Source organism: Schistocerca americana, chromosome 4 (genome assembly GCF_021461395.2).
Source record: "Schistocerca americana isolate TAMUIC-IGC-003095 chromosome 4, iqSchAmer2.1, whole genome shotgun sequence".
NCBI classification, from domain to species: domain Eukaryota; kingdom Metazoa; phylum Arthropoda; class Insecta; order Orthoptera; family Acrididae; genus Schistocerca; species Schistocerca americana.
Window position 1 is genome coordinate 566,457,445 of NC_060122.1, and position 144,179 is coordinate 566,601,623.

The window sequence follows — 144,179 nt, forward strand, 5'->3', positions numbered from 1 at the left end:
TGTATTTATATGCTGGGTCTGGCCTAGGGAAAACTATGCTATCGAACGAATACATCGATAGGTCGTGTGGAGAACCAGTGTTTAGGATCCTTGGTAGTGTTAACTCTGCCGCGTCGAGCGCGGGCAGAGCAGAGGGAGTCTGGCTGGGGTGGTGCAGTGGAGCAGGTGTGTTGTGTGAAGCTCCCGCGAGTTGCCGCGCTTTCGGGGTTTGGCAGCATGTAACTGCGCTCGACTTGCGATGATAGTTTCTGACATGGTGTCGCGGACGGGAAGCATTAGCTGGCGCACATCAAGAGCCCGTTTTGTCTGGTGACCGTGTCGAGAAGAAGGTGCGCCAACATCCAGCTTCTGCAACAGCGACGGCCGACAATGAGTGACTGTCGCCAACTCCTCGATCGACGGCTTCAAACCTTCAATCAGCCAACAAGGAAGACTGGAAGCACGTAAAGTTTTAGAACTGTATGGCAGACCTCAGCTTTTCAAACTTTTAAAATTGTTGCATCACAAAATTACAGCAACTTAGCATGAACGTTTGTTGCTCATTGTCCCAATTGCATTGCCAAGCAGGGTCCCTTCCTTTTCCGAAATGAGCCCGAGTGTCGTTGAAATTCTAACGCCAGCATCATTCGATTTCACTGCTTTAATTTCAAAGTTCAGTTAAGGTATTCATAGTTGGCTACAATATTTAGATTGCACAAGCACAAATTAAGAGTGCGAGTTTTGTTACCGTACTTTAGTTACCTGTCACTGCAGCTCAGCTTGGTACGTACTAAATTTTACTATTGTTAATTGTTCAGAATCATTTAATTCAAGTTCAAAGTTAAATCTCTTATTTCTAAATTGCGTAGATTCAAGTAGCTTTTGAAATGATTGTTGAGGTAGTCGAAGACTAACCGTATTTTACTGAATTTCGATGTGCTTCAGAAAGAAAGCTCACAATTAACTTCAGTCACTAAATTAACTTTCGATTTTCCGGTTTTATTAATTCTTTTGCTAAATTAAATCAGAGTGTAGCGAAATTTATTACTTCTGACAAACTTTCAGTTTTCATACTACACGTGTCAACCTTCAGTTGCCACGCTTCTAGTGCTGATTATATGTGTAATAACCTTTCTTTTTCAGTTACTATAGTAATTGTCCTTAGGACTGGCGACCGTAATTTCCCCCAAATCTCAAATATCTAATTAGCGCCAACTAATTGTTAACGTAACGGCCGCACATTTACTTTCTTTATTAACTTTACCCCTTTTCAAAATTAATTTCCACCAGTTTCATTTGAATTTTTCCTTTCATTTAGATGTAACCCTTTCCTCCCCCTTTACTGACAGATTGACTTCGATGACGATTGCTTTTCCCAAATTTCCATTAGGTACACGCGGTTTAATTTTTCACTGTCATTAAGGTCGATAAGTGAGGGGGAGGTTACATACAGACATAGATATATTAAGTCCAAACGGCAGTACTCTATACTGATAACACCTGCCCGCAAGCAAGAAGGCGGTGTATGGCCTAGATTCTTCTTCGAGTTCTATTTGCCAGTAACTAGCCGTCAGATCGAGGCTAGTCATGAACTTAACGTCATGAAAACGTTGCAAAATCTCCTCCACACTCTCTGGTCTGTCTGTTTCACGTTGAACGACCCTATTCAACGTGCGTGCGTCAATCACAATACGCACACTACCTTCCCGTTTTGCTACAATGGCCAAACCGTTATTGTATGGACTCGTACTTCTTTCAGTCACTCCCCATTCGATCATCTTATCTATCTCCCGTTGCACTGCTTCCTTTTTGGACAGCGGTATAGCATACGGTCTCACGAAGAATGTTTCGTGCGGAATTACATGCAACTTGCATTTATATCCTTCCACAAGTCCCGGTTTGTCTGAAAACACACTCTTATTCCTCATTATCACTTCATACAGGCCTCGTCTTTGTTCGTGTGTTACGTTTGACACACCGTCTACAATACTTTCTAATTCACTTTCTACACTATTGTCAATGCCGAGATTCCTCACATTACAGTAGTTCAAATTCATACCTACATCAATACCATCCGGCCAGTTAACAATGTATATAGGCTGGTATTGCCTATGCACACCGTCTCCTGTCTCGTCAAAACTAACTACTATTGCTTTATCTTGTGACGTACATGTCAAAGTTTTGCTTCCGCAATTAATCACTGCACGGTACTTTAATAGCCAATCTAACCCGATAATTACTTCCGTAGTTAAGACTGGCACGACGACAAACTCTTGTTCAAATCGTGCCCCACATATCCCGAAGTTGACAAAAATCTGTTTTGTGACCGGTTTACTGGCCTTCCCAGTAGCACCGATAATTTTCACTCCTGTTACTGGCATAACTACGATGCCAGGTCTGTCTTTCAGTAACTCAAATATTTTCCCAGATACAGCACTCAATTCTGCACCGGTGTCAATCAACACGTTTAGTTGTAGGTCGTGCATATTAACAGACACTACTATCTGTCTACACTTGTCCTCGACTGTTTCTTTATTTTCCCACAGTATATCCTCGTCTATATCCAGGTCATTCCAGAAAAAACCATCCGGATTTGATCCTAAAACCGGCTTATCTGGTGGCTTTTTCAGCCTCTGTTCACATACAGTTTTAATTTCAACGCGTTTGTCCTGAGGAATAGTCTGTAGCTTCGCCTCCAATACCGAAACCTTTTCCTGTAACTCGTCAACTAGTGAGAGTTGCTTTGCTATCAATTCATTAATTGTCACCTTCGTTGATTCCTCTTTGGTCAGATTGATCTCATCTGCCAATCTACCTGGAGGAATGTGCCCAGTAGTATCTGCAATTACTTCCTCTAGATCTGCGCAACCCACACTGCTATCGTATGACCGTATAATGTCAGCTCTAACCACATACACGCTGTAATCTGCGTATTTTTCTACCAATCGTGTCCGGCTATCACTAAAATTTTTGCAATCTTTCTCCTTAATGCTCTCGTAATGTTTAAACTGGAGGTTTGCGTCGGATGGGTCGGCTACTTCTACCACTATAACTTTCGGTAAAGTCTGCCGGTTAGGGCCAGAACTTTCCGTTACTACTTCAACATCCAACTCCTGCGGGACGAAACACGACGAATCTTGCTCGTGCTCCCCATTAACGTCAACTATTTCTAGTAAAGTCTGCCGGTTAGGGCCAGAACTTTCTATCACTTCACAAATACTATCTTCCTGTGGGACGAGACGAGGCAAATCCTGCCCGCGCTCCCCATAAACACTTCTCCCGTACAGGTCCCTATAATCTCTTAGTTCGTCGTATAAGAGACCGAACTGCCTTAACCAGACCTCATCCCTCTCTGCATCCCCTCGCTCAATGACGAACGTGTTATCCGACATCTGATCTTCTCTCAACAATTGCGAATCATTCTTAAACTCAATCTTCATTTCCGCTGTGGGTGTTACAGCTGCCACTTTATAATCGTTTTCCGGAACAATACTTCAATTGTTCTCACTGACAGTGAATGTATTTTCTACCGCCGTGTGTACAGTTGATCTACTACTTGTGGGCGCACTCCTTTCTCCTAACACTGGCACACTCTCCCGCCGTTGACTATTCCATACGGAATATTCATAACGACGACACCTGGGTGTTCTCCTGTTACTGGGCCTCCAAAATTTCTCCATGCCCGGTGGGCCCCTCACCGGCGCGGCTAATGGTTTCCCTGTCTCGTCCCAGCAGATCTGCTCCCCGGACGCTGCTGAGGCGGCTTATCGCACCCTCTGGCGTTATTACTATCCTGTGAAGCCCGTATCACGTTAGTATGATACTGGTTTCCGTCATTCCTGTTATTATTTGCATTGTACCGATTGTTATTATGGTCCGAACCATTATTGTTATTGCTGCCATGGTTGCGGTATGCATTATTCCCCAGGTTATCGTTGTTGTGGTTGCTATGGTACCCGTTGTTGTTACCACGGCCTCTAGCACTATCGCGATTATTGCACCAATTGTCCTCGTCCTCAACTCTTTCCAGGAAATCATTGATTGTCCTTTAATTGCTTCCTATGTAGCGTTTTGTATCATCTGGAAGCTTCTTATAGAGTTCCCAGACTATTTCGGATTCCGTGCGGCGATCACGCAAATATTCCATCTTGCGGATCCAGCCCTCACAAAACTCCTTCATCGAGCCACGCGAATTCGCATCGAAAGGCCTCGATACGACAAATTCGCGCCAGACACTTTGCTATTTTTGCCCTGACCAGTATTCAGCCAGAAACAAATTTTTAAACTCGTCAAAAGTCAGGTTGGTAATGTTGAGGTTTAAGCCCCAACGCTTGGCATCACCAGCCAACACATCAATAACCGCATTAATTTTTCTCTCATTAGTCCATGATCTGGGTAAAACTCTTTCACAATTTTTAATGAAATCCGTCGGGTGTATACCGCCTTTTTTCAAGGGGTCGAACCGCTCCTCTTTCGTCAACAATCCGAACTATGTGCACAGATTGGCACGTAGTTCTGTTTTTCGTCAAGTTTCTTTTCTAATTCCGACACTCTCGTAATTACTTGGTAAGTGGTTGTCGCAAGCGTTTCCACTTCCCTCTTTTTCTCTTTGCAGGTATTAGCCTGCTTCGTCACTTTGGTATCTACTTCGGATACTAAAGCCTTTAAAGTTTCCACCTTCTTTTGATCCTCTTTTTGCACTAACTGAATTTGTTCCGTCACCTTATCTCGATGTTCGGAGCAACTGCTTCTCCTACACTTTTCTCGATTCTGCTAATTTCGGAATAAAAACGAGTATTTATGCTCGCAATTTCCGCCTGAACGCCTATCATTTCCTGTTTAAGATTACCGATTTCGGTATTAATCACAACAATATCTTGTTTGATTTTATCGACTTTTGTGTTAACAACTCCAACATTGTTGTTAACAACATTAATAGCTTTGTTCTGATTGTCTAGCTTCCGTTCAATTTTTTCAGACCGACTCGTGATTTCGTTAATCAAAACATTCAATAAATCACTTAAATTCCCGGAAACTACCGGTTTTACTTCCGTAGCGGCTTCCTCTTTAATTGTCCCCCCGTATTCGTCATCAAGGGATTCACATTTGATTTTCACTTCCGATTCCGAAACATTTTCTTAAGTTTGGAATTCCATTTCTGCTCTTTGTTGTGTTTCGGCGGCCGCGTCTTTCATGCTAGCCGCCTGCAACTGAACAATGGGTTCCGCGGTGCGCGTTTCAGACTGTTCGACCGATTGTTCCGTATCCAAGTCTACCAAATTTTGGTAATTGTTGCCTTCACTCATTTTAATAATTTTCAATATAAATGCCAAATCTCAAATCTAATTAGGATTCCTCACACAAATATTCTCGTTGACGTATCGACCATTTCGTAACCAGTACTTTGTTACGAGATTTGCAGAATGCAAATATCGTGTCCAGAACAACCTCAGATCCGAAGATTGTCCTGTCACCAGGTCGCCACGTGTAACCTCCCCCTCACTTATCGACCTTAATGACAGTGAAAAATTAAACCGCGTGTACCTAATGGAAATTTGGGAAAAGCAATCGTCACCGAAGTTAATCTGTCGGTGAAGAGGGAGGAAAGGGTTACATCTAAATGAAAGGAAAAATTCAAATGAAACTGGTGGAAATTAATTTTGAAAAGGGGTAAAGTTAATAAAGAAAGTAAATGTGCAGTCGCCACGTTAGCAATTAATTGGCGCTAATTAGATATTTGAGATTTCCGGGAAATTACGGTCGCCAGTCCTAAGGACAATTACTATAGTAACAGAAAAAGAAAGGTTATTACACGTATAATTAGCACTAGAAGCGTGGCAACTGAAGGTTGACACGTGTAGTGTGAAAACTGAAAGTTTGTCAGAAGTAATAAATTTCGCTACACTCTGACTTAATTTAGCAAAAGAATTAATAAAACCGGAAAATCGAAAGTTAATTTAGTGACTGAAGTTAATAGTGACCTTTATTTCTGAAGCACTTCGAAATTCAGTAAGATACGGTTAGTCTTGGACTACCTCTACAATCATTTCAAAAGCTACTTGAATCTATGCAATTTATAAATAAGAGATTTAACTTTGAACATGAGTTAAATGATTCTGAACAATTAACAATAGTAAAATTTAGTATGTTCCAAGCTGAGCTGCAGTCACAGGTAAGCTAAAATACGGTAACAAAACTCGCACTCCTAATTTGTGCTTGTGTAATCTAAATATTGTAGCCAGCTATGAATACCTTAACTGAACTTTGAAATTAAAGCAGTGAAATCGAATGATGCTGGCGTTTGAATTTCAACGACACTCGGGTTCATTCCGGAAAAGGAAGGGACCCTGCTTGGTAATGCAATTGGCACAATGAGCAACAAAGGTTCATGCTACGTTGCTGTAATTTTGTGATTTGAACAGTTTGAAAAGCTGAGGTCTGCCATACAGTTCTAAAACTTTACGTGCTACCAGTCTCCCTTGTTGGTTGATTGAAGGTTTGAAGCCGTCGCTCGAGGAGGTGGCGACAGTCACTCATTGTCGGCCGTCGCTGTTGCAGAAGCTGGAAGTTGGTGCGCCTTCTTCTCGACACGGTCACCAGACAAAACGGGCTCTTGATGTGCGCCAGCTAATGCTTCCCGTCCGCGACACCGTGTCAGAAACTATCATAGCAAGTCGAGCGCAATTACATGCTGCCCAACTCCGAAAGCGCGGCAACTCGCGGGAGCGTCACACAACACACCTGCTCCCCTGCACTACCCCAGCCCGACTCCCTCTGCTCTGCCCGCGCTCCACGCGGTAGAGTTAACACTACCAAAGATCCTAAACACTTGGGTTCTCCACACGACCTATCGATGTACTCGTTCGATAACATAGTTTTCCCTAGGCCAGACCCAGCTTATAAATACAAATAATATTCACAAAACAAACCAATTATAAATCGACATAAATGCATAAATATATACAAATAGTAAAACAATTACAATATACAAAGACACAGAAATGTCATATCTTCAGGTAACAAAATAAGGAAAAAAAATTATAGTACAATAGATGGAAACAGGAGGATATGCATTTCCGGCGTTACAACTAGACGATAATACAAATAAAGTGCGAAATTCATATGGTTATCTGATGGCCCTGATTGACAGGGACTGTGGTGCAGCTGCTGTCAACCCTTAGTTGACCACTGTGTGCTTAGTTATCCAAAGCATTCACTGAGGATTATCTTTAGGTTCAGTTCACCGCTGGTAATTTATACCTAAGGGTAGGATCTGCTGTTATCAACAAAGATTTTCTTGTGATACTTCTAAAATTGTGATTGACCTCGACGTACTTAATTTAATTAACGGTGCGCCAACCATTATGTCTCTGCTTCTTGTGCGTCATCTCCGTCCTCTTGGACAGATATACAGGGTGGGTCAGTAACTATTGCCACCAAGAATAGCTCCGAAAGCATGATAGGAGTCGAAGAGCTTGTGGCACAAATGTTGCATGGGACAACGGGGCTCATAATATGAAGTTGGTTTTCTGTTGCTAGGTAGGGCATACGAAGATCAACTTCGTTTTTTAAATGGGATGCTACAGTTCGGGACTTATTTTCTGATAGCGGCTATCGAGACGAATTCAGTGATTTGTAACAACACGGTCTTCGATGGCCAACGAGGGTCACAAAGGTGGCAGGAACATCCATTTAAAGAAGGTGTCCGAAGTGATGACCACTTCGGCACATGCTCTGACAATTCTCTCTCGCATATCAACAGGTATAGTTGGAACGTCTTTATCAATAATGTTTTTACGAATCGCCTCAAGAAAAAATTCAGGGGCGTCAAGTCTGGCGAAAGAGCCGACCACGAGACATATCCTCCGCGTCCAGTCCAACGATTTGGGAATGCCTCTGCATCTCATTTCTAGCCATCAGCGAAAAATGTGCCGGTCACCCCATCGTGTTGATACCACATCCCGTTCCTTGTTCCTAAAGGTATTTCTTCCAATAACAGGAAAGTGGTGTACTTCCTACGGTTAAGATTTCCTTCTACCAAATAGAGGCCTATAATTCGGTCCTCAAGAATCCCACACCATACATTCACCGACCACGGTTTTTGGTGTGCAACATGCAACAGCCAACATGGATTTTGAGTTGCCCAGTAATGCATGTTATGCAAATTAACATTTCCATTGGTCGTGAATGTAGCCTCGTCAGTAAATAAAATCAAATTAATGAATGTGTCATCCTTCTGAATCTGAAGTTGAGCCCATCGGCAGAATTCAATGCGACGCATGCAATCCGTACCAGGTAATTCTTAGTGGAGACTGATATGGTAAGGATGATATTAATGGCGATGCAGAACACGAACAACACTACTCTTTATCACGCCAGATTCCCTTGCGATCTGACGTGAACTAACACAAGGATCTCGAACCTCAGTAGCAAGAGTGCCAATTTCCGTTTCCTCGTTAGTAACTTTCCGTTGACGGATATGTTCCCGATGCGTTAAAGATCCAGTTGTTCTCAATTCATCATACACATATTTAAATGTACCACGTGTAGGGTGAGCACGTCGAGGATATCTTGTAGCGTATAACTACCTGGCTCTCACTGAATTTCGTTGGCATTCGCCGTAAATGAGAAGCATATTGACTTGTTCCTCGTAGGAATACATCAGTCACATTCGCTTGATTCGACGATACTAGTCTTACCGTTGCTATTAGTCCCGTATTACGAAACCATCGAATGGTGTTTACATGTCAATGACACGTTAGATGGACACGCCATATTCGGCAAATATTTACTTTTTGAGCGGTATACGAGAGAAAATCGACAGAGCATGTGCTTCGATAAGTGCTGAAGCGATAAGGAATACTACTCAATCCGAAGATTTCAGCACTGCAATGATACCAATGGTCATCACTTCGAACACCTTCTATAAATGAACGTTCATGCCACCTTCTTGACCTTCGTTGACCTTCAAATACCTTACTGTTAGACATCGCTGGATTCGCCTCGATAGCCGCTATCAGAAAATAAGTACCAAACTACAGCATTCTATTAAAAAAAAAGTAGACCTTTATATCTCTGAAGCGATACCACCTAGCAACAGAAACAAACGCCATATTATGATCCTCATTGTCCTATGCTACATTTGTCCCACAAACGTTTCAGCTACTATCATACTTTCGGAGCTATTCTAGGTGGCAATAGTTAGTGAGTCGCTCTGTATAATACAGGGCTCATCAAATTATGTCCTGCAACAGAGCAACAAATAATGAAGACCATGAACGCAGTGATGAGTACCTCTTACATAAATACTGCCTGCCAAACAACATTTTCTTCTATTTCGATAACCTCCGCTCGCGTAACTCGACAAAAGCAAGTGCGACCCAGCCATTGTAGACGAAGCGTTTGTCGCGCGACAAGGTCCAATCACATGCAGTTTCGACGTGTTACTGCTTTATTCTGTCCTCGGTCAAATAAAGATGTAGGAAGGCATGTGGTAACGAGTCCTTCGGATTGCTTATAACTACATTAACACATGGCTGCAGAAACAGTGTCAACAAAAAGGAGACTACATGGTTCAAATGACTCTAAGCACTGTGGGACTTAACAGCTGAGGTCATCAGTCCCCTAAACTTAGAACTAATTAAACCTAACTAACCTAAGGACATCATACACATCCATGCCCGAAGCATGATTCGAACCTGCGACCGTAGCAGCTACGTGGTTCTGGACTGGAGCGCCTAGAGCCGCTCGGCCACCGTGGCCAGCGAAAAAGAGACAGAACGAACTTACGTCATCTAACACTTTAAAATACAGTGGTGCCTAAACTGGGGAATACAGATTGCTAATAATTGGCGGGTTGCAGCTTAAGATTTTTTTTTTTTTTTTGTTTCGAGACAGGAAAAAGATTTAAAGCAACGTGATTTAAGCGTTACGTAGACGACATACAGAAACATCGCAAGAAACATCAATTTCTACGATTTTGTGAACAGTACACAAAAATTTAAAATCTGTGGAAACTTTCGCAGAGTTAAACTTTAATGATGGGCTCTACGGTGTTTTTAATAACTGCCAGAGCGTGAAATGCAGAACGCAGTAGTGACACAGGACCTTAAAATGTTAACGAACACTTCAGACACAAAATGAAAACTGGTTTCTTTAAATATAATGGGTGAAGTAGTAGATTACAACGTAAGTACTGGTTGACGAGAACGTAAGTGAAGTACTACAATATTGCTTTATTGTACAAAATTAAAGTCATCGTCTAGTAGTCGTCATTTATCCAGCGCCTTCAATAGACATTATTTTGTAAGGAACTGTTCGACATTCTTCACTATTTGGAAACATTTTCATTCTCTGCACTATTTGCTTTATCATCCAGACTTAGATGCAATGGAAATTGAATTCCTCAAACAAAAGTATATTCTTGCACTTTTTATTAGGAAAATGTTGGATCATAATTGGGCGATAGATGCTGTAACAGAATACTGCAGTATATACGATAAATTGTAATTGTAATTGTGTGTGGCTGACACACATTTTCACTCTCAGATAATAATTATAGGGATCTAAAGCGTCCTCAATACATCTGTGTCGCATACAGTTGCCGAAACGTAGTTGTTGCTAGCTGCGTTAATGAATGTCAGCAGCACACAAAGATATTTGAAATTAAAGGAATTTTAAAGACAAAATTGCTTTTAAATCATAAGTAAAAAGTTAAAAGGCTTAATGAATTAATCATCTAATGAAGTTCTTAGAAGCAAATTGCACTTGATCATAATTATTCTTACAGAAACAAGGAAGTCGAATAAATGTCAAAATGTTCACTCATATACGTCATTGCGAATAAATGTAATGAAGTAAGACGTATCAGATTGCAAGTGGTTATGTGTTACGCTAATAGCAACACCTCGAAAAAGAGTTAAATAATAGACAACCTGTGAATCCTTATAGCACTCTCGATGAAAAAATCATGAATGTATGAACACATTGTCAGACCTGCCTACTATTTGATAGTCGCAAGACTCGGGAAATATGTCGCAATTAACTAATCACAATCGCTGTAAGATTACGAAAGAAAATAATAATTACACAAAGCTCTTGTACTGTCTGTGAGAGAACAGTGTTATAAGAAATGCTATGGATAAAAAAGATAGCAGAGTAAAGCAACAAACCAATAATAATGTGACGTATATACTGAAACTTCCCCTTTGAACAATTACAAATGACTGTGCTTAAACTGACACACAATATTTTGTTAGCGCAACGCAATCTGACTTTCAAAATTCCCTACAAAAGAATGGCCCTGACTAACATTAAACTATACCTTTCACAAATCACTTACCTCACAAAAATCTTCGCTGCTCAAGCTACTGCAATACAGCGAGCGCCACTACTGCCAGCTAAATAAAAGATTCAAACTATGGAAGGCACTAACTACTGATAGGGATAGTTAGCAAATGAAAGATATTAATAGAGAACAAACAATGTATTTACCTTGATATCATCATATATAAATATAGCAGTTCATGACAAATTTCAAAACTCCGCCATCTCTCTCTCCACATCCACCACTGCTGGCGGCTCACCTCCAACTGCGCAACGCTACGCGCTGTTCACAGCCAGCTGCCTAACACTACAATGGCGAGTATTACAACAATGCAAAGCAGCCACAGACTGCACACAGCACAGCCAGTGATTTTCATACAGAGGTGGCGTTACCAATAAAAAAACCTAAACAGCCTACTTACAATACTACACTGTAATCAGATTCTGAGGTAAGTAAGGTAAACTTTTATTTAATGATTTTAGCTTTTGAGAAAGTACTCTAAAGATGTAGGATACTAAAAAGAAGTGAAATCTTGAATTGAATAAATCTTACTGTAGACTAAGAAACATTAAAGGTTCCCATAATTTCCCAACAGAATTTAACATCATTGACTATCAGAGGAAACGTGGCACACGTCTTGTAGCATATCCATTAATAGTCTAGGTCTGCATTTTGTTTATACTCTTGTGTAGTACATTGATCCACATGACATATCCCAGAGAATACTACGAATGAAATAGGAGTTGTTTCTTTAATACACTCAGATATTAATTGATCAGTACATAGAATGGACATGACCAAATTTTAACGTCTGTGAGATGAAATAGTGAAGGCAGCAGAGGATTCAATAGATAAACAGTCAAAATCCAGTAGAAATTGCTAAGAAGGAGTGGCTAGAAGCCTAACGTAAGTCTGAAGAAGCCTGTAGAACTAGGGGAAAGAGAGATAGCTCCTACAGGACAATTAATGATGCCTTTGGAGAAAACAGAAGGGCAGCTATATAAATTTTATGAGCTCAGATTGAAAACTGCTACTAAGTGCTAAGCAACGAAGGGAAAGTTGAACGGAATGCTTAGAAGTCCGATACAAGGACAAAGCACTAGAAGGCAAAGTTATAGAAAGGGGAGAGGAAGCAGATGAAATGAAAAAAAAAGATGGGAGATACGATACTGGAGAAAAATTTACGGACACTGAAAGACCTAATCTAAAACAAGAGTCATGGTGGCGACGACATACTCTCATAACTGCACATATTGTTGGTAGAAACAAACAATAAAACTATCCCACTTGGTGTGAAAGGTATGTTATACAGAAGAAATACAATCATACTTCAAGAATAACGTAATAATTTCAATTCCAATGAGACCAGATGCTGACAGATGCGAATATTACCAAACTATCAATTTAATAAGCCGTTGTAGCGAAATAGTAACACGAATTATTAAGAGAAGAATGGAAAAACTTATAGAAGCCGACCCCGTGGAAGATTAGTTTGGGTCCCGGAGACATGCTGGAACACGCGAAACAATATTTGCAATTCCATTTACCTTAGAGGGCAGGTTAAGGAAAGGCAAACCTTCGAAGGCTATAAGTTGGGTGGAACACAATCTTTGAATACAGACAGCGGAAGGGTATAGGCAACTTCTACAGAAACCAAGCGGTAGTTATAAGGGTCAGAGGCCATGAAAGGGAAGCAGTGATTGAAGAGGGATTGAGACAGGATTGTAACCTATCCCACGTGTTACTCAATCTGTACACTGAGAAAGCAGTAAATGAAGCCAAAGAAAAATCTAGAGAAGTGCTAAAAGTTCAGGGAGAGGAAATAAAAACTTTAAGGTTTACTGATGACATTGTAATTCTGTCAGGGACGCAGAGGTCTTTGAACTACATTTGAATGGAATAGACATTGTCTTGAAAGGAGATTTGAGGTGAACATCTACAAAAGCAAAACAAGGATAATGGTATGTAGCTGAATTAAATTAGTTGATGTGGGAGTTTGATCAGGAAGCGATACAGCAAAAGTAATAGATGAGTGTTGTTGTTTGGGCAGTAAAATAACGGTTAGGGCCGAAGTAGAAAAGATATAAAATGTAGATTACCAATGGCAAAGAAAGCGTTTCTAAAGAAGAGAAATTTGTTAACAGTGAATCTAAACTTAAGTTCGAAATATTTATCTGAAGGCATTTGTCTGGAATCTAGTCTTGAACGTAAGTCAAATGTGGACCAGAAGCAATTCAGACAAGAAGTGAATAGTGGATTTTGAAATGTGGTGCTAAAGAAGATTTTTGAAGACTGTATGAGCAGAACGCTTAACTAATGAAGGGTATGTAACAGAATTGGAAAGAAAAGATATTCGTGGCATGGTCTTCAGTTAAAGAATGGATTGTTCTGAGGCATAAAGGAATTGTCAATTGCATTAGAAGTGTATGTGTGTATGAGGGGGGGGGGGGGCGGAGGGCGAAGTGTGTGGAGATGGGGGGGTGAAAGAGAGCGCTAAACTTTGTAGGGGGAACCAAGAAACGATTACAGTAATGGAGTTCAAGTGGATGTGGACTGCAGTAGTTGTTCGGATGTGAGGAGGCTTGCACAGGATAATGTAGAGAGGGGAGCTGCATCAAACCCGTCTTCGAATCGTAGACCACAAGAACATGGCTAGCTAACAATACTATCCCATGTAACGAAGAAAAACACTACAGCATTTCGGGCTCGGGAATTCCTGGTTTTTCTTACTGTACTAGAACTCAGTAATTAGTATACACAACAGCAATAGGTACGTAAATCAGATCTGTATCTTTCTCTTCTTGAATGACGAGAAATGTCGACTACAGAAAAGTTCAGTAACAGACTTGCGAAGTTTACAGTGGTACGGTAGACATTTTATGTCATCTCCATAAAGGACTCCAAACCAGAAGCACTCATCCCAGCAGTAATTGCCGTCAGGAGAGTTTATGCGATCATTATTCAGCACGGAAATAGTCAGGTTCTAAAGAGCAGCTCAGTTATGGAAGATGAATTTCCTCTTACGGTTGGTACGAATGGAAGTGCTTAAATATTATTCTCAAAGAACTTCAGTAGTGGAAATGAGTTAGTGCACAGTATCTTTCTCAGCTTATGATAGAAGCATTGGGAATATAGACGGCCTTACATCTGAATTACTAGCAGCATTATCATGAAAGAAGGTATCTGTTAGCTGGAAAATCTACATCTACATCTGCATGATAACTTCACAATTTACAATTAAGTGCCTGTCGGATGTTTCATCGAACTACCTTCAAGCTATTTCTGTTCCGTTCTACACTCGGACGGCGCGCGCGAAAAACGAGCACTTAAATCTGTCTCTGCAAACTATGATTTCTCTAATTTAACATGACGATCTTTTCTACCTACTTAGCCGGGCGCCAAAAGAATATTTTCCAATCGGAGGAGAAAGTTGGTGATCGAAATTTCACGAGAAGGTCCTGGTGCAACGAAAACCGCCTTTGTTTTAGCGATTGCCACCCCAACTGACGTATCATGTGCGTGGTACTCTCTCCCCTGCTCCACGAGAGTAAAAAAAGAGTTGCCCTCCTTTGAACTTTCGCGATGTCCTCCGTCAGTCCCGTCCGAAGCGGATCCCATACCGCAGAGCAATGATACAAAGCACACAAAATCTTTCTGAAGTATATTGTTTATTTAATAAGTTCATGGACGATTGAAATAATTCAGTGCCCTCATCTAAGTGTTGCTGATTTGGAAAAAAAAATTAGGGCTTTATTTGCATATTGAATGGAAGGCGTGATAGTTTTGAACACTTACAGGAAAAACCTTCACAAGTTGATGATCCTTGGCTTTCATCGGAATCGAAGTATACCAAAGAAGGATGAAAACAACGAAGCCAGCTGACCACTCACTTTAAAAACCCAAAGGAATACTACAAAGCTATTTACATGGAAGTTTGTGAAACGGTGCAGTCTTGCATTACTGAGCGTTTTGCTTCAACTAGACTCACACTGGTCATTTCAGTTGAACAAGTGTGCTTGCTTTTAGTAAACAGAGGTGAAATAAATTTTGAAGAATCAACTGTGTTTTTCAAAAATGACCAAGACATTGAGAGACTGCGCTTACACTTGAGTATGTTAGCCAATATCGCTAATAAAAAACAACAGGTCTTAAAAGAACATGCGTGATGTAAGAAAGTACATTACACAAGAGCCTGCAGTTGGAGAAATGTTATGTGAAGTACTGAAGTGCATTAAGCTTCTCCAAGTAGTTCCAATCACGACAGCAACAGCAGAACGGTCATTTAGCGCCCTTAGACGACTGAAGTTATGTCTCCAAGCAACAATGGGACAGAAGCGATTGAACAACTTGGCTGTTCTTCATGCCCACCGAGATTGTTTGGATGAATTGGATATCCGACCAGTCATCAACGACTTCATATTCAGTAATCCAGTCAAACGGTCGAAATTTCTACCTTTCTAAAGACATTCGAGCCATAATAATGGCGTTTAGAGCAATAATAAAAATATTTATAAAATAGAGAATTAAATACATACATAATGTTAAATTTTCAGTTTCTAAATATTAGTACTCGTTTAGTACTGCATTACTACATTACTATAGTACTGTATTAGCTGTTTTCAAGTACTTAGATATTTTTAGGGTGCAAAACCCAGTTATAACCTGCTATTTACATACTTTTTGACTGAAAGTACTAGGCGTACTGTATTAACTTTATTGACTGTATTAAGGCATTAACTTTGAGATATTGCTTTATTTAATGAACCCTGAGCCTTATTCAACGTACGGTTAAATTAACTATTTCACTTATTAATCAAAGAGCTATTACTGTATGACAGCAATATTTTATGTTTTATTCTTTTAATGATAGTTTAGGATTTATTTAAATATAATTTCAGTCTTTTCAGAGCTATATGTTAACTGCTCTGTAATAGTCTATAAGCATGATTATTGCTGTCAATTAAATTAGCTTTTCACGAAAATACCGCGCGTGTTTACGCATTGTTTTTCTTTTTTCAAATCCAAACAATGTGTCTTGTCGAGTTTCCCCGGAGTGCAGAGTTACCGAGAGTCCAATTTTCGGCGTTCTAATGTTGATCATATGACTCTAAAATGCTTAAAAAAACTTTAAAACTCACTATTTTTCATTTAAAATTTAGAAAATTTGCCGGGGCAAGACCCTCAGTATGCCTCTCCCCCGCTCGCCCCCGCCCCCACCACCCAACAAGTCGGCGCACCTGCTCACGCGTGCCAGTCAGCCACACGTAGTTGTCACTCCTGAAATTTTTAAATGTGCTAACACTCTCATTCGAGGTGATCGACGGACCAAAATCGTATACCTGAACGCACAACTGGGCGTCTTTTTTGCTTACCTGAGAGGAGCTCACAAAACTTTAATGGACCGTTCTTCCTCATACATCGTACAGCCCGTAATTCACACCTTCCGCCTTCCATCTGCTTAACCCAATGATGGATGTACTCCGCGGGAAGCAGTAGGTGGTTATTATTGATGCAGCAGGACTTTGGTTCCGACGTCGACCAGTGGATTAGTACCATGCGGGCATACAGACCCTCCCAGTGAGACGGTGTAAGACCGTCGCGTTGAACGGAGATTGTGTTGAAAAAATGGGTTTGTAGCCAAGAGGACGGAGAATAGTATGGTATACTGGAATACTGAATAAAACTAAAGTGCTTTCAGCAAATAAATGTGTTGCATTACCTACCGAACATCCTTTGTAATAACTCAATTCATGTAATTTTTTCCGTTGGCAGTCCTGAGAACTCGACACTTCTGAACTTCATTCAGAGACTGACTGGACTCTGATGATGTCATTAATGAGATGCATTATCGATCCATTTTTCAGAAGGAGTTTCACTTCTTCCCCTTTAAAAAATCATTAGTTTCTAACTTTCCACCTATTCATATCAACTTCACAATGGCAACTATTTTGAATTGAATTTCAGCAGCTTTTTCTCTTTCCGCTTGCAGTAAACGAATTGTACCACGATGACCACTAGTGTTACTAACTGAAACTGAAACATTCAGTTTTAATGTATCAGGAAGTGCCAAAACATTCAATTTCAATTTAATTTCCGAGTCAACAGTCTGCCAACTGATATGTGTTGAAGTGTCGTACTTCATCTAGAAGAGAGTACTGGGACAGTCAGCTGTGTATAATTACAGGGTTATTACAAATGATTGAAGGGTTTTCACAGCTCTACAATAACTTTATTATTTGAGATATTTTCACAATGCTTTGCACACACATAAAAAACTCAAAAAGTTTTTTTAGGCATTCACAAATGTTCGATATGTGCCCCTTTAGTGATTCGGCAGACATCAAGCCGATAATCAAGTTCCTCCCACACTCGGCGCAGCATGTCCCCATCAATGAGTTCGAAAGCATCGTTGATGCGAGCTCGCAGTTCTGGCACGTTTCTTGGTAGAGGAGGTTTAAACACTGAATCTTTCATATAACCCCACAGAAAGAAATCGCATGGGGTTAAGTCGGCAGAGTGTGGAGGCCGTGACATGAATTGCTGATCATGATCTCCACCACGACCGATCCATCGGTTTTCCAGTCTCCTGTTTAAGAAATGCCGAACATCATGATGGAAGTGCGGTGGAGCACCATCCTGTTGAAAGATGAAGTCGGCGCTGTCGGTCTCCAGTTGTGGCATGAGCCAATTTTCCAGCATGTCCAGATACACGTGTCCTGTAACGTTTTTTTCGCAGAAGAAAAAGGGGCCGTGAACTTTAAACCGTGAGATTGCACAAAACACGTAAACTTTTGGTGAATTGCGAATTTGCTGCACGAATGCGTGAGAATTCTCTACCGCCCAGATTCGCACATTGTGTCTGTTCACTTCACCATTAAGACAAAATGTTGCTTCATCACTGAAAACAAGTTTCGCACTGAACGCATCCTCTTCCATGAGCTGTTGCAACCGTGCCGAAAATTCAAAGCGTTTGACTTTGTCATCTTGTGTCAGGGCTTGTAGCAATTGTGAACGGTAAGGCTTCCGCTTTAGCCTTTTCCGTAAGATTTTCCAAACCGTCGGCTGTGGTACGTTTAGCTTCCTGTTTGCTTTATTCGTCGACTTCCGCGGGCTACGCGTGAAACTTGCCCGCACGCGTTCAACCGTTTCTTCGCTCACTGCAGGCCGATCCGTTGATTTCCCCTTACAGAGGCATCCAGAAGCTTTAAACTGCGCATACCATCGCCGAATGGAGTTAGCAGTTGGTGGATCTTTGTTGAACTTCGTCCTGAAGTGTCGTTGCACTGTTATGAGTGACTGATGTGAGTGCATTTCAAGCACGACATACGCTTTCTCGGCTCCTGTCGCCATTTTGTCTCACTGCGCTCTCGAGCGCTATGGCGGCAGAAACCTGAAGTGCGGTTTCAGTCGAACAAAACTTTATGAGTTTTTCCACGTATCTGTAGTGTGTCGTGACCATATGTCAATGAATGGAGCTACAGTGAATTTATGAAATCGCTTCAATCATTTGTAATAGCCCTGTACATCTGTTCCACTTTCACTGTTGCCCGTTAAAATTACAATACCAGGAAAAAAACAGCAAATAACGAAATGATACTTGTTCAAGAAAAGATGCAGAAGTCTGATTAAGTTTGAAGGTAATTTTGGGGTATAAAAGGTGCGAAATTTACCTACGGTAGGAGCAATGGATTTAAACCATCGGTGAATTGTGCAGAGCTAAGTTTCGATGACCGACACAAGTACATCATTTCTTGGTCACTCAGCTCTATGAAATTCATCAATCGTAGTGACATACGAGTGGTGGTGTGCCACTCGTCCACAAACCATGACGAGATGTTTTTTTGAGCGATGCATCTGGAGAACGCATGGCGGCCTGAATCGAGGGCAGCTAGGGGTAGCAGCCTCACAAGCTCTCGAGGAAACAAAGAAAAAAAATATGGCGAAATTTTATACTTGACTGACGCCTTTCGGATGTATCTTCACGTACCTCTGCCACAACATGTAATTCAGTTGTCTGTACTTCCTTCCGAAGAAGACGTTTTTATAAACGTCGAAATAATGCTAAAGAAGGTTTAAGAAACCTTTCAGTTTGCAGCAGACTGGCTGTTTACTGTCTCTACAAGGAAAAAAAATGTGGTGTCATATGCCTTTTTTTTTAAGAAAATATGCAGAAGGCTGTATCACACAGGCTTTTAACAGGGCCGGATACTTACACTCACGTTCAGTAAAAGCAGAGCGCCTTGAGCTACTAGAGATAGAACGGTCATATTGAAAGGACATGTACATTAGCATATTCTGCAGACATAATTAGCTTTTGAACCATGTCGGCTCTCGGGTTCGAGGTCAAAATCATATCGCGGCGCAACATCACCTACCGGTAAAATGTGCCTGCGGCTTTCGTTTTCGCTACAAACCGAAGGCATGGATCAGTGCGACTCGATCAAATGAGGGTGCCTCGCAGGCGTATGCGCGAACCATACCGTTAAATGAGTGAGTCTGAAAGAGGGCACATTACTAGGATGAGACAATGTGATATATTCGTCTGGGAAATTGCTGCTCATATGGGTCGAGGTATTAATGGTTCGCGGAAAAACCCAGAACACCACGAGATGGTCTGGTCACAAAAACCCCCGAGTAGATCGACACCTCGTCGGAATGGCATTGCGGGACCGATCTGCGTCCTCCACGGCTCTGCGCAACAGTGGAACAGCGTAACACATCGTACACTTTCAGGGACGATACGTGCGCGTCGTCCACTTCTCCGTCTGCCGTTGACGACAGTGCAGAAAGTAGCTGGATGGTAATGGTGTACGGAACGACGTCACTAAGGACAAGGATGGCCACAGCTATTCTTTTCGCATAAATCCAGGTTCAGTTTGTTTGAAAATCATAGCCATATTTTCGTTTGCCTCAAAGGGAGCGGCAAGGCAGTGACTGCATTCGCACAAGACGTACAGCGCCAACTCAAGGCTTTATTTCGTGGCGTGCTACTGGCTACAACGACTTGGTGCGTGTTCACGGCACTGTGACTAGTGTCACCTATGTGAATGACATCCTCCGATCCGTAGCCACACCCTTTCTACGCAATACCCCAGATGCCATTTCTCAGCAACACAATGCTCGACCACATGTTGCTGCACTAACACGTGCCTTCTCGGTATCGCAGGACGTCAGCCTTTTGTCCTGGCCCGCCAGATCACCAGACTAATCGCCAATCGTAAATGCGTAGGATATGGTGAAATGACGGGTGCAGCGCTGTGATCCAATGCAAGCCACTACAGATGAGCTTTGGAACCAGATGAATGCAGCATGCATATACCACAGGACGCCATTTGCGTCTTATACGCGTCGATGGCATCATGCATAGAACAAGTTGTTAGCACTCATGGCACATCCTGTGCGTACTAGGCAGTAGATCACATGCTGAACCGATGTAACTGAAATGCTATTCATTTCTGCGGAACATTTTAATGTACATGTCCTGTGAATTTGAACTTCCTGTCTCTAGTCGTTCAAGATTTTATGTTTTTTTTTTGAAGATGAGTGTACTAAAATTACTGCATATTTCCTGGTCAAGGGCTCTCCCCTCTCCCCTACAGACTATCGTAGGAGCGCCATTTTGAGAACATGCTAGCTCTGTATCTAGGTAGCTCAGGAAATATGAGTTACAAGTGGTCTTGCATTATCCTGAAAGGTAACGTCAAAGATATCTGTAAGACAGCGCACTACAACCATCCTGAAAACGTCAGAATTGAAACGCTTGCTGTCCAGAGTACTGGCCACGTGAACCAGACGTTTTGTGTTGTGCATCCTATGCTACACCATATCATCACACTCGGTGTTGACCTCTTATGAAGCCGACTGAGCCAATCCAACAGCGTTCGTTCCCCCCGTCCCAGAGCCTTCTCAAACAGATACGCCCATCTTGGTGTTGCATGTAGAACTAGAACTCGCCTGAGGAGACGATACGTTGCCACTCTTGGGACTAGTATTGTTTCTGGGCGCTTCAGCGTCGGAGAGCCTCTGTTTGCTGACGTGTCAAGGGAATCTCGAATACTGGTCGCAGTCCAGTAAGTCCTTGGTGCTCCAGACGTCGTCACAATACCCGTCTGGATACGTGTCCGGCTACAAAAGAGCCCATCTGCTGACTCATTGTACAAGATGTGGTATACGATCTAACATGACCGAGCAAACAATATCCTATCGTATCCTTCTCGTTAATTGCGGGATGCCGTTGAGGTTCTACTTGACATTCCATATGGACCATCGCACAACGATGAAGTACGTCACCGTCCTGACGCTGTCACTTTCGACAGGTTCTGGTAGACATTTTTCTTTCTCACACGGGGCATGATGATCTCTTCACAAGTAAACACCATTCAAATTCGATTTCTATATTTGCAGCTTTTTGAATAATCTTTCGTTACATACAGAACGTATATGGTGTTATTCTCATATTCTTTATGTCTTCATGATGGAAAACAAATCGTTTGCTTATCCAGACATGTACTATACCTTATTCTAATCATCACATTTGTTACATTTCGCCTTTTAGTTTTGCACTTTTAACATCAGCGTTCGGCAAGGTGGACATATAAACCATACTAGGACTGGCTAAAAGCGCATTCCTGGTCAAGAGAAACCCACTAGTATCAAACATTGGTCTTCAGGAAGAAATTTCTGCTAGTGTACTTCTGGAGCACAGCATTGGATGATAGTGATACGTGGGCCCTGGGAAAATCGGAAAGAAAGAGGATCGCTGCATCTCAGATGTCGTAGTACAGAATAAATCTGAAAATTTAGTGGAATGATGAGGTAAGGAATGAGGATGTGCTCTACAGGAACGGTGACAAAAGGAATATCTAAAAAACACTGACAAGAAGAAGGGACTGGATGATAGGACATTTGTTAAGACTTCAGAGAATAAGTCCCATGGTACTAGAGGGAGCGCTAGAGGGTAAAAACTAATGAGGGAGACAGGCGTAGGAATACATCCGACAAATAACTGAGGACACAGGTTTCAAATGCTACTCTCAGAAGAAAGCATCGTCACAGGAAAGCAGTTTGTAGTGGGCCACATCAAATCAGAATAGAGTCTCGTCTCGTAATAATAAATAAATAAATAAATAAAATAAATAAATCAATCAATCAATCAATATAGTCAACCACCAACAGTTTTTTAGGTGTAATAATTTCTACTTCATTTCACCTCTCATTATTCTAATTATCTTGCAAATATTACCAAAAATGTAAACCTACTTCAAACAACATTCCTGTACCAGAAAATGAAGCCCTACTATAAATTACCACAGGAGATTTAACAGAACACTAAAAGGAAATTAATTTTCAAAATATTTAAGATTTCTTCTCAAATAGTAATTATCAGACAGTTACGGAATAAATTGGATACAACAGACAAGGACAAGGTGGTATGTAACGCGCGTACCTGCTTAAAATGACAACAGAAACACGTTGAATACAGACAGAAATTTAGTACAGGTATGAAATACAAGTACATAAATCGACAGTTATCGTAACACATAATATGTATACCACGTAAATAGCTTCCTCCCAAAGTCCCCCGTTTCTGTAGACGCCGCTGTTGAAAACGTGCGGGAAGGTTTTTATGACACACCGTAACATAGCCTGCAGCATACCGTTTCTTTTACGACGAATAGCACCCTAATTTCGTCAGTTGTGCACTTAACCAGAGAGGAAGTAATCTGACGCTGCCAACAGAGACAAGGTGGAATACCAGGTGCTTTCGAAACGGTTGTCGGAGTACAGCTATAATTTACCGTGCTGTGCGAGCCACTGCAACATCCTGCTGAAACCAAATGTTAATCAATAACCCTCCTGTTTGCAATACTGGAATGAGGAAACTCCGTAAAAGTTTGCATCCTAATAAGAAAAAAAAAGTGCTGTAACTACTTTCAGTCTCGTCTGTGGATTTTCATGTAAACACCGTTGATTTTCCTGGAACCAGTACCGATAGTTTTGTATGTTACATTTACAGTCATGAAAAATTTTTGCTTCACCGGACGTCAACTGTTGTTGCAGAAAAGTGATTCTCGGTTATTTGTTACGGTGTAGTTGACGAATCTGCAGACCCTAACAGTGTGTCTCAACAGTTAGACCACTTGGAGTTTATACCAATGAATCTTCACGTTATTCACAAGCGGCCCAATGAACGTGGTGACAGTTGCAATATGTGTGAATGTAGCCGTGCTGAATCTTTCCAAGTGATAAGCGCACTCTTATCAGGTTCTCGCTCTGCTTCTCTGGCCTGGCTGTTGACAGACGATTCAAAACACTACCAGTGGCACTCCACTGTGTCACCCACATGGAAGTATTGCACTTCGCTGGCACAGCCAAGTGGCGATACTACAATTCTGTCGCAAATGCACGACGAACCTCCGTAACAGAACGAGCCCGAATAAAGACTTCCACCTCAGCAATTCGCGTCTGTACAGATCAGGATACCATGACATTTACTGTATGATTCTCTCCTATTCAGTGGTGCAGAAAGTGCAGCATTCAAAAAGCATTTGATTAGGGTTGCCAAATGCAATTAGTAGATAGAATGTGTAACATTGGACCATATCTTCGTATACGATTCACATTACACTAAAATTTTACTGCCAATATACATGATCGATAGCGTTTATCAACGTTCACCATAATGGTCATAGTATATTAGTTATTAGTGAAGGACACTAGAGAAAAATGAGAATGTTTAGTTGATTTAGTTGAATATAGGGAAGCATTTTATTTCAATTTGTCCAGAATGTGCAGTGGCTGGTGAAGAGTTACGGAGGAGTACTGATACAGGTTTATGGTTGTCAGGTATATTTTCAGATTCTGTTATGTAAATGTCTCTACACATTTCGTATTTGTCAAATTAGAACCAAAAATGATGATTTGACTGTCTGTATGAGTTACGTAACTCTGAATTACGTCTTTTGTTTCTGTAGAACTTACATAACAACTATCACTGAAATTTAATTTTGGATGAAGAATCAACAGCAGCTAATACTGAAAATACAATATCCACAATACCCTTCAAAACTATATGGTTTCTAGGTAGCTAAGTTGGTTTTGTAGTTTCAGTCCGCTTTGAGAAATAGTCCACAAGAGCTCTAGTCCCTGAATAACAAGCGTTTCAATGTGTTATACTGCTGCACTACCAATGTTACTATAGTTACGGTATGTTCTGGCTTGAAGAATAGTATCAACTTAGTATTATATTATATATTATTTTGTAATGTGACTTATATCCGTTTACTGGACAAAAGTATTGTGAAACAAAATGGTTCATTCGAAATTCTAAAAATGCGTTGCTATAATTTTTTACCACTTTCTATGCTTCATCTATACCATATCTCCCATTAAATACTTTGTACCCAACCACTTGTTTGGATAATATTCGTGTCACACGTACTGGACAAATGAAAGTTTAATACATTTCACACTTTTTCTTAAACTAAAATCGAAGTTAGATATCATCTTTAATATGTGGGTTGTCGTAAATAAAAATTGCAAACTATTTAAGTTGATAGTGCTGCACTTAAAATATCATTTTGCTCGCTATTCATAAAAAGTTGCGTGTATTGACTATTTAAAAAGAGGCGTCTCACAATAGCGGTTAAAGTATGCTTAATGAGACAATAAACATCTGCTTGTAACCAACAGCCAAATACCTATTTAAGAGTTATTGTCATACTGATACTTAAAGAAATTAACAGAGTTCTTAAACATTTCCATCAGTGTCATTCATTTTGATACCATCTAATATCCAGTTCCACTTTTCTGTAGGTCCTCTTTCCCCGATAGGATCTATGGGTCAGGTAGTAATGCCTGTCTGAATGACTTACACCAGTCCACTGAACCACACGAAATTATTACTATCATTATCATTATTATTATTATTTTGGCTCACACAAGAAATGCACAGAAGATGATTATCTTTGCTGGTGAACGCTCACTTTAACATTAAGACAGAACAGAGCTGATGTCGTGGCACTTAAATGCAAATGCACTTGTACCCAGAACTTTTTGCACGTAAACCATGGTAGGCTAACCCGCAGTACGTGTGGAAAGGGGAGCTGCATATCTATGCAGGGGTCTTCGCACCTGCTGCTCTTGCTCTGTTTCCACTAGCGTTCGTGGGAGCCGTAATCCCACCTGCCGGCTTAACAAAGCTTAACTGCTCTTCTAGGAATGAATGTGTAATGCCAGATTCGTGATAATGTCAAGCGAAAATCGTCTCGATTTCCTCCTGTCCACCAGTTGGTGCGACAGAGTAATTAACTTCTCTAACTAAGATAAAGGGTTTAAAACATACATGATAGCTGATGAAAATTTCAGAAATCCGTACTTAGTGTAATATAGTTCTACAGAATGAACAGAAGCTTAAGAAACCGAGTTCCGTTCAGTTAGAGTATGCGACCGCTTATAATACGGTAATTAGTCTGAAAGTCTCTCGAAAACCAGTTCCAAAATGTTCATTATATGGCAAATAATTGGCGCACTCTGGTTTTATTGTTAAGATGTCAGTTACATAACTTCCGTTGAAATTATTTTATAAGACGGGAAAGAGTTATTCGAGTCTGCCAGTAAATAACTAATAGTCGCTTCACCTACTGACTTGTAATACGACAGTGAAAACACTGCCCATTGTCAGTGAACCGACAAGTCTTACCCGTCTCTGCTGCACCAATAAAAAATACTATGTCATTTTTATCTTTGATTCGCGTAATTTTGATCACAAATTGTGATGGTTCAGATATAAAGACCATACTTGTTTTTATTTCTCCTATGTAAACTGTAGCCATAGCCTGTCCCATGAAATATTCGTAGTTATGTTTGGCTTATACATCAAGAACGATTTGTGTCTTCTATTTAAACAAAACGAATGTAGATCTTGGGAAACTAACTACATAAATTGTTACGATAAGGTATACTTTGTCGAATTCTGCATGATAAAAAAGTATCAGTATAATTTAATATTTATAATATCGTAATAACTTATGATTAAAAGTTTCTTATTTCGATATGCAAGAACAATAGTGTTGTAAAACGTTAATGTTAAATATCAGTCGTTGTATCAGGTCTGCGGGGGAGTTAGTAGAAGAACGTGATTGTAGTGGCACGCAAGGGAATAACGAATTTTGTTCGTCAATGTAAACACGACGTAGTGCATGTAGATAATATTTTAGTAAGTCAAAATTTTAAACATGACTGAAGCAGCAACTGCTGAAAAACTTCGCGGTAAATGATAACAGCCAAACAGTTGCATGTAAATAATGTTTTAGTAAGTCAAAATTTTAAACATGACTGAAGCAGCAACTGTTGAAAATCTTCACGGTAAATGATAACAGCGAAACAGTTGCAGGATAAAGATTTATTGAAATACTTGACCACGGTTTCAGTACATCTAAATACACCTGAACAGGGAGACACCTTCATTAGCAAAAAACTTATGAGCTTAACTAAGATAAAAGAAACAACAAACACTTATAGCTTTAAGTACCATGAAAATTATCATAATATTACAAACACAAAAGCTGTTAGTCACTTACTAAAATCACATCCTGCAGTAGAGGTGTATAAAACAACCGTGCCAAAGGCGTCGTCAGAAGTTAAAAATTAAAATATCACTTCCATCAGCACAGAAAATTTATGAATAGATGGTCGATTCGAGCATGGCAGACTATCAGTACTTAGCCTGTGAACTAGCGTGAAGTCGATGTGGAAGCACTAGGACAGACAGTTTCACCGAGAGGGGGCACTTGTGGTATGGGCGAGACACTCGTGCACATTAAAACCCAGGATACATACCCATGCGCGTCAATATTTATGCTACTTCAAACCCTCTGTCTTAATAAATAAAATATATCAGAACCATTTAAAACACCTGCATACCATAGAAAATTTGAACACCATTTTGCCTGTGTCCTAGTGCCAAGCAGGTGAAGCTTGCGCTAAGGAACATATCCAACGACAGAGGGCACTAGTGGCATGCGCGAGAATCTCGCGCAAATTTAAGACTAGGATACATGCTAGCGAAACCGAACAAAATGTTGTATTAAATCGAATCTATCTGTCGTCATGAATCAAAAACATAACACAATCATTTAAACCACACATGCAATCTAAAACCACGAACTACAATAACAAAAATACGTAAAATCCCTACAAGACAGGAAAGGAGCATCTCACCAGCATCAACAGACAAAAAAACTAGCTTCTAGTCAGCCCGACTATATTACGTTAGAGCAGGATCTGCAACTAATGTTCCATGTTTTTAACAGTTTTCATGAAAAAATGAATTTCACAAAAGAGATGCAAAGCGATGGGAGAGAACTCCATTTTCTTGATTTGAAGCTTATGTTATCTGACAACACAATTAGCTTTGACATTTTTCGTAAAAATACTTTTTCTGATAATATTATCCCAGCAGATTCCTGTCATCCACAAACTCACAAAACTGCCTCCTTTCACTCTGCAGTTCATCGTGTCGTGAACATCTCTTCAGAACAGGACTGTTTAGAAAAGGAAATATCTTTAGTAAAATCTATAGCTACTAGCAATGGATACGATCCTATGTTAACTGACCAAATTGTTAGGAAAAACCAGCTGTAAAATGTTCCACCTTAGTAGATAACAGGGCGATGAAGAGTGAAGGTAATAACTTTATTTCTAATCCATTTTTGGGGAATGTATAATACAAGATAAGGAGACTTCTACAGAAACAATACGGTCACAGAATTGCCTTTTCCGTAATCCATAGCTTAAAACAAAGAGTGATTCATGGTTTTTGGGGCACGGGAAGAACTTGGCATTAAATCTGCAGTTTACAAAATTACTTGTAATGACTGCCCCAACTATTACGTTGGACAGACGGGTAGACAAATTAAACTAAGATATAAAGAATACATGCTAGGTAAAAATGGGGAAAACGTGTACAACTCCACGTTTGCTGAACATCTATTGCTCTTACAACATACTACACGTAAACTGGATGACGTGGAATTGCTAAACGAAGTGAGTAAGGGTTACAGACTGGACCTGTTCGAGGAATTAGAAATTTTCAAGCATCTTTCTCAACAAGATGGATTTATTCTTAACGAACAGGTGCAGCTTAGAAACAATTTTTTTTTTTTGAATAGTTTCAAACCCCTTCTTACTCTAACGTAATATAGTCTGGCTGACTAGAAGCTAGTTTTCTTGTCTGTTGATGCTGGTGAGATGCTCCTTTCCTGTCTCGTTAGGATTTTTACGTATTTTTGATGATTGTTGTTCGTGGGTTTTGATGTGTATGTGTGGTTTAAATGAGTCTGTCTTGTTTTTTATTCATGACGACAGATGGTTTCGATTTAATATAACATTTAGTTTGCTTTTGCTCGTACGTATCCTAGTCTTTAATTTGCGCGAGATTCTCCCGCGTAACACTAGTATCCTCTCTCGTTGGATATGTTCCTTAGCGCAAGCTTCACCTGCTTGACACTAGGACACAGGCAAATTGGTGTTCATATTTTCCATTGTATGCAGGTGTTTTAAATGGTTCTGATATGTTTTATTTATTAAGACAGAGGGTTTGAAGTGCATAATCTGTATTCTTTTACAAATAAGTCGCATTTTGCTATTACAGCCACTCTCACCCGCACTTTGAGTCGTAACATTCTGTCACTGCTAACCAAGGGAGACAAGAGGGTGGTATTACGCTATGAACGAATCAATGGAACGAATTAATTATCAGCAGCATTGTCACTTGCCAGATCCTGCACTGATGAATACATTTTGGTAAACGGACGGTGATATGCAGGCACAGTGTAACCAGCAGTCCCGCTACCAAAACTGAGAGGAGCTTTTAGGACAATTCCAAGCTCTAACGAATGTACATTATCTTAATACTCCTCTCAGGTGTAAATACAACTGTAAAACTGTCAATCACAACGGAAAGTGTATTACGAAATGACTACTTCCAATTATTTTAGTACCTTCAACATTGCAGCCCAGTCAGCAATCGCGATAATGTAATATATAAGGAGCTATCAGCCTCGATTTCGGTAATGAAACCACCCTCTACCTACGTTTCAGCCCAAGTAATTGAGACTTCTTCACAAGATAAACCTAATTCTGTAATAAGACTACGAAGGCATGGTCTAGAAATAAAACTAAAACAGCCTGAATAGGCGTAGTCACATTTTAAAAATGCGGTACATAGGTACTAAGTCACCACTAGGACAAGCTCCGGCGAACGCCTCGTCTCCATGGACGCCGTACGGTGGACCTCGGGAGCTCACTTTAAACTAAGTAGACCTAGATGTGTCTTTGGTTAGCCTTCGTCACAACATTTTCTGTGTGTTTCTTCCAGTTTAAATTGTTCGTTATTTTTCATTAATAAATATTTAGTTGAATTTACGACCTGTAAATTTGACTGATTTATCGTGTAACCGAAGTATAGCGGATTTCATTTAGCACTCAAGTGGATGACCTCACACGTTTCGTTATTTAGGGTCAATTGTCAATTTTGCACCATACCGATATCTTTTCTAAATCGTTCTGAAATTTGTTTTGATCTTCTGAAGACTTTACTAGTCTGCAAACAACCTAAGACGCCTGCTGAGTTTGTCTCCAATACCGTTTGTATAGATAAAGAATAGCATAGGGCCTGTAACACTACCTTGACGAATGCTAGAAATCGTTTCTGTTTTACTCGCTGACTTCCCGTCAGTTACTGCCAACTGAGACCTCTCTGACAAGAAGTCACAAACCCAGTCACGTAACTGAGACGATATTCCTTAAGCACGCAATTTACTACAAGCCGCTTGTGAAGTATAGTGCCAAAAGCCTTCTAGAAATCTATAAATACGGAATCAATCTGAAATCCCTTGTCAATAGCACTCAACATTTCTCGTGAGGAAAGACCTAGTTGTATTTCACAAGAACAATGTTTTCTAAATCCGTTTTGACTGTGTGTCAATAGAACATTTTCTTCGAGGTAATACGTAATGTTCCAACACAATATATGTTCTAAAATCCTGCAGCATATCGACGTTAATCATATGGGCCTGTAATTTGGTGGGTTACTCCTACTACCTTTCTTAAATATTGGTGTGACGTGTGCAACTTTCCAGTCTTCGGATACGGATCTTTCGTCGAGCGAACGGTTGCATATGATTTTTAAATATGGAGCTACTGTATCGGCATACTCTGAAACGAACCTTGTTGGTGTACTGCATGGACCGAAGACTTGCTTTTGTTAAGTGATTTACGATGCATCACTTCTCCCAGGATATCTACTTCTACGTTATTCATGTTAACAGCTGTTATTGATTTTAATTGTGGATTATTTACTTCGTCTTCTTTAGTGAAGGAACTTCGGATGGGTGTGTTTAGTAACTATGCTTCGGCAGCACTTTTATCGATAGTATTCCCATGCTATTACCCAGAGAAGGCGTTGGTTGTGTATTGCCGCTAGCATACTTCACATACGACTAGAATATCTTTGGATTTCCTGACAGGTTTCGCTGTGGAAACTATCATAGGCATTTCTTATTGAAATCCGCGCGTAGCGAACTTTATGTGAGCAGATTTAAATGGATGGAGGTGGCAATTGTCATTCGGAGATGGAGATGGTGGCGTAGTATAGTGTTTCATAGGGAGCTGCATCCAACCATCTTCTGGACTGAAGACCAGAACAACAACTGGAGTAATGAATAATTTTTCGATTTGCAGATTGGTGCTTTACATTTTAATACATACATTCATTAAAAATATTGCTGTCCTTTCCCTGTATATTAAGAAAGAATTCACGGTATTCGGGGAGGAGCGGATTTTTACACAAAATGTGTGTCATGACAGCATCACAGATTATTCCTCGAACCCCTAATGCTACAATTTCATTGTTACTGTTGGGGGATTTGGCTACCAATTCTGCTGGGTCAAGATCATTGTTTGCGACATGATAATAAAAAACTGTTTTTTTCAGACCATAATAATCTGAAATTACGGCAAAAAAATTACTACATGTAGTTTTGTCTTTCGTGCAAGAAATTCACCTGCCCCAAAGACCATGTTGCACTCATGTCAGGCGACTTTATTCTTGACCGCAATATTATTATATCATATTTTTATATCGATAAATCGATATTATATTATTATATCGATATTATTATTATATCGATAAATTTATATTATTATATATTATAATAATATCATTATATCGATAAATTATTCATTATATCGATAAAAGATATTGTATCTCATCTTGGTCAGAAATACCAATAAAAGCCTTAAAAGTTTTAGATATGGTAAGTAGCGACTTGATAAAATTGTGTGTTCAAATTTCATCTGTAAAAATACAAAACTGTCGTCACCGAAGTCTACAAACCAATAGTGTTATCACATTGTAGTATTCACTATGGATTGAGTACCGTAGCTAATACTTTACCAGACATGTATTTTCAGTTGTCAACTGAAGCAGAATTTCGTATTCGCGTTGCTCATAACTAAAATGAGCAAAGCTTTTTAAAAGTTACTTTTCTTCACTGTTCTTTTCCTTCTTCATTAATACTGACTACTTCTCTCAGACATATTGCACTTATAAGGAAAACATTATTTGTTACTTGATCGAATCGTTCTGAGATTTATTTATCTGAAGTTTGGTCGCTGCCATGTGAGAAAGTCTATTGAGATTAACGTAAAAAAAATTTCAGTAGACAATATATGTGAAAGCAGCGAACCAGTACTAGATCTCTGGGCAGCTCAAAGTCTTAACTGAATACAGTTTCTGAGAGAAATCAGCCACTTACGTCACCCTTCCAGGTATTTGAGCTTCTGTCAACGATACTGTCAAAGTAGTGATGCTTGCAACAATAGAAGATGAAGATTTTCTCCCACTGTAACAGGGTACTTCACGTTCACGAACATGGTCGCAGTTTATTGTGTCTCAGTTTTTTTCTTTCATATTTCTGTTATGGAGACTAATTTGTGGTTTCTGACTGGCATATCTTACGAATTTGTCGTCCAGTAGCGAAATGTTATTTTATCGTTCTGTAATAAGGATTACATTCTGCACACGTATTTTGTAGTTAGCATATCAGTTTGTACGTTATTGCGAGTTGGCAGAAACATTTGCAAGAATAGCGTTGTATTATATTTACAAAGTTAATATTACTGTTCGAGCTGAATTGTAGAGTAATCCTGCAATTCATATTCTATTGTTAGAGACAGTTTGGCAGGAATTGTACAGTGCTTACCCTGTTTTTATCCTTAATTTTTCTCACTTGCAGAAACAGAGCGATACTCAATAGAGAAAACCTACAGATACGATTTTGAAGTGTAGTGCAATGGGTATATAACACGGAGATTCGAACAAATATAGGGGAGACCGTGGCAAGTTGACGAGTGGTGGAAGATGTCTAAGCACTTATTTTAAGCTCATACTTCTATGAAACACCATCATACGAATTCTATAAACGCTTCATGCTTTGATAAACTGAAAACATGTACTTTTTTTCTGTAGCATCACATGTCGAAAGTTTCTGTTCTCTTCTTGTCTGAACCGCTTTTCGTTCCCGTTGTACTTCGGTACAAGGCTACACATCATGAAGATACCACAAGAAGAAACTTGGTAGCATTTACATTTATATTCGATGTTTACAAATTTCTCGTTTTCAGAGTTGTTGCTATAGCCAATCCTCTCTACTTCTAACATTGTCAGTAATTTTTCAGCGTAAATAACAAATTCATCGACTGCTGACTTTGTTTCATTTCCTAATATGATTCTGTCGCCATTACGTGATTGAATTCGATTACATTCAGTCCCCCTGTTTTATTTTTGTTGATATTAATCTCATAACAAGTTTCACGAGACTTATCCAAATTGTTACATTGGTATTCCAAGTATTTTGCTTTCTCTGGCAGTCAGCGAAAAACCACAAAATATTTCTTTCTTCTCCTAAACATTAATTTCCTTTCTACATTTCCACTTGGTTCCCTGTATTTCTTGCTCAATGTGCTGGCTGAATAATACGGCAGAGTGGCATCAACAATGTCTTATTGTCTTCTCAACTACTTCTTTAATTTCATGGCCTTCAACTCATAAGTTGTAGATAACTCTTCGTTCCGTGTATTTTCACGGTACTATCTTCAGAATTTCAAAGATCCTAGTCAAGTCAAAAGCTATCTCTATGTCTACAAGTACTATAAATGTACGTTTGCCGTTCTTCAGCGTATCTTCTGAGATAAGTCGTACGTAGTATTAGTATAATAAAGTAAAAGGTCACTCTATAAGTACCTACAGCGACAAACAAACCATCCCCAATGAATTTATTAAAGATAATAGCTGCTAACATTGTAACGTTGCAACAGGAAGAAAAATTCACATAGATATGAAGTTAGGACAAACTGTGTCTTTTAAGCTACAGAAAACAGAACAAGGCTGAATTTCAGGTAATTATGTTAGATGACGTCATGGAGAATCGATGCCCGTCGACTCAGTCGTGAAACGCACACTTCGAATAACACAGTACGGAGAGCAGTAATTACGCGCCTACCATTACCGAAGTTTACAGGAAAATGAGGTAAATGATTTTTATCGCAAAGCACTATTATTCCAGTGAGCTTTGTTGGGAAACGAGCTTTGATAGAGTCAGTCGTCACTTTGAACAGTTACTACTTGCTTTAAGTTGTTATTACATGCTTTTATGTCAGTAAAAACTACATTTTCTCTCATTGTTTCCTTATGTCGAAGTTATCAGTTTAGTATCAACCGCCACACATTCATCTCTGACATTAAAAGTTAGGGACAACTTGCATAGGAGTTCTGGGTTAGTCACTTTCAAATTTCGTAGGCACATCCCCTGTAACTGACGTCTAAATAGCGTATGGTATATCGAGCTCACAAATTTTCCTTTCTGATAATAATAATTCCATGCCGTTCAACTCACTTCTGTGAGTCTGTTAAGTTGGACGCGATTTAGTCGTCTTACGTGTTCACAAGAAATTCCAGTAATGTCAATGGGAAAAAGGAGCTACAGTTTAATGTGGAATCTGAACTATGTGTCGTTCCTGGCGAATCTTCATGTCACTGAGAGGTGAAGATTACATTAAAGACAGAATGAAAAGTTCCATGCTCCGATCAGAATACGAACCCACGATGTTACAGTTTCCATGGGTTAGCTTTCCCACTTGGCCACAAGACCCCTACATTCTTTACAATGGCCACAATAGCACCGACAACTTACGTCTTCTGGTCCTTTCTAGAACTACAGATCATTAGCATAGCTTGTGCAGGTTTGACATAACTCGTCCATATAGTGCATCGTCTATATGTGGTGCTTTTTGGATCAGTACGCAATTACACTCTGTGACACATTCACCATGCATCACGCTATGGTACGCTGATAATGTTGAGCTCGTCTCTGCTTCGTTGGGATCGTGGGCATACCTGTCTTTTCTCCATAAAATTTTAAATTGCTACATCTCTGATACACATAACTACAATGACAAATTTGTCACGAAAGAGTTTAGATTTCACTGTTGTTGTTGTTGTAATGGTCTTCAGGCCGAAGACTGGTCTGATGCAGCCCTCCATACTACTCTATACTGTGCGAGCATCTTCATCTCCGAATTACTTCTGTAACCTACCTCCTTCTGAATCTGTTCAATGTATTAGTCTGCTGGTCTCCGTCTGCGATTTTTATCTCCCCAAACTTCCCTCCAATAGTAAATTAGCGATCCCTTGATGACACAGGATGTCTACTGTCAATCGGTCCCTGCTTTTGATCAATTTGTGCAACAAGTTTCTTGTCTCCCCAATTCTGTTCAGTATCCTCTCATTAGTTACTTGAACTAGCCCCCTAATCTTCAACATCCTTCTGTAGCACCACGTTTCGAAAGCTTCTATTCTGTTTTATCCAAACTGTTTATTATCCATGTTTCACTACCGTACGTGCTACATTCAACACACATAGCTTCAGAAAAGACACTTAAATCTATATTCGATGTTAACAAATTTCTCTACTTCAGAAATGCTTATTTGTCACTGCCAGTCAACTTCTTTTATCGGGCATCATCAGCTACTTTGCTACCCAAATAGCAAAACTCATGTACTACTTTAAGTGCCTCGTTTCCTAATCTAATTTCTTTAGAAGGACCTAATTTAACAGAACTTCATTCAATTGTTTTGCTCTTGTTAAAGGTCATGTTATACGCTCTTTTCAAGACAATCTCCATTCTGTTCACCTGCTCTTCCAAGTCCTTTGCTGAACCTGACAGAATTACAATGTCATCGGCAAACCTCGAAGTTTTTATTTCTTTTCGCTGAACTTTAATTCCTAATCAAATTTTTCTCTGATTTCCAGCCCCGCTTCCTCAATATACAAATTGATTAACATATGAGACAGGTTACAACTCTGTCTCACCTCCTTCTAAACCACCGCTTCCCTTCATGCCCTTCGACTCTTATAACTGAATCTGGGTTCTGCAGCAGTTGTAAAAAACCTTTCACTTCTTGTATTTTACTTCTGCTACATTCAGAATTTCTAACAGAGTATTTCAGACAATAATGCCAAAAGCTTTCTGTAAGTCCACAAATGCTGTAAACATAAGTTTCACTTCCCTTTACTAAGATAAGAAGCAGGGTCAGTATTACCTCGCATTTTCCTACATTTCTCCAGAATGCAAATTAATCTTCCCTGAGATCAGCTTCGGCCAGTTTTTACATTCTTCTGTTAAGAATTCTTGTTTGTATTTCAACCATGACTTATTAAACTCTTAGTTCGTACTTACACACTTGTCAGCAACTGCTTTCTTTGGAATTAGAATTCATTCGCTTTGGTAATAAAACTTACACGCATGATGTAAGAGTTTTGTTATGGCTGGCTCTTCCAAAGCTATCCAAAGTTTTCACGGAATATCGTCTTCTCCCGGAGCTTTGTTCCGATTTAGATTTTTCAGATCTCTATCAGATTCTTCTCACAGTATCATATCTTCTACCTCATCTTCATCTACGTCCAGCCCTCTTCGTTGCCTTCATGTTCATCTCCCTTGTATGGACCCTCTGTGTACTCCTTTCACATTACAGAATTCACTTCTTTGCTTAGGACTGGTTTTCCATCTCAGCTGTTGATATTCATACAGCAGCTTATCTTTCCTACAAAGGTCCCTTTAATTTTCCTGAAGGCGGCATCTGTCTTTCCTCTAGTGAAATATGCTTCTAAATTCTTCCACTTGTTCTCTAGCCATTCCTGTTTAGCCACTTCGCACTTCTTGTCAATCCCATTTCTTAAACGTTTGTATTCCCGTTCGCCTGCTTCATTTGCTGCGTTTTTATATTTTCTACTTTCCTCAGTTAAATTCAGTATAATTTGTGTATCCAAGGATTTCTTCTAGGCCTTGTCTTTATACCTATTAGACTCTGTGCTGCCTTCGCTACTTCATCTCTTAAGGCTACTCATTGGTCTTCTGCCACATTCCCTTCCTCTGTTCTTAATGCTCCTTCTGAAACTCTCAGCAACTACTCGTCCTTTCAACTTATCCAGGTCCTACCTTCTTAATTTCCAACCTTTTTCTTATTTCTTCAGTTTTAATCTACAGTTCATATCCAATAAGTTTTGTTTCGGGCCCACACCTGCCATATAAATGTGTTACAGTTTAAAATCTGGTTGGTAAATGTATGTCCAACCTACTCATAACAGAATTATATAAAGCTCGTGCGATTACCGACGTGAAATCGAAGTCCGACAAAATCGACCGGCTATTACAACCGTGGAGAGAGACATGGTTCATGCCCCTACTAATTTGCGATCTAAGATCCCCCCCCCCTCCCTTATTTTCATACTTCCCTTTACGTATTCCAAGGAAAAGCTGTCTTTTATGCTAGGCTTTCTTGCTTTTAAGGGCTTTTCCACTCTTCAGCAATTGCCGTGTTTTCCCCTTCGCCAACTTTCCTGATCTTGGAAGTCTTTCTCTTCCAGATCTCCCTTCCTCATCTTCCCAATTACTTACACTCTCCATGTTAATCTCAGCCATCCACGCTTCCTCCTTCCTGGCGACGACCAATTCAGGATTCCTTTTTGTCGTCTTCGTTACTCCATTCGCTGTACGTGGTCATACCAAGAGCTCTATTCCCAGTCCTTTGCACGACTGGTTGTCCCATATCCGTTTCCTCTCTACTGTCTTCATTTATTCTCTGTTGTGTCCTGGGTATCCTGGTTGCCCTCCTAATTCCACCCATCTCTACTGCCTGTCTTTGCTACTCTTCCGCTCCACCAGGGTCCGTCCTTCTGTGCCGTAAGTAAGTGTTCTTTCCATTACTGTTTGCAGAATCCTCTTCTTTGTTTCTTTTGATACTGCCAGGCTTCACAGACCTCCATTTAGAATTTTAATTGCTTCCCGTGCCTGCTTTTCTTCCACAGCTTGGCGAGGAATGAATAATCGATCATAAGTACTATATTAAAAATGCTTTACAGCTTTAATAGTTCCCTGCAGCAGTACTATTTCCCTTCCATCTCCTCCGACTATTAAATATTCTGCTTTGCTCATATCTATTCTAAGCATGACTCGTTTAAATGCTCTCATTAATTTCTTCATCACGTATTTGACATCCTCTCTACTTTGTGATATCAGCACCTGATGATCAGCAAATAATAATGAGCTGACACTACCACGTGGAAAGAAAATCCGCATGACTCATTCCACCGTTCCAATATACATATATATTTTAAACCGAATCGATGACTTAATGCAGCTCTGTCCAAGTCCTGTTGGAACGGCTCACACAGCTTTGTCCCTACTTCAACTGCCGCGTACGATTGGCGGTATGTACTTTGAATTAGGGATGTGTGTTATGCTTCTACGCCCACATGCTATATCGCTTCCCATAGACCGTTGGTGGGCACAGAATCATACGCTCTTTCTAAATCCTCAAATATTATGTGTACTTCCGAATGCACCTTCCCATTTATCTGTCTAAGGCTAAAAATACGATCCATACGAGGCTGTCCAACAATGAAACCTGCCTGTTGCTCTTACATCTTTCCCTCAATCTCATTCGCCGACCTGTTTTTCAATGTAGAGCTAAAAAGTGTGCTGACAGAAACCATAACACTAATTCTCCTATAATTATTTGGGTGCTTCTTGTTTCCTTCTTTTTATAGAAGACAGATATTTATGACACCACCACTATCTTGATATTTCCTCACCTTCCACAATTTGACTGAAGAATTTACATATGTCTTACCATTTGAGGAAGACTACATTTCCACAATTCCACCAAAACTCCTCCAAGTCCACTTGCCTTTCCATTTCTTGCCTTTTTCAGCATCGCTTTTACCTCCTCCTCTAGCGTAGGTTCTATATTATGTAACCTACTGCTTTTTTGTAGACTTCTGCCACGTGGTATCTTCTTTTTTATCAGAGGTTCTTGAAAGTTCTTTTCCACAGTCCAAGAGATACACTCGTAGGTTGTATTGGGGGTGCGGAGTTGCTAGCCATTTTCATCTTTCTTATCATCATCCTCCTTGCCTCTGACCACCTCCTATACGAGTATGCTAGGCAGTCGGATTTAAGTTCAGTACGATAACTAAAAGGGAGATGTTATGCCCAAGGAATATTTTCTATCCTAGCTCCTTGATACTAACAAACGCTTTCACACAGGCTTTTTACTCATTTCACAGGGGTAACCATTGCTGCTATAATCCGCGTAATTAGGCACTCGCTCCACCGTTCTGCCTTATCATTTCGCTCGTTAACGGCCGACTAACTTTCAGCGACCAGATAACGGCAAGCACCAAAACTCTCGCAGCTGCTAGACTGAAGGCAGTTCCCCATATCAGTGATGCTGTCTCCAAGAGGCAGTGGCGCGTAAGTGTAAAGTATATACTGAACCAGCATCGCCTGTAGCGTTACATCTCCCTACTTACTTGTTTCCGAAATTCCCACTTTTAAAAAGGAAAAAATAAAGTTCCCAGAGATGTTAATAAAAAAAATGAAAATACCCGCAGAACCAAGTGATATCAGCAGGAGGTACTCACAGTAAAATTGAGAAATAGGATTTCGATATGTTTTCCTTGGCAGTGGTTCCTCAAGGTACTAAAGCTTTCAAATTTCAATATTTATATCTCACTCATTCCAGCATTCACTTCCCATGGATTTTGACAAACATTCACAAATTGCTTTCAAAACATCACGATGTATATACGTAAAAGTTGAAAAACAAAATATAGCAAATATTTAGTTCTTTAGATATTAAAGAAGAATATTCCAGTTCCTTAAATGTGCATATTCTCCAATAGAAATATCAGAAACATCATCACTCTTAATTATTCCACTTCACCTACATTTACCACAGGATATCATAATACAAAGAAAACAATGTATATTATCTTACTAATGAACAAACAGTTCCGCCACAATATTCTGTTTAAATCACGTATTTCAATTTAGGCATATACCGTCAGTCATAACACACATCAAGATTATTCAGGACAAATGAGCTGACACAAGCTAAATTCGTTATTATAGGTAATCTGTCTTGAGCTGACTGCAATCTAATTAAAAAGAATTACACCAGACATGTTTCGCTTTTATTTACAAAGCATCTTCCGTGGTAGTCTGTAAATTGGATACACACGTTTGTACATATTTTGATTGTTTCAGGTTATAACAGTGTTTTCTTCATAAAGTTGGCCTGAAAGCTACTTACGGTGTTTCTTTGTATAATCTGCTCCTTCCCTTCTTGCTAGCAGTGGTTGGTGTCGACAGCATTCATTTCACATCTGTACTTGGCTGTTTTTGGCATTCTGCGTTATTTCCTGCACTGCACTATTTACATTTGACTTTCTTAACTGTTTTTCATTCATCACTGTCACAGTGTTAATGCCTGTTAGTTTGTTTTCGTTCACATTGTAGGTGTTGCCAACCTATGAAACGATTTTGCGAGTGTGTGTATGAGAGAGAGAGAGAGAGAGAGAGAGAGAGAGAGAGAGAGAGGGAGAGAGAGAGAGAAAGAGAGAGAGAGAGTTAGTGAAATTCTCTTGTATGTCGTGTATGTAGGTAGTGACGTGAGAGGAGAGTTGAGGGGGAGGGAGGAAGGAAAGACAGGGATGGTCCGGACAGTGATTATGGGACACATCTGGGAGGAAATGGTAGTGGTAAATGGAGCCTGTGATTATAAGAGTACTTTTAGTGTTATATTAAATGGTCAATCCGTTTAAAGAGTGTGTCATTGGACAAGTTGGTCTGATCATGTATGAGTTGTATCTTTTCTGTTATGGTTTTTTTGGATGTGTGTAGTTTTCATGTAAGGTGAGGAGATGTTTCTTGTTATTGTGTATCCTTATGATTACCATGTCTGTGTCTCTGGTTGTAATTTTATGTTGATATTGGACTAATTGTTCTGCAAAAGTTGAATAATTTGTCCTATACTTCCATGGTCTTACATGTTCTTTTTATCTGGCGTCAAATGTCCTCCTGGTTTGACCTATGTATCTTCCATCACATGTATTGCATTTCAGTTGGTATATTACAGACATCTAATACACATCAGTTTTTCCTGTTGTTTTTGGGAAGTATTTCTGAATTGAGTTGTTGGTTTGGTGTGCTATTTTTATGACTTGTTTATCTGAAAATATTAAATATTCTGTGTGTGCATTTGTGGTTTATGTCACTGTGTACTATCTTTTACTTTCTGTTTCTTTCACACTTTGTGTTATTTCTATTCTTGTATTTTGAGTATTTGTTTGTATGTGATTTTGTCCTCGTGTTGGTGACAGTCGGGTGTTTTTTCTTTTCTGTTTCTTGATTTTCTTATTCAGCTTTGTTACTGAGTTCTCTTTGCATCCATTGTTTGTGGCTATTTCTAATATGGTATTCATTCCTTTTTGTAACTGTCTGTATCTAAAGGTGCTGTGTTTAGTCTGTGGAGCATGTATCTAAATGCTGCCAGCTTTTGTGAACTGAGGTGTTGTGATGTCTCATGTATAATGTTTTTGTCGGTTTTCGGTATATGGCAAATGTGTGTTGGTTATTTTGAATCTTTATGGTGATGTCCAAGAAATTGAACTACCTATTTTGCTCTTTCTCTGTTGTAAAATGTATCTTATCATGAACAGAATTTATGTCTGTGTGTAACTGGTCAATTTTAATGTTTGGTTCATCAGGCACAAGCTGTAATCCATATGTCTGATGCAGTATAGGATTTTGTACCTATTTGACACTATTTTCTTAAATATAACCTGTTCTACATGGTTCATAAGTATGTTTCCTATGGTTCCAGACATTGGAGATTACATTGGTAACCCTTCGCTTTGCAAACAGAATTCATTACTGAACTGAAAATAATTCTGTTCTGTTATTAGCTGTAGAAGCCTGACTATTTCTTTTATGTATTCATGAAAAATGTGCTGTGTGTCTTAAGATTTTGTTCTATAATGTTTATTGTTTCAGTTATTGGTATATTGGAATACATATTCTCTACATCAAATGACAGGAGGGTGGCTGTGTCTGGAACTTGCATGTCTCTTATGATCTTAATCAACTGTGTGGTGTTTCTTATAGACTTGTCTTCTTCTAATTTGTAGTTTTCTCAAAAGGTTTTCAACTTGTATCTTGCAAGTGGGTAATTGGGGGCGTTTCTACAATTCACAGGAGCTCTTGCATAGCTTTGGTTGGCATCGAAGGGAAGGTGCACTGGGATTTGTTTGTATCAGTTTTCCTTTTTTCATTGTTTTCTATTGCTTGTTCAATGTCTTTCAGAGCGTTTCTCAGCTTTGTTTAGAATCTGTTTGTTGGATCTGATTTTAATTCTATAATTTTATTTTTTGTGATGAACTCTTGTGTCTTACTGATGTATCGCTCTTTATCCACGAGAACCACTGTGTTTCCTATATCTGCCTTTGTGATGGTGGTTTTGTGTTCCTGTAGTTCCTTTCTAAGCTTCGTCAGTGATATAGAATCTGCATTGCTTCGGTTTCTTCTGTTTTCTTTCATCTGCGTTCTTATGTTTTTGACTGCATTACTGACTAGCTCTTTCGTCAGACCAATGTTTACCTCACTCATTTCGTTTCATTTTTCCTGTGTGAGAATTCTTTCTGATTCAACTATGTGGTTTTCTATGTATTTTTCGACTATCTGTGTACTGACATTGTGTTTCAGACCTTTTTCGAGTAGTTTTATTTCTTCTGTATGCAAAATAGTGTCAGTGAGGTTGACCAGTGTTGAATAGAACTGGTGTTTTTCGTTAGACTGGGTGTCATTTGTGGCTGTGTTGGGTGTTTGTCCTGCTTTTAAATTTACGATCTTTCTTTTGCGAGTTTTTGTCATTTTTTCTATCACTGCATATGTACGATTTTCAACCTTGCTAACAAGATGTGAGAAAACAGCGGTATTATTCAGAGCACTCGTAAGATTAAGGTGTTCTTTATATAGTTCCCTATTTAGGGTTTGCTTCTAGCCATAAAAAGACCTGATTTCGTTGTTTAGCCAAATTTTTTTGAGCTATTTGATTCCTTTTTTGTGCACTGGCAGACCTGTTGTTACCCTGTATATTAATATATTTAGGTGTAATATTATCTGATCTGCAAGCATTGTTAAACCTTATATGAGGAATAGTTTTATGCAGGTTGAGATGTATCCTTCTAAATTTCATGTGCCTGACAAGGCGTCCATAATAAATTTGTTTTTAACCTAAATCAATAAAAAAATGTGCAGACGTGTGTATCCAATTTACAGACTACCACAGAAGATGAAACGCGTCTGGTGTAGTTCTTTTTAATTAGATTGCAGTCCTCTCAATACAGATAACCTAAAATAACGGGTGTTAACAGCTGCTGCGGAAGATGACCACACAAACAAACGTATTGTAAACTAAACTGATGCCAGCTGTTTCAGATGCAAAGAGAGAAATCATTTAAAAATTATTTAATGGAGAAATTTACATTCCTATTATCGTCAGTATTTTATGTTTTAAGAGATTTTTTCCATTTTGTAATTTTTTTCATTTAAATAAATCTGCTGAAAAATAAAAACAAACTTGTAATACTGGACAGTATCATGGCGATTGGTGTAATCGGTTATGTATCACATTTTGCTGAGAGTTCAATATTATTAAAACACCGTTTGCACATTTTTGACATGGTTCTCGCATTTTCGGAAATGCCGCTTTTGAATATGTTACAATGATTTTAAAATGGATCCCTGCCCGAAACTAGTCATCGAGTTAATAAAAAAATTAAATTTGCAACTTTTGCTGGTTTTTCCTTGTACTTACAGGGGGAATGATTCCGCACACGCATCACTTCCTTACATCGTCCAGTTGTCAGAGGTGGGAAGAGACAACAGATTATTGAAGAAATAGGAATAGAACTCTCTCAGACAGTTTTGTTGGCAATGTGGAAAAAAGATATGATCTATTCTCACAGTTTGAACCGGATGAGCCGCAAGTAGAAGTAAGAGTAAACAGGACACAACAAACATTCAAAATGCGTTTGTGAAGTAAGACGTCAGAAAAAGTCCTGAAGAAGAAAAATGTTTTGTTGTTCGGTGGTTAACTTGGTAGAAGTATTGGTCAACTGTTGCTGGATGATCTAGGATAAGGTTACCAGGTCACAAGTTTTTTTAACCTAATGCAAGTCTGCGTCAGGTGATTGAGGATATGGTTTCACTTTGTAAAGACTTCACAATGGAAGACACCATGGAAATACTGGGTGAGGCGAGCAAGAGCGTAGACATGGACCCAATTGCTCACCTGAGGGTGACCTGATAAAGATATATCTATCTACATCTACATGATTACTCTGCAATTCACATTTAAGTGCTTGGTAGAGGGTTCGTCGAACCACAATCATACTATCTCTCTACCATTCCACTCCCGAACAGCGCGCGGGAAAAACGAACACCTAAACCTTTCTGTTCGAGCTCTGATTTCTCTTACTTTATTTTGATGATCATTCCTACCTATATAGGTCGGGCTCAACAAAATATATTCGCATTCTGAAGAGAAAGTAGGTGACTGAAATTTCGTAAATAGATCTCGTCGCGACGAAAAATGTCTTTGCTTTAATGACTTCCATCCCAACTCGCGTATCATATCAGCCACACTCTCTCCCCTATTACGTGATAATACAAAACGAGCTGCCCTTTTTTGCACCCTTTCGAAGTCCTCCGTTAATCCCACCTGGTAAGGACCCCACACCGCACAGCAATATTTTAACAGAGGACGAATGTAGTGTAAGCTGTCTCTTTAGTGGACTTGTTGCATCTTCTGAGTGTCCTGCCAATGAAACGCAACCTTTGGCTCGCCTTTCTCCCAATATTATCTATGTGGTCTTTCCAACTAACTTTGTTCGTAGTTTAGGTACTTAGGTACTTAGTTGAATTGACAGCCTTGGGAATTGTACTATTTATCGAGTAACCGAATTCCAACGGATTTTTTTTTTGGAACTCATGTGGATCACCTCACACTTTTCGTTATTTAGATATACTGGTGCTGGGCTTGTATCTGTTCTGAGGTGCCATGACCAGCCTCATTTAAACTGTTCTGTTAGGAGAGTTAGTTTGGAGGTGTAATGGCTGCTTGGATCAGGTATAGGGTATCATATCAGTCTGGTTCCTGCTGACACTGTCAGTAGGTGGAACTGTACTCTGCATGGCCTTCACCTCAACAGAAAAGGGAAATGAAAACTGCCCGGGCTAATACCAAATAACTTAAGGAGGGGGTTAGGGGTGGCACTCACACAAGTGCTAAAGTACCAGATGTTACCAATGACAGAACAGCACCTTTTTTTTAGAGTAGAGAGGGCAGACACAAAAGCTGTTCAAAGGCTGAAAATCACATTCACATTGATAAAACAGGTAGCAAGTAAGTAAATTTTAATGTACATAATTCTTGCAAACAGCTCCTGATTGAAACTGGAGATATTCAAAAATTGAAAGAAAAATTAGATTCATCCAACTGTAATTCAGCCAGTGCACATAATCAATTATCCTTATAGCATCATAATATCTGTGGACTAAGGGGTAAACGTAATGAATTGCTTATTTGTGTTGAGGTATAACAGTTGAGAAAACCAGTTCATATAATTTGTCGCTCTGAACATCATGTGACTGCTGATGTAGATATATTAAGTGTTATAGGAATAAAGAAAGCTTCGTACTTCTGTAGAGAAAATATGGAGAAAGAAGGAGTTGCCACATTTGCAGAAACTGTTTTAATTTCAGGAATAAGGATATTAATAAATTTTGCTCCGAACAGCACATAGAAGCTTGTGCAACAGAAGTAATATTTCATAGTAAGTCCTCTACTACGTAAGTGTTTACAGATCATCTACAGAAAGCTTTAAGCTCTTCATGGAATATCTGCAAGCTCTGCTGTCCCATCTCACAGTAAAATAGTGGTCGCTCGTGACCTTAATGGCTGGCAGGAGTGGCCGAGCGGTTCTAGGCGCTACAGTCTGGAACCGCGCTTCCGTTACAGTCGCAGGTTCGAATCCTGCCTCGGGCATGGATGTGTGTGATGTCAAAAGGTTAGTTAGATTTAAGTAGTTCTAAATTATAGGAGACTGATGACTTCAGATGTTAAGTCCCATCGTCCTTAGAGCCACTTGAACAATTTTTGTAATAACGTATCAATGAAGGTAATCAATGAGTGCTCATGCGAGTTGAGTTCTGTTTAAATTATTTGTGTAATCAGTCTCTTATTACTATAACATTTACAAACTGGCTAAAATATTCTAAAGTTAAGACTCTTCAAGAAAGGAGTAAAGAGATACTGTCAAACTGTCGACCAATTTCACCTTTCCTGGCTTTTTCAAAAGTATTTGGAAAGGCTGTATTCAAGTGTCTCCTCAAGCATCTGACTGCAAATACTATACTGTCCAAGTCATAGTTTGAGTTCCTTAAGGGTTCCGATATAGAGAAAGATATTTACACGTACAAGTAGAATGCACTTAATTCAGTAGATAACAAATTAGAGGCTACTGGCATTTTCTGTGATTTGTCAAAGGCTTTTGACTGTAAATGAGACCATTCTCTTAAGTAAATTAGAATATTATGGAGTCACCGGCAGTGCTGCGAAATGGTTCGAGTCTTACCTAACTCAAGGGAACCAAAGGGTGTCGTTGCGAAATATCTGTACAAAATATATACTTTACTAAAATATACTTTACATCCCCATAGAGTTTGGCAGAGATCCGAGTAAATCCACAGTGTCCACTTCTTTAATCTCTTTCAGTTACAGTGGGTGCATGTACCCCTCGTTCTGCACCATTGATGTTTTAGTTTGCTGACAGATTTTACTAGACTGCAATGCTTTCCGCACATGTCTCACTATGTTATGAAACCAACAGTCCCTTCAGAGCTCGTCTATGCATTTCTTGGGACCAAAATGTCCATAACTCAAATATGTGTACTTAATAAGTTTATCAATTCCTTGCTCGGGTGCACAGATTTTTCATTCTTTCCTATCTTCAGTATTTTGGTGGTACAGTTCTGTGTGAGGTAAAATTTCTGAATTTTTTCTGCACTGGTACAGTTGCAGTTTCATTTCATCAGAACCAGTTTTACGTTATCTTTCTGGTTTCGTAATAAATTTCTTCACATTCCCTTCGTAAGCTATCACTTCTATCAAACAAATGTCCACCTTTCTTATTTCCGTCTCCGATGGAACCTCATTCATTCCTAGTCTACAACGTGGACCTGGAACCACCTTCTCACTTCCGGACGCATACTGTGTATCAAGATCAAACTCCTGCACTGCTAGAGTCCTTCTGGTCAGTTTTCCATGTCTTAGTTTACTGGTCATCATAAAGGATAGCTTCTTGTTGTCTGTCACTACCACAGATTTTCGACCAGACAAATAATAACTGTATTTTGCAAATCCAAACACTATTGTCTTCGCTTCCTTCTCTGTCACAGAATACCGTCTCTCGTGATCGTTCAACATTCGACTACCATAGGCGTTCGTCTTTGTCGCTTCTCTCCCCTCTTCTTCCCCCTGCTGGTACAGCTGAATATCTGATCCATAGTCCGACGCATCACATGACAGGTAGAATGTATTTCCTGGTTTCGGGTCTACAAATATTGGAGAAATTACATAGTGCCTCCTTAATTTTATGAAAGTCTTGTCCACGTATTATTTTTCATCAACAGTTCATTCAACGCTTCGTTCTTCAGTACTTGTTCACTTAAGAATCAGAATTATACCATAAGAGTCGATTACGTGACCCTAGAAATTAATTTCCTGTTATTCTGACCCAATGTTTTGAAAATTCAAATGAGCCCTACCCGACTAACATCTCTCAAATGCTTTTTTTAAGTCTCCATATGTCCTTTCAGTTTTCGCTAGATATTCGCAAATCATCAAAGTAAACTGTAAGATTCTTCAATTACTTTTCTCCTAACACTCTGCCTACTGTCTGAATGAAAGCTAAAATGCAAAAATTTAACAAAAAAAAAAGAAAAAACCAATTCTGGTAACAATGATCTTCTTATAGAAACACCGTGAACGACCCTGATTCAGGACTGAGCAAGTCCTGTTGATAGGGAATCGTTAAGTCCAAACTTATTAAAATTCGCTCCTGTTTGAGTTTCTGAAATACTTTTCCATATTTATTGGTCTATATCGTCCCACCTCGAACACTACATTCTTTCGCCAAGCATCCAAGACCAGACGAATGTTTACATCTTTCTTAGCAACAATCTCCAAGAGTATATTATATTCACTCCTGACCCATTCAATCACACCTAACGACAGAATCTTTTGTAACTGCTTCTCCAAAGCCAGTTATTTAGCTCGTGGTATTATGGTGCAAAGTACAACTTATGTAGCTTTATTTTAATTCTGTATGGCAGTCTTTTATGTTCAAAGGTCTCTTACTACTTCTCTGTATTCCAAAATAAAATTAACTTCTCTGCTTCTTTGGGTTTCAGACTTGTGATGTCTCTAATTTTCGATCGTACTTCTTCTGGAATGAGTCCGCCTTGTACTTTGGATTCTGCTGCATCTTGTAGTCCCTTTTCTAACAAAATGTGTTTGTGTAATACTTTTGTATACAAATTGCAACCACAGAGTAGATGTTCATATTTGCATTATCTGTGTAATAAAAGAAGACGTACCCTTCAAATTTCTTTGGAGTCGCTAGGAGAAGCCTGGCTGTTCAACGTACCTTCCTGCTGCCTAACTCCGTAATTAAACATTTTGGATTGTAGTGATTGATTTCACAATATGCTAGCTTATCTTAAGTTAGTTACTTGGTTTTTATCATCAGTTAACCATTCCACACGTTTATTTCATTATTCACTGTGTTAAGAGTTTTATTTTTCAGCATTTCTAGCAGGGAAGACGTAACATTTCGATGTGTCACCGATCCGCCATTGACGTGAGTTAATTACTAATTTGCCGTATCCATTCTTACTTATTATATGTGCGGAAACTATAGTTATTCAGGTACAAAGTCGGAGTTTTTTAAAAGTCAATCATGCAGCATACAATATCTACCAAATCGCAATATGCAAATTACATGTACTAAACTTCAAGCGGTCCACATACTCTATTGCGCCGCTCCCAGCAGCAATGTGGGATCACCTCATCATTCTGGAAACGAAATTATTTGAGTTGGCGAAGGTGGGAAGTCCAACTTATACTTGCGACTGCGCCCGCACAACTATTGAATAACGTCAGCTGTATGTAATTGTCCTTGTTTTGGTTCAACTAATTATTTGCGTTTTTGATGGTCGAGCGAGCACTCAAACTATTGGAATACAAAGTAAACGACAAACGGAACTTGAAACATCTAGAAAGATGTAAAGAAGAATCAGAAAGGATATATATGAAAAAATCTACCAATGATAACTCGGAGCCAGAGTGAAGCAATCGAGGTGACAGAATATTCATTATTGCGCTTTGCTACTTAGAGCAGTGCAATCTTAAGGTGTTTTATTTCAACACATAAGCAATACATTACGCGCAGTTTAGCTGGCACAAGATGGATGATTTTGTTGTATAACGCGAGCTGTAGTGTATTCCATTATTAAGATAAATAGGGTCTGAGTTGTGGATATACAGCAGCAGTGTCAATGTTTTCATTTTCAGTTAATTCAATTAATTCAAAAAAACGCTTTATGGGGACTTACCAATCTGTCGTTATTACGGTGAAAATCGACAAAAAAAAAAAAACAGAGAATGTGAGAACTAATTTTTGTACCTCATCTTCAGACAAAGAAAGTAATGACACCGTTTCAGTGAAGAAAGGAAAAACATCGCAATACAGATTTGTAACGTTTGAAAACAGAAAAACTACAGAACACGAATTTTTTTCATTGTAATTTGCATATGTTGCATGACTTGCTGAACATAACGTAGAAAATAATAGAAATAACTTTTCAACCCTACCATTTGCTGCGACAGAATTAACAGATGATTGTAACAATAAAGAGAGTTTTGAAAATAGCTTTGCCGGCTTGCTTTCTGCAGACGATAGTTCGCTCAGTGAAAGTGAAATTTTGACTCAGTGCCTGTAGTCAAACGGAATGTAAGTGAAGGGCTGTCACAATATAAATTTGTGGGAATACATACTGTGTCACTGTTGATAAGAAATTTAAAAAAAAATGCATTAACAAGGCTCCAAAATGGGCCTAAATTCTGTCATCACTCATGAATACAAGGCAACGTGTGCTGAAAACTGATGCATTTAGTACAAGCTCCTTCTTTACGTCTGTTATAAAACGTGTATACAAATTTCAATGATGTTTTACCAAACAAGAAAAACCATTTTCAACCGAGCTCTAGAGTAATATGCTATACAGTTTTGTCACAATCAGCCCTACTGCCTTTACGGTATGGCGTGCTCTGACAACATTATATATGACATCAACCAGCCTAGGAACATGCATAACGAAAGGCACAGAAAAACTGTCCTACCATTTACTTCATAATCCGAGGACAGTACGAGACTTTCATATTCCGAAGATTATGTTCTAAAACAAACACTTAATTGTTCAGATCGAAACACGCTTCACAGAATTTTGTTGTTAAAAGATTCTGTAGTCGTATGGAAACTAAATCATGAATCGTACGACTACAAGAAAAGAAAGAAATAATAGCCGATATCACCTGGACTGCTACTTGGTTACGACGACTTAGTAATGTTATAGGCAACGTATAAATAGAAACAACAATCAAATGACACGCCATGCTACATTCCGATGTGCAGACAGTGCTACTACCAAGCTACTACTTAGTAACAAATAAACAGCATTAAATGGACACAATATGACACATTATGAGTTTGAACCTGACCTGATGGGGCAACAACATGTCCCAATGTATTAAAATAAAACAACCTAAAGAAAACATGATTTAGTAAGGTAAGTACGTATACTAAACTGAAGTGATGACACAGATATTCACCACGTCTAACGTAAGGTCAACAAGGCCCGCCTGGCTACCCGCGCAGTCTAACGCACTGCTTCCCGAGCGGGAAGGCGTGCAAGTCCCCGGCACGAATCCGCCCACAGATTAGTTTCGAGGTCCGGGATGATAGCCAGCCTGTGGATGGGTTTTAAGGCGGTTTTCCATCAACCTCGGCGAATGCGGACTGGTTCCCTTTATTCCTCTTCAGTTACACCGTGTCGGCGATTACTGCACAAAAACCGTTTCCACGTACGCATACACAATCATTATTCTACCACGCAAAAATTTGGGGTTGCACTCGTCTGGTATGAGACGTTTCCGGGGGTACACTGGGGGCCGAACCGCACAATAATCCTGGGTTGTGTGGTGGGTGGTTGCTGTGACCTGTTGTGGGATTGTGAACCAAGAGCTACGGCGGGACGAAGCCTATCCGTCGTTTCTAGGTCCTCGGTTTAATACAATACAAGGTTAACACAGAGTGCAGTGTACTTTCAAGTAAAGTGTTTTAAGCCATGACACGAGCAGTTTTGGGTAGAGTTACTTCATTTAATTTGTACGAGAGTGCAGTGTATTATGTTACATTGTATTGCATATTTTTGCGCCACGGATCCTCGATTACTCTTGGTACTAAGATAGCCTGCTGTTAGATACGAGTCACGCAATGCTAGGGTATAAGTTCAGTGAAAAGTTACTGGGAAAGTGGAGTAAAAGAAGATTCCCAATCCAAAGCTGTGAATATTAACTGATGAATAAATGAAGGGGAGGACGCAACAGACGACTTCTCTTCGGAAGAAAGTGCTACTCGACTACCGATACCGAAGAAATTGTAATGGATCTGACCAGGGCACTGTACCGGTACGTCGGCAAGTGACACAAAATTTATGTACGTGATTAATACCTATAAGTGAAGCACAGGTAATCATAGTTCACTTGCGTATAACATTGGAACTTGACCTACAGAAACCGAATTTAAATACTACAGCAAGCTCTACTGCTGTCAGTCATAAACCTCATAAGCACTAACAGTAGCTACTGCTATAGTAAAAGTGTCATCTCAATGTCCGCCTTATATGAGAGATAGTTCCCCCAACGATGTACTGTATGAAGAGTAGAGATGGGGGATCCGCTCTTGAACTAATTCATAGAGTTGAATCTTTCAAAGGAGTGAACAATTAGTGATTCAGAAAAAAAGAACGGTAGCTCCAAACGTTTCCCACGGCAGAGAGAGAGAGAGAGAGAGAGAGAGAGAGAGAGACGGAGCATATCAGCAGCGCCACTGCTGGTCAGAGCACAGTGCACGCCACACAACACAGCCAGCGCCGGCCTCTGCCCTGCTTCTACCTTGGCTGCCTGCATTGTGCAGTGCCCCATTGGATTTTGTGTTTCACATATGCCGTGCCGTCTCTGTGCGTCGTCTGCCGCGTGCAGCCAGTGTCTGGCGCAGCTTAACTTCGCATCGCACTCTGTCGGCGATCGTTTCAGTCGTACGTCCTGCCCTCTGGGCAGTTGATGCGAGCAACAGGACAGAGAGCGACCTAGCGGATAACATAAGGAACTACTTGCAACAACCTGCTCGCAAGAGAACGGACGATTTGTCTCGGAGCGGGTGAGTTCATCGCTCCCCCCACCCTCGGAACTCGCCCGCTCAACGCTCACCCCACCGTTCTCGACTCTAGCCAGAGCTTTGAGCAAAGCGACTCAGGTGTCACTCTGGTCTCTGCGGTCTCAGCTCACGCAGTAATACAGCTCGCTGCTCGACCTGCTCGACTCAGCGCCTCTGCATCGGAGTTCGTCCCTACTGGATATTGTTCTTCGTAGTAATACCGCTATGTATATTACATTATTATGTTATGTATACATCAATTGTTTTTATTTTATTTGTTTAAACTGATTAGATTAGGTTCCTGATGACTCCTCTTACTATAGGATTTTTATTATGGACACTCTTTAATTACGAGCGAACCGATAAACGTATCGCAAAATGTGATACACCAATATTTTCCTTGTTTTATTCTGCGTAAGGCTATATGCAGCACTTTCGTTTTACAGTCAAATTTATATTTTTTTTTCTTATTCTGGTACGGATTTTGCGATTTTAGACGTCTTCGGAAGGAAACGTTCACATTAAAAATATATGGCTTGCGATGTATTTGTATGAGGTTAATGAAATTTTAATACATTATAGCCAAATATATTGTTAATGTAAATCTCAAGTTACAACATTTTCCGATCACCCAAAAAACCACGATAGTGCAAAATAAATCAATAATCATAAACTTTGTCATATCGTGGAAATTTCAATAAACAATACAAAATTCTTACTCATTATGTGTGTTACTTCAAAATAGGATCAAATAATATCAAAATACAGGTATAATACTGGAATAAACCAAGTTTAAAGGGCAATGTGCCTTCCATTTATTTTCTATTGTAAATGAGTGGTGAGTCATGGAAAAGAGCTAATTCATTTCAGGGAGTGAACAGTTCTGATCCAATCTCTGAAAAGAACAGTTTTGCCCATCTCTAATGAAGAGGCGCATTGAGTCCTTCCATCCTACCGTTTACACAAACGAAAGAAAGCTATAAAATGATTATCATAAACTAAAAACGTCTGCGGAAGCTTGCCTCAAGGAATGAACACCAAGAAAGGACAATACCTGTCCCTAGCGTATACGGTAACTGAAAATTCTCTAAGGATCAAAATGAATTCTCACACATATTGAGCTCACAGTGATATCTCAACACGTGTATATTCAGTAGCAAAGCGAGCGGGGTAGCGCAGCGCTTAGGACACTGGACTCCCATCCTGGAGGACGACACATCAAATCTGTGTTCAGCCATCCTGACTTAAGTTTTTCTTGATTTCCCTAAATCGCTTAATGGCAAATTCTGAAATGGTAATTTCGAAAGGGCCCGGTCGCTTTCCTTCTCCACACTTCTCTAAACCGAACTTATGCTCCATCACTAACGACCTCATTGTCGATGGGACGTTAAACACTAATTTACTTCTCTTTCAATGGACATACCAGATTCACTGTCCTAATTTCATGAAACTGCGAATATGTCGACTGTGTGTAAAGAATACTCAAACGCAAATAAAAGTGGCCAATATTTTATGAAGGACGATATATAATCACACGCATTGCACACCCGGGTTGTTATTTGTTCACAAATCCTAGAACCAACTATATTCAAGGTTTGTACCTATACAAGGATTTGAAGAAGTTTCACTGTATAAAAAACCGATAAATAAAAAGTATGAAAGATATTCGTCGTGCTGAGCATCGAATTAACTGAAAAGCATCAAACGTCACATATCCTGACTTCGTCTTAGAACAAGTGTTAAATTATGCAAATATGGCCATGCCCCAGGTAATAAGCGCGGAAATCCGAATACTTTCCGTAACAGCTAGTTCGGAAAACGAAAACACACGGAGGAGGAACAAGAAGAACGCAATAGTAATTAAATTGGATGAAAAATATAAAATGTTCACAGGATCACCAATTAAAGAGATACACAAAGAAATAAACTGTGGACAAAAAATGACCTTTCTGCACAATACGTTTAAAAAAATGGCAAAGATCGAGAAATTAAAGAAGTTAAATAGACGATGGGTAAGGTACTACGTATCAGAATGGGGAGGTGAAACAAACGAACAAACAAAAACCATGAAGGGAGGACAGTTGGTTGTGAACCAAGAATTAACAAACCAGGTAAAATTTGCAAACATTAGGTAAAATTGAAGAGCAGTATGGAAACGGTCTCTGTTTGTTGTACGGTATCGAGCAAAAACCAGAGAAAATAACCACAAACAATGAAACTGAAAGAAAGAGAAGGCAGGACAGGTGGTAGTAGAGGTGCAAAAAACCGTTCGACAACCTGTGGATTGGCGGTAAAGTAAAAAATAAACAAGAGATAGAATCCTTCAATGGGCAATCCGCCATACTTATAACGGCAGTCTCTAGGCTCGAACAGAAATTCGGTGTTCCAGTTGTATTTAGAATCTATATGTGGCACTATGATTAGGATGGTGAAAGCACTTGATGGTGTTACACTTAGTTTGCACACTATCGTACTTTCAATTAAATGTACATGAGTTTCCTCTTCTACCCAGCTGCTTGATAGGAATACTGCAACACTGGCTGATACACTGGAGCTCATTATGAATAACAGAATGCATTTTCATTATGAAATTTCTATTTTATAATTTAGTGTGGAAATCATTGCAGAGACTCCTTGTACAGTCTGCTATCGTTCCTGCATATATTTTGTATTGTCGTAAGAAATATGCATCCAAACGGGTGTACGTATTTTGTTTTTGGCGAAATGATCACGTATTGAATGTCTTTATTTGCAAATGCATCACATACTATTTTTGTGTCCTTATAAAAGCCCCGAGAATCACAAAGTAGTACACACTTCTGGCTATTTGCAACACTTCAACTGGCAAAGTGACGAAAAAGGCTTTTAAAGGACTTTAGGCATTTTCCCACTTGTGCTAGCCCCCAAATGTATATTTGGTGAAAGATTGACATAAACTGCCTTCCTAATTATGATGCCAAAAGTTTTTTCCTGAAGAAAAATTCACGTCTTTTTGTTGTGTATGGACTAATTGAAAGTCCAATATCTATTGCCTAACTATGGTTGTATTGTGCGCAGGCTGCTCAAAAGCGACTATTGACTTTTACCCTTTTTCTGAAAGCGTCGCACCAGAAATTAGTTCGTAGTTAAATATACTTTGATCAGTGTTTCAACTTTTAAAGGCACATTTGCAGGATGGACTTCGATATATTGCAAAAACCTAGATATAAGTTGAGAACGTAAATAAAGAATTACTTAAAATATTAATTAGTATAAGCGGTTGTATAGATTGTGTCGTGAAATCGCTGAAACATTAGACTAATTACGCAGCTCAGTTGTTTTTCGGAGATGACGGCACCTTTTTTGTTCTTGAAGTGGTCCACATCGGAGGCATATCTGCCATCGCTGCAGATAAATATTAGGCACACCGCCATTATTCTATTTTATTGAGACGCAGTCTCACTAGACGTACTCGTAATTACACAGAGCAACAGAATTAATGTGTCTATGTAATTTAATTTAGTATAATATTTTTTGAAAACAGTGACATTATTTAATCTTGTGTTTCTTTTATGTTGCAAGCTCTTGTTAAAATTAAACGGCGTCTTGGCATGGCTAAAGCTTCCGTGTTACAAATTTTATGAATGGTCCAGCACTAGCTAATGCTTTAGAATTATTCAATCTACGAAGGCAGATGAATTAATATTTTCAGAACACTTGAAAATTATAGATTGCGGCGATCAGTCGTCCTTTTTAAATTTTTTGTGCAGATCTAGATTTCGGCTAGAAGATAGCTATTCTCAATGCATCATTATTTCCGCTCAATGCATGTAATGCCTGTTGGTCGGGCTTTATCCACAGTTCATTGAATACCACGGTCAAACTTAACAATGAAAGGTTCTTACGCAAAAAGCCATTGTCAAGCACCCAAAGTTTATATTACGCACCGTGAAGGATTCATACTCTGATCACACACTATTGTCATTATCTTTTATTATTGGTCTGTTGTCTGACATACGCAAACCAGACCGGAATAGCCGATAAATCAAAAACTCCAGTGTGGCTGTATCTGATTTACTACTCCGACAATATGGACCCCAGACTGGCAAATATCTTTGGTCTTCCTGTACATCTCTGGCTGTCATTAAAGCTGTGATATGTCTACGGCAGATTTTGTATTATTTCTTGAAATGAGCACTATGAAAACTGCAGAATACTGAAACTCTGTGTGTCCAATTAATCTTGCTTTTTTGCGTTCCCCAAAACTTCGGGCACGAGTGATGGACACATTTTCCTTCATTACTTGCTCTGTCCAATAAGGGTAGAATGTGCAGTTGTATTTCCAGTTCTTTGACTGCCTTGTTTCCTCGAAATGCGTGATCCGTGTACTTTTCTAGAGTACTGGTTTTTTTTTTGGTGAAGGTTCATAGTCGCCATAACTGTTGCTTCTCTTTGAGGAGTACTGTTCCCGCAGTTGTGCAGTAGTGCAACAATCTTGAACGATATTATTGGCTATAAAGTGATTTTCTTCATCCACTATCGTATCCAATGTAGCTTCAGTTGAACAGTCAAATGAATACTCATTTTTCTGAACATCAAGATCCACCAAAAACGGTTTAAATTCGATAACGCCTTAACTTTGATGCCACATATGTAAAACTTTGCAAACAATGATGTTTCCGTTCATTTTCGCTGTATATTTGTATGACAGTACTGACACTTGCATACTACACACGTTAAATACCTACTCAGATAATTGACCAACTGCGATATTAACTCTTTCTCCCCCAGTAGTGTGAGCGCTGTTGTGTACAAACCAAGTGCAACGCAATCACATGTCCAAAGCGTGCGTAGGAGTCTGAGTTGTGTCTGTTTATGAATGTTTGAATACAAATTCCTGTTCGAGCCGAGAGACGTCCCTTGTTAGTAATAGGGACTGTCAAGTGGTTTTTATTAATAGCTGTAAATTCAGCTTATTTCATCCAAAGGGAAAACTCAACCCAGTAGGTTTTCTTTGAAATTTTCAAGGTCTGTTACCGGAATGTCGGGACGATAAAACAAAAGTAGATTATGTGGTGAATCACACAGAGGATGTAGCTATAACCTGGGCACGTGACTTAGAGAACGTGTGTCACATAAGGGATTCGAGAGTATCCTTCTTGGCAGACATTGGTCGAAACATGAGAAGAATGACATACTAATAAAAATCTGTAACTGTCCATAAAATAAAAGATAAGATTAAAAGGTTAGATGGTACCTGTTCTGAAAAAAAGCTTGAAAAGGAACTTGAAAGAAATCAGTATTTGGATGCGGTGGATAATACAGCGACTGCCGTAGCCATCTGGTGGGAACAATGATGGAGGCAGTAGAACAAGAACTAACGATTTGCACACAAATGAAGAGAGAGGTGAGGCCGATGGGAAAATTTAGGGAAGCTTTTGACGAAGAAAGACCACGACCATAGCGGACGGGGAGAAAATGTGCGTGGCACGAGCAATTTCGAGCAGTAAATCTACGCGGAACAGAGATATGACGGATGGGGAGAAGATGTGCATGGGGAGAGCAATTATGAATACACAGGCTACGAGGAACGATATATTATGGAGGGGGAGAAGACGGACTCGGGCCGCGCACTAGCGAATATGGCTCCTGGCAGCGAAGGCGCAATGCAGCTCAACCTATGAATGACCGAGCAGAAAACAGGCAATAGTTTCAGAAGTGGCCCATCCTGAAACGAGCACAGAAGGACCTCAGTCAAATAAGAGAGACAAACATGGAAATTTATTTCTAATAACAAAAGACACGTTAAATAAATAACAAGAAGACCTAATAGAAGAAGAGGCAGTATATGATTACAGAGCGATAATGCTACCGGTATTTTTTACCTGGGTATATGGCAGAAAATCGTGATGCGAGAAAACTCAGGAAGGCAGCTATTTATGATAGACAACAATGTTTATAACGATCTCTTACTATGTGGAGTATCAATACAAAGCTTGCCTTAGTTTTAAAATTAAAGGAGCTGTTGGGGAGGCTGAAAAAACTGTTTTCTGTCAGGCGCTGTTAGAACTGAAAATGGAAGAAGAAACTTACCGCATTGATGCTGGTGCCTGGGTAACAAGAAGAATTTATTACTGGATCTGATTGGCCCACAGAGAAAAGAGCTGAAACTAATAACAGAGAAAATGAATTGGGATTGGAGAAAAGGATGAAATGATCCAAGTGGAGTTTAAAAGACGAAGAGCAGTAAATAGAAATTTTTATGACTCTAGTGAGTGGCTGTGAGGGAAAAATATGGAAATGACGAAACATTGGCAAACAAAATCGAAAAAGATGAGCATTGTAAGTTGGGCTTCCATCTCTGCCGGAATTTCGTTACGAGAATGAAGACTGTTATCCCAGACTGGTGTTGTGAGCGGCGCAACAGAGGATGTGGACTTACTGGATTTTAGTAGATTTAATCTGCATATTGCGATTTGGCAGTCGGACTGTGCTTTACGATTTATTTTAAAAAAAATCTCATCTTGTCTGAATGACTGCAAGTTCAGAATATACAATAAGAAAAAATGAGATGATGGTGTGGCATTGTTGGCTGGGCTGCCCCATCCGGGGAAGTTCGGCCGTCGGGTTGCAAGTCTCATTCAGGTGACGCCACACTGGGTGACTTGCGTGTCGGTGATGATCAGATAATGATCAGAACAACACAACCCCCAGTCCACGTTTGGAGAAAATCTACGAACCGGCCGGGAATCGAAGCCGGGCCCACTGCATGGTAACCACTCGGCTAGCAGGCGGACGATACAATAAGTAAAAATGGATATTTTACAAATTATTAATGAAAACACGCCAACGGCGGATCGGTGCCACAGTGAAGTGTTGAGTCTTCCCTGCTAGGAAAGCTGAAAAATAAAACTCATAATGCAATGAATAACGAAATAAACGTGTGGAATGGTTAACGGATAGTAAAACAGCACTTAATTAACTCAAAAAAAGCAATTATATTGTGAAATCACTATAACTATAGCCCACGATGCTTACATTACGGAGGTAGACAAAAGAAAGACAAGTGCGAATAGCTAGGCCTCTCCTAGCTGCTCTCAGAAATGTGAAGCCTGCACCTTCTTTCGTTACACTGATAATACAGATGTGAACAGTTGCCGTTTTTGTACGAATCTTTTACACAAACCATAGTTTTTCTAGAAAAGGAGTGTCACAATGCCACTCAATCACTACGATACAATTTGTTCCTTCGCTGTTAGTAGTCATTCAAGCCTTACACATCGGAATGAAAAGTTAATATGTACTTTCTTCTTTCCATAAAAACAGTTTCATTAATATTGATTTTAATCACTGCGAAGTCCTTGGTACACTTTCATCCTTTATCAACATAACATATGAGCGATACAAAGATCTGGGGCTGAGTGTCGATCCCAAAAACTTGTTGGCCGGTCGGAAGCCTACATCTACATCTATATGGATACTCTGAAAATCATATTTAAGTACCTGAAAAGGGTCTCATCGAACTACCATCACAATTCTCTATTATTACTATATCCTATAGCGTGCGAAAAGAACGAACACCTATATATATAATCATGGTGATCGTTTCCCCCTATGTAGTTCGCCGTCAACAAAATATTTTCGCATTCTTAATAGGAAGCTGGTGATTGGAATTTCGTGAGAAGATTCCTCCACAACGAAAAACGCCTTTGTTTTAATGATGTCGAGCCCAAATCCTGAATCATTTCAGTGACACTCTCTCCACTATTTTGCGATAATACAAAACGTGCTGCCCTTCTTTGAACTTTTTCGGTGTACTCCGACAGTCCTATCTGGTAAGGATCCAACACCACGCAACAGCATTATAAAAGAGGATGGACAAAAGTACTGTGGGTAGTCCCCTTAGTAGATCTGTTACACACATCCATGCCCGAGGCAGGATTCGAACCTGCGACCGTAGCGGTCACGCGGTTCCAGACTGTAGTGCCTAGAACCGCTCGGCCACTCCGGCCGGCTTTCTAAGTGTCCTGCCAATAAAAAGTAGTCTTTGGTTTGCCTTCCCCGCAACATTTTCTATGCGTTCCTTCCAATTTAAGTCGTTCGTAATTATAATTAATAGGTAATTAGTTGAATTTACGGCCTTTAGATTTGACTGATTTATCGGGTAGCCGAAGTTTATCGGATTCCTTTTAGCACTCATATGGATGACCTCACAGTTTTCGTTATTTAAGGTCAATCGCCAATTTCCTTAGCATAAAGATATCTTTTCAAAACCGTTTTTCAATTTGTTTTGATCTTCTGATTACGTCACTAGTCGATAGACGACTGTGTCACCTACAAACAACGTAAGATGGGTGCTCAGATTGTCTCCTACATCGTTTATATATTATAGATAAGGAACAGCAAGGGACTTATGAAAGTACCCTGGGGAACACCAGAATTCACTTCTGTTTTACTCTATGACGTTCCGTCAACTACGACGAATTGTGACCTCTCCGACAGGAAATCACGAATCCAGTCACATAACTGAGACCATGTTCCATAAGCGCACAGTTTCACTACAAGCCACTTGTGTGGTACAGTGTCCAAAGGCTCCCGGAAATCAAGAAATACGGTATCAATTTAAGATCCCTTGTCAACAGGAATCAACACTTCATGGGAGCAAAGAGCAAGTTGTGTTTCCAAAGGACGATACTTTCTAAATTTGTGTTGACTGTGTGTCAGTAGACCGTTTTCTTCGAGGTAATTCATAATGTTCTAACACAATATGTGTTTCAAAATCCTGCTGGACAACGATGTTATTGATATGGGCCTGTAATTTAGTGAATTACTCCTACTATCTTTCTTGAATATTGGCGCGACCTGTGCAACTTTCCAGTCTCTGGGAACGCATCTTTCGTCGAGCGAACGGTTGTAAATAATTATTAATTATGGAGCTATTGTATCAGCATACTCTGAAAGGAACATAATTGGTATACAGTCTGTACATGAAGACTTCCTTTTATTAAGTGATTTAAGTTGCTTCAATACTCCGAGGAGATTTACTTCTACGTAACTCATGTTGGCAGCTGTTCTTGATTCGAATTCTGGAATATATACTTTGTCTTCTTTTGTGAAGACATTTCGGATGGCGGTGTTTAGTAACTCTGCTTTGGCAGCACTGTCTTCGATAGTACCTCCATTGCTATCGCTCAGAGAAGGCATTGTTTCTTGCCACTAACATACTTCACATACGACCAGAATCTCTTTGGATTTTCTGCTAGGTTTCGAGACAAAGTTTCATTGTGGAAACTATTATAAGCATCTCGCATTGGAATAGGGCAAATATGAAAGTTCGTTCTTTGTTTGGGGAATAAATTGCTTGTTTACAAGAGTTATAAGTTGTTGAGTTCACACGAATATCACGTGTCCGTATGTTTCGTTTTCTCGTACGCGTGTTAGCATGTACATAGGTCAAGAATGTGCTCTGCGCAGATATCCGGCGACAAATACATTTTGCTGCTGGCGCGCCCCGATTTAATTCAGTTGCGAACGTTGCACGCGGTGCAATATGTTCATGCGAAGTGCAGCGTTTTCAGTGAGAATTGGTACTGGAAATGAATTTTGAGTGCATCTAACCACTCACATGTTTTAACAAAGTTCTAACATATTTGCAGCCTTTGAAGTACGCTTTAGATTCACATATCATGAAATTAGTATTTCAAGTAATTGTATACACATAAAGGACAGGTTACAGACAAGACACTACGACACATCACTACCTACAATATGTGAGTGCAAAATAAAAAAAAAATATCTACTGTGAAAAACGATTACAAGACTAATAAATGATTATAAAAAAGGAGCAGAGGAAAGATCTTCCGATTACAAGTTTCGCCTCAGCAGTACACTACGATTCATGTTGTTTAGTTGTGTTTGTATAAGCGTACAAATGGTGTTTACTTTATGTATAGACCAGCACATTACTTACACGTGTGTTACCATGTTATGTTCAGCTGATACGTGACACACAGTGCAGTGAGTCTCTATGAGTGCTTTCATTTCCTGACAGAGCGTCATTCTTTACCACCTTACAATTTGCTCAGTTTTTATTTCATGACCATCCTTTACTTCAAAAAGCTCCTGTCATAGCATTTAAATGCGTTAAGCGTACGAAGCATTCAGCAACGTGTAAGTCTGAGATGCACCTTCGCACACAGAGAGAACAATCTTACATCTGAACAGGTGAAAAATACTTGACACTAAAACAAACTCAGAAAATCATAGACAGCTGCGAGCTGGTACTATTGCATAGATTCTCCAGATCAGTGCATGTGTATGTATGCAGACAGATAAATACAATATCAGACAATGTAGCTCTTGTATTACGTGGTCAAATTTACAAATTATACTAGCGCTCGAGATTTCGCTGTGCGCAGCAGCGTTCGATACAGTATCGATCCTGTTCGAGCAGTCACATGGTATTTCACTCTAGCGGCGCCTGTGAAAGGAATGTGCGTGAGACCACGAACTAAGCTCAAAAATAAGCTGTGGCTTTGCTTTCGTGAAACAACGAAGGGAACAGCATTAAATCCTACCACTGCTAAATTCTTATTGTATTTAAACAAGTTTATAATACGAGTTCTCATACACTACCAGTGTGGATGGATATACATACGTTTGTTCCGATTTTCAAGTAAAGGTGACAAAGAAAGACGTAAACATAATCATCTTGGGGTTGAAGCTCTTTCTTACCGTGTTTTCTTACAAAATACATATGTTTTTGGATAGGGTCCGCCATTAGCAAAACACAATTTTGTTTTTTAACCCAAACACGTTTCACTGCAGTTGCAGCATCTTCAGTGGTCTTTCATTTTATGGCTGTTAAAGATGAAGAATGTTCTTTACTGTTTGTATACATGTAAATATTAGTTTTTAAATCGTAGTAACAAATATTTGAAAAACACATAAAATTATGAATTCATACCTTTTTACCACATGATGTGGTTTTCCTGATGTATTATGTTTCTACAATGACAGTTTTGATTCACAGTTTGTCATCTGCAACCACCTAACACCTTAAAGTACACAAATTATTGAAGCAAAAATTACGATTTGAAAATTGTTATGGCTATGCCTGAAATTAATTAATTATGTGTGTGTGTGTCTATTTACATTATGTTTCACTTACGTTTTCTTTTTCCTCACCTTCATCACTGTCAAAAACTATATATTCAGCTGTCACTGTCACTGTTTCACGTTTTACCGACAGTAAAAACAAAACATGGCGGATAGTGGAACACTTGAAGGTGTAAAAACAAAATGGCTGATTGTGGAACAGTTGAAGGTGTTCCTGGCTGTTGTACTGAAGCTTTCAGAGGTGTCTGTGCATTTTGTGTGTTTGTGTGTGTGTGTGTGTGTGTGTGTGTGTGTGTGTGAAGAGAGAGAGAGAGAGAAGGAGAGAGAGAGACAGACAGACAGACAGCAGCTCTGAGGAATTTTTCTTTTTTTTTTCCTTTCTTTGTGGGTGTGTGTGTGGGGGGGTGAGAGCTCTTTAGGTTGGTGTTGTCTAATGATTCTTTGAGAGCAGAGAACAGAGCTCCATTGCAGAGAGCCGTGTATTCATTTATCGCTTGTTTTCCTTCCACTATGGCTTTTTGAATCTGATAATTTTCTCCTATTATTAGTTTTTGTGGGGGGCTGTTGCTGCATTTGAGAATTTTTGAATCAGTATTGGTGTTAGTTGGGTTACGTTTATTGTCCATAAGGTGTTCAGCAAATGTGGAACGGCAGCTATTACTTTTTGATGCTCTTCTGTGTTCTGTGTATCTGGTATTAAAGTTTCTGCTTGTCTGTCGTATATAAAGTGATTTGCACTCCTAACATGTTATTTGGTAAATACCAAATGTCATGTGTTTGTCTTTGCTTGTGTTGGTTGTCCTCAGTTTTCTCTTTGTTGTGTTGTCTGTCCTGTAGGCTATTTTTAGCCCTTGTTTTTTCAGTATATTGCCTATTCTGTGGACTGCTTTGTCGTTGTAGGTGATGGTGAACAACTTATTTGTCGCTGTGAGTATTTCTTGTTCATATGTGCTCATATGTGTGTTCTGTGTGTTCGTAAGTTGATGAGGGGGCTTTTGTTTTTGTGAGTTAGGTGTCCTTTCTAATTTTGTTTTGATTTTGTGGTTCAGTTTATCTATAGTGTTTGTCTCATATCCATTCTCTACAGCTATTTTTCTGATTGTCTTGTAGTTGTTTTCAGTGAGTGGGGTTTTGTTCAGTCTGTGTAGCACATATTGGAAGCCGGCTAATTTGTGCGTAATGGGATGGTTAGAATCTTTGTGAGTGGCTGTCCTGGTGGTGAACACTTTCCTGAACATGGAGAATTGGTGTATATACATTTTAAAAACACATCATATGAAGGTCATATACTTCTGATAAAACACCGAAGGAACGCAGATTCACTTTAAAGCGGAAAGGCATGCTATAAGATGAACACCGATTTTGAATATTATATCCGTTTATCACTCGCTCGGTTACGTCTCATTACGAGCGCAGTACTCATACGCCTTCTTTTTCGTATTACAAATGAATACCAGTACTTCACTGTAGGTTTTTTGACAGTTATCTTTTCTCAAAGCATCTTTAAATCTGGTGTTTAACCGTCGCTCGTCGAATGTCTGATGTCTCTAGATCCGAAGTTTGTCAGCGCCATCTGTTGATATTTTCTTATTGGACAGATTTGGTTTTTCACGATCTTCCTCGGTTCTAGGCGCTTCAGTCCGAAACCACGCGGCTGCTACGGTCCCTGATTCGAATCCTGCCTTGGGCATGGATGTGTGTGATGTCCTTAGGTTATTTCGGTTTTCTTAGTTCTAAGTCTAGGGCACTGATGACTTCAGATGATAAGTCCCATAGTGCTTAGAGCCATTTGAACCATTTGATCTTTCTCGTTACACTTTTAATCTTTTTGTGACCATCATATTCAAAAATGGTTCTGAACACTATGGGACTTAACATCTGAGGTCATCAGTCCCCCAGAACTTAGTACTTCTTAAACCTAACTAACGTAAGGACGTCAGACACGTCCATGCCAGAGGCAGGATTCGAACATGCGACCGTAGCTGTCGCGAGGTGCCAGACTGTAGCGCCCAGAACCGCTCGGCCTAACCCATATATTATGATTATTTTTAACTTTATGTGTGCGCACGCTACACTTATCGTCTACGTTAGATTTATGTTTTTCTTATGTATCTGATATAATTAGTTCATTATGTTTTCATGTCAGTTTTGCTGTGAAGTGAGTCCACTAGAGCCCTATGACCTCAGACGCAACTTCAACCAACTCTCTCTCCCAGACAATGAGATCCGCCCCGATACTTATCCCTCCTACCAATTGTAACCCTCCGCCCCCGCCCCCTTAAAACATCGGGGTTCCTCGCTCCTTTCCCTCAATACCCATCCCTAATACTTTCTTTTCGCAACACTACCATCCCCATACACCATTACTCCTCATCATCCTCTGTCGTCCACACTATCTGCTTCACCTCCTACGTATCATCTCCATAGTTTCCCCACCTAGCAAACATCTCTCTCTTTACCCCCTCCCCCCCCCCCCAAAGGAAAACCTCTGTGGAATATATTCTCTTCTCCCACAATACTTCTCACCCAGCGCAGGTCCTTCAGATGTTGAGTGACAGTGCAGTGATCCAGCGCTTTTTCATAAAACAGTATCACCTTAGAGCATAATATTATATCGCTGGAGCGTGGGGGAAGAAATAAAAATAAAGAAAAAAATTGCCTTAAAATATTTTCAATTTTAGTTTTTACCCGTTTTATCCGTGAAAATTTCAAAAAATTTGAAAAAGCTTTCGCAATATTATACGTTTACTCTTTGATGTAATAAATTCCAACTGATCTATGTAATTTGTTTAAAATGGTATTCCCGTATAGAGTGAGTGTATGTTGGGATATGACACAATCGGAGGCCATTGCATCGTTTGTAATTCAAGGCTTCGGTTTTGCATTACACTTCTAATATTTCTGTTCCACTGGGTATGTGTGTACATGTATTCAAATTGTGGTCTACATGCGCTAGAGCTTTATGTTAATGTGACTTCACTAGTTATTTAATGATATTATAGCAGAAGAAACTGAGTATCACCGTTAGTGTGGTGTTGCTACATGATACTAGACTGTTGAATGGAGGGTCGTGAATTAAAAGCTCACCCGAGCTGCAAAATTTTAATTTCTATTTTAGGTTCGAGGACATTCTAGAAGTATCCACAAACATGAAAAATCGTTGTACTGGAGTGTTCTGTAACTGTATACAGGGTGAAGCGAAATTCGCGCACTCGGGCTTCGCAGCGCGATTCCTCACATACCAGCGATAAAAAAAAAGCATCTCATAAAATTTCGTCTGGCGAGTACATCCGTAGAAAAAGGATGTTAAAGAGTGACAATCTGGCAACACAGTAACCACAAGTACGGTAACTACCTCTGACGGCTCACATTAAGCTGCTCTACAGTTGACGCAGTGGATAGGGTTTTGGGTTAATATGCAGGAGGTCGATGGTACGATCCTGGGGTGAGGTATATGTTTTTTATTTGGTAATTGAAGTCCAGGTGGTACGGTATCTGGCATCTTAATCAAGCGATTGCAGCGGGTCCTCTAGAAAACATTTGCACTTACATACTACAATCGTAGAAATCAAAGATTGGTCAGCTTTGAAATAAGCCCTTTCCACGCCGTGGGCGTGAATTTATTCGCACCACTTCATCTACTAGATCAGAAACCTGTTTTCTTTGTACCCGTCTCCAATGGTCCCATAGGTTAGTACCAACTATTATTCTTGCCTCATTCAGATCCATCACATTTCGTTAGTGTCTTATGTTACCAGTAGGACTGGGAACGTGCTTTGTGAATTATGTCGAAACTCGGTTACTATTTGTATGTGTTATCACCATGGTCGCACTAATTATGCCGCTCAACATTGAATCTGGTAACCGCATGCTGTTTAGTATGTATCTCAGTGTATTATTATTATTATTATTCTATCGATGGGATTGTGGAAACATCACGTCTGTTACCGTTAGGGAAACAGTGTAATTCGAAACTGAACATTTCACAATTAGCGGTGTCGGGATGAATCATGCAGAGCATTATTTGTCAAAGGTGTCTTAGGTGAAACAGCGCGTTGGACTGACGGCGTGTGTATACTGTGTGCACTGTCCGACAGACAGGGACTAGTTACGAGCGGAGTAACGAGCCCGTGACACACTCCAATGTACATGTATAGACGTATAGAATTTTCTCATTGTAAACCTCTAAACCAGTATGGCAGATGTATGGCATGCACGAACGATGAATATGTGTATATGCTTCTGGTCCTTGGTGCTTCTGATAACCGGGCTGGTATTGCTGCTCGTGAATATGCTGTTAGATATCCTCGTCCGTGTTATCCGGATAAAAATGTGTTTCATTGTCTGGAGCTGCCCCTTCGGGAGTCGGGTTCTCTCCTCCCACCATGGCATTACAGAGGTCATCCACGGACTCGCCGTACTCCAGCTACTGAGGAAGCTATACTGGAGGTCATACACCAAGAACTCAGTGAAGTACACGTAGCGTAGCAAGATAGCTGCGTGTCTCACAACACTCGGTCGTTAACGTCGTGCACGAGCAAGGACTGCACCCCTATCATTATGCTTTCACGCAACACCTGCATGCTGCAGATCACCATCAGCGGATACAATTCTGTGAATGGTTCCAACAACAACAGGAAGCCAACAATGACTTTGTGAACACCATAATATGGTTGGATGAAGCAGCATTCACTCGTGAGGGTGTCATCAGTCTGTACAATGCCCACCACTTGTGTGAGGTTAAGCCGCAAGTCACCTGCGATCATTGATATCAAGTTCGCATTGTTATCAGCGTCTGGGCCGGGTTATTGGGTGACAGATGTTTGGGCCTTTACATGTTGCCTGACCGGTTGCCTGCACGAAGGTATCATGAATTCCTACAAAATTATCTGCTTGACACGCTGGGAGACGTTCCATAACATATTCGGCAGAAAATATGGTTCCAACATGATGGTGCACGTCCACACTCTGGAATTAATGTGCGACAGTATTCGGACGGAACATTTCCGGGAAAATGGCTCGGACATGGAGGTCCAGCCGTACGGCCACCACTTTCACCTGACCTGAATTCCCTGGATTTCTTCCTGTGGGGACACCTACAGGAGAATGTGTACTGTACTCCGCCGACGAATGTGGAAGATCTGGTGGCGCGTGTTCATGCTGCTATTGTTACTGTGGACACAGCTTTGCTGCGAAGGGTCCGGAGCTGTAAGAACCGGCGGGTTGCGCAATGTTTGGACGTGCAGGGAGGTCGCTTTGACCATCTGTTAGTCTGAGGACAACGTATTCTGTTGTGAAGATCATGCGATTATTAACATGGACATTATTATTGTCACTGGTTGCTAATGTCCGACATCTGAGTGCTTATATTACATGTAGACCAGAAGACGTTGTGTTATTGTACTGTGCATGATCTTTAGCATGTCGAAATCGATATTATTTTTGTAGTTATTCTATCCTATAACAGGTAATTTGTTTCAACTGTCTATTTCTTATTTGTCTCACCACGTATTTGTTATACTCAGCGTTGCCAAATGTTGTAAATTTAGGACACAGAATAAAATTATCAAATAAAAAAATGCGCCCTAACCCAGGATCCAACCCTCGATCTCCTGCATGCTAACCCAAAACTTTATCCACTGCACTAACAGTACAGTACGACTGATTACTGCTGACAGAGATACATATCATACATTTGATTACAGTGTTACCAGATTGCCACTCTTTAACGTCCTTTTCTGCCGCTGTACTCACCGGGCGAAATTTTGTAAGAGACTTTTTTTATCATTGACACTTGAGGAGTCGAACTGCGATGCCCGAGTGCGCGAATTTCGTCTCACCCTGTATTTACCACATGTGTTCTGGCCCGGAGGCAGTTCGCTCCGCGCTCTTGTATAAGCAAGTGCTGAATAAACATTCGTTAAGTGAAGTTAGTGTTCGTCATTCATCTAATTACACCTTCTTCTACATGACAATACTCTGGTGGAGACGCTGGATATTGGAACTTGTGATAGCGCACATTATAGATGACACAGTGGCTCCCATGAACAGGTCACGACAGAGCCGCCGCTTACGTGGCGAGAAACCCGAGTTCGAGCCTTATTCAACAGATCGCAATCTATAGGATACAGAAGAAGAAGAGGACGTCTCGATGACAGCAACAGTCTCCCACCACATGAGACATCATTCCGGGTTTTCTGGTGACGATGGTCAAGATACAAACAAGTGGCTGAAGGTATATGAGCGCATAGCCAGATTTAACAAGTGGGATGGCACCGTGTGTTTGGCTAACGTATTCTTCTACTTGGAGGGCACTGCCAAGCAATGGTATGAGAACAACGAGGAGAAGTTCACAAACTGGGAAATATCCCAGGCGGAACTGCGCAAGTATTTCGGCGACACACAACGAGAGAAGTGTAATGCTGAAGATAAATTAAAGTGCAGGGCACAGCTTCCAGGTGAAACTACAGTATCCTACATTCAAGACGTCCTGGAGCTGTCTAAAACAGTGGATCCTAGAATGAAGGACGAAGATAAGGTTGCACATTTCATGAAGCGTGTTGCTGAGGACATGTATCACGCCCTACACCTGAAAGAAGTTTTGAAAGCAGACTACTTCATAAAATGGTGCCAGGATATCGAGACAATGCATCAAATAAGAATTACACGCAAGAAGTTTGAACGGCTTCCAAACGTCGTATCGATATCTGTGATGGAGGAAGAAACTGATTTCACAAGTGTTCTTCCCCAGATAGTGAGAGAGGTGTTCAGAAGGCACTTGGATTGCACGGCTAGCAAAAAACCGACAGGCTTCAAGAGGTCATAAGGGTGGAAGTGGAACAGACATTGAACCCAGTCTCTCATCCTTTATTTCCCATTAAAACGGTGAAAAAGACCAGAGCCAGGCGTAGTTACGTAGGTACCTGTTTGGGCACTAAGGAATACTGACGTCTGGAGAACTCAGGATAACGAACTAGCATGTTTACACTGCGGACGACCGTGACATGTGGTGCGCTACTGTCAAGAAAGGCGGCGGATATTTGATGACGACCGCGGCAGAAGGCAGCAGACCGATCTTACCAGAAACCAACTCCGGGACGACGAAGATGAACAAGATGTGGGTGCAAGACATCGTAGGTCAATGTCGCCGTAGACTAGCCCACGATCACGGTCTCCATCGCCTTTTAGAGCCTCAGCCGATCACCTAGCCGCCGCAATCTGGAAAACTAAAGGGTGGGACCTTCCTTGGAGGTGAGGCCGCCGAAGAGAAAAATCCTCCGCCGTCGATCACTACAAAAATGTCAGGAAACTACGATATCCTCATGGATGCCCGACCACCCCAAGCTCTTGTGGACCCTGGAGCATCATATTCAGTCATTCGGAGAAGAACCGTCGCCGGTTGCAGAAAACCGTATTCGTCGACAGCAAATCTCTGTGATCTCTGCTGAAGGTGGCTAATGGGAAATACGTAAAACCTACAGGAAGATGTGTCATTCGTGTGGGTATAAGTGGCCATTCACAGCCCTTAGAATTAATCGTCTTACAAGAGTGTAGTCATGACGTCATTCTCAGGCAATTATAGATTTATGGTTTCTCGAGGATTGTGCTAGACGAGATGAGATACTGTGGACAGGAAGATGCGCTTCCGATTGTGTGGAGACTATGTGTGCTGGATGATCATACATGCAGTCAGCGCTAGAAAGGTAACTGTCATGTGTCACGCCATGCATCAACCCATGGATCGTGTAGTGTAATGTAAGAGAAGCATACCACTGAAGAATAACTTGGTCATCTCAGCCTCTGTTGTCTCATTTAAGAACGGATTCGGTGAATATTGTGAATAGTTAACAGTCACAAAGAACCGCAGAGCCTTCCAAGATGCATGTGCATAGCAAACGTGAGCCGTTAATTGCAGAACAGCTGAGAGTCATAAAAACCTCCCATGCCAAGTTTGTGGGCGAAATTAGCGCTACCACTACGAGACAAGATCTTCTAGCTCGACTATCACCAGATCTCACTAAGGAACAACAGAAGAAGCTACTTGCCATTCTTCAAGAGTTCTCTGAATGCTTCAATCCACAGGTGAAGTGCAAATTAGATAAATCGACGGTGAAGCACTGGATTAGCACTGGAAATCCTCAACCAGTAAGCCAGAGAGCATACCGTGCGTCAGCAAAGGAACACTGAATAATTCGCGACGAGGTAGAGAAAATGATGGACATCGTTCAGCCTTCGCAGAACCCATGATAGTCACCAGTGGCTCGCGTCAGGAAGAAGGATGCCAGTTGACGCTTTTGTGATGATTACAGGAAGCTTAGTAAGATAACTAAAAAGGACATTTACCCACTTCCACGAATTGACGATACACTAGATTGTCCGAAGGAGACAAAGTTTTTCTCAATCATGGACATGTACTCGGGATACTGGCAAATCGAACTAGATGAGGCTGGTCTTAAGAAAACTGCATTCATTACCCATGAGGGCCTGTATGAGTTTAAGGTAATGCCGTTTGGTTTGTGTAATGCACCAGCAACTTTTTAACGGATGATGCATAATTTTCTAAGGCACCTGAAGTGGACGATGTGTCTTTGTTATTTAGATGACATTATAGTGTACTCAGAGACATTTGATGAACACATAAATAGAGTGAAGGCCTTGTCTCCAACAAGGCCGACTGAAACTTAATCCAAGAAAGTGTCTCTTTGGAGCAAAAGAAATCAAAATACTCGGACACCTTGTGTCAAACAAAGGTGTGCGGCCAGACCCAAAGAAGGTGAGATCCATAACGGAATTTCCTATTCCTAAGAGTATTAGAGATGCGAGAAGCTTCCTCGGATTATGTACTTATTACTGTCGTTTTATCAAAGACTTTTATATCAAAGCCAGGCCACTCCAAGAGTTCTTAAAAGCCGATGCTAAATTTATCTGGGGTGGTGTTCAACAAAATTCTTTCGATGGGCTGCGAAAATCTTGACGACTGACCCTGTACTTGGTCTGTATCATGAGAGAGGACCTACATAATTACACACAAATGCCAGTGGGTATGGGATCGGTGCTGTTCTGGTGCAAATTTTGGATGGAAAAGAGAAGCCGAGAGAAACTACTCAACTACAGATAGAGAATGTCTTGCTGTGATCTGGGCCATGTGCAAATTTCGACACTATCTCTATGGAAGGCCATTCACAGTTGTTACAGACCATCATTCACTTTGTTGGTTGACATGTCTTAAGGATCCAACAGGACGACTCGCCAGGTGGGCACTATGTCTTCAAGAGTATGAAATTACCATAGAGTACAAAAGTGGAAGAAAACACAAAGATGCCGAATGTCTCTCGAGAAACCCTGTGCAAGACCATCAAGACTTTGATGAAGATAGTGACGGTCTCGCTGCACTGCAGGATCTCTCTGCTGAGCAGAAGAAGGTCGTCAAGATAAATTATGCTTATTATTGCCTTAAATTGGTCAGAGGATGTGTAAGGACAATTTAAGGTGATTAATGGAATACTTTGCAAGGAAAACTTTGATCCGTTTGGAAAGAGGTGGCTATCAGTAATTCCTAAACACATGTGCTTAAATGTTCTATAGAAATTGCATGACACACCTGAGGCAGGACATTTAGGATTTATTAAGACATACGATAGGATCCACAAGAGATTTTCCTGGCCAGGTTTATTTAGGAGTGTCCGTCACTATGTGTCGCATTGTCGACAGTGCCAGAGGGGAAAGGCAGTTCCTCAGAAACCACCTGGCCGACTCATACCAATTCCACCAGCCGAAACGCTAGCGTGCTGGAATTATCTCCTCGGACGATTTCCAACGTCTGCTAATGGCATTCGAGGTAGCCAAATTCATCGTGGAAGACATTGTATTAAAAGACGATGCCCCAAGGTCGTTAATAATGGATCGAGATAAAAGTTTTCAACAGGAACTTGTGACAGGGATAAACCTTCGGTGCAACATTACTCATTACATGACGACTGCCTACCATCCGCAAATTAACGGACTTACTGAACGCCTTAAAAAGACCTTGGCCGACATGATATCAATGTTCGTAGGTATTGAGCAGAGCAACTGGGATGAGATGCTACCTTTCGTGACGTTTGCCCACAACACCGCCAAACAAGACACCACAGGATTTACATCATTTTTCCTGGTGCATGGGCGTGAGGTGACTACGACGAAGGACACTGTGTTTCCGTTACATCCTGATGACGTGGACGATGACTGCATCGGCCAAGTGTTAAACAGGACTGAGGAAGCTCGGCAGTTAGCTCGACTCCGCACGCTGCAGGCTCAAGAAAACGATCACCGAAGGTGTGACGCGAGCCACCGCCCTGTGGTCTACCAGCCTGGTGAACTCGTCTGGATCTTCATTCCTGTTGAGAATGTTGGTCTCTCTGAGAAGCTCCTCAGGCGCTACTTTGGACGTTATAAGGTTGTGAGACAGTTGTCTGATGTTACTTATGAAGTTAAATTTTCGACCCCGACACAAGACGAAGAAAGATTAGAGATACGGTCCACGCCCTTCAAATGAAACCCTATAAGGATCCTGCAACCCAGGGTAAATTCGATGCTCCAGCGACATATAACAAGCGGAAGGGTGAGGAAGAGCGTAGCGGCAAAGGAAGTTCTAAGAGGATCACCGCCAGGGTGAACATCAGTCATCGGGAGTCGGAGTATGCAGGGCCAATTACTCGTACCCGGACTAAGACGACGTAGCACCGAGACGCTGTTCTCTGAAGGAGGGAGCAATGTCGTAGAATAGGCTGTGTAGGACCGTTGCAGTGGTGTAGCGGTTATGATACTAGACTGTTACATCAAGGGTGAGTTCAAAACTCTCCTAATATGCAAAATTTTAATTTCTATATTCGATTCGAGGACATTCTAGAAGTATCCACAAATATCAAGAATCATTGTACTGGAATGTTCTGTAACTGTATATATACCATATGTGTTCTGGCCGGAGGGAGTTCGCTCCTCCCTCTTGTATGTGCAAGTGCTGAATAAACCTTCGTTAAGTGAAGTTGGTGTTCGTCGTTCATCTAATTACACCTTCTTCTACGTGACAATATATCATCTTTTACATACACCATGTGTGGCTGTTTGAGACTTGTTGTATGCATTGTTACTTTAAAGATTTTTTTCTCTTTTGTACTGTTCTTAGCGCTGATGATGCCCAGTTTATAGTTGCAATCGATGTGTAAAATGATTCCAAATTGTTCGCGACTGTTCTTTCTTACTGAAAATCTTCCATCATCTGGTGTAAAAAATAAGATCACGTAACCAGCTGAGGGCACTCTCACTCCAGTGTTGTGATGGAATAGAACTTCCGTGTCGAAAGAAGGAAAGAGGCACCATAAAAAAAATTTCTCTGTGCCGCCAGATGAGTAGGATGAGAATGACCTCAGATGGTTAAGTGATTTTCTTTTTTGCACCTGATGATGGAATTTTAACTATTCCGAAACCTGCCGTGTAGCAATAAAAGATTGTTATTTCGGCGTTTGTTGTGCGCTCCCTTTCTTCTACAAAATTCATTGAGTATAGTAATACCATCATAAAATTTCAGCTCTGATATCCATTCACCCTGAATTTTAACCTCACTCCTAAACTTTTATTTCCGTCATAGTTGGTTCTATCTATTAATTGAAGAATAGGGGCGTATGACTACGTCCCTATCTTACGCCTATTTTAATATGAGCATTTCGTATCTTTTCCATTCTTACTGTTTCTTGTTCATTTTGTTTATTACCCGTATTTTTCCAAGAACGTCTAACACCTTGAACCATTTTGTTTTCCATGTCCACAAATCCAATGAACGTGTTCATTTTCCTTAAATCTCGCTTTCATTATCAAGGTCAGTGTTAAACTACCTCTCTGGTACATTTACCTTTCCTAAAGCCAAACTGATCCTGATCTGTCAGAACTAAAATTTCCTTCCCCACTGTGCTGCATATTTTTGATCTCAGCAATATGGGTGCATGAGCTATAAGCTTGCCGTGCAGCAGTTTCGCCTTAAGTTACCTCTTCTATTTTCGGTATTGTGTACCTAGAACACATTTGATCAGTCGTCTTCGAATAGTTTCGCTCTGTATTGTGTAGGATTAAGTGCTTAGCGAGGACGAGCAATTTACTCTGGCATAGAGGATGCAAATTGAAATGGACTACAGAACAACACAATAATGTTGCTAATGCTAATTATAAGAGCTCTAAGAGAGGCACATTAGTAACCAAAGGGTCTTTGAGTAGGTTAGGAAAAGCAGTAACAAGCACTTCTAGGAAGAGGTCTAACACAAAGACGTTGCCTCTCCGGAGGAGCTTTGGTGGCGCCACAATGGAGACCAATTGTGCTCCCTAATTGTGCTGCACATGTAAAGAAAGATTCGTTAACTATACTTTCAAATACCGACCTGAAAGCGCCCTGCGATGGGTCTTGGGCTGTATATTTCTGATTGCATATACGCTACTTCGTGAAACTCAACAAACAAAAGAATCTTCTGATCGGCGTCGTTATAAATAATCCTGGATAACAGAAGAAAATAATGTGCACGCTCATAAATACTTCCTAAGCTGCGCGAGGAGATAGAGGAGAACAGCGAAACGACAACGAAGAAACAGAGAAGCAGTAGTTTCTTTATCCATGATAAAGTTCTACCTTCTGCTTCATCAGTAACCTTAATAACTCATTCTTGAGGCTATGCAAAACTCCTCGAGAGTGAGGACGAATGTGGCCTCAACGTAGTGTACCCTATTACTATTACATACAATAATCATTAACTTTGTCAATAGTTGGTATACGAGGGCGTGCTGAAAAGTAACGCCTCCGAAATATTTATGTGAAAGCTTTTAAAGTTTCTCGATAATTCAAACTTTATTACCATTCTTCACCTTTTTTCTTAATGTCTACGTATTTATTTCCCAACATAGTCACTGTGACGACGAACACATTTCTCCCAAAGAGAAACAACTTTTTTGTTATTCTTTTGTTGAATGTTCGACTTTGGTGTTTAGGAATTACTGATAGCCACCTCTTTCCAAACGGATCAAAGTTTTCCTTGCAAAGTATTCCATTAATTACCTTAAATTGGTGACGGAGCCACAACCTCGCTTCTGCACCATAAATTCCCACTCTCTCAAACGTCCCATTGTCGAGAATTTAAATTAAATAACTAAACAATGTGATACGACCTCTCGTCGACCGGTTGCCATGTCATCTTCCACAGTGTGACGTCACGCGGTTGCAGTGCAGAGGGCAAGGGGTCAGCAGCCGGCTCTGCAAGCCGCTGTTGACATTCCAGATCTTGGAGCCGATACTTCTCTTTCAAGCAGCTCCTCAATTCGTATCGCGAGCCCGCGGGCACCCTGTTCCAGTCCTCCTACGAAGGACAATTCCCCGGTAGTACCAAGAATAACCCCGGGTTCTCCGCTTGGGAGTCAGAGGTGCCTACCACTCGGCTTCCTTTAAATTAAAGGAAAAAACCAAATATCAATACGAAATTACCGTTTTGTCCGTCATCAGCCGTCTTCAGAGATTTAAGAGTTAAAAGATAAGTTACGCAGACTTCGTCAAAATTAAAATACGTAAAGTGTGACGCCGTACCCTGAGACAGATGCTGGGATGAGATTGAACGTCACTATAATTTGATTCTGACGTATTATATGCCTGACTTTTCTTTTAACTTTTAAGCATTTTTCTTGTAACTCTACAGATGCCCGATGACGGCAGACAACGGTAATTTCGTACTGAAACTGGCCGGCCGGGGTGTCCTTTGGACTCGGATAAATAAGCAACAGTAAGGACAGTTATCTTTTGTTGTATCATACACTGAAGCGGCAAAGAAACTGATATAGGCATGCGTATTTACATACAGAGATATGTAAACAGGCAGAATACGGCGCTGCCGTCGGTAACGCCTATATAAGACAACGAATGTCAGGTGCAGTTGTTAAATCTGTTACTCTGCTACAATGGTAGGTTATCAAGATTTAAGTGAGTTTCAGCGTGGTGTTACAGTCGGCGCACGAGCGATGGGACACAGTACCTCCGAGGTAGCTGTGAAGTGGGGATTTTCCCGTACGACCATTTCACGAGTCTACCGTGAATATCAGGAATCCGGTAAAACATCAAATCTCCGACATCGCTGCAGCCGGAAAAAGATCCTGCAAGAGCGGGACCATCGATGACTGAAGAGAATCGTTCAAGATGACAGAAGTTCAACCTTTCCACAAATTGCTGCAGATTTCAATGCTGGGCCATCAACAAGCGTAAGCGTGCGAACCATTTAGCGAAACGTAATCAATAAGGACTTTCAGAGCTGCAGGCCCACTCGGGTACACTTGATGACTACACGACACAAAGCTTTACGCCTCGCCTGGGCACGTCAACACGGTCCTTGGACTGTTGAAGACTATAAACATGTCGCCTGCTTGGACCAGTCTCGTGTCAGATTGTTTCAAGTAGATGGACTGTACGGGTATGGAGACGACCTCATGAATCCATGAACCCTGCATGTCAGCAGGGGACTGTTCAAGCTGGTGGAGGTTCTGTATTGGTGTGGGTCGTGTTCAGATGGAGTTGTGTGGCACTCCTGATACGTCGAAGTACGACTCTGACACATGACAAGTACGCAAATATCCTGTCTGATCACCTGCATTCAGTCAAGTCCACTGTGCCTTCTGACGGACTTGGGGAATTCCAGAAGGACAATACGACATCCCGCACGTCGAGAATTGCTACAGAGTGGCTCCAGGAACAACTCTTCTGAGTTTAAACACATCCGCTAGCCACCAAACTCCCCAGACATGAAAAGTATTGAGCATATCTGGGATGCCTTGCAGTGTCCTGTTCAGACGAGTTCTCCACCCCTTCGTACTCTTACGGATTTATGGAGAGTCCTGCAGAATTCATGGAGTCAATTCCTTCCAGCACTATTTCAGACAATAGTCGAGTTAATGCCACGTCATGTTGTGGCACTTCTACGTGCTGGCGGGGGCCCTACAAGATATTTTATCAGGTGTATCAGTTTCTTTGCGTCTCCAGTGTAAATGAAAAGTTTTTTTTTTATTTTTCTGTGGATGATGGTTTAAGACCGGAACCTGTTGAAATAAATACGAGACTTATTTTAGCGAGGAATGCCCACTTTGTCTGTGCCAGGCTGCATAGTATGTTATTTTGCTTCGCGGTGGCAGAATTTCTGAGTTTCGGCTACTTCGTGGTTACCTATTTTAATTTTCCGATTGATTTCTGGTACACCTCACCTAACTCGTCTTTTTTCGATCTGCTCTCTATCAATATTCTGCGCTCAGTTTCCTCATAGTGATGATCATTCCATTTCAACTGCGCCGCTTACTATGGCGTTCATGATCGTAGTATCTACAGTATTAAAGAATTTCGAACGCATCTCACCGCTCCTCTATACTTCAGTATCCTACTTCTTTCCCCACTGATTCTCCCGAATAATCCTCTTAATTTTTAGTCTAGTCTTGATTACTTAATAATGAGCGGGGACCTATACGAATATCTGCCCCTGTGTAGGCCTTACAACACAATATCTAATTACGCAATCTGTGTCTTACCACTGTGTAATGCAGCTTAGTTGTTTCTAAGCATCCTTTCTCAGCTTTTTATTCCTGAACAATGCGTTCACTATCACTAGCTGAAATTTATTACGATATAATACCTACTACTAAGTTCATATTCCCCTATAACTTGTTCTTCTATTCTTTCTCGTTCTATCACTTCGCAATTCCCAAGATTATTAAATTACTGACAGCCATTACATACAGAAATACACGTTAAATATCCCTACTTAATTTCTAAAATTGCGATCTTAGCACATCAGGAATATAACGCTTGTTGGCCAAATTAGTGGCTGCACGGGCCAGAGGTAATCGTGTTGGCAACCTGTACCCTCACGCAAAGTGCTGAATTAAAGTGACAAGGAGAAACATAATGTGGCAACAATTGTTCTTCTTGGAGCCTTCACTTACGAATACTTCCAGCGTCGTGTTGTACACAGAACTAGCATTACTACGACACCATGTGGTGCTGTCCTCGGGTTCCAAGTTATCGCCGGGAGCAGCACTGCTCCATTCCTTTATGCTGCTTATTCAAGGAAAGCCTCAAACGTGGTCGTCGTGCCGACACTCCGCTGTGCTCCGGACGTCGCTGCGCTGTCCGTGTGAATAATTATCTTGCCCCTAACAGTCCTTTTTCCTCATACAAGGTGCGTGGCAAGGCTGAGCGATCCTACAAGATCGAATGAATAACATTACTCTCTTCTCAGGAGCTAGTCACATGATGCATTGAGATCCCGTATGGCTTTGAGTATGGCCCTTCTCAAGACAGGGATTCTGTATTCAGTTGACAGTCGCAGAATCCTCACAAAGGCGAGCAGTAAAAAAACTGCATTCTCGCAGTCACGAAGTCTCCTTCTTAGACGACGCATTAAACTGTTTTCTTATTGTCAGTCAATACTGCAATGCGACTCAGAAACAGAAACGCCCTGCATAATATTTCTTTATATACATAAAGTTCATTTCATTAGTCCTATCAGTCTTTTGCGGTTCCTAAATGCTAATAATTTGCACATCCGTACATCTACAAGGCGTTATAAAAAAAAAATTGCCGTTTGAGCACTCTGATATACCGTACGTACAACGTAGCACGACATGCAGCCAAGGGATAAGTGTGGCGTTCATGCTTTTCCGACATGCGTGCGTTGAATGAGGAAACGTGAACTATGGCGACATTGTTATCAAAAGGCCTAAAACGTACCAACGTGCTGTTATTCTTTCCTTGGCTGCCGAAGGGCAAACACAGGTAGACATCCATCGGAGAATGAAGAAAACGTATGGGGGAGCTTGCCTGTCGAAAACCACCGTTGTGGAATATTGCATCAAGCTCCGCGCTCGTCGTAATTCGACACATGACAGTGGTCGATTTGGGATTGCAAATGTCGTAACGCGAAGTTGATGCCGTCTCAAGTGGGAGATACTCGTGCACCCGCCCTATAGACCTGATCTCTCTCCAAGCGATTATCACTCTTTCGGTCCTTTACAAAAATGGCCTTGGAGGGTCAACGACACTGACGGACGAGGATGTGCAGTAGGCATTTATGGAATTCTTCATGCAGGACACGGAGTTTCAACCTACTGGATATCTTCAGCCTGGCGCGTTGCTGGGATGATTGCCCTAGTGCTCACGCCGATTTTGCCTGATTTGTATACCTATTCTGCAGTGTACGGCCTTTGAAAGGAATTATTTCGATCACCCTTTACAATACACGTGAAGGGAGAACGAAATTTTCACTCTGCAGCGGAGTGTGCTTCGATATGAAACTGCTTGTCAGATTAAAACTGTGTGCTGGATCGAGAGTCGAACTCGCGACCATTGCTTTCGCAGGCAAATACTGTATCGACTGAGCTACCCAAGCACGACTCACATCGCGTCCTCAAAACTTCAATCCTGCCAGTACTTGGGTCATGCTCGGATAGCTCAGGCGTTAGAACACTTGCCCGTGAAAGGCAAAGGTCCCGAGTTGCAGTCTTGATCAGGCACACGGTTTCAGTCTCCCACGAAGTTTCATACTTGAAGGCAGTTTGTGGCGTACCACCTTCATGGGATTGAGTACATCGTCCTTTCGCAATTATACATACTCTTCCACGCTGCATTGTCATAGATACTTTATGTAGTATGAGACGAATTAAATTGTTAAGAAGGACATTGGAGAAACCTAACCGCTATATACAAATTCTACCTTTTTATACTATATATCCGAAAGACTAGCCCGAATAATTACTTACGGTCCTTGTAGTCTGTTTTGGTTCGCTATTGGTGAAAATCGTAAGTTTGTTCTAATTACTAGCTCTCTTTCTCTATTGGTCACGTAAATTATTGCGCTTTGCTAGAGTGCATCGCGGATGTTTGCGCCCTGCGACTAATAATTGACGCATCGTTTGCGAGTGTTCCGAGTTTCCATTAAGTCTATATTATTTTCATTGTTATTGCAATAATTATTCGTATGTAACTTTCGATCTGTAGTTTTATTGTCCACAAAAAAGTCTGCACTTTGATTGTCACTTTCAACCAGAAATACTTAAATTAAGATCCCCAATGCTTTCTCACACAGTAAACATAATTTTTAGGCAAAAACATTTACAGCCTCAGAGAGCTTGGACTTTTAGCTACTTTTCAAGGTAATCCCCATCATGACCGAAGCATTTTTGGAGACGCTCCTGGAGCTTTTTCATACCCGTGTCGTCCCACTCTACCGCCGGCTTGTGCAGGAAGGATTGCACATCTGCCTTCAGGTTTTCGTCGCTTGAGAATATCATTCCCCCAATGTGTTGTGGGACAAATAGTAGTGTTGCGGAACAAATACTAGTGACTGGGAGCCAAATCAGGTCTGTATGGAGGATGGTCAATGATTTCTCGCCCGAGTTTGGCGACGAGATCTGTCGTGGTGCAGGCGACGTGAGGGTGCAAACGAACTCCCTTTATCCGCCGACCCCTCCTTTTGCTCTGTATAGCCCGGCTTGGCTTCGTTAGGGTCTCGCAGTACCTTGCTGCGTTGATTGTTGTATCTCTCTCCAGGTAATCGACCAACAGAACGTCAGAATACCAAAGTAAACACCTTCCCCACTGACGGCGTTTGTTTTAATTTCTTGGAATTTGGAGAAACGGAATGCCGCCATTGTTTTCAGTGTTCATTAGTCTCTGGCACGAAATGGTGGACCCAAGTCCCGTCCCCAGTTACAACTGAATCCAGAAATTCCTCACCCTCTTCCCGGTAACGGCCCAGAAACTTGCGGGCACTTTCGATGCGTGTTCATCATGAAGCATGCGCGGTGCCCACCTGGCGCACACCTTGTGATAATCCAAATTTTCCGTCAAAATCTTCTCCACAGTAGTCTTAGAGACGTCCCCTATCAGTTCGGCAATCTCTCGCACAGTCATATGCTGACCTGCAAGCAAAACGTTTTTAATTTTCGTCACTGCCTCGTCCGAAACTGATGGACGCCCACGGCCGGCCTCGACGTGCATGTTTGTACAGTCGTCTGCGAACGCCCTGCAACACTCACGCACATTTTTACGTCCGCACACTTTTTCCGTACACAGTATTCAACTGGTAATAGTGGTGTGGGAAGCAAGGAACACGGCGCTGTTGTCAGATTTAAGCTTAGTTCGCTCCGTCCCGACGGGAGCTCGTTGGACACCTTACTTTACAGACAAACCTGCCAACACGCAAATCCGGAATTTTCCGGGACCCGGGTCCACGTGTGTCACAGCTGAAACTGACAGCTCCCCGTCACTGACACTCGGAGCCACGTCGAATCTGACAGTCGCTTCCGCTAGAGCGCTTCCACCTTTCGCGTGATTCTGCCCGACAACCCACAAGCGTAATGGAAAGCTCTGAGACTGCCTGATTGTTGACGAGAAGCTAATAAGCAGGTCACTCTCACACTTGCCTCTTCCATCTTGGACCCAATATTAATCGCAGCTTACACGTCAGGCACTACATTTTCCGCCGGCCGTGGTGACCGAGCGGTTCTAGGCGCTACAGTCCGGAAACTTGCGACCGCTACGGTCGCAGGTTCGAATCCAGCCTCGGGCATGGATGTGTGTGCTGTCCTTAGGTTAGTTAGGTTTAAGTGGTTCTAAGTTCTAGGGGACTGATAACCTCAGAAGTTAAGTCCCATAGTGCTCAGAGCCATTTGAACCATTTTTGAACTACATTTTCCGATAACATTACATAAAACATCCTAGCAGATAATACTGTATACAATGCTCTAGCCGACTGTGCTATCAATGCATGAATCACGACACACAATCTTAGCTTTTCTGCTGCCAATAATCCTCTCCTGCTGTACTTTCTAAACATCACGTTGGTCACCTGGAAAAAAGGATATCGCGGAGAAGTAGTGCAGCCACAGACTAGAAAATGAAACCCTGCAGAAGATTGCATATTCTGCGGAAGAGTATGGAATCAAAACTAAATTATTGCATAAGTAGCGGTAAGCACACGTACAGATGGAGGTAGTATCGCGTTTCTCTCCCTCTGTCTCTCTCTTTCGCTTTTTTTTCTTTTCGTTAGTCTTCCGACTGGTTTGATACGGCCCACCACAAATTTCTCTCCTTTGCCAAACTCTTCATCTGAGAGTACCACTTTCAACCTCCGCCCGCAATTATTTGCTGGACTATTCCAATCTCTACCTTCCTCTACAGTTTTTGCCCTCTACAACTCCCTATAGTACCAAGGAAGTTATTCCCTGATGTCTCAAAACGTGACCTATCATCCTGTCCCTTCTCCTTGTCAGTTTTTTTCACATATTCATTTCCTATCTGTTCTGCACAGAACCTCGCCATTCATTACCTTATCAATCCACCTTATTTAAAACGTTCGTCTTTAGCACCACATCTCAAATGCTTCGATTCTCTTCTGTTCTGGTTTTCCCACAGACCATGTTTCACAGCCGTACAGTGCTGTGATCCTGATGTACACTCTCAGAATTTCTTCCTCAAATCAAGGGCTATATTTGATACTAGTATACTGCTCTTTGTCAGAACTGTCCTTTTTACCAGCGCTGGTCTGCTTTTAATGGCCTCCTTCCGTCATTGGTTATTTTGCTGCCTAAGCAGCAGAATTCCTTAACTTCAAATACATCATGACCATCTCAAGTTTCTCACTGTTCTCGTTTCTGCTACTTCTCATTACTTTCTTCTGTCTTCGATTTACTCCCAATCCATGTTCTGTATCATCAGACTGTTCATTCTATTCAGCAGATCATGTAATACTTCTTCACTTTCACTCAGAATTGCAACGTCATCAGCGGATCGTACCATTGGTATCCTTCCACCTTGAATTTTAATTCCACTCCTGAACCTTTCTTTTATTTCCATCATTGCTTCCTCGATGTACATATTGAACAGTAGGGGTGAAAGAATACATCCCAGTCTTACACACTTCTTAATCCGAGCACTTCGTTCTTGGCCGTCCACTCTTATTAATCCCTCTTGGCTCTTGTACATATTGTATATTACCTATTTTTCTCAGAATTTCTACCATCTTGCACCATTTTACATTGTCGAACGCTTTTTCCAGGTCAACAAATTCTACGAACGTGTCTTGACTATTCTTTAGTCTTACTTCCATTATCAACCATAGCGTCAGAACTGCCTCTCTGATGCCTTTGCCTTTCCTAAGGCCAAACTGATCGTCATCTAATAGACTCTAAATTTTCTTTTCCGTTCATCTGCATATCATCCTTATGAGTAACTCGGATGAATTGACCTGTTAAGGTGATTATGCGATAATTCTGCCGGCCGCGGTGGTCTCGCGGTTCTATGCGCGCAGTCCGGAACCGTGCGACTACTACGGTCGCAGGTTCGAATCCTGCCTCGGGCATGGATGTGTGTGATGTCCTTAGGTTAGTTAGGTTTAAGTAGTTCTAAGTTCTAGGGGACTGATGACCACAGCAGTTGAGTCCCATAGTGCTCAGAGCCATTTTGCGATAATTCTCGTCCTTGTCACCTTTGAGTCTTTGGAATTGTATGGATGATATTTTTCCAAGTAACAGATGGTATGTCTGCAGACTCATACATTCTACATACCAACTTTATTGCCACTTCGGTCAATGATTGTAGAAATTGTGATGGAATTGTATCTATCCCTTCTTATTTGATCTTAGGTCCTCCAAAGCTCTCTTAATTTCTGATTCTAATACTGGATCTCCTACTTTTTATAAATCGACTGCTGTTTCTTCTTTATTACATCAGACAAATCTTCCCCTTAAAAGAGGCTTTCAATGTACTCTTTCCACCCATCCGCTCTCTCCTCTGCAGATAACAGTGGAATTCCCGTTGCACTCTTAATGTTACCACCCTTGCTTTTAATTTCACCTAAGGTTGTTTTGATTTTCCTGTATACTGAGTCAGTACTTCCGAAAATCATTTCTTTTTCGACTTCTTTACATTTTTCAAGCAGCAATTTCCTCTTAGCTTCCCTATATTCATAAATTTGCCTGCATTTTTGTACTTCCGTCTTTCATCGATCATCTGAAGTATTAATTCCGTTACCCATGGTTTCTTCGCAGTTACCATCTTCATACCTATGTTGTTCTTTCCAGGTTCTGTGATTGCCCTTTTTCGAGACGTCCATCTATAACCTTAGGTAACTTCAAGCGTATCTCGTCCTTCTTTATACTACCTTATCTCACTTTTTTGCGTATTGATTCTTCCTAACTAATCTCACAAACTTCAGCTTACTCTTCGTCACTACTATATAGTGATATAAGTCTATGTCTGCTCCTGGGCACGCCTTACAATCCAGTATTTGTTTTCGTCATCTAATGATGTAATCCAACTGAAATCTTCCCATATCACTAGCCTTCTCCAAGTATACCTCCTCCCGTTGTGATTCTTGAACAGAGTATTGGCTATTATTAGCTGAAATTTAGAACAGAAATCAATTAGTCTTATTCACTCTCATTACTTGTCCAAAGCTCATATTCTCCTGCAAACGTTTCTTCTGCTCCTTCACTTACAACAGCATTCCAGTCCTCCATGAAAATTACATTTTCATCTCCCTTTACGTACTGTATTACCCTTTAATACACTCAGAGATTCCTGTGTCGCTCATCTTCAATTTGAGACGTCGGAATGTGTTGGTTTGCTGTCGATTCTGATAAGAACGACCCCATCACTGAACTGTTCACAGTATCACACTCTTAGCCTTTAGATCGTGAATTAACTTTTAGTTTACCTTCCAATATCAGTACTAATTCACGAAAGCGCTATATGTAGGAAACAGAAAATTATTCTTCCTCTTTGAGATAATAACTCTGTATTTAATTTAATTACTTTCCTCTGGTTAATTCTGGGCAACGAGTGTTTTGATGAGTGGAAATTTCTATGGTTGATTTTTTTCCATTAATTTAGTATAGGCCAAAGGCTGTGAAAATTTCCCTCAAATTACTTTACTAAGATAGATAATTCAAATCGGAACTAATAGGTTTCTTTCAATGAAGAGGAAATTTGAATTGGCCGCGGTATGGCGGCCTGTTGTTACACACTCAATGCACGACACCTGGTGTGCTAGTGCCAGTGGCTTCTATTATGATGAAAATCTAGAAATACTTACATATTGGACACGGAGGAGCATGCTAGCATTACTTAATAGAATACAAGGCCAAATTAAACATATATCTTCAGAGCATTTTGTAAATTACAGATCTTGACACAGCAGTTCATACACAATGCGACGGGCTTCGATCACAGATAGAGCAGAAGTAATCCTTATACATTCCTACAGATAGGAAGACAGTATATCACACCTTAAAATACTCCTTCATATTGATTAACGTGAACTGTTTATTTCTAGGATCCATAATTAATGTCCTTTTGTTCACTAAAATAACTTTTAGGTTTTTTCTGTTATATATGAACAATAAATAGTGAATCGTCTTTGTTTATTTTATTTTGTCTTATATAAAGTGGATTCCATTAATTAGTGGATACGTAAGAGAAAACATAAATAGAACAAATACATAGACGGGATAAATGAACGGAAGATCGTAAAAATCGTAAGAAATAAGTTACCAACTAATAGAAATTTTGGCCATCCAAGGAAAAGATGAGGTTAGAGCCTCAGGGAAGGATGAGGGCCACTGAATGAAAGAGGGCACAGACTGTTTGCAATAAAAAGGGGTATCTTTACTTTTTTCTGTGAGAAAAATCGCTAGAATACGGGGGAAAAGTTACTTTTGTAGTATATATTTCAAAGTATTTTATACAATGACGTGGTCCAGTACCCAGAAAAATTTTAATCATCTTGACAGTGGCCACAGACGGCTACATAGTTATTCCAAGTTTATGTTATGAACTTAGTTGCTGTTCGAGCTTTGTTAGTGATAAGACTTTTCTGGTTGTTGTCTTGGGAGTTAACTGGCCGCAAGGCTGATTGTACACAGCGCAATAGTTTTTAATAATTATTGTGAAACGAAGTGCAAGTAATAAACACATTCCTACCTCTACCCAAACGCTTCGTATCAGAAAGCAAATATGGCGTACCTTCAACTCTTTGCATAACGATAAACAAATTCCAATAAAGAAAAACGAAAGAACAAATCTACTATAAATAAATTGTGTAATATTATATGTAATATGTTCACACCAGACATTAAATGCATTCGGAGCTCTTGAGGCTAGAAAGGGTCTTGCCACCAACACTGGAAACCACTGCAGCGGAGATAAAACGAACTGTATCAGCATAAATAAGGCGACTAGAAAGCAACTCGTACAAGAATGTGCTTCTACACAGGCAGCTGTCAGTTTTCTGCCAGCACTTGTCACTGTCACGATCACTGTTGGCGCAGGCTACACTACGTCGGCAGGCATCCCACTGCGCCCGCTGCCCCTTGGATGCCGGCAGCCCGCGTGCCGCCGCGACCGCACGGGCAGTCGCGCAGGCTGGCGCGCCGCCAGCGACAGCGCCGCCCAGCTCGTATATCAGCCAGGCCCGCTCTTCGGCAACTGCCGCGCGCGTAAATGAAATTCCTCACGACGCGCGGTCACGTGTCCTCCGGGCTCGTATTGCACCATTAAGAGGCCCCATCATGTGGAAGAATGTATATTATCGAACGACGATCCGTTCTCAGACTCAAATTGCTCCCTAGTAATATCACGCTCACTAAAGGTCACCATCTGCGAATAATGTAGTTCAATTGATGTACAGTCAAATATCATAGAGTAGCATGTCAAAACAAAGATTATGATGTACCTGTTGCCCACAAGTAAGATTTATTTAATTTGAAAAACGCAACAGGTTTCAGGAAGACATGACCGCATCGTCAAGTTCTGTAAGCAATGGAAACACGATTCACAGCAGTAAGAATTATTTTATTACTGCTATAACGCAGACATGTAGATGTTCAAAGCTCTTTCAGTCGACAGCTATATCGTCAGCTGCCACTGAAGTTGATGTAATGGGGAGTTACAAACTCTGGAATGTGAATGACAGTAGACTTTCTTTGGTTGATGAATTCTGTGAGACTGTTAAGCGTCACCAGCAATAACGATCATCATACCAGGTTACACGTAAAATGGAATATCTTATATATGTTTCCCAATGCATTTTTGCAGTTGGCTCATTTCTGAATGTGACTAATGACATAAAACTATTCCGGTACATAATAATACATGGACAACATTTGCATAAAATATATGTAAATCGATGCAAAACAATGAGGCTTGTTTTCTTGTTTGTGGAACTTGACATTCTGGTCATGTCTCCCTGAACATGTTGTGTTCCTAAATTAACTAAATCAGACATTTGGACATCATGTACTTGGTAATCTCGATGCTGATATCATTATGCAATCACAGGCTAACATACACTCCAAGAGGAGAAAAAAAGAAGAAAAAGACTCGCCATGGAGGAATTATCCGAATTATATGAAATTCGGTACATGTGATATACAAGTACGGACAATCAAGTTATTATGGTTTCACAGGGAGTTGAATGATTTATTTAGAAAAAAAGTTTCACAAACTGAGCAATTAAGCAACGTCCGGCCTTATGCAAGCAATTATTTGGTTTGTCATCGACTGATAGAGTTGTTCGGTGTCCTGATGGATATGGTGTCAAATTCTGGACAATCGGCGCTTTAGACCGTTGAAGTGTCGAAATGCTTGGAGGCTCCTTCCCATCATTCTCCAAACGTTCTCAATTGAGACTGACCCGGCGGCTTTTCTGGCCAAGGTAGGGTTTGGCAAGCACGAATGCAAGCAGTAGACACCCTCTCAGTGTGTGGGTGGTCACTATCTTCCTGAAATGTGATACCAGGATGGTTTGCCACGGAGGACTACAAAACGGGGCGAAGAATATCGTCGACGTACCGCTGCACTGTAAGAGTGCCGCAGATGGCAATCTAAGGCGTCCTGCTCTGAAAAGAAATGACACTTCAGACAATCACTCCTGTTTGTCGGGCCGTGTGGCGGCCGACAGTCAGGTTAGTATCCCACCGTTACCCAAGGCGTCTCGAGAAACATCTTCGCTGGTCATCGGGGCTCAGTTTGAAGCGGAACACATCTCTGATGACCAGTGCAAGTGTACTTCGTTCAATGAGTTTCCAGGCCGAAGATGTGTCTGGTAGAGTCCTGAAGAGCAGTGGGATGCTAACCAGAGTGTCGTCCGCAATACGGACCGAAACCGGGAGTGACGGCCTGAGGTGCCATTTCTTTTCATACACGACGTCTTTAGTTGTCATCCGCAACATTCTTAAAGCACAGCGATACTACGACATTATTCTATTCCCCTTTAAGTGTCCCATCGTGGCAAGCAATCCTGGGGCTACATTTCAGCAATATTATGTCCGAGCGCACTCGGCGAGAGATTCTACTGCTTGGCTTTGTCCTTGCCAGATTTCAAGTTGATTCCGTATTTCTAGATTTCCGGAAAGCTCTTGACACCGTTCCTCACAAGCGACTTCTAATCAAGCTGCGGGCCTATGGGGTATCGTCTCAGTTGTGCGACTGGATTAGTGATTTCCTGTCAGAAAGGTCGCAGTTCGTAGTAATAGACGGCAAATCATCGAGTAAAACTGAAGTGATTTCAGGTGTTCCCGAGGGAAGCGTCCTGGGACCTCTGCTGTTCCTGAGATGATATATATATATATATATATATATATATATATATATATATATATATATATATGACCTGGGTGACAATCTGAGCAGTTCTCTTAGGTTGCTCGCAGATGATGCTGTAATTTACCGTCTAGTAAGGGCATCCGAAGACCAGTATCAGTTGCAAAGCGATTTAGAAAAGATTGTTGTATGGTGGGGCAGGTGGCAGTTGACGCTAAATAACGACAAGTGTGAGGTGATCCACATAAGTTCCAAAAAAATCCGTTGGAATTCTATTACTCGATAAATAGTACAATTCTCAAGGCTGTCAATTCAACTAAGTACCTGGGTGTTGAAATTACGAACAACTTCAGTTGGAAAGACCACATATATAATATTGTGGGGAAGGCGAGCCAAAGGTTGCGTTTCATTGACAGGACACTTAGAAGATGCAACAAGTCCACTAAAGAGACAGCTTACACTACACTCGTTCGTCCTCTGTTAGAATATTGCTGCGCGGTGTGGGATCCTTACCAGGTGGGATGGACGGAGGACAGCGAAAGGGTGCAAAAAAGGGCAGCTCGTTTCGTATTATCACGTAATAGGGGAGAGAGTGTGGCAGATATGATACGCGAGTTGGGATGGAAGTCATTAAAGCAAAGACGTGTTCCGTCGCGGCGACATCTATTCATGAAATTTCAGTCACCAAATTTCTCTTCCGAATGCGAAAATATTTTGTTGAGCCCAACCTACATATGTAGGAATGATAATCAAAATAAAATAAGAGAAATCAGACCTTGAACAGAAAGGTTTAGGTGTTCGTTTTTCCCGCGCGCTGTTCGGGAGTGGAATGGTAGAGAGATAGTATGATTGTGATTCGATGAATCCTTTGCCAAGCACTTAAATGTGTATTACAGAGTAGTCATGTAGATGTAGATGTAGATGAACCTTACCCAGCAGGATCTACGGAGCTCTACCCCATTGAGAACGTTTGGAACATCATGGACAGGGCCCTCCAACCATCTCGGGAGTTTGACAACCTAGAATACCAATTGTTGGACAGTATCTGGCACGATATCCGTCAAGAGAACATCCAACAGCTCTATCAACCAACGCCAAGCCAAATAACGCCTTGTATAAGGGCCGGAGATGGTGAAATTCCTTATTGACTTTCTCAGTTTCTGAATGTCCTTCGCTTGAATAAATCATCCAACTTTTCAGAAAATGTAATATCAGTTTCCGACCCTTTCGGTTTTTCCTTCGTGGTGCGTGGATTTTTTTTTTTTTTTTTTTGTATTTCAATATATACAGTCGTGATGTGACTGCTGTGAAAGTTATCGTCTAATGGTTGGAGTGACACTAGGGCATCCAGAGGCGAGAAGATAAGCCATAAGATTAAGTTATCATTTCAATTATTTTTCTACTTAATTAAGGATGGCGTTCCAAGTATTGGGCAAATTATCAAGATACATGAATGATCGCGAAATAAATGTAAAACCAGCCGCATAACACTGGTTCAGTGAAATAAGCTAATATTTATTCATGAAGAAGAACATCTGAAAATGGTGTATCACTACAGATTACCAGCTTGCTCCGCTAAGGAAAAAAACCACATATCATAAATGAGAAGCGCATATTTTTGTTGTTTGTTCTTACTACGATAGGAACTTTCCTTGATACGTAATAAAATTTTGTTTGGTGTCTAATGATAGATAGATTCTTACTTTTCACTCGACTTTCTAATAGATGAATGTTTTTGTAAGTATAATCAGTTTTGCTTCGAAAGCAAATGTTTGGAAATTCTTACTGTTTGTGACTCAGATGTAGTAAGTATTGTGGAATTGGTTACTTCTGTGTTGGAAACAGTTTTATAGGCTTTGATGTTGTATTATGTGGTTGTCCCTTCAGGTGCAGTTGTGGCGCCTTATTTTGGCCACTTAAAATATAAGTATTGCATTCCATAAAAATTTGCTACGTTACACCTTCACTGATTTCACTGTAAGTGTAAAAAACAAAACTTCACGTTTTTGAGTTGATGTACGTCTTTCCATAAAAGATCAAGTCTACTGCTTTTTCACAAGTAATTTTTTATTCTTAAAAGGAGACGACGTTACAAGACAATCGTAAATAATCTACTCTGTAATGTAAGTTACCGTTTCATACCTCCTACTGACTTGTGGAAACAAAGTAAAGGCGAATGTGGTGTTTTTCAGTTATTGTCGAATTTTATGGCGCTACATACTCCCTGCACTGTAAAAGTCATGTTACAAATTAATATAAACGATATGATTCGCTCTCATCCAATATCGTATTCAGACATTTAGCTTACTGCCCACTTGGTGCGTTTCTGTCGCGGTATACAACAGATATGAACATACGAACAGGGGTATCATGACGGTATGTGTCAGGACTGTGATACTCTTGCATTACGGCTTCACAACAGGTAAGACTATATTATCCTTAACAGGACATTGGAGTCCGTGCACAAGATTTTTTTTCCTTTTTTACAAGAATCTCACGTTTCGACATTTATACGGGGTGTAGTAACGAAAGTCTTCAATATTAACAGGAGATTGTGTTAATGAATAATAGGAAACAAATCCTATAAACATATGCTTAGAAGAAAAGATCTCTTTAGGATACGGTTCATTCTGTTCTATGATAGCCATTTATCCGTTGACTATACAGGAGATGCTAAATGTGGTTACTACCTGTTCTTACATATCCCTCAAGTCTCCTCTTCAAGTAACTACGCTGTTACTCTGGCCCCGCAACTTTGAAAACCCACCGAAAAGCATGGAATTAGACCTCTTGTGGGGCGGCGGGTTAATTTTAATATGAAATATTGTATTTCTCCGATCGTCGCCGTCTTTTGCGAGAGTATGAAAGCTATTTTTGCGGTCAGTCAGAAAGCGATGGAGAATATACTGACCATAGTTTCCACTCTGCAACTCGACATTCCTCTTGTGCTCACAGAAAGAAACGTTTCTACTCCGTATTTACTCAGGGGGATCAGGAACTATGACTATAAATAAAAGTTTTTAGTTCTAACTGATTATCTGTAAATGTTCACGCACACAGGCATAGTAATATTCGTGATAGTAATAATAATAATTATATAAAATGTAAGTCAGCCAACAGGCTGCACACAAATTAAAAAAAAAAAAACACACACACACACACATAAACCAGATTTCGATATCTCTAAGACTATCTTTATCAGAAAGGTAAAAGTTACCTAGAAAATATATAAAGTACACGTAATGTGTCTCTTATAGTTACAAATGTGATAATTCTCAAATAAAAACCAGGAAACAGTACTTACATGAACTCACAAGACAACTTTTAAAGTTTCAGCAACGGTGCTATCGTCAAATGACATGTATTTGTGCCATGAGTCACGAATATAGGTCATAATAAAAAAAGACAGACAGTTATCACAGAATAATACAATCATAGTTGCAAGCGGTGGCACACTTTAACTGCTGTAGTCTGCTAAGACCGGCACATACTCAGCGCAAGAGGAATCACACTAAAAGACACGTAAGCTGACATTACAGCGAGTTGGACACGAGGATTTGTGGTGTCATCTAGTAACGAAACGGCAAAACTATAAACATCTGCGTTAAGAGCAAAATTACGTAGCTGTAGGTATACCTTGGTAACATATAGTGCCCAGGTAATAGGTAAATATGGAAGTTTGCAAAAGAGGAAATCAGCCTTTTTACAGGCAGTTTTAAATAAAGTAGAAGACTGACAATGACAGTTGCATAAGCGAAACCGACATTCCTAAGGTTAAATGGCTCTGAGCACTACGTAACTTAACTTCTGAGGTCATCAGTCCCCTCCTAAGGTTACTGTGAGGTAAATTCTAAAAATTTCTAGGATACGTATTACTTAATAACTCAATCACGAATCAATCTTCGTAATTTTTATATGAATGGAGATAAGTTGGCTTTAACTACAGAAAAAGTTTCAGCTCAACTGCATTTAAACTTTGCCGGCTAGAATTTTTAGAATGGAACCGACAATAGAACATGACTTCTGAAATACATGCTTAAATGACGTTGAATTGATTGGTATTTACATCAAAGTCTTGAAACTCTTTACATCCTTATTATTTAACGGATATAATTAAGTGCATAATCAGAACATTCTAGCATTAATATAAGAATGTTTTTGTTCCAAATTTAGTAAACTGCTCGAAAACAGTTAGAAGAAGCTTAATGGGGTCACATAGTTAATGTTTTTATATCGATCTTAAGCTTCACACCGATTGTCATCTTTCTCAGTCTAGTATTTAGCACCTTAAATTTTTTCGTAAAAACGCTGATTTTGACGAAGGTATTACTCCTGTCAAGTTGAGACTTGTAACGGTTGATTGTGACGTAGATATGCACATTCTGAACTATTTTTGGCTTTCTAGCTTTTTATTTAAAATGCTATATTTAAAGAAACATATTCACCTGACCACTCTGAAATTTAACAGTTTGAACACTAATATACTGAAGCATATGTTTACAATGTTCGGAAAAGCTACTTTAATTTTTAAAGTCATCCATAGATATGGCACAATACTTTGCATGTCAGGCACAAGCGCGTTATAATAACGTGGCGCTAGTAGCAGTGAGCTGGGGTAAGTCTCGGCACACTCGCTCACCTCTGTATCTCTCAAATGATGTAGCGTCTTGTTTCGCTACATCACCCCCTACTTGTGAAAAAATTATTTTTTAACATAATTAAATATTAGAAACAAGTGATGTTACTATAGCTGACATCTTTTAAATGAAATTGATTTTAACAAAATTCCTTAATACGACGTTCACAAACTTAACAATACTCGTAGAAAAGCGTGACATAATAGATTTTAACAAATCATGTGTTTAAAATACGTAGAAACATGAAATAAAATTTTCGATTATTGTATTATAACTTTTTTATTTAAATTTTTCAGTTCTTCTCTGAAGTAGAATCACAAAAATTTTCGCTTTTCGATACCCACTCATTTAATCATAATCGTAGGCACCGCTGAGAGCGTCCATACGATCCACTTTCACCAAAACATTAGAGGTAGAGGGTGGGAGGTTACTTTGGCGCTCTACACGGTAGCAAAAGGGAAATGGGGAGATTCACTGTAGATCGTGTCCTTCCCGCTTCGTTCTCCACTACAGCTTGTGGGCTGGCTTTCATGAAGCCTCCATGTCCCCGAGAAACAGATAACACAGTCTAAACTTCTGTTCACAACATACGTCTAAGGGAGGAAAAAACAAATTTTATATTCTATTTTCCTTCTATAGCTCAAATAAATTAGAGGTTACCAGGAAGAATTTAGATTTTTTTTTAAATTTAGTGTTTGGGAAACTGGTATAACTTATTCAGAATTATTATTGGCAATACCTTACATCAGAAAATCACGACATTTTACTTCATTATTAAGCCTGAATAACAAAGCTTGCCATTCTGCTTTTTACGTAAATAAACCAGAGCTATTATATTCTAAAAACCAACATATGTTCTTAAATAGTCACATTTTGGTCTAGTTTGCAGTTTTCTTTATTACTTTAGATGTTGTTTTACTTGGAAACTCGAGTAACCTTTGTAAGTTCTATCTTCATATGGCTCAATTATCGTACAGAGTATTATGCTAAAGGATTCATTTGTTCGATAGCAGTTACTTTGCGTTGTCACACACAAAATTAGAAAGTTTTTTTCATAACAACAAACCAACAGTTTACGATCTGCATTTCTTAACACTTTTGTTTATCTGTGTTTCTTTGTCTTCATTTATCTGTTTACTGACCATCTACGTTAAGCAAGATTATGCGTTTTTCAAACCCTTGTACGAGACACGTGGGATTTACTAATCGATTTTCCGCCATTTAACCACATATATCCGCCTATTGACTTCATTACTCCTATTTTTCTCTATTCTCCGTTGCCCATTTATGTCGACGCTTCCTCCTCCCTTTTATGTCCGTCAGCCTACTGACCTCATTATTTATACACACTTTCGGTGTGAACCTCACGCCGCTTCCACCCATCTCTTTTAATTAATACCAAAACGCTTTGGCTTGCCTCCAGTGGCATCATTTTATTATCCTCTCTTACCTTCTGACACCATTACTCCCAACTAAATATTATTAATTTATGCACGGTCTATTGTTCCAAAATTTAGGAATTTCTATCTTCAAAAACTTCTCTTAATGCAAAGCGTTCTGTATTTTGTAGTTACTAGCCCATTTAATGGAGCTTATTTATTATTTATTTTCTTTAGCCATGATTTTATTATTGCTTGTGCTCAAAAGTTACCCATTGTTATTTTAACATTTAGAATTTATTACTGCAAACTACCTTTCATATTCCGTTGTAAGTCATCATTCGGGAACATTCATTTTCGGGAATCATTCTTACTCACTACGAAGACATTACAAACTAATAGCATATGTTCAACATGAAGGCATATATTCCTCACATACTATGATAGGACCAAAGAAGAGAATGAAATTTGAGCAAATATTCATCCGGCTGGGACCGCACAGTACGCCAAACTGTGTATCTGCCAAAAAGTGGCACACTCCCTACAGCATCTACTATAGACAGGATAGAAGAAGTGAATGAAACTAGAAAGGGAAATAAAGCTTCATCCGGCTAGAACCGCACAGTATGCCAAACTGTGTATCCACCAAAGCAGTGGCAGATTCCCTACAGGAACTAGCTGCTGTCATTTTTAAATCGCTTTATATCTACAATTTTTCGTAGACCTAGTTCTTTCTTTTCGGGTATTCCAAACGATGTGTGTTTGCATGAGGCTTACTTCTTATCCTGAATGGTCCTTGATAAACATGCATAAACTTCTTTCTTTCCGCTGAAATTTTATTAAATTTTTCTGTAGTTTTGATTAACACTAATTCACTAATGCTAAAAGTAGTGGGGGAACATTTTGCGTCATTCCTTCTTTTTCTGTCCAGGGCTTTTTCATCAGAAATTTGATTTTTTGGCTGTACCTTAGCCTCCATTTCATCCAGGATATAGTTCTCTTCCTTATTAGCATCCTGCACCTTCCTATCGAATTCAATATATTCCTGCAGATATCCCTTATTTCTCATGACTCTAATAGGCGGCTCCCATGTTTTATTGTTACTGTCTCGCTGTGTATCAGTAATCTGATCTAATGATATGTTAGCAATACCAAATGCTATCAAAGCATCGTGCTGTACTAGTCCAAAAACTTTTACAGTAACACATATGATTCCTAAACCACTTCCTTTCATGACAACTAGTTCACTCTCATTACGATTAGACTCGAAGAATGCTTGGGACAAGGCACTTGTTTCACTGCCACTACCAAGGACACAATGCTCTGTTACTTCTGAGATGTCAGTTTTTATAATAGGTCGCGTTCTTCTAGTTTGAACAGGTTCCCCATAAAAGTGTTCTAATAAATACTTTTCAAACTGTTTCCAGCGAAAGCAGTTTTGTTCAGTTGCTAGTACATTCACATTAAGATTCACGGGATCATCAATCTCTACATTCGCAGCCGCCTTTTCCAACCTGTCCATCAGTTTTAAATCAAAGCACGGGACGACTTCCTCTACTTTGCTGCACATCGGCCAAACTGCTCTCTGCTTCTGAGCAGCTGCGTCCCTGCGCAACATAGCTATCTATAACTCTGTCGTCGGGTTTTTCGGTATGTGGCAGGTCAATACTGCTAATTGGTTCCTTGACCTCATTATTGTTGCTGACCCATTCGTCCATCAACTCCTCCTCACCAAAATCTTGCAAAACTGACTCTACTTCCTCTACCGAAACTTTAGTTTTCAGATTGCCAGCATTGTCGCAGAAGTAAGCCACCTCATTTTCGACCTTATCTGGTCCAAACCCGTTATTTTCTTCCTCCCTATTATCTACAGCGTTTCCTTTGTCGTCCTTGACCCATTTTTGTAAAGTGTACAAAATTCTATCAAATCTATAATGCGAATGGTTTAGCACATCGCCAGGACTGTCTGTTCTTATTTCATCGTCCCTGTTATCGATTTGCGTGTGCTGACTGACTGTTGTCTGTATTTTTGTTACTGGCTGTGTTACTTTATCCGCCTTGTGAGAGCCAGTTTCCTCATAGACGGGATATAGTTCCACCCACGCGGCCTGTTGTGTTCATTCGAAACAAAATAATATAGTATAGTATTTGCTCTCCTTCTGGTCTCAACAGCACATTATCAACATTTCTGCTTCCGTCATAATAACTGCTGCAAAGGCTGTCTACCCCTTTCCCTCTACCACGGCCTTGACTAGAATAGTTACAGCTTGTATTCCGACCCAAGTGATTGTTAGAAGACATTATTTTGGGCTTGCTCCTCAGCAGCAGCTACTCTTTGTAATGGCTCCAAATATTCAATGAACCTATCCACATTAATTCTGGGTGCGAAGATGATTCTTTACTGCAAGTACCAAAGAAGCTACCTTCTATTCCCATGACAATCATTTCCGGTTTCATCTTCTCTGTCAGATACAACAGCCGTGAAACCCACTTTCTAGATAACGCTTTTACTGACTCACGACCTGGAGCAAACTTTTTACCATTATAAAATACTGTCAAGACACAGTTTTGTTAGTTGTGCGACCAGTACTCACTCAGAAATGCAGTGCTAAATTCAGAAAGAGTTTTGCATCTGATTATGACGCCGGCTGATCACCGCAAAGCAACTCCTGACAAATGACTTCTTATGAAAGAAATTTTCTCTCGTTCCGACCTTCCGTTAGGCAAAACAGTCTTGAATCATTCCAGAACTCTAATGGGTTAATATGTTTATATGGGTCAAAGCGTAAAAGCTGACGACACACGATGAAAGCGACTGTCCTTTAGTTCTTTATTACCAACTTGTTACTTAAACGTTTGCTATTGTATTTCATCTTATTGTTCAGCGCTTTATGATGCGATTCCGGTTTAGAAAACAGTAACTGCGTCCAGTTTGGTGCCTCTACATTGCCAATGGGCATTTCCACCGGTTTCAAAGCAGTTTCTAGCATTCCGTGACTTGGATGAGTATCAGAAATACTGAAGGCAGTTTCATTATCTGATAGCTCTATTAATTCTATTTTTTTTCCTTTGTGACTTCAATTACCTCAACATCAGAAACTGGTTCTTACTTCGCAGTAACATGGAAACGTTCTTCAGAATCCAATTTTGACAAATTACATTCCAGTTTTGGATTTATTGATTTGGCAGAACCATTCGTGTTAATTTCAGTTTCAAATTCACAGGATTCATCGTCAGAGACTGGTTCTATTTTAACCTTCACATTATTCTTAACAATATTTTCCACTTTTAGTAGGCTATAGGAAGCAATTAACGAGTACTTTAAATATTCTTGACTTAACTTAATTGCTTGTTTTCATACCAGACTTATACCAAACACGTGATGCGACGCGTCGCGACGTAATGCAGGCAGCAGCAGCAGCTCTGGCGGTGAGGATGGCGGCGAGTATCGCGCCTACTGCAGTAGGTCCGGCGGTGGCGGGGTGGGGGGTGGGGGGAGGGGGGGTCTGGGCATCAGTGGAGAACGCAGCAGTAGTTCGTAGGTAGTTCTCAGGACCACCGAAGTCCGTGAGTACATCCCCTCTTCTTCTAACCTCAGCGCCGATGGTAGCCGCAATCTATTGTTGTTCTCTTCCCTCTTTCCGTCTGTGGCTAACTTTCGCAGCTCAGTTTCCACACTCGCGAGCAAATTTTAGCACTGTTGTCGCACTGGTTTCTTCATATTTCACTTCGGTATCCTGTTAGTGCCTAACGAGTTTCGTACCGATCACTTTCACTGTTCAGTTTCCCGGCCGTTGGGTCACATGTGGGGCGGCAGGTTAATTTGAATATGAAATATTGATTTGATCGTTCGTTGCCGTCATTTACGAGAGCCTGAAAACTATTTTAGTGGTCACCAAGAAATCGACGGAGAAGTTACTGACCATAGTTTCCACTCTGCACGTTCACATTCTTCTTGTGCTCACTGCTCTACGCTCTATTTACTCAGCAGGGTCAGGAACTGTGATTATAAATAGAAGTTTTGAGTTCTAATTGATTAATCAGTAAAAGTTCACATGTACAAACACAGTAATATTCGTGATAATAATAATAATAATGAAGTCTTTATCATAAACAGCACTATGAGCTGATTAAAGGCGATCTCTGCTGTAAGTTCCAATTAAATGTTCTTACGCCCTTACTTCTAATCATCAGAGTTAATTGCTCGCCACAAAAGTGCAAAATAATCTCACATTTACCGTGCGGGTTTGTTAACATTGCGGCCGACGCACAAAAGTTACTTCCGTGAAATCTAAGCGATCCAGGACGGTGTACAGTCCTCACGAGTTCACTTCTTATTTCTACCGAAAGCATGCATTTAGTTGCAGCTTGGCTATGACGTCATCCGAGGCAGGGCGTAGGCCGGCGTTTGACTGACGCGGACCGATTGATAGCTGGGTGTGAAGTGTGTCTATTACTGCATCTCAGGTTGTGTTTGTGTATGGGCGCAACAGACGGCCGAAAGGAACTCCTGACTTTATCTGCGCTAAGCCCAGGCAGCAGCACCTAAATGACCGCTTTCTAGGACACATACTACACTCCTGGAAACGGAAAAAAGAACACATTGACACCGATGTGTCAGACCCACCATACTTGCTCCGGACACTGCGAGAGGGCTGTACAAGCAATGATCACACGCATGGCACAGCGGACACATCAGGAACCGCGGTGTTGGCCGTCGAATGGCGCTAGCTGCGCAGCATTTGTGCACCGCCGCCGTCAGTGTCAGCCAGTTTGCCGTGGCATACGGAGCTCCATCGCAGTCTTTAACACTGGTAGCATGCCGCGACAGCGTGGACGTGAGCCGTATGTGCAGTTCACGGACTTTGAGCGAGGGCGTATAGTGGGCATGCGGGAGGCCAGGTGGACGTACCGCCAAATTGCTCAACACGTGGGGCGTGAGGTCTCCACAGTACATCGATGTTGTCGCCAGTGGTCGGCGGAAGGTGCACGTGCCCGTCGACCTGGGACCGGACCGCAGCGACGCACGGATGCACGCCAAGACCGTAGGATCCTACGCAGTGCCGTAGGGGACCGCACCGCCACTTCCCAGCAAATTAGGGACACTGTTGCTCCTGGGGTATCGGCGAGGACATTCGCAACCGTCTCCATGAAGCTGGGCTACGGTCCCGCACACCGTTAGGCCGTCTTCCGCTCACGCCCCAACATCGTGCAGCCCGCCTCCAGTGGTGTCGCGACAGGCGTGAATGGAGGGACGAATGGAGACGTGTCGTCTTCAGCGATGAGAGTCGCTTCTGCCTTGGTGCCAATGATGGTCGTATGCGTGTTTGGCGCCGTGCAGGTGAGCGCCGCAATCAGGACTGCATACGACCGAGGCACACAGGGCCAACACCCGGCATCATGGTGTGGGGAGCGATCTCCTACACTGGCCGTACACCATTGGTGATCGTCGAGGGGACACTGAATAGTGCACGGTACATCCAAACCGTCATCGAACCCATCGTTCTGCCATTCCTAGACCGGCAAGGGAACTTGCTGTTCCAACAGGACAATGCGCGTCCGCATGTATCCCGTGCCACCCAACGTGCTCTTGAAGGTGTAAGTCAGCTACCCTGAACAGCAAGATCTCCGGATCTGTCCCCCATTGAGCATGTTTGGGACTGTATGAAGCGTCGTCTCACGCAGTCTGCACGTCCAGCACGAACGCTGGTCCAACTGAGGCGCCAGGTGGAAATGGCATGGCAAGCCGTTCCACAGGACTACATCCAGCATCTCTACTATCGTCTCCATGGGAGAATAGCAGCCTGCATTGCTGCGAAAGGTGGATATACACTGTACTAGTGCCGACATTGTGCATGCTCTGTTGCCTGTGTCTATGTGCCTGTGGTTCTGTCAGTGTGATCATGTGATGTATCTGACCCCAGGAATGTGTCAATAAAGTTTCCCCTTCCTGGGACAATGAATTCACGGTGTTCTTATTTCAATTTCCAGGAGTGTATTTAGTACGTTGGTCATGAATCACTTTACAATCTTCGTAATTTTTATACGAATGGAGTTAAGTTGACTTTAATTAGAGAAAAAGTTTCAGCTCTATTGCATCTAAACTTTGTCGGCTAGAATTTTTAGAACGGAACTGACAGTAGAGCAGTACATCCTTAAGAGACCCTGTATTGATTGATATCTACATCAAAATCTTGAAATTCTTTATGTCCTTATTATTTAATGGATATAATCAAGTACTGTAATCAGCACTTTCTAGCGTTAATATAAATGATACTTGATCTATTACAAATAAGATCGTTTCTGTTCCAAATTTAGTTTTTAGTAAATTGCTTGAAAACTATTAGAGGTAGCTTAATGAGGCCACATAGTTAATGTTTTTATACCAGAGTTATACCAACTTTCATCTTTCTGATTGTAATACTAAGCGCCTTCAATTTTTCAAAAAAAAACGCCGATTTTGACTAAAATATTACTCCGATCAAGTTCAGACCGGTAACAGTTGATTGTGACATACATATGCACATTCTGAACAATTTTTGGCTTTCTAGCTTTTTTATTTAAAACTATGTATTTAGGGAAACATATTCACCCGATCACTCTGAGATTTAACGGTTTAAACACTAATGTGTTGACAAAGTGTGGAAAAGCTAATTTAACTTTTAAAGTCATCCTTAGATATGGCGCAATACTTTGTATGCTACGCTGAAGCACGTTTCGGTAACGTGGCGCTAATAGCAGTGAACTGGTCGTATCCCGGCACACTCGCTCACCTCTGTATCTCTCAAATGATAGAGGGCTTGTTGCGCCACACTTGGCCGCTAGACGGAACTGCTAATACAAGGCTCAATATACCGAGCGAGGTGGCGCAGTGGTTAGCACACTGGACGCGCATTCGGGAGGACGACGGTTCAATCCCGTCTCCAGCCATCCTGATTTAGGTTTTCCGTGATTTCCCTCAATCGTTTCAGGCAAATGCCGGGATGGTTCCTTTGAAAGGGCACGGCCGATTTCCTTCCCAATCCTTCCCTAACCCGAGCTTGCGCTCCGTCTCTAATGACCTCGTTGTCGACGGGACGTTAAACACTAACCACCACCACCACAAGGCGCAATAGCATCGGCTTGGAGCGGTGCCATACACCATTATGCCAGCGAATATGAAATCCACGATCGCCCTGTGAGTTGCGTCGTGCAGCCACACTGGACAACGTGACGTAGTCACATCGCTGTCGTCTCGTCGTAAAGCATCGTTGGTTCTTGGTCGACGCTTTCACTGCCTCTCAGAGACCCCCTAGTTCCGTCGCCCCGTCCCTCACACTCACTCTCAGTCGATTACTCGTTGGACTTCAGTGAGTGTCGTGCATCTCCACGTATCTATTTTTCCGTCGTTGTCTTTTCTGTCCCACTTGAGCGATCCACAGTTGACAGCTTCAGGCTAGAAGGTTTTCCACCCCATGGCGTGGTGATACAGCAACTAGTATGTAGAATGAGAAGAAGAAAATAGTCTTGTTTGCGATGTTGAAATTGCTGTGTATTTATTCATAAATGACGCGTGTTTGACAAGGCATCTTCAGACTGGGTGATAAGTTATGGTATTAATGACAAAACATTCACAAAAATAAATTGCTATCGTTATCTGCAAGAACAATATTGAGGCATATGTATACACCCGTCTTTTATTAAAAGCATAATATCCAATAACCTTGCTGGGATTTTAATTATTTTAATATTTGACGGGAGCATAAATTTCCCTCTGCTGTTTTTTCTTGCACGACTCGTACAGCTTGTTTTTGCTATGTTTGTCATCGACATCTTTAACTTGCTAGCCACATTTATGGGCTAATCTGAAGACGCCTTGAATTAAACGAAACGCGCCCTCATTGATGAATAAATAAACGTTAATTTCAAAGTTCGCAACCAAGACTGTTTTCTTCCCCTCAACAAAAATTCAAATGGCTCGATTTCTCTCGAGTCGTTCCCCACTTTCAGCCGACTCTTCATCGCATAGGTCAAGACGCAGACATCATCAAGAATCTTGAAATGTGACTGATTTACCGACAGAAACTAGCTACTACAGGTATGTACTGTTGATCCAGAATTACAGGGCTGCGCCCGATTGGCAGAATGACAACAATTGGTCTTATTCCACGATTAGTTGTAACCGAAAAAGTAATTTATATAGCTCAAATACTACTTACGATTGCGAGAGACAGGTTTTCTCTAACTCGTTATATACAAGCTGTGGATAGAATATGGGACATTATATGCGCAATGGACTGACTGCTTCTAATTCAGAATTGAGGAGAGTAGGTCCGCAGTGGAAATGTAATTAGCGGCATTGTTGTCAGCTGCCATTATGAATACCGAATGTAGTTTTATGACTTATGATAACGTTTCATCTCATACAAGAGAACGATGAGTTCTGAAATGTAACTAGGAAAATCGTTATGGAAAATCATAATTTCATGAATGGAAAAGGTACGTTTAATTCTTTGGTTATTTTAACTTCTCCCTCGCCTGTCGCTCGAAACGATATTTGGTATGTCGTAACTTGCAGGGAACTTTTTATCCTAGTTAATCAGCTGAGCCTGCACCATGGTCGTTTATGCTTTATTTTGAGATTAAATTCTGGACTTTATCGAAATTGATACACAACTTGGAACTGATTCCTCTGCTGCAGAGTGAGTCCGTCATAGCACCCAAGACGGCTTCCTCAAGGCGTACGATTGTGCCTCAGATTATTTTAAGAATATTCAGAGTCGACGATCACCGAAATTCTGCAGAACCAAGAGATTTTATTCCAGGTGGAGTAATTAATATTGTATGTGGAAAAGTGGGAGAGAAACGTGTAAAAATATTAGGGAATCGGGTTCTCTCGCCCAAAAGTTTCCATTCAAGTAACTACATGTTATTCAATCACAATAATTCAACTTTCACAACTGGAGGCAAGTTAAGTTGGCGACCGTGGCAGGACTAGAGTCCCCTAAAGTTCACAAGATTGCTCACGATCGGCAGTTTCAGATATTTAATACCGATAAGAGGACGGTACATCCCCTAAGGTTCGTGCAAAGATTCTGCGGAGCTTTGCCAAGGATGCACAGAAGATAGTTATGTATCACGTTACATTCAAGAACAAGATGCACTATGGACAACCGAGGCATGCGAATCTTATCGGATATACAATGAATTTGAAAAGGCGTTCTTCGCAAATTGCGAAGGTTGCGCCAAGAAGTATTCTACCCTGAACAATTCTGAATCAAGCAAGGGACGTTAAGAAAGAACTTCGAAAAACAACTCATTAAACGTCGCTTCTGGGACGATCCGTTACTACAACAGGATATGCTGAGAATATTAAAACCTAGCCTTCCGTTCAGTGTCAGAAATCAGCTAGTTAATGTGTTAGACGGAAATTTTGAGGAATTTTCATCTGTGTTAGATTCGATGACCTGATTCAAGAAGACCTGAATTCCAGGCAGGATTGATTAACAGGTATAATAATATGAACACTGGTGTATCTCACTCACCAAGTGACATTGGAAATGGCAGTAATGTCCAAAGAACCAACCAAATGGATACAGCAAAATCAAGCAATGTACCAAATGGTAATCCAAACAACAGTTGAAGAACAACGGTGGAAATGGAAAAGGTAGTAACTTCCGACCGGACAGAAACATATTTAATAGACGCGATCGGAAGTACAATCCAGTCCAGTCTAATAACAAGCAACCGCCAACTAGTCAGTTTTCTAACAATAACATTCCGCAACAGGATCAGCCTCAGTCTATGCCAGGAGACTAGCACCTGCAGACACCAATAATTCCGGAGGTAACAGTTGGTGCAAACAGTGGCAGTTGGACCCGTCTAACAATTTAATAGTGACCACCTCGAGCCACATAGACGCGGTCAGGAATCTGAATAGGGGCTGCGACCAGCAAATGCAGATCCAACGGTATAAGGATGGAAAAGAATTATCGGATGGGTTGTGCAAGGAAATTTATCAGTGTGACAAGTTTTATCCTTTCGTGCCAGTGTTGGAAAACCTTGTTACAATGGAAAGAATTCTGTTCACTGTAACACTAGACACGGGTAGTGCGGCTAATGTGAGGTCAAGCGCTTTGTTACGAAAGCTATCGCGAAAAGAAAAACTATCAATTTTGCCAGTGGAGAACTGTAGAACTTATGAGCACTAAGCACAAGTTCCACAAGTGTCAGGGTGCAGACACAACTGAATTTGAGAAATTCAGCAATTATGTGCGCGTTCCTAATTGTTGAAAAATTGGTAGTGGATTGTATCCTGGGCATTAGCAGCATACTTGAGAGGGACGGAAGCATCGACTTCTCATAGGAGAAAGCGAAATTTTGTATCGACGATACTTTAGTGGAGGTTGATTTAATACGTAATGGAGTACATGAGCGGTATGGCTGTGCGGCCCGCGAAAGCGCGTTCGTCACAAATAATAAACGACGAACAACGTTTTCCATAAACACATTGAAAGTATCTGCATTATCAGATCAAGTAATCGAGAAACTAAAGAAACCTATGCAACATACTGATGAACAGAAGCATCAATTATCAAGCTTCCTATTATCTACTTTGGTTTTTTCTGAAAATGGTTAAAATGGCTGCGAGCACTATGGGACTTAACTTCTGAGGTCATCAGTCCCCTAGAACTTGGAACTACACTACTGGCCCTTAACATTGCTACACCAAGAAGAAATGTAGATGATAAACGTGAATTCATTCGACAAATAAATTATACTAGAACTGAGATGTGATTACATTTTCGCGCAATTTGGGTGCATAGATCCTGAGAAATCAGTGCCCACAACAACCACCTCTGGCCCTCTGGCCGTAATAACGGCCTTGACACGCCTGGGCATTGAGTCAAACAGAGCTTGGATGGCGTGTACAGGTACAGCTGCCCATTAGCTTCAAAACGATACCACAGTTCATTAAGAGTAGTGACTGGCGTATTGTGACGAACCAGTTGCTCGGCCACCATTGACCAGACATTTTCAGTAGGTGAGAGATCTGGAGAATATGCTGGCCAGGGCAGCAGTCGAACATTTTATGTATCCAGAAAGGCCCGCACAGGACCTGCAACATGCGGCCGTGCATTATCCTGCTGAAATGTAGGATTTCGCAGCGATCGAACGAAGGGTAGAGCCACGGGTCGTAACACATCTGAAATGTAACGTCAACTGTTCAAAGTGCCGTCAATGCGAACAAGAGGTGACCGAGACGTGTAACCAATAACACCCCATATCATCACGCCGGGTGATACGCCAGTATGGCAATGACGAATACACGCTTCCAATGTGCGTTCACCGCAATGTCGCCAAACACGGATGCGACGATCATGATGCTGTAAGGAGAACCTGGATACATAAGAATAAATGACGTTTTGCCATTCGTCGTTGAGTACACCATCGCAGGCCTTTCTGTCTGTGACACAGCGTCAAGGGTAACCGCAGCCATGGTCTCCGAGCTGATAGTCCATGCTGCTGCAAACGTCGTCGAACTGTTCGTGCAGATGACTAAATTCGTAGTGATTAGGAATTACATAGTGAGGAGTGATGGACTAGGATTAAATTTATAGTAATTGTGTTTTGTGTTCGACTATGGTGCACTCATAGTGAGACCAGAGTTACTCATTAGAGACTATGCATCGCATCGTGATTACTTTACACAAGTAATGACATCGGGAAATTATGAACAACTTGCTTCACTCATAAACCAGATTCACGCTTGATGAACTGCTGATTGCAAGAAAGGAAAGAAATGAATGGGCAAATAAAATTCTGAAAGTAGAATATGCTGACATGCTTCGGGAAGAGAAAAAATTAGACAAGCTCTGGTTAATCCCACCCAGAAGACCAGGGATCGAGACGTGGCTGCACGATCCGTTACAGCCATGCTGATAAGACGCCTGTCATCTCGACTGCTAGTGATACGAGGCCGTTGGGATCCAGCACGGCGTTCCGTATTACCCTCCTGAACCCACCGATTCCGTATTCTGCTAACAGTCATTGGATCTCGACCAACGCGAGCAGCTATGTTGCGATACGATAAACCGCAATCGCGATAGGCTACAATCCGACCTTTATGAAAGTCGGAAACATGATGGTACGCATTTCTCCTCCTTACACGAGGCATCACAACAGCGTTTCACCAGGCAACGCCGGTCAACTGCTGTTTGTGTATGAGAAATCGGTTGGAAACTTTCCTCATGTCAGCACGTTGTAGGTGGCGCCACCGGCGCCAACTTTGTTTGAATGCTCTGAGAAACTAATCTTTTGCATATCACAACATCTTCTTCCTGTCGGTTAAATTTCTCGTCTGTAGCACGTCATCTTCGTGGTGTAGCAATTTTAATGGCCAGTAGTGTACCTAAACCTAACTAACCAAAAGACATCACACATATCCATGCCTGAGGCAGGATTCGAACCTGCGTCCGTAGCGGTCGCGCGGTTCCAGACTGTAGCGCCTAGCCGGCCGAAGTGGCCGTGCGGTTAAAGGCGCTGCAGTCTGGAACCGCAAGACCGCTACGGTCGCAGGTTCGAATCCTGCCTCGGGCATGGATGTTTGTGATGTCCTTAGGTTAGTTAGGTTTAACTAGTTCTAAGTTCTAGGGGACTAATGACCTCAGCAGTTGAGTCCCATAGTGCTCAGAGCCATTTGAACCATTTTTTTGTAGCGCCTAGAACCGCTCGGCCACATCGGCCGGCGGTTGTTTCTGAAGAAAACCTTGGAACTATCAAAGGACATGTGTGTCATCTCAATTTAATGCCGTATAGGACATAGCTTCTGTCCGGTTACCTGTTGTCATAAGAAAGGTGCAGACGAGGAAAATATGTACAACTTGCTTCACGCATAAACCAAATTCACGCTTGATGAACTGCTGCTTGCAAGAAAGGAAAGAAATGAATGGGCAAATAAAATTCTGAAAGTAGAATATGCTGACATGCTTCGGGAAGAGAAAAAATTAGACAAGCTCTGGTTAATCCCACCCAGAAGACCAGGATAAGAAAGAGGGATTTTGACAGCAAACTCAAACGGATACAGACACTTAGGTTCGGCGAAAAGATATTGTTACCAGCACATCCGCGATCCTCATTATTTTCCAAAAAGAAGTGGAAGTGACAATTATTATAAAATGGATAATTCATAATTGTGAAGATTTCAAGCCCTGGTGCCTATTTATTGGCTTATACTGAAAGTTTACGAATCAAAGGACTGTTTCCCCATCACGATAAGAAATATCATATGAAGTGATTAACCGTATGAAAAAACTATGATGACTAAATTCGTAGTGATTAGGAATTACATAGTGAGGAGTGATGGATTAGGATTAAATTTTTAGTGATTGTGTTTTGTGTTCGACTATGGTGCACTTATAGTGAGATCAGAGTTACTCATTAGAGACTATGCATCACATAGTGATTACTTTACACAAGTAATGACAGTGTTTACCTAGTAAGTAAATAATTAATTCTTTATGCTGCTCATCCAGTTAATTCTTTATTTTCTGGAAGAATGCTTATATGTTTGTATGGTTTAGTAATCTTCTATTTTAATTATTTAAGTATTGATGTAGGATGTGTCTTTGTTTCTATCTACTCAGTTTCATGCATTATAAGCTACTTTCTTGTCATTAAGAATTATACTTTCAGGAAGATAAAATCCTTTACATATGTTTGTGTGATTTATTTGATTCCAGATGATTATGAATGAAAGAGGAATTAATATATCTATTTGCGCTAAAGTAAATTCAGATTGGGATGTGGTCTGAAAATAAATTGAGGAAGCATAGGTGTTTAACAGAAAATTAAACGATGAAAGCGTAGGAGTGGTGCGAAGGCTAGGCGAATTAGTCTTAATCAGAAGTGTTTCCCAGCTGGTATATTCACTTTCTATATACAATTTTTTTGTCTTACTATGAAGTATGACGATGTGATATCGACGCACAGAGAGAAGGATTACTGAAATGAAGGACGATATTTCTTGAATATCGGCTGATACGAAAAATTCGTGTATGTCGAGTTATGTGGTCAGAAAAAGTATTGGATGATCTGCGACTTCATATAGTCAAAGGACACCTGAATTCAGTGAATTGATTGTGAACAGTGATTCACTTTGGAAGGACTTATTTAAAACAGATAAAGCCGATTGCTGTCCAGTGGACACTGCGGTGGATCATACCTCTTGCGGCGGAGCGGGTGTTAAAAAGTTCGCTAGCACTCAGTGAATCAAGCTGCAAATTAATGTACAACTGCCTCAGTACAGCGTTCGTTCACCATCCGTTGCTCTGTATTTGTAGGTATTATGCAGACGATGTTATAAGCAGCGTTGAAGAAAACCATCGTCCATAATTACGACTGCACAGTCCACGTAACTCAGATAACAGAATAAACCTGTAAATCTCTAGTAATAACGGACAAAAGTGGATGCTTCCTTCCGTCATTGAAAATATCCGCTTCCTGATACTAATGTTTTTTATTGTCGCTTGGTTATGGTGTCAACAAGCCCACATTTTCGTCGACAGCACACCTACTACTAGAGGCAAAGGTGGAAAAATGGGCCCCTGCTGGTATTGTGGGCCCCCTACATACACTCCTGGAAATGTAAAAAAGAACACATTGACACCGGTGTGTCAGACCCACCATACTTGCTCCGGACACTGCGAGAGGGCTGTACAAGCAATGATCACACGCACGGCACAGCGGACACACCAGGAACCGCGGTGTCGGCCGTCGAATGGCGCTAGCTGCGCAGCATTTGTGCACCGCCGCCGTCAGTGTCAGCCAGTTTGCCGTGGCATACGGAGCTCCATCGCAGTCTTTAACACTGGTAGCATGCCGCGACAGCGTGGACGTGAACCGTATGTGCAGTTGACGGACTTTGAGCGAGGGCGTATAGTGGGCATGCGGGAGGCCGGGTGGACGTACCGCCAAATTGCTCAACACGTGGGGCGTGAGGTCTCCACAGTACATCGATGTTGTCGCCAGTGGTCGGCGGAAGGTGCACGTGCCCGTCGACCTGGGACCGGACCGCAGCGACGCACGGATGCACGCCAAGACCGTAGGATCCTACGCAGTGCCGTAGGGGACCGCACCGCCACTTCCCAACAAATTAGGGACACTGTTGCTCCTGGGGTATCGGCGAGGACCATTCGCAACCGTCTCCATGAAGCTGGGCTACGGCCCCACGCACCGTTAGGCCGTCTTCCGCTCACGCCCCAACATCGTGCACCCCGCCTCCAGTGGTGTCGCGACAGGCGTGAATGGAGGGACGAATGGAGACGTGTCGTCTTCAGCGATGAGAGTCGCTTCTGCCTTGGTGCCAATGATGGTCGTATGCGTGTTTGGCGCCGTGCAGGTGAGCGCCACAATCAGGACTGCATACGACCGAGGCACACAGGGCCAACACCCGGCATCATGGTGTGGGGAGCGATCTCCTACACTGGCCGTACACCACTGGTGATCGTCGAGGGGACACTGAATAGTGCACGGTACATCCAAACCGTCATCGAACCCATCGTTCTACCATTCCTAGACCGGCAAGGGAACTTGCTGTTCCAACAGGACAATGCACGTCCGCATGTATCCCGTGCCACCCAACGTGCTCTAGAAGGTGTAAGTCAACTACCCTGGCCAACAAGATCTCCGGATCTGTCCCCCATTGAGCATGTTTGGGACTGGATGAAGCGTCGTCTCACGCGGTCTGCACGTCCAGCACGAACGCTGGTCCAACTGAGGCGCCAGGTGGAAATGGCATGGCAAGCCGTTCCACAGGACTACATCCAGCATCTCTACGATCGTCTCCATGGGACAATAGCAGCCTGCATTGCTGCGAAAGGTGGATATACACTGTACTAGTGCCGACATTGTGCATGCTCTGTTGCCTGTGTCTATGTGCCTGTGGTTCTGTCAGTGTGATCATGTGATGTATCTGACCCCAGGAATGTGTCAATAAAGTTTCCCCTTCCTGGGACAATGAATTCACGGTGTTCTTATTTCAACTTCCAGGAGTGTATTTAGAAGTACAGGCCACGAATTCTAGCGGAGAGCACATGAACTACTAAAACTAGTTGCCAAACTTCACTGCACAGTGCGCAGACGTAGTAGCTGTCATGGTTTGTGAGTAGTTGTGCTGTGAATTTTTTCGTTGTCATCAAAAGTTTGAAAGGTTAGTGTTTACTTGAATAAAACTGAAATTTCTAACATCTTATTAGTGAAACTAAGGTAAGGTACGTATTTGGCTTGCTGTTGGAATACCGTTTTACGTTAATTAACGTCGGTTGCGAACCAAAGTTACCGTAGGCAACATCGTTTTCCCAAGATGGCGAGGGTGGATATATGGGCCCCTTTTGCTGCTGGTATTATGGGCCCCGTAAAATCAATCAGATTTTATGGGACCATTTGCAAGTATTGCGACTCTTCATGTTTCAGATGCCTCGAACATATCTTGTACACCCAAAAAACTCGAAACGGCAATCGTGGGACAAAGCAAATATGGCAAATGCTACTGTAGCTATTAAAGAGAAAAAAATGGGGTTGAAAAAAGCGGTTAAAGCGTACTCTGTCCCTCGTTCTACGCTCCAAAGGCTTTCCACCGGTTTTACCACAGGGACTTGAGGACGAACTGGTTAAATACTTCTCATTACGGAATCCAAATTCTACGGCCTTACCAGAAATGACGTCAGGCGCATGGCATACCAGCATTTCACAAGAAATAAAAAGTTGGTGTTTCTGTCCCTGATGTTGACGACGCTGTATGTATATTTTGTGAAGAGATTTTTTCAAAGGACACAAAAGGTGAACTTTGGGTCCAGTTTATAGCCTGTGGGATGTGGGCTCAAAATGAATGCCCTGGATGCGAAAAAGATGCTTATGTGTGTGACTATTGTAAATAGGCTAGGAGTAGGCTGTGAAAATCACCCCACCAGTAGACCAATTAACAATGTTCAGCTAGAATCTTTCTTTCATTATACAGAAAAATTAAATAAAATTATATTTTTCAAATTTTTGTTACTTTTTATTTCAAACTACCTTGGGGCCCATATTACCAGCACAAATTCTTGATGCAACAAAATGAAGAGTATCAGGAAAAAATAAAATTTTGTTTTAAATATTAAAAAGTTGGACCAAAACATGTCGTAACTATTGCAGGACATACTTGAGAAATGTTCTATGTTAATTTCAGGTGATTATACTAAAAATCCTCCCCCCCCCCCCCCAATGAACCATAGACCTTGCCGTTGGTGGGGAGGCTTGCGTGCCTCAGCGATACAGATAGCCGTACCGTAGGTGCAACCACAACGGAGGGGTATCTGTTGAGAGGCCAGACAAACGAGTGGTTCCTGAAGAGGGGCAGCAGCCTTTTCAGTAGTTGCAGGGGCAACAGTCTGGATGATTGACTGATCTGGCATTGTAACACTAACCAAAACGGCCTTGCTGTGCTGGTACTGCGAACGGCTGAAAGCAAGGGGAAACTATGGCCGTAATTTTTCCCGAGGGCATGCAGCTTTACTGTATGAATAAATGATGATGTCGTCCTCTTGGGTAAAATATTCCGGAGGTAAAATAGTCCCCCATTCGGATCTCCGGGCGGGGACTACTCAGGAGGACGTCGTTATCAGGTGAAAGAAAACTGGCGTTCTACGGATCGGAGCGTGGAATGTCAGATCCCTTAATCGGGCAGGTAGGTTAGTAAATTTAAAAAGGGAAACGGATAGGTTAAAGTTGGATATAGTGGGAATTAGTGAAGTTCGGTGGCAGGAGGAACAAGACTTTTGGTCAGGTGATTACAGGGTTATAAATACAAAATCAAATAAAGATAATGCAGGAGTAGGTTTAATAATGAATAAAACAATAGGAATGCGGGTAAGCTACTACAAACAGCACAGGGAACGCATTGTTGTGGCCAAGATAGACACAAAGCCCACGCCTACGACAGTAGTACAGGTCTATATGCCAACTAGCTCTGCAGATGACGAAGAAATTGAAGAAATGTATGATGAAATATAAGATATTATTCAGATAGTGAAGGGAGACGAAAATTTAATAGTCATGGGTGACTGGAATTCGGTAGTAGGAAAAGGGAGAGAAGGAAACGTAGTAGGTGAATATGGATTGGGGGTAAGAAATGAAAGAGGAAGCCGCCTGGTAGAATTTTGCGCAGAGCATAACTTAATCATAGCTAACACTTGGTTCAAGAATCATCAAAGAAGGTTGTATACATGGAAGAACCCTGGAGATATTAAAAGGTATCAGATAGATTATATAATGGTAAGACAGAGATTTAGGAACCAGGTTTTAAATTGTAAGACATTTCCAGGGGCAGATGTGGACTCTGACCACAATATATTGGATATGAACTGTAGATTAAAACTGAAGAAACTGCAAAAAGGTGGGAATTTAAGGAGATGGGACCTGGATAAACTGACTAAACCAGAGGTTGTACAGAGTTTCAGGGAGAACATAAGGGAATAGTGGAGAAGAATGGGGGAAATAAATACAGTAGAAGAAGAATGGGTAGCTTTGAGGGATGAAGTAGTGAAGGCAGCAGAGGATCAAGTTGGTAAAAAGATGAGGGCTAATAGAAATCCTTGGGTGACAGAAGAAATATAGAATTTAATTGACACAAGGAGAAAATATAAAAATGCAGTAAATTAAGCAGGCAAAAAGGAATACAAACGTCTCAAAAATGAGTTCGACAGGAAGTGCAAAATGCCTAAGCAGGTATGGCTAGAGGACAAATGTAACGATATAGAAGCTTATCTCACTAGAGGTGAGATAGATACTGCCTACAGGAAAATTAAAGAGACCTTTGGAGAAAAGAGAACGACTTGTATGAATATCAAGAGCTCAGATGGAAACCCAGTTCTAAGCAAAGAATGGAAAGCTGAAAGGTGGAAAGAGTATATAGAGGGTCTATACAAGGGCGATGTAATTGAGGACAATATTATGGAAATGGAAGAGGATGTAGATGAAGATGAAATGGGAAATATGATACTGCGTGAAGGGTTTGACAGAGCACTGAAAGACCTGAGTCGAAACAAGGCCCCGGGAGTAGACAACATCCCATTAGAACTACTGACGGCCTTGGGAGAGCCAGTCCTGACAAAACTCTACCATCCGGTGAGCAAAATGTATGAGACAGGCGAAATACCCTCAGACTTCAAGAAGAATATAATAATTCCAATCCCAAAGAAAGCAGGCGTTGACAGATGTGAAAATTACCGAACTATCAGTTTAATAAGTCACGGCTGCAAAATACTAACGCGAATTCTTTACAGACGAATGGAAAAACTGGTAGAAGCCGACTTTGGGGAATATCAGTTTGGATTCCGTAGAAATATGGGGACACGTGAGGCAATACTGACCCTACGACTTATTTTAGAAGCTAGATTAAGAAACGGCAAACCTACGTTTCTAGCATTTGTAGTCTTAGAGAAAGCTTTTGACAATCTTGACTGGAATACTCTCTTTCAAATTCTGAAGGTGGCAGGAGTAAAATACAGGGAGCGAAAGGCTATTTACAATTTGTACAGAAACCAGATGGCAGTTATAAGAGTCGAGGGGCTTGAAAAGGAAGCAGGGGTCGGGAAGGGAGTGAGACAGGGCTGTAACCTGTCACCGATGTTATTCAATCTATATATTGAGCAACCAGTAAAGGAAACAAAAGAAAAATTCGGAGTAGGTATTAAACAAAAACTTTGAGGTTCGCCGATGACATTGTAATTCTGTCAGAGACTGCAAAGGACTTGGAAGAGCCGTTGAACGGAATGGACATTGTCTTGAAAGGAGGATATAAGATGAACACCAACAAAAGCAAAACGAGGATAATGGAATGTAGTCGAATTAAGTCGGGTGATGCTGAGGGAATTAGATTAGGAAATGAGACACTTAAAGCAGTAAAGGAGTTTTGCTATTTGGGGAGCAAAATAACTGATGATGGTCGAAGTAGAGAGGATATAAAATGTAGACTGGAAATGGCAAGGAAAGCCTTTCTGAAGAAGAGAAATTTGTTAACATCAAGTATAGATTTAAGTGTCAGGAAGTCGTTTCTGAAAGTATATGTATGGAGTGTAGCCATGTATGGAAGTGAAACATGGACGATAAATAGTTTGGACAAGAGGAGAATAGAAGCTTTCGAAATGTGGTGCTACGGAAGAATGCTGAAGATAAGATGGGTAGATCACGTAACGAATGAGGAGGTACTGAATAGGATTGGGGAGATGAGGAGTTTGTGGCACAACTTGACTAGAAGAAGGGATCGGTTGGCAGGACATGTTCTGAGGCATCAAGGGATCACAAATTTAGTATTGGAGGGTAGCGTGGAGGGTAAAAATCGTAGAGGGAGGCCAAGAGATGAATACACTAAGCAGATTCAGAAGGATGTAAGCTGCAGTAGGTACTGGGAGATGAAGAAGCTTGCACAGGATAGAGTAGCATGTAGAGCTGCATCAAACCAGTCTCAGGACTGAAGACCACAACAACAACAATATACTAAAACTAAAAGGTGTTATATAAAAAAAAACAGAGTGGGGGCCCACTTATCCACCTTTACGTCTACTTCACGCAGCTTGTATCACGCGCAAAACAGACAGAAATGTACTATGCCAAACCCGAAATATTACGAGATTAGTACAGTCAATACTCTGCTACGAAATGAGTTTCACACTTGGTCCTCTTCAGTTGATTCTTCAAAGGAAGATGCACGCCGAAAAATGTTCTGTAAATGCATGCTGAACACGCCACACAGAATTCTTCACAAAGGCAAATAGTTTCACACGCGGTTTTCTCTGCAACAAACACTTCAAAATCTCCCAAACTTCACCGAACTATCCGTAAATGCATCTTCTGCTTGCATGACGATATAAACCGAACGCGAAATAAGTCACTTCTTCATTTTACAAATAACTTTTTCGGACACGTCTAACATGACTTTCTCGTCCCGCAGCTAGTCCACGACTGTCTGAATGCCGTTGCTTTCAGGGAATATAACTCATTCCAACGCGCGGGAAAGACTTTACTCTGATTGGTTGATCAAAACCAACAGCCAATCAGATCAATCTTTCAAGATCATATTTGCGCTTAAACTGTTTCACTCCAATCAACATTCGCAGATGCATTTACGTCATTTCATGCTGCAAGTATTAACAAAGTGTTCCACCAAACCAAACGAAATATGCTTTAGAACTGATTATCCTCTTATTACCTTTCCGGCTGCCTTATTACAAAAGCAAACACTCGTAGACATACCTCATCCGTCAGTTAGGGGGATTTACAGTTTTCATGACACCCTGGCGGCGTAACACTTGCTAGTTATTTCAGGTGTAATACAATATAGAATTGAAATTTGACGTTTGTCCCACATATAGGCTCACATTCACTCTCGTTTACTCTCCCCTAACACAATATATAAATATTAAATTTTAAATTGTTATTTTCACTAAGAAAGAAAAATTATCGAAAGTTCAAAATTGGAAATATCTATAAAATAAATCAGCACAGTGAGAGTGCTATTACTTTTTTCAAATAACAAAAGAAGTATAAACTGTTATTGTTCCTATCTGAATTTACTTTCTTAAGTGTCGGTTAAGTACTTTTTTAATGTTTTTTTTATTTCTACGAAACTATTATAGGCAGCGGTATCAAATTTTGACGCAAAGTTCCTCTGAATCACAAAAGGTCAGCTTCTAAATTAGGATTAAAACAGATAATATTTAACATAGTTATTTAGTTTCTAAGGTGAGGTGAATAAGTGATTCTAGTAAGCGCCACAGTGAGCATTCTCGCGGTCCGCTTTAGCTACAGATGTGGCCATGACGCATACGGCAGGCCACAAGTCGGCCGCCGCTAAACGATACTATACTGCAGGCTTCCAAATCAGCTTGCCATAATGAACCATGTCCTATTGATCCAGTCTGGTGCTGTGAGATTTGAGATCATCCCACTTTCCTGCAAATTGCTTACTGATTCCCACAGCCGCGCGGGATTAGCCGAGCGGTCTCGGTCGTTGCAGTCATAGACTGTGCGGCTGGTCCCAGCGGAGGTTCGAATCCTCCCTCGTGCATGGATGTGTGTGTTAAGCAGTGTGTAAGCCTAGGGACTGATGACCTTGGCAGTTAAGTCCCATAAGAATTCACACACATTTGAACTTTTTTTTTTTTTTTATTCCCACAAGATTCATCTTAAATCAACCTCCAACAGTTCCTCACAATTCAATAAACTTTGTCAACAACCGTATACTTTACGTTATTTTATTTTATTTCGGCAATTCATTTTGCCAGTTTCAGGTCACATACGCTTTTTTCGAATCAACAAGTTTATCGTATAGTGCCATAAAAGTAGATACCGTGAATCCGAATCATTGTTGAACTGATTCATACGAAAGAGTGACACCAACTGTAATAAAGCTGAATTGGTGTCACCCTTTCGTATGAATCAGTTGCACAACGACTCGGATTCAGCTCACAACTGCGCGTTCAACGGGCTAGTTTACTGGCAGAAAGACTTCCCGAGCAAAGATAGGTAGGATCTGAATAAAACGTCAGACATATCTGGTGAATAAGACACGTAAGTGCGCTCCACTAGCCTGAAAACAAAAGTACATTTAACGTCTTCTTCCTCAGAAACCTTTCTGAATAGGGCACATGTCCAGTGAAGGGGGCATATGTGCATATGAAGTTTTTTGCTTCAAATGAGCGTTCCTGTCATATCCCAGAAAGTTGACCATACAGTATCTAGGTTAAGCACTTTCATTTCCCTTTTCGGATTTCTTAACTTCCCTTCCACGTTCATACTTCTGATTTCGATGCACCAACCTCCAGAACGTTCACTTTTCTTTCTATCATTCAGTCTTTCACCTCATGATTATTTCGCCCTTGACAGTACTCCCATTGATAAGAATGGAGAACACATCATGACACGCGGCACCTGTCGTATGTATAACCAATGTGCGTCACTAAAGCATCAGTTTCCGTTGGCTTCTACTTTCTCATGCAGTTGATCAGTGCTGATTCTTCCCAATTATAAGAGTAGTTTCCTACCCCTATGCCCTGAACCTTTGTCCACTGCTCTATCCACTTTGCCGCGCATAGTAGCCGCACGGTTTGAGGCGTCATGTCACAGACTGTGCTGCCACTCCCACCAGAGGTTCGAGTCCTCCCTCGGGCATGGGTCTTTGTGTTGTTCTTAGCATAAGTTAGTTTAATTAGTGTATAAGTATACGGACCGATGACCTAAGCTGTTTGGTCCCTCAGGATTTCACACACATTTGAACATTTGTCATCTTTGGTTAGGCCGTTGTCAGTACCAGGTGCGGCGGCGCGGTTTGTTTCGTCCATTTAGCTGCACCTACCTATAACTCGCTGCCACAGACCGCTGGCAGGAAAGCCGAGCAGAAATCTACTGTACTATAAACTCGCACCAGGCTGCATACAACGTAACTATTCTAGGAATCGCAGAAAGATCTTGATTTTGTATGAAAGGTGAAAATACTGGCAAAACTTCGGAAGTCGAGCATTACACGTTCACTACCAGGCCCGTGCTAGTCCTAAAACAGTCATACACAAATCCTTACATTCACGTTAGCAAGTTTATGGTAACGTATTTCCCGAAATCTGAGCAACTACTAAGAATGATTTGTTCTTAAATGAAAATTATCACCATACTATTAAGTTTATCGGTGTCTAATGCACTCCAGTTTTTAGTCACCGATCTGCTCAATATGCTACTCGGAATTATTGTCTTTCCTCGTATACAAAATTACTTTAAAAAATCCGTACTTTCTAAAACAGAGCACACAGGAATAAATACGCCTTCACTTTAGAGCACTTTTGGGCATGTAGGACAACTAAAATCGGCAAACTGTAACTTCGTTCGGAGCTCATACTACACACAACCGTACTATTGAAAAGCTGACTACTCCCTTAGACTTTTGCAAGCAATCTACAGGGTGAGTCACTAACTATTGCCACCTAGAATACCTCCGGAAGAATAATAGTAGCTGAAAAGTTGGTGGGACAAATGTTGCATGGGACAATGTGGGTTATAATATGACGCTGGTGTTTTTGTTGCTAGGTGGGGTCGAGTCAGAGATATGAAGGTCAACTTTGTTTCTTTAATGGGATACTATAGCTTGGCACTTATTTTGTGATAGCGGCTATCGAGACGAATCCAGTGATGTGTAACAGTAAGATCTTTGAGGTCAACGAAGGTCACAAAGGTGGCAAGAATGTCCATTTACAGAAGGTGTTCGAAGTGAAGACCATTGGTATCAATGCAGTGCTGCAATCTTCTTATCATGGATTGAGTGGTGGTATTCTTTACCACTTCGGCACTTATCGAAGCACATGCTCTGACAATTCTCTCTCGTATATCGTGCAAATAGTAGGCACCATTCTGCGGTTTGACAATACAACACTAACAGGAACGGCAAGACTAGTATCGTCGAATCATGTGAATGTGAACGATGTATACCTTCGAAGAACAAGTCAATATCCTTTTCAATTACGGAGAGTGCAAACGAAATTTAGTGAGAGCTATAGATTTATATGCTGAAAGATATCGTCAACGTGCTCACCCTACACATCGTACATTTAAATATGTGTATGATAAATTGAGGACAACTGGATCTTTAACACATCAGAAACATATCCAGCAAAAGATAGTTACTAACGAGGGTACATATCCGGCAGAGGAGAGCTACTAACGAGGAAACGGAAACTGGTACTCTTGCTACTTTGGCTCGAGATTCTTGTGTTAGCGTCAAATTGCATGGGAATCTGGCATGAGCAGAAGTAATGTTGTTTGGGTTCTGCATCGCCATAAGTATCATCCTTACTCTATCAGTCTCTACCAACAGTTAACTGGTACGGTTTGTATGAGTTGCACTGAATTCTGCTGATGGGCTCAACTTCAGATTCAGAGGGATGACACATTTATTAATTTGCTTTACTGACGAGGCTACTTTCACGAACAATGGAAATGTTAATTTGCATAAAATGCGTTATTGTGCAACTGAAAATGCATGTTGGCTGTGGCAAGTTGTACACAGAAAACCGTGGGTGGTGAATTCTTGAGGACAGAATCATAGGCCACTATTCCATCGAAGGAAATGTTAATGGCAGGAAGAACACCAAATTCCTGCAAGAAACGTTATGTCTGTTATTAGAAGAAATACCTTTAGGAACAAGGTACAGTATATGATATCTGCATGATGGGTATCCAGCACATTTTTGTTGATGGCTAGAAATGAGTTGCAGAGACAATTCCCAAATCGCTGGACTGGACGCGGAGTAGATGTGTCGTGGCTGAATCATTCACCAGACTTGACGGCTGTGGGTTTTTTCTTCTGGGGATTCAAAAAGACGTTTTCTATAAAGACGTTTCAACTACACCTGAAGGTATGCGAGAGAGAATTACGAGAGTATGTGCTTCGATAAGTGCCGAAGTGATAAGAAATACCACTCAATCCATGATAAGAAGATTGCAGCACTGCATTGATACCAATGGTCATCACTTCAAACACCTTCTGTGAATGGACGTTCATGCCACCTTTGTGACTTTTGTTAACCTTCAAAGACCTTACTGTTACACATCATTGGATTTGTCTCGATAACCACTATCAGAAAATAAGTACAAAACTGTAGCATCCCATTTAAGAAAGACAAAGTTGACCTTCATATCTCTGACACGACCTCACCTAGCAATAAAAAACCAACATCATATTATGGTCCCGGTTGCCCATGCAACTTTTGTCCCACTAACTTTTCAGCAACTATCTTACTTTCAGAGTTATTCTTTGTGGCAATAGTTAGTAACTCGATCTGTATATCTCCAAGAGAAAAGACATGCAAGGAATACGCCTTTCTGATTGGTCAGTTTTCTTTAAAGCCAATAGAAAAACATTATTCTCCCATATTATTCGGCGCTTTATGTGACTAACCAATCAACAAATATCAATTTCGAACTGTACATTTTCCCGAAATAAATATTTAGCGCTCTCATATTTTGTTTATACTTTACGTTATTAACTACTTTTATTTGCATTCGAATTAGCTTTCCTTGGACCTTTGCATTGTAGTGTGCATAACATTCCTCAATTCTCCACATATCTGTCCTTCCAGGGCTTACATGCAATGTTGTCGCTGGAACCATACTTCAGTCTAAGACTACTTTCTCTACATACATCCTATTACACAATCACTTATTATTACAAGAAATTAGATACAAATTTTATCTTTCGTTTAACCTGATTTCAAATGAAAGTAAATTAATAGAATATTGCTTTTTTCATTTTAATCAGCAAGATCAAATCCACAAAAAAAGGTTTTCAAGATTTTAATTCCTTTAGAAGACTTAATGAGATTGTCTTTTTTTTTAAAAAAAAGAACTAGTTACTATTGAAAGTAAAACTTAAACTTTTTCATTACTTTATATCATCTTGAGAAAATTTAATTCTGAAAAACACATTTTACACAAAGCAATTATTTACAAACGTTTTAAAATACATAGTTACTACTTTTGTGCAGTGTCTCTTTGCATCACATCTTCATTTTTTTTTTACCACTGTTCAACAGACACCAAAATTTTTGTTTACAATATTGTATATAATCTTCCCATTCATTCATATTCCTTTCATAGTAAATGTTCTTCAACTTTATCCACGTATATTTTTGTCACATTTGTTAAACTTCCTTTAACTATGTGGCCACTGTACATCCCTTTTCATCATTACAACACGCCTTATTCTGACCACTACACTTTAGTGTTCATCATCGACATCTCCTTTATTAACATCACTTGTCACATCTGGTTACTTTTATTTCCCTACATTCCACTCACCATAAAACTTATTTCGTTATAAGACACCATAACGCCCTCTGAGATTCTCAAATACTTTACCTTCAATGATAGAGAAGAAAATTAAAGTTGACAGATTTAGCTCAGAATTACAGAAGAGAATGATTGACAATACGAAAACAAATTGAAATATATTTGTCAATAACTCGAGCACCTGGTGTTTGTCAAACTCCTAGCATTGCATAGGTTGCAATGCTCTCTGAGGCCTGCAACCTTAGCTCACATCTAACTCTGGACTAATGTATCTTTTCAACTCTAAATCTGGCACCTCTTTTGCATTTTGTTTTATTTTCTCTTGTACCACCTTCATCTCCTCAGGATCCACCCCTACATCATCCCCATACTCCTTTTAGCCCTCTAAATCTTCAATCCCTCTTCAATACCTAGTTGGTATACTGGCTACTTCTTCCTTGGACAAATTATTTTTTCAAAAAATGGTACAACCACATCTTTCCCATTTATTTCTAAACTTACTACATTTTAATTAAAATTTAATCTTCATTTGTCATGGTTAAAGAAATATACGCCAATTAGCATCTTTCCTCATAGATCACGGATTATAAGAAAGTTACAGAGTGCTTGCACACCATTTATTTTTACTCGCAACAGAACTTCATGTTTAAGAGGTTTTCTTTAACTTTTCATGTAGCTACAATTATCTGCAACCCAATTACTGGCATTATTACATGTTTATTTCTATTTGGCAACGATTCTAGCCAACGTCTACTGACAGCCCACAAATCACTGCCACTATTTGCGAAACACTGTACTTCTTCGTTATACACTTGCAGACTACTTACTGGCTGACTCAACACTTTCCTTTCATTGCTAGTGTTAGAACCCTCCTCCAACAAATTGATCATAACCTCCCTTCCATTAAAACCTCCCCTTTCTCCAGAAATTACACAGATTTTTGCAGAATTACCCACATCACTTTTCTTCCCCATAATAACTATTCTGTCCACTAATGACAACTCAATTTTTTTCCAGCTTGTCTCCATTCTCCCTTTCCTCTCTCTCTTCCTTTTTCCCACAATTAATTGGCTGACCCCCAGTTTGGTCACCATTTTCCTGCCTCTCCCTTAAAGCCCCACAAATGTCATAATTTATAGACGCTAGTTTTTATTCTACACTGACATCACTAATCTCCCATAATTCTTCAGCTTCTGCACTTTATCCTTCCCCAGAACATGACTTGAACTTGGTCGCAAAAGATATTATAGCAATAAGGTTCTGTCACATTTTCCATTAATCATCAACCATTTCGTCTTCAATACAGTGCTTATTTTGTTGGTGTTTGTCCGAAAAATTCCCTGAACCTCTGTTAAATGTACAGATTTTTATGTAGCTTGTTCGTCTGTTGTTACTACCTTCTTCTGCTCCTCAGTTATAATCCCTGTCTGTTTGGTAATAACTCATACAAAGGATTTTGCTGGTGGGTTCATATTTTCAGTCTTATAAACGCTAGCCCTTTCACAGACCGCATTTAGTTTAACTTATTCTGGGATTCTGTGCCATTTCTTACCTTTATCCCCATTTTCTGTCTCCTTGGCGCAACAACATCCTCTCACACCAGAGAATAGATCGATAATTGTGCACCTGCTCCCCATTATTTCGCTTATCATTTGCTGGATAGTGGCACCTGTCCGGCGCCTCTGCTGCCTCTGTTTTAACAGTACACGCCAATTGTGTTAACGTTTACACTCTGCTGCGGTTCTGCGTTATTTGGAGGTCTGACAATACGATTTGCATGCTGCTCTTCATGAAACAACTTCTCAACTCTCTCCAAATAACTAATGAATTTATCAACGTCATCCCTCAGAGCAGCAATAATTTTCTTTCACCAGTTCATGGGCAGTTTACCTTCCAGGCCCGTAGGAATGTGTTCTGGCTCGACTTTATTGTTTAAATATGACAAATTTGTCATCAACTTTAACACAAACTTTCTTACACTTTCCTTTCTGGGATTAAGTTTTTCCCCAATCCAGAAGTATTTAGCAACTTCATTTGATTTTTCTTGCCCCGATATTCTTTAAAAGACGCCTCTTTAAATTTATCTAGAGTATCGTTCTGTTCAGTAGCGATAATCTCCCAAATTCTAGACTCTCCCAAGAATTTAGACGTAACAAACCCTATTTTTTATCTGGCTGACCACAAACTAGGAAGAACACCTTCAAAGTCATTCCAAAATTCTTTTGGATGTACATTTTCTGTTGGATCAAAGCGTAAAAACTGAATGTTAGCGACGTATGATATTTCATAAGAATCTTCTACAAAACTACACCCACTACTAGTTAGTTCCATGTTTGAAGTTAGTTTCAACTGCTATGCTCTTCCAACTTATTTTCAACCTCTACCTGGTTAGTTAGTTGAAGAATATTTTCTTCAGGCACACCCACTCGGTCAGACACACTTTTTACTCAATTCATACATTGCGCATATTCAGAACTGATTTTACTGTGATCATTTGCACATATAGACTTTACTGCCGCTATTTTGACCTCTACTTTCTGCACACTTCCTTTTATCAAATCTACCCTTCGTTTGTTTCCAATAGCAACTTTTTTCAAGGTACCTTTTAATTCACATTTTACAGTTCAAGTGGATTGTTGACAGTTATTCTCAACTTCAAAAATTCTGCCATCCACTTTACTTTCTAACGGCTTCAAATAATTTTTCCACATTTCTTTTAAAACCACATGGCTGCTTTTCAATTTTTTCATTAAAACCATTAGTTTGCTTTTCAATTTTCTGACCAATTGTCCGTCTTTTATAGAACCCATTAATGATGCAAACATTTCTTGCACACTTCCAGGTTCTATTTTCTGCATTTCTGTTTCCTGTTTACCTTGTTCCACCGGTACTATACCAAATTTCGTATCCACATTTGACACGTTTGTTTCAGTAACACTACCCACAATGTCATCATACCATTAGTTGTTACCGATTTCATGTTTAATATCACTTTCAGGATTTACATTGACCCCACTAGTTACATTAACTAACATATTTGAAGCAGATTCTACACCACTGTCCGTAAATAACAGAAATATCGTCAAAAACCTCCTCTCTTACTTTAACATACTCCTTCCCTCTGTTCGCGTGTGCTACTTTGTGAAGCACTTACAATGAGTGACAGTCCTTCCTCTTTTATCGTATTTACGAAATCTTTATCACTTTCCATGTTACTCAGTCTTTCAGCACACACAAACAACAATTGTAACAAACTTATCTTCCTTGTCTGCTGTTTCAGGGACCCCTCTCGTCGTGTATGTTGGCAGCGCTGCCCTGCCGTTTTGCTGTTCGTTGACACCGCCATGACGCCGTCTGCTGCTTCGATACGCCCTCGATGTTATTGTGACGGTTTAACACCTTTTTCGTTCTTGTAAGTCTCTCCGGCGAGTCGAAACTGGCTCTGTTCAAAATTCTGCGTGTACCGATTTACTACGTTTTTCAGTACTGTTCATTATACTGTCTTTTAAAAAATTTCCCTCAACCACGGATTCAATGTACTACGGCTTTTTAACTGTTTTCACTGCCGATGCCCCATGTGCGGCTGCGTGGTTCCTTTCGTCCATTTCCCTACACCTACCTGTGAACCCGCTGCAGCAGATCGCCTGTAGAAAATCCGAGCAGAAACCTACCGTACTATAACTCGCACCAGGCTGCATACGACGTAACTATTCTGAGAATCCGGAGAAGTTCCTAATTTTGAATGAAATACTGGCCAAACTTCGGTATATTCTAAAGTCGAGAATTACACGTTCACTGCCAAGCCCGTGCTAATCCTAATCCAGTCATGCACAAACCCTTTCATTCACGTTAGCATTTTAATGTAACGTATTTCCCGAAAGTTGAAGAGTTACTAAGCACGATATGTTTTTAAATGAAAATGTTCTCCATAATATTACGTTTATCGGTGTCTAATGCACTCCAGTTTTTAGTCACTGATCTGCTCTTTATGACACGCGGAATTACTGTCTTTTCTCATACACATACTTGCTTAAAAAATCCGTGCTTCCTAAAAAAAAAGAAACACCGGAATAAATATGCCTTCACTTTAAAGCACCTTTGAGGTATGTAACGCAACTAAAACCAGCAACTATAGCTTCGTTCGGAGCTCATACTGCACACGACCATGCCATTGAAAGGCTGGGCTCGGACTGCTTCCTGAGACTTTTGTAAGCATTCTATATCTCCAAGAGAAAAGACGCGCGAAGAATACTCCGTTCTGACTGGTCAGTTTTCTTTAAGGCCAATAGGGAAACATTATTCTCCCGCTTTAGTCCGTGATTTCCATGACTAACCATTCAACAAGTAACACTTTCGAACTGTACATTTCCCCGGAGTAGATATTTAACATTGTTTGTACTTTACGTTATTAACTACTTTCACTTACACTCGAATTCGCTTTCAATTTACTATAAACTTACTGAACATATTAACATACAAAATTCCCCGTCGTACAGCGTTCCTCAGTAGTACAGTGATCTACTTATCTACTTTAGAGCACATTCACACTATCAAAAGCATATACAAAACAGTACAAACTTAAATATACAGAAAAGCCTTCAAGAACAGAACAGAACAATTAAAAAAGAACATTCTCTTGACCTGTTTCTTGAATGTCTCTGTGCACTGCTGTCCTCTAGCAGATGAAAATTAGAGCTACGTACTCAACAGAACCCAGTTGAGATTCTCTGTCACTGTGCATGCAGTTACACAGGCTCTAGACAGGAGCGATATAAGGCGCCACATCTCAGCGGGTAACTTCTTATCGTGGATGCCTTCAGGCCCCACTGCTGATGATTTTCATTCAGAATTTAAATTTGAGCATTGGCTGGAATCGACCCAGGACTGACAATGTTTTTTTCATGCTGAAGGAGCTAACTGTAGACCAATGTGCAATAGTCGATTGTAGTACCTAGTCCTGGCCACATCTCAAACTGAGTCTTGCTGAAACGATCTCTGCATGTAACTTCAATTTCTACATCGATGAATCTGAGTTTCTTGTGTATTGTGACAAATGCATCACATCCATTTCCCAGTAGCTTACTTTTAGATGTAAATAAGATTCGCCCCAAAAATCTCAGTAGTGTATTCTAGTCTTAGCCAGCTCTCTGTACTTAGTATCATTTGAATTGCATTGATTTTTAGCACTGCTTGAAACACAGGGACTTCGTTATGAATTCTTGGACAATTTATCATTAAGATTTTAATAGTTTCATCTACGGGCGCCAATTCGTCGAGTCTTATAGTAATACACTGGGGTCTCCTGCCACTATCATTAACTGAATTGCATGGAGATTCGCTTAAGCTAAACGATTATGTAATAAATCTTGAAAAATGGCAGCGGTGTTGTGATTGTCTGAGCAGCATCAGTTCGAAAGTAAACATGCGAGTGGTAGATACGTGCACAAAGAGTAAGAGCATTAATCATGAGTCCACGGAAGTTAATAATTGTCAGAAGAACCTTAGCCATAATACATGTCAAATAATATACTTGTGGAGATCTGCAGACAAAAGTTTTACTCATTACAGTAATAAATATGGATAGGTTAAAAGTGTTTAGCAACCACTGCAGTATGTCGTTTACAGCCACAAATCCATGCTCAAAAAGACAAACCACTGAACGTGTTCTTGATGGTATTGTGATGATTCATCTGAAGGTTTACACAACACGGTGCAGCGATGTCTCAGAATTGTATACATACAAGTCGAATACTCCTAGCTCACTCGTTTGCTACATAGTTCAATTCTTAATTTCTTTGCGTGTTTTTGGTACTTGCATTGTCTAATTCATAAATTTCGGGCGTATTATAGTATTTGAGAGTTGTAGCATCGCGTTTTAGTACCTGAATAGTGTAAAATCGCGTAGTCTCCTTCCGCCGCCGAGCAGTGTGTAAGCAGTGCGCAAGTAGCAGCATTACTGCATTTACTAGGCAATCTTTTATTTTAATAACCGTTTAAATTTTGTGTCGATTTGTTTGCGCTCTCTGTAGATTAGTTCAGACGTTCTTTGCACAACAGTTTTTAGCATGGATAGGGACTGCAACTGCTGTGTTCGGATGCAGGCTGAGTTGGCATCCCTTCGCTCCCAGCTTCAGGCAGTGTTGGCTTCGGTCACACAGCTTGAGGCTGTTGCCAATGGGCATCACTGTGGGGGTCCGGATGGGGGTTTGTCGGGGACGGCCAGCTCTCCCACGCATCCCCCGATCGGACTACGAGTGTGGTTGCCCGGGATACTGCCTGCATTGAGGCTGATCCCTCACCTGTGGTAGAGTGGGAGGTCGTCTCAAGGTGTGGCAGGGGGCGAAAGACATTCCAGAGGGCTGAACGGAAGGCCTCTCCAGTTTTTCTGACGAACCGATTTCAGGCTCTGTCTCAGGCTGATACTGATCTTCGGCCTCACATGGCTGCTTGTCCTGTTCCAGAGGTTGCCCCTCAGTCTGCAAGATCCGGGCGGTCGCAGAGGGTGGGCTTACTGGTAGTTGGGAGCTCCAACGTCAGGCGCGTAATGGGGCCCCTTAGGGAAATGGCAGCAAGACAGGGGAAGAAAACCAATGTGCACTCCGTGTGCATACCGGGGGGAGTCATTCCAGATGTGGAAAGGGTCCTTCCGGATGCCATGAAGGGTACAGGGTGCCCCCATCTGCAGGTGGTCGCTCATGTCGACACCAATGATGTGTGTCGCTATGGATCGGAGGAAATCCTCTCTGGCTTCCGGCGGCTATCTGATTTGGTGAAGACTGCCAGTCTCGCTAGCGGGATGAAAGCAGAGCTCACCATCTGCAGCATCGTCGACAGGACTGACTGCGGACCTTTGGTACAGAGCCGAGTGGAGGGTCTGAATCAGAGGCTGAGACGGTTCTGCGACCGTGTGGGCTGCAGGTTCCTCGACTTGCTCCATAGGGTGGTGGGTTTTCGGGTTCCGCTGGATAGGTCAGGAGTCCACTACACGCAACAAGCGGCTACACGGATAGCAGGGGTTGTGTGGCGTGGGCTGGGCGGTTTTTTAGGTTAGATGGCCTTGGGCAAGTACAGAAAGGGCAACAGCCTCAACGGGTGCAGAGCAAAGTCAGGACATGCGGGGACCAAGCAGCAATCGGTATTGTAATTGTAAACTGTCGAAGCTGCGTTGGCAAAGTACCGGAACTTCAAGCGCTGATAGAAAGCACCGAAGCTGAAATCGTTATAGGTACAGAAAGCTGGCTGAAGCCAGAGATAAATACTGCCGAAATTTTTACAAAGGTACAGACGGTGTTTAGAAAGGATAGATTGCATGCAGCCGGTGGTGGAGTGCTCGTCGCTGTTAGTAGTAGCTTATCCTGTAGTGAAGTAGAAGTGGATAGTTCCCGTGAATTATTATGGGTGGAGGTTACACTCAACAACCGAGCTAGGTTAATAATTGGCTCCTTTTACCGACCTCCCGACTCAGCAGCATTAGTGGCAGAACAACTGAGAGAAAATTTGGAATACATTTCACATAAATTTTCTCAGCATGTTATAGTCTTAGGTGGAGATTTCAGTTTACCAGATATAGACTGGGACACTCAGATGTTTAGGACGGGTGGTAGGGACAGAGCATCGAGTGACATTATACTGAGTGCACTATCCGAAAATTACCTCGAGCAATTAAACAGAGAACCGACTCGTGGAGATAACATCTTGGACCTACTGATAACAAACAGACCCGAACTTTTCGACTCTGTATGTACAGAACAGGGAATCAGTGATCATAAGGCCGTTGCAGCATCCCTGAATATAGAAGTTAGTAGGAATATAAAAAAAAGGGAGGAAGGTTTATCTGTTTACCAAGAGTAATAGGAGGCAGATTTCAGACTACCTAACAGATCAAAACGAAAATTTCTGTTCCGACACTGACAATGTTGAGTGTTTATGGAAAAAGTTCAAGGCAATCGTAAAATGCGTTTTAGACAGGTACGTGTCGAGTAAAACTGTGAGGGACGGGAAAAACCCACCGTGGTACAGCAACAAAGTTAGGAAACTACTGCGAAAGCAAAGAGAGCTTCAAGTTTAAACACAGCCAAAACCTCTCAGACAAACAGAAGCTAAACGATGTCAAAGTTAGCGTAGGGAGGGCTATGCGTGAAGCGTTCAGTGAATTCGAAAGTAAAATTCTATGTACCGACTTGACAGAAAATCCTAGGAAGTTATGGTCTTACGTTGAATCAGTAAGTGGCTCGAAACAGCATATCCAGACACTCCGGGATGATGATGGCAGTGAAACAGAGGATGACACGCGTAAAGCTGAAATACTAAAACCTTTTTCCAAAGCTGTTTCACAGAGGAAGACCGCACTGCAGTTCCTTCTCTAAATCCTCGCACAAACGAAATAATGGCTGACATCGAAATAAGTGTCCAAGGAATAGAAAAGCAACTGGAATCACTCAACAGAGGAAAGTCCACTGGACCTGACGGGATACCAATTCGATTCTACACAGAGTACGCGAAAGAACTTGCCCCCCTTCTGACAGCCGTGTACCGCAAGTCTCTAGAGGAACGGAAGGTTCCAAATGATTGGAAAATAGCACAGGTAGTCCCAGTCTTCAAGAAGGGTCGTCGAGCAGATGCGCAAAACTATAGACCTATATCTCTGACGTCGATCTGTTGTAGAATTTTAGAACATTTTTTTTGCTCGAGTATCATGTCGTTTCTGGAAACCCAGAATCTACTATGTAGGAATCAACATGGATTCCGGAAAAAGCGATCGTGTGAGACCCAACTCGCTTTATTTGTTCATGAGACCCAGAAAATATTAGATACAGGCTCCCAGGTAGATGCTATTTTTCTTGAGTTCCAGAAGGCGTTCAATACAGTTCCGCACTGTCGCCTGATAAACGAAGTAAGAGCCTACGGAATATCAGACCAGCTGTGTGGCTGGATTGAAGAGTTTTTAGCAAACAGAACACAGCATGTTGTTATCAATGGAGAGACGTCTACAGACGTTAAAGTAACCTCTGGCGTGCCACAGGGGAGTGTTATGGGACTATTGCTTTTCACAATATATATAAATGACCTAGTAGATAGTGTCGGAAGTCCCATGCGGCTTTTCGCGGATGATGCTGTAGTATACAGAGAAGTTGCAGCATTAGAAAATTGTAGCGAAGTGCAGGAAGATCTGCAGCGGATAGGCACTTGGTGCAGGGAGTGGCAACTGACCGTTAACATAGACAAATGTAATGTATTGCGAATACATAGAAAGAAGGATCCTTTATTGTATGATTATATGATAGCGGAACAAACACTGGTAGCATTTACTTCTGTAAAATATCTGGGAGTATGCGTGCGGAACGATTTGAAGTGGAATGATCATATAAAATTAATTGTTGGTAAGGCGGGTACCAGGTTGAGATTCATTGGGAGAGTCCTTAGAAAATGTAGTCCATCAACAAAGAAGGTGGCTTACAAAACACTCGTTCGACCTATACTTGAGTATTGCTCACCAGTGTGGGATCCGTACCAGATCGGGTTGACGGAGGAGATAGAGAAGACCCAAAGAAGAGCGGCGCGTTTCGTCACAGGGTTATTTGGTAACCGTGATAGCGTTACGGAGATGTTTAACAAACTAAAGTGGCAGACTCTGCAAGAGAGGCGCTCTGCATCGCGGTGTAGTTTGCTCGCCAGGTTTCGAGAGGGTGCGTTTCTGGATGAGGTATCGAATATATTGCTTCCCCCCACTTATACCTCCCTAGGAGATCACGAATCTAGAATTAGAGAGATTAGAGCGCACACGGAGGCTTTCAGACAGTCGTTCTTCCTGCGAACCATACACGACTGGAACAGGAAAGGGAGGTAATGACAGTGGCACGTAAAGTGCCCTCCGCCACACACCGTTGCGTGGCTTGCGGAGTATAAATGTAGATGTAGATCCAAAATTATTCGACGAGATCATGATCATCGAGTGAAGCGTAACTATTGGAAGACATTAGTTCAAGAATTCAATCAAAGTGATTGCCAAGTAGTTTTATAAGTCAGTGGGTTATTGTGATTTGGGCATTAGCGTTAACTTTACCCCACATTATGCTCTAATAGGCTTTAAATTGTTCGATTAAATCAAGATAATGTGAAAATAAGATACATTATATTTTAAAATCTTATATCAAAATACACCTCGTGACAAAAAAAAAGTGAAGCACACAGGAAACATTGTCGGATATCAGTGTAGCAGTGTATACATATACACCGCTCGCATATCTCTAAAAATACATCCACATCTACATTTATACTCCGCAAGCCACCCAACGATGTGTGGCGGAGGGCACTTTACGTGCCACTGTCATTACCTCCCTTTCCTGTTCCAGCGCCGCTCTTCTTTGGATCTTCTCTATCTCCTGTGTCAACCCGAGCTGGTACGGATCCCACACTGATGAACAATACTCAAGTAAATGATGGAGTTCCACTGCCAGAAAGGCCACTAGATTGTGTTAGTGTTTCTCGCAGACTTCTTTAAAGAAACAAGCAAGTCAAGTTTCGTACATCTCTAATTCTGTTCCTGTTAAATGTTGTTATCAGGCCTGGTGGCTATAAGGGGCGTGACAATGTCTCAATTGTTTCCGACAGTACTATCAGCAACTGACGCGGTTTGAGCGTGCACTTGTTGTGGGTCTCCACTTGGTGAGATTGTCAAATCGTGCATAATCCAGATTTGTGGTACATTTGGATGGCCCTATGCTGAACTGCACAGAATCGTGAGGGCCGGCATACTTGCCTGACTGGTCGACCGACCGAGGTAGGATAGCCATACTGCCCACCAAGTATATAGAACCCTTTCATGTCTGCCTTGCCATCCCAGAACTAGTAATGGGCTCTCTGCAACGTTCTGTTTCAAACAGAACCATTTGTAAAGGAAAGCAGCAGCCAAAGAAGATAATTACCGTGTTGTTCGTAGGCTGCCGTTGTCACCACGAGGCAAAAAGCTGCATTTGGAGTGGTTGTGTGAATCAGGGAGCATGTCCTGCTGATGAATGGCGTAGTACTGTTCTCGGCGATCAATCATGGTCCATGACTACTTCGGGTGATCATTGTCAGCGACTATGGCGGCGATCTGCCTCATACTCCTCATGATCTAGAGAGGTTACTCCAGGCGTCATCGAGTATGACTTCAGGTCACGCCTGGTAGTGACTGAGGGAGCTCTGACGCTACAACGGTACGCCACAGACACCCTGTGTCCTCATGTATTACCTTTCATGGTACATCGTGGTGACAGTTTTCAATAGGCTAGTGCCGGTCAACACATGGCACGTGGCCGGTGTGGCCGTGCGGTTCTAGGCGCTTCAGTCTGGAACCGCGTGACCGCTACGGTCACAGGTTCGAATCCTACCTCGGGCATGGATGTGTGTGATGTCCTTAGGTTAGTTAGGTTTAAGTAGTTCTAAGTTCTAGGGGACTGATGACCACACGTGTTAAGTCCCACAGTGCTCAGAGGCATTTCAACCATTTGAACATGGCACGTTTTTCTACGTCTGCGTGATGTTGAGGTACTCTCGTGTCCAGCAAGATCCCCAAATTTGTCCCCGATGGCATACTGACGTTGCTGCTGATACTGGAAGCAAGACTGAAGAAAAATCAAGACACTATCATGGGATGTGGCGATCTGGAAAAAGCGTTCGACAGTATCAAATGGTGCACAATGTTCGAAATTCCGAGAAGAATAGGTGTAATAGAATGAACAGTCAATAAGTACAGAATAAGGATTGAGAGGAAATGGAAAAAACACAAAAGTAGTTAGAAATATCAGAAATGACAACAGCGAGAAACATAACATCAGGTTTGTTGATCTTGAAGGAGATGATGTAAAGGAATTATGCTACGTAGGCAGCAAAGTAATCCATCAAGGACGAAGGAAGCTGACTACCAAAAAGGGCATTCCTGGCCAAGAGAAGTTTAGTAGTATCAAACAGAGTCTGCGGAAGAAATTTCTGGGAAAGTACGATTGAAGCACGGCATTGTATGATAGTGAAACATCGACTTTTGGAAAACCGGGAAAGAAGAGAATGGAAGCATTTGGGATGGAGTGCAACAGAAGAACGTTGAAAGTTAGATGGCTGATAAGGAATGAGGACCCATGAGCCAGAAGTATTGTCTATGATTAGTAATAAAAATATCCTCTGCCCCGGACTCGAACCCACCATCGCCAAAACTTTGATTAAAAACCATCAGCATTGGTGGCCGAATATTTACAGTATTAGAAACAACCGTTATTCATCGATCGGCCTTGTCAAGCAGAGCGAAGAAGCGGATAGAGATTCAGGGCACTTTCTTGTAGTTGAGGTGGGAAACTACTCCTAAAGGCGGAAGGATTAGCAATGATCAAGGGCATGTGGTTGCTGAAGTCTATGTAAACCACGGCATTAGATACAATGAGTGTCGAAGGACATGTGGCCTGTAAAAGAAAAAGTGTCACTCCCTTGGAAAAGGTTCTGGAATAGTCCCACATTAGGATCTCCAGGAGCGAACTGCCAAGGGGGAGGTGCTCATGAGAAAAAGACTGAATAACCAATGAATGAATACGTTCTACGAGTCGGGGCCTGGATTGTCAGAAGACTGAATGTGGTAGGGAAGCTAGAAAATCTGAAAAAGTAAAGGCTAATGCTCAGACTAGCTATACGGGAATGAGTGAAGTGAAATGGAATGAAGACAAGGATTTTTGGTCGACGAGTAAAGGGTAGTATCAATAGCTGCAGAAAATGGTTTAAAAGGAGTAGGATATGTAATGAACAGGAAGGAGGTGCAGAAAGTGAGATAATATGAACATTTCAGTTATAGGGTTGTTCTCGTCCGAATCGACAGCAAACCATCGACAACGTTAGTTGAGGTATATAAGCCGACGTCGCAAGCTAAGGATGAAGAGATACAGAAAGTATGCGAGGATACTGAAAGGGTAATCCAGTACGTAAAGGGAGATGTTAATCTGATAGTCATGGGGACTGGGACGCATTTGGAGGGAAAGCAATAGAAGAAAGAGTTACGAGAGAATATAGGCTTGGTAGCAGAAAGAATAATCGAGTTCTGCAATAAATGTCAGTAATAGCGAATACTCTGCTTAAGAATCAGACCGGGAGATACGGCAAGATTTCATTTAGACTGCGTGATGGTCAGGCAGAGATACAGAAACGAGATATTAGATTGTAAGGCGCACCCAGGAGCAGATACACAAGATGTTTCCGTAAAAGCGTGCAAAAATACACAGGACATAGAGCATGCTCCTTTGAAAAATTTGAAGTTGGGAACCAGGAGTCGGGGAAGCCAGCTTAAGGAGGTAATAGTAATAAAATCTCATTCCTGTGTACTCCTTTCTTTACATTAGTTACAGTTACCTGCAAATACCATCACTGACACATCGAAAGTACTATTTGTATTGTATCTGACAATGTGTGCTGACACAGACGGCCACAGACCTCAATGCAAGCATGACCTCGGCGAACGAGATCTGATGCAGCCTGACAGATATTCCTGGTGTGTTTCGAATCCCACCGCAGGCAGCTACAATTCTGTCAACTAGTTCCAGTTCCGTATCCAGTGGCGTCTCACACACATATGACTTTAGATATTCAGGTCAGGTGACCTCGCAGGCCATGGAATAGGACCTCCCCTTACATTCCGGCAACCAGGAAATACTGCATTGAGATCGTTACGGACATCCACATTGAAGTGAGGCGCTGCGGTGTCATGTTGTATCCACCTCCTTTCACGAAGAGTCAAGGTTACCTTCTCCAATGTAAATACGATGCAACAGAGCCACTTTATGGACAAGTTAAGTAAACAAAACCTTCATCGTGACTTCCTACTAATCAGGCTCGTCCTCCTTGTTTCCTTGCAGAAAATACAGAATGTACATGAAAATAAACAGTGAACAACTTGTAAACTTATACGCATGTTAGTTGTAAATAAGCTGGAAAGCAGTCATGCACGAAAAAGCGGTAGACAAGTTTACTTCCATATCTTCTTAAGCTGGCTTTTCTGACTCCAGGTTGCCTCCCTCAAATTGTTCAGTGGACCTTTCTCTATGTCCCGTTACATTTTTGCACGCTCTAACGGGAACACCATGTAGACTCGGATCACAGTTAAGTAATGACGAGTAGTAGGCTGAAGTTTAAGAGATTAGTCAGGAAGAATCAGTGCACAAGGAGATGGGATACGGAAGTGCTAAGAAGTGAAGAGGTACGTTTGAAATTCTCTGAGGCTATAGACACTGCGATAATGAATAGCTCATTAGGCAACACAGCTGAAGAGAGCAATCACAGAAGTTGAAAAAAAAGCTGTAGGTACAGGACGAAAATTTCGAAGATACCATGGATAATAATAGATGAAATACTTCAGCCATTCGATGAAAGAAGGAAGTACAAAAATGTTCAGGGAAATTCAGGAATACGTAAATACAAGTCACTTAGGAATGAAATAAATAGGAAGTGCAGGGAACACAAGACAAAATGGCTGCAAGAAAAATGTGAGGAATTTGAAAAAGACATAATTGTGTGAAACACGGATTCATCATAAAGCAAAGTCAAAACAACCTTCTGTGAAATTAAAAGCAAGGGCGGTAATATTAAGAGTTCAATGGGAATTCCAATATTAGATGCATAGGAGAGACGAATAGTTGGAAAGAGCACACTGAAGGCCACTGCTGTGGGGAAGACTTGCCTGATGATATGATAGAAGGAGAAACAGGAGTCGACAGGGAAGAGATAGGGGACCCAGTATTATAAGCAGAATTCAAAAGAACTTTGGAAGACTTAAGATCGAATGAGACAGAAGGGATAGATAATATTCCATCGGACTTTCTACAATCATTCTACTTTCTACGTTGGTGTGTTGAATGTATGAGACTGGCGATATATCATCAGCTTTTCGGAAGAACATCATCCACACAATTCCGAAGACTTCAAGCGCTGACAAGCGCGGTAATTATCTCAGCATCATCTTAACGGCTGACAAGAATTATATAGAGAAGAATGGAAAGGAAAGTAGAGGATGTGTGACGACCGGTTTGTCTTTAGGAAAGGTAAAGGCACCAGAGAGACGTTGCAGTTGATAATGAAAGCAAGACTGAAGCAATATCAAGACACTTTCATAGGATTGGTCAACTTGAGGAAAGCGTTCGACGATGTAAAATGGTGGAAGATGTTCGGAATTACGAGAAAAATAGGGGTAAGCTGTAGGGAAATGCGGGTAATGTACAATATGTTCGTGAGCCAAGATGGAACATACTGGAATACCAGGAATGAAGTCCTCGGATTAAAAAGGATGTAAGACATGGACGTAGTGTTGCACACCTTACTGTTCGATCTATACACTGAAGAGGCAATAAGAGAAATAAAAGAAAGATTCAAGAGTGGGATTAAAATTTAGGTTGAAGGATATCAATAATAAGATTCGCTGATGATATTACTATCCTCAGTGAAAGTAAAAAAAGGATTGCAGGATGTGTTGTATAGAACGAACAATCTAATGAGCACAGAATATGGTTTGAGAGTAAATCAAGGAAACACGAAAGTAATGAGAAGCAGAAAAAAAACAGTGAGGAACTTCACATTAAAATTGGAGATCACACACTTAGGGAATTCTACTGCCTTGGGAGCAAAGTAACATACGACAGGCGGAGCAAAGAGGACGTACAAATCATATTAGCAATGACGAAAAAGGCATTCCTGACCAAGAGAAGTCTTCTAATATCAAACGTAGGTCTTAACTTGAGGAAGAAATTTCTGGGACTGTACGGCTGGATCACAGCATTGTATAATAGTGAGACACGGACTTTGGGAAAATAAGAACCGAAGAGAATTGAATTGAAATTTTAGAAAGCATTCTGTAATTGGAGCACAGCGATAGGTATAAAATGTTAAAAATGAAATGAAAATTTTCTCGATAGCGTTTTCAGATTTTTGTTCGTTAGCAACCCGTTTCGGCCCTTTCCTCAGTCTGTCTTCCGACTTTTCCTCGCCACCACCAACCTTAATGGCGGGGAAAAGCCTGAAGATGGTCTGAGGAAAAAGCCGAAACCAGTTGCTAAGAAGTAAAATGTCTGAAAACGCGATCGAGACTGTTCTTATTTGATTTTTAGCGAAGTCTTTCAGATGTGGTGCTACAGAAGAATGTTGAAAATTAGATGGACTGATAAGATAAGATACTGTATAAGGAGGTTTTTCGGAGAGTTGGCGTGGAGAGGAATATATGGAAAACACAAACAGAAGGGACAGAATGATAGGACATCTGTTGAGACATCAGGTACTAACTTCCATGCTACTAGAAGGAGCTATAGAGGGTAAAAACTGTAGACGAAGACAGAGATTGGAATACATCGTGTAAATAACTGAGGACACAGACTGCGGCATAAACACCTGTGCTAGTTTCCAGAACATAAAGGACTTATTACAACTATTATGGGACTGCTTGCCTCAGGAGAAAATACAACGGCTTCAAGGCACAATTCCCAAATAAATTAGTGCTGCCATTCATAGCAGATGGAGTGTCACACCAATCTGATAAGTGGTCTCATACAGCAAAGTTCTTTATAAATTTGACTAGGTTTTGTAATTGCTGAAATAACCTCAGATTCGTCCTCCCCTTCCAGGTGCTTAAATTTTTTTGTCAGGCTGTGTATCATGAAATGATTCGTTTATATGTAGAGAGTGGAAAGTTCAGAGCTGAGAAAAGAGTTAGACAAGATAACTCAAATAAAACAATGTACTGCTCTCATGGAAGACATCTTCGAACTATTAAACTGGGATGAAGATGAAGAAATACAAAGAAACATTTCTTCTCTGAATCACTTCAGTTTACAGATGGCAATGTTTTGTTAGCTTCGGATCCAAAGAATTTAATCTAAGAATGGAGGAACTGAAAATATTATGTGTGATAACAGGCCTAACAATTAATCATGGGAAGACAAAAACAATGTATGGTCAGTATCCCGAAAGGAAAATAAGAACTTCAATTATGAAGGTATAGAAAGATTAATTTATATATTAAAAACTGCAGATGATAAGCAGCACAGTCAAGCAAGAAATCTCAAAGTAGGAACGTATATAAATGCCTCAATTTAAACTTTTCATTAGAGAAGAAAAACATTCAGTAGAGTAACTGCCACTTCAACAAATTTCATATCAAATAAAATCATGAATGATCCCGCATCAGATACGAAGCACGTTTATAATATAACGCTGTGGTGCACAGCACATTTAACTGGAAAGTATGTTAGAGATACTAAGATAGCGACTAGGTACTTAACATTTTACATAATTATCATAGAGCGACGTTAGTAAAAATGTAGTACAAGAATATTAGCTGATGCCGAATACCAAACTCTAAGGCAAACTGGGTCGATCCACCTGCTGGACGTTCTTGTAAGTTTTCCCAGAGCACTTCATTAGAGGTCTTACCCGGATATCAGAGTAGTCTGTCGAGAGACAGTAGGACTCTTCTATCCAAAAGCCACTGATCGCTAGCACAAATGCAAAACGATATCTTGAGTTTCATGAGGCAATGTGTCACGATGCATGAAGTGAAGTATTACGAACAGGCACTCTATGATTTTCTCCATACGTAACACGATTGAAAGGTCAATGGTGGCCATCTGTTTACTAAAGCAGTAGGACGCTGTTTCCCAAAATAAACTTAGTTATATCGCCTTATAAAATTAGAATATTTCCCAGCGTTGTTATCTACAAACCATTGCGAGCCCAGTAACATAATTTCCAATAGATGAATGTTGGTGTGGTGCAGTGCGCTGCGGTCCTCCACGCCAGGCTCGGTAAACTAGGCGTCAATTGCAGTAGTTGACTGCTGTCTTTGAGATTACTGATGGATTTATATTAGAAGCAGAGAAGAGTGTCCCTGTAGGAAAGATACGATGAAATTCGTATTTGACCGTATCCTTCCCAGACCGAGTTTGTTCAACGTCGAAACATTTGAAACATGGCTAGAGAAAGTTATGGAAATTGGGTTTGAAAATATTACGGATATCCACATTTGTGAGAAAAGTCTATGTAAGGCTTAAAAATACGGAATCATAAATATAATTGTGAAATCGAGAGGTTGTACATTTTAAAGTTTACGATGGAAATACAAGGTGACACACGAGAGATGGACGGTTTTTAATGAAATAGTACTTAGCCAACTTTAAAATTAATGCATGTTTATTTACACAAAATCAAAGTCCATTATTTGCCATTTTAGTTAACAAAGTTATCTGTGAAAAATAATGTCGTCAAGGTGATGTCCATCATTTCTAATGCAGGACTCAAGTCTCTTCTAAAATCCTTCATCACACGGACTAAAATCTCTGCAGGGATGGCAGCATTTTCTTGAATGATTACATTATGCAACTCGTCCAAATTTCGTGGTTTGTGGTTGTAGACAGAGTTCTTAAGGTACCCCCACAGAAAAAAGTCACATAGTGACAAGTCGGGAAACCTGGGAGGCCAAGGAACATTGCCAAAACATGAGACAATCCGGCCAGGAAACATGCGTCCAAGAACTGTCATTGAAGTGTTTGTGGTGTGCGATGTTGCCCCATCCTGCTGGAACCAAATGCGTTTCAAAGGGATTCGTCGTCTTCTTAGTTCTGGTTTCAAGATTTTTTCAAGCATAGGAATGTAATGAACCGAATTAACAGTAACTGTGGCCCCGTTCTCTTCAAAATAATAAGGTCCAATAATGCCAACAGAGCCAAGAGTACACCAGACTGTTACTTTTTTTGAATTTAGAGGACGCTGGTGGATAAGGTGTGGATGCTCAGGAGCCCAGTAACGTAGGTTTTCTTATTCACGGTCCCGTTAAAATGAAAATGAGCTTCATCGCTCATCAATAAAATTTCATTTTAATTCGATCCCCAAAACACTTGCATTCTGTAAGCGAAGTCTTCTCGTACAGCAAAATCAGTTTCCTTAAGTTGTTGGGCAATGAGCATTTTGTGGGGATGGAATTTCAATTCTTTATGTAAAATTCGTCTAACCGATTCACGATTGATTCGTAACTCACTAGCATGACGTCTAGCTGACCGTCCTGGGCTTCTGACTGCCTCTTGCCTTACCCTTTCAACATTTTCTGGTGTCGTTAGTCTGGGTCTCGGGCCAGGATGCTTCTTATCCAGTATGTTTCCCGTTGATCTGAAGTTTTCCAACCATCTGAGGATTGTGTTACGGCTCGGAACATCTCCATGTCGACCAACATTAAACCGCGCACGATACAATCGCTGCGTAGCAATAATAGACTCACCACTTTTCACGAAACTGTCATAGACAAACACTCGAGTTGCAAGTCCCACTGCTCCATAGTGACTTAGTAAATGAAATGGCGTCTTGTGTGGATCAGAACTATCCACACTACGCCCACCTCCCACCACCGCGCCCTCAGTACTACGCAGTTCAAAACGGTCCGTCTCCCGTGTGTCACCCTGTATTAGTGATATACATGGCGAGTAAAATCACTGTCATTACTGTCATTGCACGTTAGTGTAGGACTTCGTATCTTTGAACTCCTATTCGAAGTCAATCTAGAACAGATAATTCAGTGATTGTTGGAAAGAATGACTACTTTTGCAGAAAAATGGTCAACAAATGGTTCAAATGGCTGTGAGCACTATGGGACTTAACTTCTGAAGTCATCAGTCCCCTAGAACTTAGAACTACATAAACATAACTAACCTAAGGACACCACACACATCCATGCCCGACGCACGATTCGAACCTGAGACCGTAGCGGTCGTGCGGTTCCCGACTGTAGCGCCTAGAACCGCTCGGCCATCCCTGGCCAGCAAAAAATGGTCAACAGCTCAGAAGTTGCCTGCCTTGAATGGAGTTAGGCAATCATGAGACGATTTAGAGGAGCAAATGCTGTCGTACCTCAACAAAGCGGGCACTGTGCTATCGTGATGTATGACGGGCAGCCACGAACTTGGGAACGTGGAGCGATGCTAGTCATGTCCACTCACAACGTGTATTATGGCGTGTGATCCACTATCGGTTAGCGGAGCTGTACATGAATATTTGGGGTGAAAGGAATGGAAAGGAAACGGGATGGGAAGGAGGTAGGGAAAGAGATAATGACTTCCGGCAACACAGGGCACTGCAGCAATGCAATAGTGAGAGTTGAAAATTTCTGCCAGACCGGGATTCGAAGCCAGGTTATGTTCTTCTGTAGGAAGGGTGCCTTAACCGTCACGACCATCACGACACTTTTCCCATCAGACTCAAATTCCCAACTCCCCCCCCCCCCCCTCCCCCTAACCCCTTTACAGGCAAATTTCAGACTCCCGCACGTTTTCGGACGTCGATCGTACATCCACTCTGAAACTTCCCCATCAGGCAGCCATCGTGCCAATAGAATTATAGATATGAGTGGTGCTTGTTCTCTCGGACATGTCCGACAGAACAGACACAACCCATAGCTACAACGGCACTCTGATACCGCCGGGGGCACGGGAGCTTTTCTTCGTTCTGATACTGGATGTCTGGTTGTCCTAATCATTTCGTCGCGGCTTTATCACCAAGACACGCAAGTCGTTGAAATACTTGCACTATGCAGCTGTGTAACACCAGACTGGGTCGCCCGGCCAATGATGTGATACAATCATTTCATTTAGATTCCTGTACTATCAACAATTCTGGAGAATGTCGTATAATTTAAGGTCTCTTAGTGTAATCTAATACTTGTAAACTGTCTTGGTACGACATTATAGAGCTACGCTTTCCTTTCTCATCATTACGAAATTCTTATCTTTTACATCCAGGAAATTGTGGGTACAGCGTTTTACAGTATGTAATAAGGTACAATCCCGGCAGCACATCATGGATAAAACCATGCCTTCTTCCTGAGATGGTGAACGACATCTGATGCTAATCAGCGTCTACTGCACGGTGCTCCACCGCCTGTCGTTTAATATCGAGAAACTTCCCTTTCAACGCCTCGTCCGACCTTCTTCGTGAAAATTTCATCAGGGAAAGTAAGGTCCTGTAACGTGACCCGGTATTCCCACCTGACATTTTCTTTATTGCAGCTTACCTGGGTTATATGGCGCCTTATTGCCGAGGTGCATGGACCTATAGTGGCTTTATAAACCCATCAGAGGCCGAGGAAGGAAATACGAATAGACATGTTTTTCAGGCTCTTGAAACTTCATATCTAGCTGGTTGTCTCGTCACTGGCGTGTTCATTCATAGCGAAGTTATACTATTCATTGATGTGGAGTAATA